At 48.6% G+C, this 120,373-nt stretch overlaps 10 protein-coding genes and 1 long non-coding RNA gene across 29 annotated transcripts; 7 read left to right on the top strand and 4 right to left on the bottom strand.

Moving 5' to 3' along the window:
* Window positions 1-8,808: 8,808 nt before the first annotated feature.
* Window positions 8,809-17,620, bottom strand: PIF1 (PIF1 5'-to-3' DNA helicase). The gene is made up of 12 exons (XM_021524828.4): window positions 17,116-17,620; window positions 16,938-17,043; window positions 16,737-16,862; window positions 16,487-16,640; window positions 15,785-15,899; window positions 15,605-15,711; window positions 15,065-15,204; window positions 14,282-14,388; window positions 13,410-13,497; window positions 12,732-12,877; window positions 11,615-11,806; window positions 8,809-11,288 (listed from the first exon to the last, which is right to left on the bottom strand). Exons 1-12 carry the CDS (start codon window positions 17,596-17,598, stop codon window positions 11,232-11,234), a joined length of 1,821 nt encoding a protein of 606 aa, XP_021380503.2. The 5' UTR covers window positions 17,599-17,620; the 3' UTR covers window positions 8,809-11,231.
* Window positions 17,621-17,740: 120 nt separating this feature from the next.
* CFAP144 (cilia and flagella associated protein 144) lies at window positions 17,741-21,017 on the top strand. The gene is made up of 4 exons (XM_021527775.3): window positions 17,741-17,925; window positions 18,632-18,691; window positions 19,612-19,715; window positions 20,745-21,017. Exons 1-4 carry the CDS (start codon window positions 17,796-17,798, stop codon window positions 20,847-20,849), a joined length of 399 nt encoding a protein of 132 aa, XP_021383450.1. The 5' UTR covers window positions 17,741-17,795; the 3' UTR covers window positions 20,850-21,017.
* On the bottom strand, window positions 18,725-25,750 carry EBNA1BP2 (EBNA1 binding protein 2). Its single transcript, XM_077785392.2, has 9 exons — window positions 25,650-25,750; window positions 25,483-25,566; window positions 25,156-25,313; window positions 24,231-24,354; window positions 23,003-23,092; window positions 22,722-22,797; window positions 22,370-22,460; window positions 21,879-22,059; window positions 18,725-21,522 (listed from the first exon to the last, which is right to left on the bottom strand). The coding sequence occupies exons 1-9, from the start codon at window positions 25,728-25,730 to the stop codon at window positions 21,472-21,474; spliced, it is 936 nt and encodes a 311-aa protein (XP_077641518.1). The 5' UTR covers window positions 25,731-25,750; the 3' UTR covers window positions 18,725-21,471.
* A 34-nt stretch (window positions 25,751-25,784) lies between these two features.
* CFAP57 (cilia and flagella associated protein 57) lies at window positions 25,785-48,140 on the top strand. Its single transcript, XM_021527799.3, has 22 exons — window positions 25,785-25,976; window positions 26,054-26,370; window positions 27,403-27,683; window positions 27,844-28,009; window positions 28,965-29,117; window positions 30,168-30,307; window positions 30,977-31,142; window positions 31,543-31,656; window positions 32,160-32,372; window positions 32,979-33,152; window positions 34,381-34,542; window positions 34,965-35,120; window positions 37,172-37,265; window positions 37,934-38,124; window positions 38,520-38,693; window positions 39,797-39,955; window positions 40,355-40,498; window positions 41,566-41,682; window positions 42,711-42,845; window positions 42,929-43,072; window positions 46,851-46,977; window positions 47,261-48,140. The coding sequence occupies exons 1-22, from the start codon at window positions 25,820-25,822 to the stop codon at window positions 47,437-47,439; spliced, it is 3,663 nt and encodes a 1,220-aa protein (XP_021383474.2). The 5' UTR covers window positions 25,785-25,819; the 3' UTR covers window positions 47,440-48,140.
* A 146-nt stretch (window positions 48,141-48,286) lies between these two features.
* On the top strand, window positions 48,287-59,782 carry TMEM125 (transmembrane protein 125). 4 transcript variants are annotated; one of them, XM_085585768.1, is made up of 3 exons: window positions 50,840-51,622; window positions 52,310-52,452; window positions 56,279-59,782. In XM_085585768.1, exon 3 carries the CDS (start codon window positions 56,585-56,587, stop codon window positions 57,248-57,250), a length of 666 nt encoding a protein of 221 aa, XP_085441894.1. In that variant the 5' UTR covers window positions 50,840-51,622; window positions 52,310-52,452; window positions 56,279-56,584; the 3' UTR covers window positions 57,251-59,782. The 4 variants fall into 4 exon arrangements, with proteins under 4 accessions (XP_085441895.1, XP_085441894.1, XP_085441896.1 ...); XM_085585769.1 differs by lacking the exons at window positions 50,840-51,622; window positions 52,310-52,452 and adding an exon at window positions 48,287-50,833; XM_085585770.1 differs by lacking the exons at window positions 50,840-51,622; window positions 52,310-52,452 and adding an exon at window positions 54,588-56,164.
* Window positions 59,783-61,867: 2,085 nt separating this feature from the next.
* Window positions 61,868-83,465, bottom strand: C8H1orf210 (chromosome 8 C1orf210 homolog). Of its 3 annotated transcripts, none has more exons than XM_085585763.1 (4): window positions 83,349-83,465; window positions 63,921-64,428; window positions 63,125-63,271; window positions 61,868-62,671 (listed from the first exon to the last, which is right to left on the bottom strand). In XM_085585763.1, the coding sequence occupies exons 2-4, from the start codon at window positions 64,330-64,332 to the stop codon at window positions 62,322-62,324; spliced, it is 909 nt and encodes a 302-aa protein (XP_085441889.1). In that variant the 5' UTR covers window positions 64,333-64,428; window positions 83,349-83,465; the 3' UTR covers window positions 61,868-62,321. The 3 variants fall into 3 exon arrangements, with proteins under 3 accessions (XP_085441889.1, XP_085441888.1, XP_021385789.2); XM_085585762.1 differs by lacking the exon at window positions 83,349-83,465 and adding an exon at window positions 67,109-67,489; XM_021530114.3 differs by lacking the exon at window positions 83,349-83,465 and adding an exon at window positions 66,239-66,474.
* Window positions 67,990-85,354, top strand: TIE1 (tyrosine kinase with immunoglobulin like and EGF like domains 1). Of its 9 annotated transcripts, none has more exons than XR_014956869.1 (24): window positions 67,990-70,074; window positions 70,538-70,825; window positions 74,190-74,300; window positions 74,408-74,563; window positions 74,655-74,786; window positions 75,076-75,216; window positions 75,414-75,542; window positions 75,929-76,074; window positions 76,217-76,361; window positions 76,616-76,774; window positions 76,940-77,077; window positions 77,164-77,454; window positions 78,522-78,812; window positions 79,331-79,524; window positions 79,740-79,950; window positions 80,103-80,213; window positions 80,316-80,506; window positions 80,642-80,755; window positions 80,906-80,976; window positions 81,228-81,268; window positions 81,390-81,486; window positions 81,736-81,835; window positions 82,079-83,015; window positions 83,079-85,354. XR_014956869.1 is itself a non-coding variant. In XM_085585753.1 (24 exons), exons 1-24 carry the CDS (start codon window positions 68,070-68,072, stop codon window positions 82,148-82,150), a joined length of 3,615 nt encoding a protein of 1,204 aa, XP_085441879.1. In that variant the 5' UTR covers window positions 68,055-68,069; the 3' UTR covers window positions 82,151-85,354. The 9 variants fall into 9 exon arrangements, 8 of the variants coding, with proteins under 8 accessions (XP_077641519.1, XP_085441881.1, XP_085441883.1 ...); XM_085585753.1 differs by adding an exon at window positions 70,075-70,177 and having other exon boundaries at window positions 68,055-68,252; window positions 82,079-85,354; XM_085585751.1 differs by adding an exon at window positions 70,075-70,177 and having other exon boundaries at window positions 68,055-68,252; window positions 79,331-79,644; window positions 82,079-85,354.
* ELOVL1 (ELOVL fatty acid elongase 1) lies at window positions 83,205-112,685 on the bottom strand. Of its 4 annotated transcripts, XM_085585765.1 has the most exons (10): window positions 112,624-112,685; window positions 108,951-109,081; window positions 108,116-108,190; window positions 102,584-102,645; window positions 101,959-102,149; window positions 101,720-101,800; window positions 101,454-101,510; window positions 101,013-101,118; window positions 100,721-100,857; window positions 98,866-100,326 (listed from the first exon to the last, which is right to left on the bottom strand). In XM_085585765.1, the coding sequence occupies exons 4-10, from the start codon at window positions 102,627-102,629 to the stop codon at window positions 100,072-100,074; spliced, it is 873 nt and encodes a 290-aa protein (XP_085441891.1). In that variant the 5' UTR covers window positions 102,630-102,645; window positions 108,116-108,190; window positions 108,951-109,081; window positions 112,624-112,685; the 3' UTR covers window positions 98,866-100,071. The 4 variants fall into 4 exon arrangements, with proteins under 4 accessions (XP_085441892.1, XP_085441891.1, XP_085441890.1 ...); XM_085585764.1 differs by lacking the exon at window positions 108,116-108,190; XM_085585766.1 differs by lacking the exons at window positions 98,866-100,326; window positions 108,116-108,190; window positions 108,951-109,081 and adding an exon at window positions 83,205-83,503.
* MPL (MPL proto-oncogene, thrombopoietin receptor) lies at window positions 84,566-90,139 on the top strand. 3 transcript variants are annotated; one of them, XM_085585760.1, is made up of 12 exons: window positions 84,566-84,695; window positions 86,786-86,915; window positions 87,227-87,402; window positions 87,621-87,880; window positions 87,957-88,113; window positions 88,265-88,394; window positions 88,655-88,827; window positions 88,931-89,073; window positions 89,215-89,374; window positions 89,541-89,628; window positions 89,738-89,825; window positions 89,912-90,130. In XM_085585760.1, the coding sequence occupies exons 1-12, from the start codon at window positions 84,566-84,568 to the stop codon at window positions 90,113-90,115; spliced, it is 1,839 nt and encodes a 612-aa protein (XP_085441886.1). In that variant the 3' UTR covers window positions 90,116-90,130. The 3 variants fall into 3 exon arrangements, with proteins under 3 accessions (XP_085441886.1, XP_085441885.1, XP_085441884.1); XM_085585759.1 differs by lacking the exon at window positions 84,566-84,695 and having other exon boundaries at window positions 85,503-87,402; window positions 89,912-90,139; XM_085585758.1 differs by lacking the exon at window positions 84,566-84,695 and having other exon boundaries at window positions 85,503-87,402; window positions 89,738-90,139.
* On the top strand, window positions 90,229-95,629 carry CDC20 (cell division cycle 20). The gene is made up of 11 exons (XM_021527857.4): window positions 90,229-90,366; window positions 90,727-90,923; window positions 91,470-91,615; window positions 92,247-92,343; window positions 92,881-93,009; window positions 93,354-93,550; window positions 93,890-93,984; window positions 94,325-94,556; window positions 94,666-94,791; window positions 94,948-95,065; window positions 95,368-95,629. Exons 1-11 carry the CDS (start codon window positions 90,320-90,322, stop codon window positions 95,544-95,546), a joined length of 1,563 nt encoding a protein of 520 aa, XP_021383532.2. The 5' UTR covers window positions 90,229-90,319; the 3' UTR covers window positions 95,547-95,629.
* On the top strand, window positions 111,581-113,289 carry LOC146766746 (uncharacterized). Its single transcript, XR_014956873.1, has 2 exons — window positions 111,581-112,875; window positions 113,032-113,289. It is a non-coding gene; the product is annotated as an uncharacterized LOC146766746 (long non-coding RNA).
* The last annotated feature ends 7,084 nt before the right edge of the window (window positions 113,290-120,373 follow it).

Genomic DNA, 120,373 nt, shown 5'->3' with positions numbered 1-120,373 from the left:
AAGGTTACTGCTGGACAGATTCCTGATGGGTCTACCTAAAGGAAAGCTCTTATGTTCTCTAACTTTTAGAACCCATCGCTGCAAATCATTGGTGTAGGAATTCTTGTATTTCTGCAGAAAATATAGCACAAGCAGATACACAGATACCCAGCCCTGTGACTTGTCTGCCCAGATGTTCAGCAGTTTCCAAATCTGTATAAATATAATTAATCGTACTTTGCTACAAAATATATTCTCTCTAGTACCCATAAATATGGCAGTTTATTGCAAAATCTTGATTCAAGGGTATTTCTATGCCCTCATTTAGTAATTGCCTCACCCACTGACAGCTACAGCTCTATCAAGATGATCCTAGTGATACTCATTATATAGTTAAATATTAAAACTATGTCACACTCTACTCTTTCCAACCAGAAGGAAACGTGACTAAAGCTTTGTGGTTTTGGTAACCACAGAGGAGGAATTGAGTACACCAGAAACATAAGTGCTTTGACTTTTTAAATTTACCCATTCCCACTTGTGTCAAACTGCAAGCTCTGCATTGGATCAATGATGTCCACAAACGTGAAAATGAAGCAAAGTATTTCAGACTGTTTTGTCAAGCTGGAAAGATTCAGTGCTGGCCTTCTTTTTAACTTTGCCCTTCCTCATCCTCAAGATTATGGAGCAGCAGATAATGCCTTCACCTGTGCCCTGCTGCTGTTTCTCGACTGTGATCAATTTTTTCTGCATCTGGAAATGAGAGCCTGAGTAAACTGGACCACACCAGTATGTAGCAGTAAAAAAAAACACCTCATTCTGTTGGATGTAAAACATAAAAACGGGAGAGAGAACTACTTTGCAGCTCATCCAATATTTTTAAGATAAAAGTGTCTCCACCTGTCCTATCACTTAACAACAAAAGTTGAAATATACACATTTGGAAAATAGGATGCTCCCAGAACCTGTGAGAATCACTGGACATCCACATGAAGCTTTTCTCTTCTTTTTCTTTTCTTTCAGTGTGATCTACACCATAAATCTTCCAAACAATAAACTCCCAAAGCCACCCTGATTGCCTGCATTCAGAAGGCAACTGCAACATAGTGCAGAGAGAGAAAAAGCACAAGTTAATACAGCCTCAAACACCTTTAGATAAGTAGAGGCTTTCATCTGTCTAGAGAAATAGATGGAGGCAATGCATTTAACCTGAGAGAACAACTCCAAGGTAAGCTTCCCCTTGGAAACTGGACACGGAGAAAAACAAGGTAATTCCAAAAGGTAAATAGGATATTCAGAAGAGGCTTAGAGGACAGCAAGTGGAAAGGAGGTGCCATTTTCTAGTTCTTCAGGAAAGATAATCTGTCATGTCTCCCTAGTCACTGAATGTCAAATAACGTGATAAGTACATTGCAAGTATGCTAAAACCCCAATTAAGTAGTTCATCTCATCACACCAATGTCAAGTCAGGCTTCACACATTGCAGTAACACATTTTGAAAGAACAATATTTATGGCATTTTGTAGAGAGGAGATGGATATAAATGTCTATAATTTGTTTGCTGTGTTATGCACTAATGCTTATTATCAGTTGTTACCAGAGCTGAGCAATTTGTGAATATGTTATTTTAAGCCACCCCTGCTGTAGCCTGCAGATGCCTTGAGTTTTGCCTATATTTATGCAATTAAGCAGCATTTTGGTTTCCACTGCCAGGGGTGATTTCTGTGGTAATGTGTAGTGAGCTTCTTGCCAGGATAGGCTTTCAGTTAATACAGATCCGACTAAAGCTTTAGTGTAAACACACTGTTGAAGCTTGAGGATGAAATGCACAAGATTTGAGCACTGAAAATAAAGGCAGGTTGAGTATCTGTCTTCTTGTTTTTTCATGGCTGGCTGAGCAAGCTTTGCCAAACAGGAAATGATCTTGCTATGAATTTAATCAGTGTTGCATTTAGTGTGCCCTAAGTTTCACATCTTTCCATATTTTCTCTGTCTATAACTGTTTTCCAACAGCTGTTAATGAAAACTGCAAGGAAAAAAAACCTATATTCTGATAGTATATACACAAATCTGTATACAGCTTCTTATATGCTTTGACACATATTTGAATAAAATAGACTATGGGTGCTACATGTCTTCAAAATTCCTTGTAAGAAATTGAAGGAAGTGGAATAATTAGAAAATAAACATAAGTGAAGATACTTAGAATTAACCGGTTTCTCTAGGATAGAGAAGAACATAATAGTGCCATTAAAGTTTGCATGTGACTCATGTTTATGGTGGATCATAAAGCTGCATGCAAACCCTTGTGCAAAGCTCCCACTGAGGCCCACAGGGGATGTTTAATGTCATTTACTCATAACAGTCACATTTTGCAGAGGACCTAATCAGCAAATTGATAAAATACCCTGAGACTACACTTGCTTAGCTTGAAATATCCAAAGTGAATGTAAATATTGGTTATGTCTGGCCAGAATGAAGCTAACACAGTTTGCTCTGTGCATCCAGGCTCCCAGCTGCAGTCTCAATAAGCCTGATCCACCTTGCCCAGTAGCCCAGACTGCAGCTGAAACTGGAGATCAGCCAAACCCAAGAAAATGTATGTCTTCTAAACACCAGTTACATTAAGCAACTTAAGGAAAGGGTTCTAACAGATGCACTTGAAAAAGAAATGTGAGAAATATATGCTTTTCCTCAGCTGGTGTATAGGGAAAATATCAGATAAGATATATCAGGTAAAAAGTTCTACAAATTGCAGTTAAAAAGTTCTACCAATTGCAGTTAAAAAGAAACTGGATACAAAATGTTTGCAGAATTTGTTTGCTTTAAAGTGCAGTAATTAGACCTGGTGTAGCCCTGTCAATGTGTACATGTTTTGAGGATGCTGCACTCTCATCTTTCAGGGAAGAAGCTCAGGGCTTGCAAAAGAAAAAAAATCAACAAGGAGTCTACCCCTCATCTCTGAACAAGTATAGCTGCTTTCTGAGCGACTTAGATTGACATATTCATAGAAGGGTTGTCCTTCATTTTCTGAATAACCAGATTATAAAACAGTAGGCATTGCTGAGGGCAAGAAATCAAACTTGATGGTCTGATGGAATATGGCAATTCCTAGAGCACTACCAGTGGTTCATTTCCATACAAAGTCCTCCAAACAGCCAGATAAGAATTTCACCTTCCCTTGGATATCTCTGTCAACAGAATGTGCATTGCATGCAATATTTATGACATCCTTCAGGCATTCCACATGACTTGTCTCACACTGGCATCTGCACTTGTCCAGGTGCATGTCATATTCCCTGACAGGTTATGGAATAACCTGTCCCATGGAATCCCGTGACTCCAAGAGGCAGTCATGGGACTAAGTATCAAAATGTTTAGTTGGGATTATACTGACATTGTAAAATATTATGAATTAACTCTATGAAAATACCTGTTCAAGGCAAAAATTAAGGCACAGCAAGCACTCCACATTAAGAAACCATATGGCACACCAATAGCTAATTGGTTGTTATCTTTTAGTATATTTGCAGAATGGAGCATAAGGAAACAATTAAGCCTGCATACCACTTAAAAGCTGTAAAGTGATTTTTGAAAATCTTGTTTGATAGAAAATAAGAGCAGCTTCTAGCCTGCTAAGTAGGCAATGCAGTTTTCTTCTCATGTTATATCACTTACATAGCATTTAAGATCAGAATGCACACTCTCCCCCTGCTTTTATTGTCAATTATCTTCTCTTTAATGAAACGGCAAGTTTTAGAGGCAGAAAACAATCCCACATTTCTTTAAAAAGTGAACTGAACAGGAGCTGTTTACTTTGGAGTATTTAGTAACAACAGACCAACTTCCCATCAAACAAAGAGCCTGGCTTTTAGTCTATTTCCTGAGCAGCTTTTTCTATTCATATATGTGTTAGGTAGCATTTTCCCCCTCAGTTATTGGAAAGTATGCAAAGCAAATACTAGAAAAAAAGTGTAGTTTTCATTTCAGTATAGAAAGCATACACATTTAGGGGTTTAGCACAAGTAAATTCCCTTTGAAATAAGGAACCCCCAGCCAAAGTCTAGATTAAGGGGGAAAAAAAAAGGACACATAAAGCAGTTTTCTCCCCTGTCAGCATGCTAAGCAGAGAATTTACCTGTGATTTCTAGAAAATATTTTCAGTGAGAGCAAGATGAGGTCTTTATGAGTTGAGAGGTAAAGACAAAATATGCTTCACTGAGCTCTGGAAATAAAATATCTTCTCTTTTGGTAAGATTTACAGGGGGGTTTGTGTCTTTTTCCACCTGTTTGAGATTAAATATATTTGTATATAACCAGCCTGTGTATCCTATGTATTTATATACTTACATGTAGCACATATTTTTTGTCATCTCTAAAATGTCCTAGAAATGCCTTCTCCACCCACCTTCCCCTCTTCAGGGAATCCATCATAGCAAAATATAATTCATGCGAGTCAAAAAAGATTTACTGAAACACACTGTTAGGTTTCCTACCGTTCCAAGCACTTGTCTACATGTGCAGTGTATTTGCCCCTAGCCACAACTTCTTTTCAGAGTACCATACCATCTCCTCATTGGACTGGGATGTATCTGACAAGGGTTGTAGTCATTTGTCTGCCCCCAGCACCAACTTCACCATAATGCTTCCTAATGGCTTCTGAACAGCATGTCCATCTGCTGCCCCAAGGTGAGCTGACAAACTCTTCTGGAGCAGAGAACAGGCAGCAGCTCCTTTTGAATTTGAGCTTATGTCCTTTCTGTGCGCAGCATTGCAAGCGCTGCTGAACAGCCTCTGCCTGGGTGCTGCTCCTGTCCCTCCTTCCTCACATCATCACTTCTATTTTTATATTCTGGCCATTCCACAGTGACACCAAAGGTGCTAAAGGGTGATCTTGTGCCTCCCCCTGCTCTTTCAGACACTTATGGACCATACTGGATCTCTTAACTATCCCAAAGACGCACAGGTGTTACCAAATCTGGAAAAATGCTTGGTAACTATTCTAAATTTACTTCAGCTGCACACCTTGATCTCGACATATTCCTAGTAATTCCATTTCTCTGGCTCTAAACAGAATTCTTCAGATGCTGTGGGCCCTCTTCATCCTCAGTTTTTGACATAGCTTTCACCTCAGCTTGATATCCCACTCCCAGCACCCTGCTTGGAGCTGTCAGAGCTTGGTACACTGTTGAATTTGTTTCTTTGAGGGTTGGGCTTTTTCTGTTTAGCTGGGGGGTTTTCCTCCTTTATTTTTTTTCCCCAAGAACATCTAATGAAATCCGTAGCAAAGGTTGTTAAGAGGCTGATAACTCTTTCTCATATTAAGTGTCCTGACCCCAAAACTGAGCACTGCAAGATGATCTACACCTTACAGAGTTATTGAATTAATATGATGCTTAAACTTTTTGCCTGAAGCTCCTGAGGCATTATATTTTATGGAGGCCTTGACACTTTCAGGACAAGTGTCAAAACCTGATTATAATTTGTTTTGACAATATTTCTGTTAAAATATATAGGGCATCACAAACAATATTTTTGACCTTGTACTTTTTGAGATCTGAGAGTGCACAAGACTTCACAGCAATCTGTCAAAAATATTACTGCATCTTGAACATGAACTTAAAATTGTCTCTACAGAGCTATTTTTATCCTTTATTTTTAAAACAAAAGGAAGACACGTAGTATTTGTCCCAAAGTTTAACTGACAGCAATAATTATGGCTAAATGAAGACAAAGGGACAATATTTTATGGAAGTTTGTCATTTTGACCTGAGTGAAATATCTGATGTGTTCTATTTTCAGTGGGGATTTTATGTTAAAATAGCCATAGCTTGCTACCATCACAAGGAAAAGGTTAAGGTTATTGCAAGGTCTCTCTCATCTGGAGAGGAAGCAGGCAAAACCCAAACAATTTCAAAGCTTCCTTCTTAATTATTAAATTAGATCTTGTAACATCCCTCTACATTATGCATTGACATTCTGGCAATGAATTACTAGTTAATTGCTCAAGATTCAAGATCTATTTTTAAAATTTATTTTGTGTTTCCAAGTGTCAGTTGAAAGGACCTGGTGTTATTATGGTCAAATATTTTATTACAAGGTGTCCTATTAATCCAACACAAACACAAAGCTAACTTACCTGTAATTTTCTTATGGAACAACTTAAAAACAGTCTGGTCACTACATACTCTATTCCCAGATAAATCACAACCTTTAGAAGCTGTTTTTTAATCCAAGTTATTTTCATTAATTCACATCAATGTCTTTCATATTTGATTTGTTACATTCAGTAAGTTTGTCCAGCCTTCACTTGGAAATACTAAAAGATATGTGATGCCTTGTTTTTGTGAATTATTAGCTACTGGAATAAGCTTAAGAAGTTTTACTTATGTTTTTAATTTAATGCCTAACATTGTCTTCAAATATGTTATACCCTCTTTAATCTCAATTAGAGGGAATCACAAATCTTTCAATAAACAAAACCAAATCCAAAATCTAAAGACCCAGACCAACTCCTAACCTCCAACTGGAAGTCTGTGCAAATCTCCCTGTAATTCTCAGGGTGTTTACAGTAATTAAAAAAAAAAAAAAAATCATGTGTCCTACAGAAAACCAATATATAGCCCCACGGCTTAAGAAGCAGTAGATTGAAGGTGTGGTTCCTGTATACATTCACCTGTCTGTTGACAAAAAAACATATATTTTGAGAAGTAAGAGGGGGAAAAGCCCCAGTGATGTCCATATAATAATAATAACAAATCTTCATTAAAAATCTTAAATTTCTGTCAGACACATCATATCTGTCATTGTGGAAATATTGTAACAAACAATTTAGTAAGAACATGTGTTACCTTGAAACCAAATTGACCACATGTGGTACCAGTTAGGAAGCTGTTGGTGCCTACAGAGCTGCCATCCCAAGGAGGGCTTTCATATATTCTTTGTCACATCTGACAGCCCCCTGTATCAACACCATAACAAATTTAGAAGAAAATCAAATAGTGCAGTATTCCATAACTGTAAGTGAAAAACTACTCTTAGACCTCTTATCAACTTATTTTGCCTCTATAACCAGATTTCATAAATTATAAGTAGTACTCCATATTACTGAGTCAGTAGCTCAGCTAAAATATTCCATACAACATCTTACAATTTGTAATAGAAACAAGCATAAAATAGTTATATAGGAAACAGCAAAATAGAAAATTTACACATCTAAATGCAATCTCTAGCAATTCAGGTCTTTTCTCCTGCTAATAATAGAAGTGCTTAGATTTAACAGCAGAAGACAATTACATGTCACGGAGTGGCCTAATACAAAATGAGAAACTTGTAATAGCTACAAGAAAAATGACATTATTAGCATTCACAGCACAACCAATAATGTACTGTAGTTCCATTACTTAAGAGTAGCATTTTTTTATCTATTCAGAGCAATTCTGGATATGAAGGTCCAATTCCTGGACAATCTTATTATAGCATCCAAGATCAACAGGACTATTGCTGCCTTTCCTGTGCTCACAGGACTTGTGGGCACAGACTGTGAGGACACATTCATGTTTAATTATAATGAAAATGTCACATAAAGAAGAGGAAGGGTGCTAAATCACCATACAGAGATTTAAACTGGAAGCTGGTAAGGTTTTAATAATGCTCTGTTTGTGAATTATGCTTCCAATAACACAAATATATTATGGAGCTTTAGCTGGTATAAAGCAAGTTTCTTATGGTTTAATGTATTTGAAATGAGAATGGCTGTGCTTTGTGGTAGCAGAAATACCAATTATGAATCAAACTCTTAGTTTAATTCACTTAATAATAGCTGCAGTTAAGGCAGATGTTTAAATGCTTTCTCTTCAGTTCGTGGAGACAATATTCATTCCCGCTATTTATGGGAGCCTCTTTTTCCACGGGGATGCAGCCGAGTGCCCTCATGGAGCCTGTCCTGTCCCCTGGGCTTGGGCTGCACCGGGCCAGCTCCTGCCCGTCCCTGTCCCGGGCCACCTCCTGTCCATCCCTGTCCCTGTCCAGCTCCTGCCTGTCCCTGTCCCCTGTCCCAGGCCAGCTCCTGTCCATCCCTGTCCCTGTCCCGGGCCAGCTCCTGCTCGTCCCTGTCCCAGACCAGCTCCTGTCCATCCCTGTCCCTGTCCAGCTCCTGCCTGTCCCTGTCCCCTGTCCCAGGCCAGCTCCTGTCCATCCCTGTCCCTGTCCCGGGCCAGCTCCTGCTCGTCCCTGTCCCAGACCAGCTCCTGTCCATCCCTGTCCCTGTCCCGGGCCAGCTCCTGCCCATCCCTGTCCCAGACCAGCTCCTGTCCATCCCTGTCCCTGTCCAGCTCCTGCCTGTCCCTGTCCCCTGTCCCAGGCCAGCTCCTGTCCATCCCTGTCCCTGTCCCAGACCAGCTCCTGTCCATCCCTGTCCCTGTCCCAGACCAGCTCCTGCCCGTCCCTGTCCTGGGCCAGCTCCTGCCTGTCCCCTGTCCCGGGCCAGCTCCTGCCTGTCCCTGTCCCCCATCCCGGGCCAGCTCCTGCCCATCCTGTGCCTGTCCCGGGCCAGCTGTGTGAGCTGAGCTGGCTCCGGGCTTTGCTCCGGCCCGAGCCACGGGAATTGTCCCCGCAGTAACCCATGGAGAGGCTGGGGCGGGCCTGGGGCAGCCCCCTGGAAAAACCTGCTCGGCCTTCAGTCTTCTGCATTTGACGGATTAATGGAGAGAGGAGGAGCATCTCTTCTTCCAGTACAATTGCCACAACGAAAAGTTGTGATTTTTTTTTAAATCCTATGACAATGTACTGAGTTCTAGCTCTAGATGGTGCCTCCAAGAAAAATTAATGTTATGGAGAACATGGAAGAAGGGATATTTATTGTATTTATATATATACAAGATACAAAAATATACAAGTTTTTTTAGCTCATGTACAGTGAAGCATTATTCCATTTAAAAAAGGTCTCATCATAATCCTGACCAAAAAGGAGCCATGACAGAGTCCGACAGCTCAGATTTGTTCTGACTGCTTCTTTTAGGATTTAAATAACAGCTTTCAAACTCAGCATCTGTCCCTATATCTGCTCTAGCTGGAAGTGAGAACATCCAAAATTTACACAGATGGACACCTTTTGGCCTCACAACAGCTGCCAGCCCTTCAAAAGCCACAGCAATTCTGCTTCCACAGTTCCATCATCAAGAACGCAGCCACAACATTTCACGTAAATTAGTAAATGAAATATGGATAACCTTTTCATCTTTAAGTTCTGCTTAGCATTTTATCTCAAATTGGCACCAACCCACACCCCCAAATACAACAGTGAAGATTTCAGTCCCTATGTCCATGAATCTACAGTTAAGTTACTTCACAAGATCATAATTAGAAGTTTATTTGCATTGTACATTATCACCAATCTTACACTCTAAATTTTCTTGCAATTACAGGGGTACAGGAACTTTTTAAGAGGTGTTAAAGGATTTGAACCTGCATTATCTCATTGCTCCTACATAATCAATCCAGAAACTGATTTATTGTCAATGAATGGACTTGCCTCGCATAGTCTTCATAGCTGTCTACCCCAACAGTAAAACTCACTTTAACATTCTGGGTGTTTCAGATCCCACACTTTAAAGTCCAACACAGCACAAATCCCTCATTATACTGCAGCATCCCATCTTTAAAAACCCACAAGAGTGCTAACTGAAACCAGCCCCCTGGCCAAGCAAAAGGTTTGGGACTTGCCTTCCATAGGCTCCAGCTCCACCTCTAGGTACTTCCATCCGCTCCCCATCAAACTTCTTTAAAGAAACAATGTGCTGATACATTAAGAACCTCTCTGAAAAATAGTCACATTTCTGCCTTATACTATTGCTTCCTCCAAGACTCTACCTTCTCAAGCCCAGGGGAAAAGAAACCCAAACCAAAGAAAGAAACACAAAACAAAACAAGAAATACTAAAAAATATATTTTGAAATCCTATAAAAGTCTGTTTTCTGTTTGTTAACCACTGGCTAGTCAACATTCTTTCCTGGCCTTAAGGAGAGCAGCTGCCAAGAAATGCCTTCAACTGCTTACACTGCAAAGGTTTTTTAGAGAATTCCTCTGCAAGAGACAAGTTCCAGCTGAATGTTACTTCATGTTATTCCCATATGTAAAACATTTTAAAATATGCAAGTTACTTTAGCTTTAAACAAAGTGCTAAAATACAAAGACCAAAACTTCTCCTTTATTAAGAAGACAGTACCTTGGTTCTGCTCATGTCTGCTTTTGCTGAAATGAGTGAAGTTACAGCTCATTTCACGTGTCCTTAGCCATTACTCTATTGCACACTCAAGTTCCACCTTATTTAGCCAGACATTTTTTCCAGGAGAAACTCCCATCTGAATTGGAGCCTCATGTGTTTAAACAAGAGGGCACCAGCACCCATCTCCTCTGACCCCCTTCTTGCTCATGGGGTAATGAATCTTCATAGTTCTTATAGTTCCACGATTATGGGTATAAGATGTAGGACTTCCTCCCATTTTTAAATAGTGCCAGTTCATCTCAAAAGGTTAAAAAAACCACAATTATGGGTATAAGATGTAGGACTTCCTCCCATTTTTAAATAGTGCCAGCTCATCTCAAAAGGTAAAAAAAAAATCACCTCATTGTATCAACAGACTAACAAAAGTCTATAGCATAACAGGCAATGTGCAACTCTGACAGTTCTGCTTGTGGAAGAAGTTATGCAGACTCCTGAAGTCAGGCAGCGAGAACAGGTCTCTTGCAGGCAAATCAAGTATTCCAGATATTTAGCACTGCTTTCCCTTGTGTCAGCAGCTCCTGTGAACAATCCATCCAAGCAAAGAGGACACACACTGTCTGTCTCTCAACAGTGGTATACTTGAATAAAGGCACACAGGTCTCAGTCTATACGTGCAGGTAACTAGTTACAATTAGAAGGCAGGAGAGAAGGGTAGGAAGGTCTCTCAGACAAGATCAAACTGTAGAAGTGTCCCTCAGGCACATCCCTGTTCAGTCATTTTGTTTGCTAGAGTTGCATTTGTGACACAGGAGTAGTCAAGACTAGGGGCTCAGAAGGGGTCTGCAGAAGCCTTCCAAATTCCAGAGATGTCTGATGGGGATAGTTCTATGCATTCAGAGTCAGCTGGATGAAGCAAAGATCTTAAAAAAATCTCCTTTGACTTTGTCTATGTTATCAAATATACACAGCAAGATTGTTGCATCTCAGCAGTCTGTGCTGACACCTCTCAGACACCAGAAGAGCATTCTCAGTTGCATTTCCAGTTCTCCTTCTCATCAGTATCTGAATGGGTGTGTAATGAATCCTTTGAGGAGAAAAAAAAAGAAAAAAATACCAGAAATTTATTTCGTGCCCACTTCTCCTTCATTCCTTACTGCAAGAGAAGGATCAAAGAATCCCAACCCATCCTTTCACCCAGAGGACCAGGTAGTGCTACACAACCCCAACACTACAGTGGATATTTTGCCACCAAGAGCTGCCCTGCTACATGCCCTTCTCTGCAGTTTTATCTCTCCTGCCACTACAAGTGTTGATCCTGCTTAGGAAGGAAAAAAAAAAAACCATCTTGGTGCCCACATCTCTCATGCTGGTTGCACAGGCAGCCTTTGCTAGTGTGAGATTTTTCTTTACCTGGGCAAGAAGCTGATGACGTCTCAGGTGTCTGTAGAACTGCAGCACAGCAGGATCAGCTCTCACTGCTTTTGGATCAAAATCCAGAACACGGAGACCCGCAAGGCTCCGGGCTCGGGAGAGGGCTACGTAAGCCTGCCCACTTTCAAAGACACGAGACAGGGAGATTTCCACACAGTCTAAAGACATGCCCTATCAAAGGCACAGAGAGCTTGGTTACAGAGCAAACAAACAAGGACATTGTGGTGTATAAACACTAACCTGTCCTGTGTGTCTGTCCAAGGTACCATCTTTGGTAAAAGGTTTTGATTTAAAAAAAAGGGAATCAATAGAAAGCAAAGGCATTTTTCCACTGTCAGGAAATTTCTAGTAGATGGTAGGATCCACTAACTAACTCCAGTGAGGCTCTTGTTGTGTCAAACTCCATAAATCCCATCTAATCAACACAGCAGGGAAAGAAATCCTGCTGGTTTCACTGTTAGTAGTTAACTGGGACAGGCACCTTTCTCAAGCAGTCCTTAGGGAGACCTGAGAATTTGGGTAAGGCCTGGCCAGCCCTGTGTCATGGCTTGCAGCAGAATTTACAGCATGGCCTAGTTTAAACTGTGGCATGGACATAAACTCACAGGTCACAGGTCTCCAAGACCAGTATTTATCAAGTATAAAGTCTTCTGGAAAAGAAGGAACTTTGAAAATATTACACTGTTACACTGAAAGCTATATTGAAGAAATCCCCGCTGCATACCACCAAAGGGCTAGTCCAGCCCAAAGAGCACAGCTGTGGCTCCAGCAGCTTCCTCAGTTACCCTGCAGAGCTCAGATCCCTAATTCTCTCAGGGGAGCACTACCCTCATCAGCCCACAGTGATAAATAATGCTGCTTTACAGTCCAACACCAACTCTGCAGGTGGCAGTGTCCTTAAGGAAATCCCACTACTACTAACAGCCCCACAACCAAAAGAGATGCTATCTCTCTGCAGCTAGACACATTCTGGAGCTCCCTCCCCAGCAAGAGCCTTTCAGCTTTCTCTCCTGTTTCACCAGCAATGCAAGCTCACCCAGGAAAAAAGGTTTATAATGGTGTAAAAGTCTATAGATAGCTGTACAAGAACACCCACCTGACTCTTGTGAATGGAAATGGCCCATGCCAATTTTAAAGGTAATTGCTGGCGACTCAGATGAACTCCTGATGCTCCTTTAATGACCCATTTCTCCATTTTTATGAGCTGTGTGACCCCACAAAGAAACCTCACCTTAGGCAGCCCTGTAGGAATGGAAGCAGGAAAAAAACAGAGGTGTATTCCTGACACTCAACAACCAGGATGTCAGCATCTTAAGAACACCTTTTTTCTGCCTAAACCAAACCTAAATCCACAGACAGTAAATAGCATGTCCTGAAATTATGTTTGACACCTACTTAGGCAGAAGAGTTAAAGGCAGGTATTTTACCAGTTGCGATGCAGAGAAAAATACATTTTGCAGGTAGCAGAACATTATTCTTTGAGAAAAACAAACAAAAATTCATCAAAACTTGCTTCAACAGAACAAACAGGGAATTCAAATGAGCATACACATTTACATACAGAATACAGAATACAAGAGGCCTACAGATAGCTGTAGCTGATGCAGTGCATGACATCACAGCTCGTGAGAGCCCCAAGCCTGCAGAGATCTCTCTGCTTTCCTTCAAATTACTACCAAGCTGTAAACAGAATTAAGAAGTCATCAACCACCAGGGACAAACTGTTTTGTTATTTTCCCACTTCCTTCAACAAAATATCGAAAGGCTTACTTACCCTTCTGTTCACTTTCAAACCCTACAACAACACCTCGTGCCCCATTCACTAGCCCTTGAGACACATCAAGATTCTTTGCTAACATCACCTACGGAGAAAAAGAAAAATCCTTAATGCAGCACTTCTACAGCCTGTTCAGCTACCTGCAGCTAAACTTCTTGCCAGGAAGCATAAGCACATCAGGCTGATTTGGCCAAATCATCCTATCCTGCCTATTGCAGCACCATCTCCGATTTGATTGGAATTATTTCAGTCTTTCCTTTCTAGGATTCCTAATTACATGATTTTACAGCATTTTACTTGAGCTATTTCTGTCCACAGCTGTGAGCTCAGATCTAGGGAGCAGTTTCCCCTTCACCAGGCATCACCAGCCTATGCATATACAGATTCTGGGAACAGCAAAGGAACAAGTTTCCAAAGCAAACAGTGCTACTACCAAGTACAATCCTACGTCATTTCCATTTTGACAGCCCTAGCTCAGATCCAGGTACCCAGTCCAGCAAATACGGCAAGCTGTGCCATACCTTTACAGGTGAGGAGGGCTGCTGTACCTGGAGCTGAGACTGCAGGCAAGGACTGCTTATGCTCTCTGCTATTGGAAAGCTTCTAAATTTGATTGGACATGTCTGTCAAAGTCACAGCAATCACCACTGTCCCCAAGACATGAACCTGAACTCATCTTCTGTCTGGATAAGACTCTGAGCAGAAAAGATACACAAACTGGGATAGAATCTTCTGTTGGCCTGGCATAGCCATTCTAGACTGAATTTGCATGCTGTATATTAATCTACTCTATACATTTATCTGAAATTTCTCCATTTTTCTTACGCCATTTGTTCTGGTCTATCACACATGTATGTGCACACACTTACCTGAGCTCCGAGCTTTAGCTCAACTCTACCACCCACAGGACACTGAGCATCAATTAACTTCACTAGCATTGGGTCACTGTCTAAAGCCTCAAACACATGCACTTCTCCTGTTAAGGAAAGAAAGACAGAACTTACAAATGTTGATCATACTCTACACAGCATTTCAGGAGTTCAGCATTTATTTCTAATAGTAACTCCTCTTTTAATACCCATTCTGCTCCGCTGTTATGACATCCTCACACAAACCTAGTCACATCTAACAGCAGAGAGCTCACTATTGTTTCTCTTCCCTATATAACTTCCAGAGCATGGAAAGGCACAGGATTGAAAGGTTAGCAGTAAATAAGAACTGAGCAGACAGCATTTTGACCAGTTTCACTCACTACCAACACCAGATCTCCAAAGCAGGTTAAGGAAGAATCCAAGGAAGGGCCAGCAAGCCAAAAAAAGCAAAAAAATTAAATAGCCTTGAATTCAAGTCATGGCTGGATAGACTGTGGCCTTTTTAAGATGCTATAGAAAGAAAAAGTAGGGGTGTGGAGGCAATAAATTACCCAACCTATCTCACAGCAAGCAATGAGCTTTCTGTCTCTTACAAACCAAATACTGACATTGTGGATTTTTAAACAAAAAACTAAATTTTTTCCTTAGACACCTCAATTCCAACACAGAGAACTTGGATGGTGCTGCTGTGCATGACAGAGCACTAGTTCCACCTGACACTCCAGTACCTGCCCTGCAGAGCTCAGCCCCAGAGCCAGGAGTTTCCTCCACCGAGTTCACCTGGTAGCTGTTGCAAGCGTCTCTCATTGGTTATGTCTACATCATCTTTATGGGTGCAGAGCCTCGTAGCCAGGATCCCATCACGCTCAGACTTGTGAGCAGCTGTCTGCATCAGTTGTCTGGTAACCTCCTCTGTGCACCTGGTAGCCAGGAAAAGGGAATTCTTCTTTAAAGTGATCAGGAACAGGTTTGAGCAGCAGTAACCTCCACACAGCTAAATCAGTCTGTGCAAGCTACAGGCCTCCAGAGAGGCCAGAGAAGGATACCTGCATAAAGTCAGAGAGCAGAGCCAGTGTGTGCCCCAGCCCTGCCAGCTCAGGATCCTTTGAAATCGTTCACAGGAATTACAGAGGGACCCTAGGAAGGGTCCTTCCTTACCAGAGCAGTATATATGAAACCTGCCTACATTAACTAAAGCATTTATAGCTTTTTCTCACAGCTACACATTTCTGACAGAGTACAGAAAAGTGACAAACTGCTCTTTCCTCTGCTTCATCAGTGGGGAGCAGGGATTACAAAGAGAGATGGGTTTCTCCTCACCTGCCTAAACGGATTGCACTCAGGATTGAGACAAAGGTCTTGTCAGTCTGTCTCCGCACTTCAGTCAGCTCCATGTTTATGTGGATGCATTTCCTCCAGCATTTTGCCTGGAAATATCATTCTCATGTTAAGAAAAAGGCAGACTGAAGTATGAGAATGAGTTTAGGGACAGTTCTGTACCTGGAAGCAGAACTTGGTTTCTTCATTAGCCTTGGAGACTGGGGGTAGCTGTAAGAAATCCCCACAGATAATTAGCTGAATTCCTCCAAAAGGCTCATCCCGTTTTCTGACAGCCCTGAAAGGGATAGAAGAGAAGTTTTGAACATCCTCCAGAATCTGGATATAGCCAGGTCGCAGAAGTTACTTCTTATTCTGTCTGTATATTCAAACCTAGACAACCTGCAGTGAAAGATGCTTATCCTCAGCTGCCTCAGAAAAGCTCAAATAATTTAGCAGTGCTTGTACAAGACATTAAATTTGCTTTGCTTACCTAGCCTAGAGATCATTAGCAGTGTTGGTTCTTTAGTGGCTGTTATACTACAGCTATTTCTGTCTTCCAAGAAAATAGCTGTCTTCTTACAGCTTTTCTGTTTTCTGTCTTGCCACCTTTTGGGGGAGCTATATGTTCTGGATTCAGCTCTATAGACAGCACATAGCTCAGGAGATGAAGAAAGTAACCCAAACAGCCACAGCTGTGAGTGAGGAGTGGACATGACCAAAACTTATCTCATGGTAAAGATCAACCCAGATGCTATGATTTCATGCTTTGTTATAGTCTTGTACCAGCAGCCGCCTTGTATCCATGCACAAAACAAAAGAAAGTAAGCAGACTGGAAATTTAGAGAAATTAATTTCTGCTAGTTTGACCTGCCAATTGCTCACCTTGCCACTGCTTCCAGCTTGTCAAAGAACTTGCCATCCACCATTGAAATCTCATCAATAATTAAGTGCTGGCAGGCCAGCCAATGCTGGCGCACCCCTGGCCTCTCTGCAAGCTGAATGCACTGTTCCAGTGGTGCCTTCCCAGAGCCGATCCCTGTCACAAGACCAAAAAACAATGCTTTACGATGCTCCTGATTCTTTGGGAAGGGAGTAAGAGCTCCCAGCCCCTTGCTGTCGGGCAGGCCATCACCTGCAAAGGCATGCAGAGTAGTGCCACCGATGTGACAAGCCGCCACTCCCGTGCTGGCTGTAGGGTAGGTGACGTTCGGAGGGAGGGAGCCCACGATTCTCTTCAGCAGGAACGACTTCCCGGTCCCTTCGAGAGAGAAGCAACAGGTCAATGGCCAGGACTATCCCCGGGGAGCAGTTGAGAGTGGCCGGGAGCTCTTACCTGCAGAGCCGGTGAAGAAGATGCTCTTCCCGCTGCGCACGGCGCCCAGCACCGCCTCCTGCTCCGCCGAGAGCCTCGCCGGGGGCCGCCTCTCGGCGCGGGGCACCTGCGGGACAGGAGGGGGTGCGCTGTGCGGGGAGCGCCGCTACCCGGGGCCGCCCCTCGCCCCGGGACTCACCTCCGCCGGGCGCTCCCCCCGCTCTTCGCCGGGGCGGCGGCGGCCGGGGCCGCACAGCAAGTCCCGGTCCTGCACCGGGCTGATGACGGAGAAGGACGGCGGCGGCCGCTCCAGCAGGCGGGGGCGGCGCGGCGCGTCCCGCGACCCGGCGGCCACCTTGAGCCGCAGGAGGCGGAGGAAGCGGCGCAGCGCGTCCGGGGGGCAGTCGGACAGCAGCACCTGGGCGCCGTCCGGCCCCACGCGCACCGCCGCCCGCCCCTCGCCCGCGAACCGCGTGAAGAGCCGGACGGCGTCACCGGCCAGCACGAAGCTCAGCACCGCCGCCGCCGCGCCGCTGCCGCCGGCCACCCGCAGCACGGGCTGCCGCAGCTCGTTGCGGCCCAGCAGCACGGTCGCGTTCCGCATGACGCGGCGGCGCGGGGCGAGTCCCCCCGGCAGCGGCTGCTCCACGGCCGCCGTGCAGCGCAGCTCCGCCGCCTCCATCGCCCCGCCGGCCGTTCAAACGCGCCGCGTGCGCCGCCGCCAATCAGCGCCCTGGGCTTTAACTCGACCACCAATAGGAGGCAGGAAGGGAGGGGCGAGAGGCGGAGCGCCGGGCGGACCAATCAGCGGCCTCGGCGGCAGCAGGCGGGCGTTGCCAGGGACGCGCGCCGGCAGGGACGCGCGGCGGCGGCGCGGCCATGGACGCGCCCCGCGGCGAGAGGGACCCGCCGGACGCGCTGCAGAACCGCCTCCGCACCGAGCGGGCCAACAAGGAGCGCCGCTGGCAGCTGCTCTTCACGCAGTACACCGTGAACCCCTTCCACCCCGGTGAGGCCTCGCGGCCACAGGGAACCCGCGTAAAGCCCCGGGGACATGAAAAGCCGTGAGGGGAGTCGGGGGGACCGGAGGCAAGCCCGCAGTGCTCAGCTGCACGCTGGAACGCAGCTGCGCCCAGGCGGGGCAGCAGTGGCCAGTGAGAGGGGTGAAGATGGAAAGGGCAACTTTTGCCTAGGGAACCGATCTGCACACTCAGAGACAGAACCAAGACATGACGCACTTGCCCCGATGGTGCCTTCAGTAACCACATAGAAGTGAGGCAACTATTTAGGATGTGCAGCTTACAAGTTCAGTTCAAATACAGAGCCTAGGTAGGGTAGCGGGCCCCAACACCACACCCTGTTCCTTCAGGATCTGATTGCTTTCTACCTGCCAATTCACAGTCTGTGATAGCACAGGTATAGATTCTTTCAGGTCTAGTTTTTTTTAATAAAACAACAAAGAAAAATAATTTCCTGAGACTTGGCACTCAGGCCATGCCTTGACTGGGGTGGGACTCTGATATGGTAAGCACAGGCAGCGTCCTATTAAAGGGCCTTTATCACAGTTAATGACCTTCCCTTCCTAGAAGTTGCCATTAATCAGTATTTCTAACTCAGTTTCTTCTATGCACGTGCAGTTCAATAACACATATTCTATACCTGGCTGTGATGCCAAATTCACATTAAAGTCATTCACCTGTCTCATTTCTCTCCAGTTCACATGGTTGCTAGGAAGCCAATGTCTCGGCATGAGAATGTACAGGAACCGATAAATGGTAAGAAAAGCTTGTGGTAACTACATAAGAAAATTATTAACACATAAGATTTAATAATTATCAGTCTCAAATATCATGTATGTGGAAACACCTCTGTGACCATATAAGTAAGTTAAACTCATTTATGATTTTTGTTTGTAAAGCAGCTTTTTTCCACTTTAAGGCCCTTTCCCATTACTTTCCATTTTCAGCACAAGTTTGCACCCATGCAATTATGCTCTCATTTTTGTTTTTAATTAAAATATATATCACCTTTAAAATATATACAATTCCTTATATTCATACTATAAACTTTTAGTTGAGAATCTAAACCTCTCGGGAAAACAAAAATACCTAGGAGTATGTTCTGTATGTACATGTTGCCTGCCATTGCAGATTCTACCCAACCACCACACAGGTTAAACTGCTGAAATGACTGCCCAGTCTTACTTTAGAACACTGGTAACAAGAGCCCTTATAGCAGCTGCTCCCTTATTTCTAACGTGCTAATTTTGTCAAAAAAACTTTAATGGGTCCGGGAAGGTTGGCCTGCTCTATTCAAGACTGGGGAGGGTGGCAAACCAGACCAGGGAAAGGCTGTAGGTCTCAGGCAACTGAGAAAGTTGAGAGCTGTCATGGAGCACTGGTTCGTACTAGATGTGGTGTAGGAAAAGTAAGATGCTGCAGTACAATGACAGGGATACCAGAATTAACAGGACAGTACTGTCAGGCAAATCTTGAAACTTCCTCAGGAAATATTTGAGTAGGAATGTCACCGTACATTCTGACAGTATCATTCACAGAGGCACAGAGGCTGCCTCTACCGTTGCTGTTCTTGTTGTTGCTTGGATAGTGTTAAGATGTCCCATTCTAACACATGCCCACAGGTGACTAATTTTTAAACACACTTTCATTTGTATTTGTGTCTCTTAAAATGACAGATGAATTCCTGAATCTTCTTCACCGTGCAGCAGAAGTGCCAAGAAAGAAATACTCAGAGCCACAAACTGAAAGCCAAGAAATTGGCTGGCATACAACACCTTTGGTGAGTAGGATACTTAAAGACTCAGCCCTTTACAGGATTCAGAGATATTAGGCCTGCCACACTGAAAAATACTCATGCAGGAAAACAATTTGTGACAAACAAGGAAAACAAGAATTACAGGGAGTGAACAGAGCTGTTCACAGAAAACAAGTTGACAAAATTTACACCTAAGAGGACTCTTCACACTGGCGGAGACTTGTAAAAAGAGAAGCAGTACACTTCCCCTGAGAAACCTGACTGCAAAACAACTACAGTGACAGTGAGAGCACACTGCCAAATGCCACAGTTGTACTCAGGGCTGTTTATTAAAGTGTTCAGCCATGAGAAATGGTGTAGTGAGCAATGGGAAGTGACGTACAGAAGTATTGTAAAAAGAAATGTGCTGCTTTACAGCATCTTTCAAACAAATTGCAAGCAGAACCATAAAATTAATAATCATGTAAGTATACCCAAAGCAGATACACCAGTGAGGATTTGTCTGGGGAAGTGTGAATAAACAGAAGGAAAAGAAATATGATTAACAAGTTGAGACATCAATCATATCTGGCTAACAGCTGTACTGATGACTGACTTTGCAGATTAATGTTTTGGGAAAGGCAAATTTTGGCCTGTTATAAAGAGAACTAAGATAAATAAGAAAATAAGACAATTTTCATTGACGTTTCATATTATATATCAAGTAAACTAGTTACTCATGACAAGAGTAGAGACAGACATCCCAGCTGGGCTCTAAGGTATTAAGGAACTGCTGGTAGGATTAGTCTGGCAGGGTTGAGGCAACAAAACATGTGTGTAGGGAAGCAAGTCTGATTTTTAGAGTCAGAACTGATGATGTTGTTTAATTTGTTAGGTTTTCCTTATTTGTCAGGCTTGACCATGACAAAGCAGTGAACAGTACAGTGGTACCCTTCTCTTCTGCCATTTGGACATTTCTCAGCAGTGGAATATCATGTGTCACTCCCCCCAGGAGGGACTACTACTACTGGTTTTAGCAAAAGCTCATGACTGTTTGTCATTTTTGTTTCCCAGGTTCCTTTCGACCGCAATGATACCAGATTCTACTTCCCACGCCAGACAACTGAGATTACCATCCATGGCTACCCTGCACCACGGGGAGAGAAGACTAAAGACTAGCACGGGGGAAGGCCACAGATGAATGTTAATGACATCTAATGTGTTAGGTCCTGCTCGTTATCTAGCAAACCTGGCAGATTTCTAGTGACAGGCAATAGAAAAGAGAACTTTAATCTGTCAAGATATACAACCTGACAACAGTGACACAAATAAACCTATCTGTAAGGCTCTGTATTCATCTCACTGCTGTTCCTATACCCATCTACACAAATAGTCTAAAAAAACACTCTAACATCTCAAAAAGCTTCAGACATTGGCAACACGAATCAGAACTGAAGGTCACCAACCTTCCTCTTAAGAGTAGTGGTGGAAAAATCTGTCAGAATGAAGGGTACAAAGGGCAGGCTTCAGCCACCATTCGTTGAACAGTTAAGCATGAGTTACACATAGTTCTGTGCAAATCAATTAATGCGTTCACACACCAAAGCTTTAAGTAGAAAAAAATCCTTCAACAAAACAGACAGTAAAAAAAAATTAGTGATAAGGCACTGGTTTCCACTGACTTTTTTTCCTTGCCACTGCAAAGCATCCAGCTCACTCCACAGTGTACTGCTTGATGACAGCAGAAACACATCTTGCAACACAAAGAAACACAGGAACCCCACTGGGGAGCACAGTTCTCTTAGCGGGCTCGGTTCTTCATTTTCTGCCTTGCTCTCTTTCCAGGTCTCTTCTGCAAAAAAAAAAAAAAAAAAAAAAAAGGACAGATTCAGATCTTTATTTTCATGTTCTCCATCTTTGTTCTAGCTCTATAGCTTGGGGACGATACCAAAGAGAGAGTATTTATGAGAACGTCCGGAGAGGAAGGTTTCGGAACACAGGTAGCAAAGAGCACTTTTTAACTCCCTTTCTTATTTTTCTACCAAACCACTGTCCCCAGCTCTGTTAGTAACTAAATTATGCTTAGCTCCCAAAGACAGGCATCACTTCCAGAGGCTGGAGGCATCTATCATGCACTCATCTCTCCCTGCCAGACATAGCCTGACTTCCTAGCCAAGCAGGATCGTTTTCATGCAACGTTTTACTTACATTAAGGGCTTTTTTCCCTCCTTTTCCTCCTCTTCCTCCTTTTCCTGGGCCTTTGTTGTGAGCCACTTTTGACTGGAAGCTGGATACATCATTAAAACTCTCCTTTGTGTTCCACTTTGAGCCCTTCTTCTTCCCACCAAAACCAAACTTTTGGTTTTTGTATCGTCTTTTGGCATTTGGTCTGAAAAACAACCAACCAGCATCACTGCCTACATTCCTTGTTTCAGAAAGCTCTCAAGACACAAATATATACACTCATGGTCTCCCATCTACCATGATAAACCTTTCCTCTCTTAACAAAGATGCAAAAATTACCACATTTCAGTCTCTGTTCCATTTTGGACATAGTCATCTTCTCTTCAGGAACAGAAAGCCACCTTGGACTTACTTTAACATTAAACAGAACAGTTTCTTGTTCCCCAAAATTATCCCCTAAAAAGACTGAAAAATCAGACATTCTGTATTTAACTATCTTTCATTTCTGGTCTCACCCCTTCTTTGTCCGTTGACTTGCATTGCCTTTTTTATTCCCTTGAGATGACGTCTGCTCTTCATCTAGAAAGTCCAGCTTGTCAGAGAGACCTGCAGGAGTGAAGACATCACAGCTACATCTCAGAAAATACAAATTTTCACTCTAAGCAAGTAATAACAACAGGTCATCCTCACTGAAGAACAGCTGCTTGGGAGGTTTTTCATGCCACTGGCACACAATTCTGCATAGGAGCAGCTTTCCAAACTCAAGACCCAGAACTACAGACACAGTGACCACTTCACACTGCCCTGCACTGCTCACACACCACTACTGCCCTTACACATTTGTTCCCTTAGACAAGTTGAGTTTACCTTTCTGGTATTTCTTGACTGCATTCAACATATTTTTCTTCTCCTTTTGTCTCCTCTGCAGAACCTCAACTTGCACCTGAGATTAGAAGCAGAAAGTTAGTGTTGTTCCTTGCAGTGTCCCATACTTTTGTTCTGTTTTCCTTCAGAGCAGCTAGATGGAAGACTAGACAGATCTGTGTGTTTTAGCCAGACTCCTGTGGTCACACTTTTCCAGCTCCCCACTCAGGCTCTAAATTCTTTTCACAGATCCTTTTGCACATGTCCCTTTTGTAGCTCCTCACCTTCTTGCCATATTTTCTCATTGCACGGAGTTGTTTTGCTTTCTCAGATCTTTCCATTGCTTCTTGTTTACTCTTAAGTTTCTGTCGAATCTAATTAGAGAATAGAAAAAAACGAAATTTATTAGTAACACATAAAAAAAAAGATAATTTTATAATTTCTGTACTGATCTATAGCCAAAATCTGGCTAAAAAAGACAAAACTCACACAAGAGAGAAGACAAAGCCATATAATAGGCTCTAAAGAACTGAGAGTAACTTGTCAGTCTATTTGGGTGTATGAAAAAGACTTAATAGTTTCTTTCTTGTCATTATTAAAAGTAAAGCACTGAAGAAAAGACAACAATCCTGTAGAAAATATAATTTTTGTTTCCTCCTTGTTGACAAACATTTTTATAAGGATGCTGCCTTATGAAGAATTACAAAAATTTCAACACACATCTTTGTGATTCAGTCTAGTGACTCCAGCAGGAGATAAAAACTGTTCTTCAAATGCAAGTCAGCAAAAGATGTGCAGGATTGACTTAAACCTTAGTATTGGCTAATTATCATTCTTCATCTTATCTAGAAATGTTCCATCAGAAAGCAGAATAGTGACCCAATGATACATTAATCTTCAAACTAGACTCCAGCTCATGCTTCTTTAATTTATACAATGTAGTCTTTTTAACAAATGTAAACCAAAAAATAGAGTTCAATTTTGAACAAAGACTACAGGCAAAAAGGAAATGTGTGAAATACTTATTTCCTACACCAATCTAACCTCCTATCCAAAACATATTCATTCAATAACATACCATTTAAAATCACAGAAAACCGGAACACACTGACAATAAACAAAAGGTGTCTTTCCTTAAATAGGAAAAAAAGAATTGCTTTAAAGCCACAGTCAACTGCAAGTTTTATGACAAAGAGCAAAAACAGGCAACTTTACATCCACTGTTACACATACTAAGAAAAATTCTCCCTTTTTAATATTAAACACATCCAGGACAAAGTAGAAATTGTGTTTTTCTACTTCATCATCCAACCTGTTATAAAACTCTGCACATTGCACCAAAAACCTAAATAAAAAGAAATCTCCTGTCACAAAGTTTCAAACCAAATCATTGTCACAGGAATTGGAAAAGCGACAATGGTCAGTACTCATATGTCACACCTTAAATTTAATCCTTACCCCAGACTAAAACACTCACATTACACTGGAAAGAAAGCCACTCATTGCACGTACCTTCTGCATCTGTTGGTCTGATTTGGCCATCTCTGCAAAGTAATCATCCGGCCTCCTCGTGGGAACTTGCAGCTTATGCAGCCTGGGGAGGGCTTCCAGGACAGCTGCCTGTGCCTGCCGGTAGCTGGGAGAGAGCAGAGCAGCAGCTGTCACTGCAGCAGCCTGTCACTGCACTGGTGCTGTCACTGCAGCAGCCTGTCACTGCAGCAGCCCTGTCACTGCAGCAGCCTGTCACTGCACTGGTGCTGTCACTGCAGCAGCCTGTCACTGCAGCAGCCCTGTCACTGCAGCAGCCCTGTCACTGCACTGGTGCTGTCACTGCAGCAGCCTGTCACTGCAGCAGCCCTGTCACTGCATGTCAGGCACCTCACAGTGCTGACACAAACTGCTCACACAAGCAGGCTGATGCTGGGATCTAGCACGCATTGGTCTGGAATTATATCACCATTCTGTGGACGTCCAGTGCTACTGAAAGCGGCTTAGGTGCCAGTACAACATTAACATTTATATCTTGCACATGAACATTTATCTTATTTCCAGTTATAGGGGTTTTTTTTGTTGGAATATAAAAGGCAAAGCAAAACAAGAGAACTGTAAGAGCACCAAAACAAACCCACAAAGAAAAATTGTGTTAGTTTGTCCTGCTATCAAGGAGCTTTTAAAATAAACTCAGCAAAAGATGAAGTCTGCTATGAAGAGGGAAATTATTTATTTTCAGTCACACAGCAGTTGAATATACTAGCACTAATTTGTAGTTATTTTGGAAAACATTGAGAGCCATCGAATGTAAAATAACATGGCCAAGAGTAGCACAGTGACAGCCAGCGTAGCAGCCTGCAGCAACCTGTAGCACACTGGTGAAACGTAACTCCAAAAACGGAGCAACATACTGGGACGCCACATGAAATCTCCTTTTGACACTTACAAACTCATCTCTCTCTGGAAATCATTCTCAGGGTCAACGGCATCAGACGCAGAAGCACTCTGAGAAACGGGGTCCGCGACCGGGCCCAGAGTCACGTCCAGCCTTTCCACCCAGGCCAGCTGCTGCCTGAATTCGGCCAGGCACTGCCTCAGGCCGTCCTGTGAAAGGAGCACAGCTCAGCACAGCAGCGCACGGCCCGACCCGGCCCGGTGGCCGAGCGGCACCGGTGGCTGCTCCTGGGGCCGCCCGGCCACAGCCGGCCCCCGCCCCGCAGCGCGGAGCACCGAGCCCGCCGGGGCTTTTGGTGGCCCCGCGCTCCCCGCTCACCGTGTCATTGCGCCGCTTCGGCCGCTCCTCCAGCACCACGTTCAGCCCCGGCTTCAGCGCGCCCTTCGCGAAGGCCTCCTGGAGCTGCGAGAGAGTTCGGTCAGTCCGCGCCGCCGGCACCGAGGGGCCCTTCCCCACCGGCCTCGCCACGGCGGCCACGGGCTCACCTCCGAGTCCGAGAGCGAGGAATCCTCCGAGTCCGAGCCGGAGCCCGAGAAGGACCCACGCCGCGCCGCCGCCGCCGCCATCGCCGCCGCCGCTTCCGGCCGCGTGCGCCGCCGCTTCCGGGCGCCGGGGCCGCCGGGGCCGCGGTCACCACGGCGACAGCGGCGGCGGCATGGCGGCGGCGGCCGTGCAGCCCGTGGCCGTGTTCGGCTGCCGGCCGCGGGTGGCCGGCGGCGTCTGCTTCCTGGAGGAGCAGGTGGTGCTGCACGCCGCGGGGGCGGGCTGCCTGCGCCTGCACCTCGAGCACAAGTGGCACAACTTCATCCCAGGTGGCGCCGACCCCGGTCCCCACCCTAACCCCGGTCCCGGTCCCGGTCCCGACTGCTGACCGCTCTGCTCCCCGCAGGCACGGAGAAGAGCCGGGGCGTGCAGGCGCTGGCCGTCAGTCCCGACCGGCGGTTCCTGGCGCTGTCGGAGGCGGCGGGGGAGCAGCCGGTGCTGGCGGTCTATGAGCTGACGGCGGAGCGGGCGCGGCGCCGCAAGGTGCTGGCGGCCGAGGAGCTGCCGGCGCGGCAGGCCGTGTCCCTCGCCTTCTCCCCCGACTGCCGGCTCCTGGCGGCCGCCACGGCGCCCCCCGAGGGCCACCTCGCCTGCTGGCTGTGGGAGAAGCGGCAGCTGGCGGCGGCCGTGCGCCTGCAGGCCGCGGGCGGCGGCCCCTGCCAGGTAACGGCTCCGAACTCCGGAGGAGAGGGCTCCACAATGTATATTTCATAGTTTCTCTGACTTTTCTTGCATCTGCTGTTAGCCTCCCTCAGCAATAGGACACTAGGCTAAATAAAGTTTTGCACTGACCCATAAGAGACATTCTCATGTCTGTATCTGTTGTATCACATGAGATTCTCTTATATCACATGAGATCTATGTCATGGTGCCAGTGCTACTGGGCTGTGCCCAGTAGTTGTAACACACTTCTTGGAAGCGCTCTGCACCTTTTCCTTCCTGCAGTCTTCTGTGTTCAGAGTGGAGGAGATGAGTGGTTAGGAGCAGGCTGATGGCACAAATAATTTCTGCATCCAGGTTTGGGTGCTCCTTTTTAGATTCTTTTATGTAGTAGGGAGGTCTGGTAGTTTCAGTCCATGTGTTGGTTGAACTCCAGCTGACATTTTTTCTGGGGTACAGCTACAAGCAGAGGTTGGCTGACCTACTGAATTCATGACCTCAACTCTTAAAGAGAGGGGAATGTAAAGACTGGCTGTGTAAAGTCCCATTAAGCATAAAAAATTACTTCAAACTACTCTTCCTATCCTTCATGTTGAGTATTGAGATGGCTATTCCATAATTTTCACAAATAAACACCTAATTATGTGAATTCATGTTAGCCTGAAACACAGGTATACAGAACTTATTCCTGGCCTTTTGAGAACAGATGGTCCCACTTTTCAGGAAGCTTGTTACTGGAAAAATTTGTTAATCAGTAGTAAAGAGGTATTTTGGCCTTACTTTAGTAATTTAACTTTAATAGACACACTTTTCAAAGGGGGAAAACTGCAGTCTGGAGTTATGGTGGCTAATTCTTACTCTCTTTGGTATTCCTGTATTCTGTTGGTATTTGGTAATATTTGGTATTCCAATATTCTATTAACCATCTTCCTTTGTTTATTTTCCTGTATCTGGTACAGAAAGTATTCAGGAATAATCATTGCTTATTTATGAACATAGCTGGAAAAAATACTTCCTCTCTTTTTTGTTCCACAGGTGAGCTTTAATCCTCAAGATAATACCCAGGTTTGTATCACTGGAAATGGCTTTTTTAAACTTTTCAAGTACAGTGAAGGATATTTAAAGCAGATGAATTTACAAAGGGGACAGCCAGAAAACTACTTGTGCCACGCCTGGCTGTCTGAGGAGGAAGTTATATGTGGCACTGACACAGGCAAACTTAGCTTGTTTGAAACTGGAGAGCTGCACTGGGAGAAAAGTTTGGAGTACAGAAAAACACCCAGGAATCAAGAAGATACAACAAATGAATATGAGAGGTAAATCTCTTCACTGTTATTAGTAATAGTCCCATGGTTTTGCAGGATTAGTTACTTCCTTCCTGTCCAGTTTGTCAGCTGCTGCTTAGCATTTTTTTATTTGTGCTTCTTTATTTTTAAGTCTTTATGGATTTCCTAATTGCATTTCTGGTGTTTCTAGTGGACTGGCCTTTGAAGATAATGATTTACAACAGCATTCTTTGCCTCAAATATCTGCAGTTGCAGCATATTCCAAAGGTTTTGCATGTTCACCTAGCCCAGGAGTTGTTCTTCTGTTTGAAAAGACTGGTGAAAAGGAAGTCTATGAGGAGAGACAAGAAGTCTGGGTAAGGAGGAAAAAAGCTTTTGTAATCAATTATGCAGCAGAGCCCTGTTTAGAGAACTGTGTTTCTGATTCAGTTATGAATAATAATTTTTAGCACACTGCTAAACTGCATTGTAAGGATTAGCTAACTGTCCTGGTGATGTTGAAAGGAGTTGCCAGAGGTAACACTGAAAGTCAGTGCCTGATGACCTTTTGAAAGGTAGTTCTGTATCTTTCCTTCCCACATATAAAATGTGCTTTGAGGGTGCTAAACCTTAGGAAAACTTTAAGAAACTTTTATTTGTGGAGACTTTGGGGACTAAGAGGTAGTTTAGATCAGTTTTGAAGAACCTGGCTACTTGATTTTTTTTCCAAGGAGAGCTTTTCTCCCCTCAAGTATTTATTACAGCTGTCATGAGACCTGTGCACACTTAAATAATCCTTCTAACTGTTTAACTGTTCTATAGCAAACTGTATGCATTGACCTACTGAAATCTCTGTATAAGAATATTTAACTCTAACAATCTAGTCAAGATTCCATACTCTCATTCTAAAAGGTCATATCTTCCCTATGCATGAGATCCTGTAATAAGACTTATCTACCTTAATGATACATTACAAAGAGCTCTTATTCTAACCACAGTTTTTAGGCAGTTCTCATTCTGACACTTGTTATTTTTTTCTTGATATTTTTCTACTACCATTTTAATTCTTGTTTATTGCAGTAATTCACATTACTGCTGAAGTGTCCCCTGATACTTCGTTTCAGCTGTGATGTTATGAATACCATTAGGTTGTTCTCTTGTCCTCTATTCCATGCCTTGCAGTAGTTATGTGCTATTTAATATCCAAGTTGTCTTGCTGATATTATGAATGTGCTTATTAGAGGAGCATTACAATAAAAGTTTGTGTGTGTGCATGCCTACTACCAAAATATGGAAACCTGGCACAACCCATGGGATGCCTTTTTTGTGCAGCTGCCTCAAGACCAGTTTAGCACTGAGCCAAAAAAGTCAAGCAGACAGGACATTGCATGTATATGCTTCAGCCCTTCTGAGGAAATGATGGTCGTTGGCACAAATAAAAGTCAGATCTACATGTTTACTATGTTTTCCACCAAACTTATAAGGGTAAGTGCAGTTCAGTCTCATTCCACAGCTTTCATGTCCAGTATTGTAATGATACAGGCCTGTCAGTATTGTTTTCTGTGATGCATTCTCATTAAATCCTTCAAATGGACCCTTAAAGCTCAAGATCTGAAGTGCTCTGTGTGCTTCTCTGAGGGCAGTGTTTTTTAGCCCCTTGCTCAAGCCTCTTTCCCTGTGAACATCTGAAGCTTTTCAGCAGAATGACAGAGAACACTTAAGACCATTAAAGGGTGCCTGTTACTGCTGAACCACTTCACTCAGGCTTTAACTGAGATATCCTCAATGTAACTCTGTGGTTCATGCTCCACTGTAATATGCACAAACTTTATTGCAATGATAAAGCTGGAACAGCCATGGGAATCTTCTTTTACTCCAAAATGATAGTTATTGAAGTCTTAGCTAGAAGTGAAACCTCTCTATGAAATACAAACATAATGAAAACCTTCCCTACTCTGAAGGAATTAAATAACACAAAGATAAGTGAAAAATGTATTATCTTGAAATAGACTTTTATGTAATTGAGTATACCTAACCTGTGTACAGGCATACAGAAAAATCTTTACAGGAATAGGAGTTGTAGTTAGGAGTTCTGTTTCCACATGCAGCCTAAAATTTTATTGGTGCTTCACTTCCAGCATGTGGTAGCTAGACATCCTAGTGAAGTTTTCTATCACTAGCACTTGATTTTTTTAAAGTATCTGCCTGACCAGAAGGTATTAACTGAATTTTTTCAGGTCCAGTTTTATTTATTTATCTAATTTGCCTTTTTTTATATACCTACAATTATGTTCTGCTCTCACTGCTCTGCCCTGCATCACTTTTCTTGATTATTAGTTATAAACTTAAAACTGACATTGTTAGGCTTTTAGCATTGTTGTGTTCAGACCAGTGCAGTGAAAGGATTAGGTGGTTCCCTCAAATCTATTCTACAACTGTATGCAAAGACCCATGATAGATTTTTTTTTTTTTTAATCTGCCTTACTGCCTGCAATGAAATATTTGTGATTTCTTCATGTTCTCATTCCTTCTCAGGAGAAGATATCTTATTTTGCATATATGAATTTCCCATTGCATTCTAATTCAGTCACTGGTCTGGACATGTGTATTTGGAAACCTATTCTTGCTACGTGTTCCCTGGATAGATCTGTCCGCATCTGGAATTACAAGACAAAGTAAAGAGTTGTTTGTATTTGTTATTACCTCTTACTTTTTTGTATATTGTATTTAGGAGGCAACAGCAGCAATCTCATATGAATGAGAGTGTTGTTCTGGTAAAATTCTTGTGTGGTGTGGGATGTAAATGGTATTACTAACATGATTTGGGGAGTGTGAATATGCAGTGCCTTTAAAACTGGTGCCAAAAGAATACAAAACCTTTTCTATTAAGTTATTTTTGTGTCAGACTTCTTGTGTTTTGGGAAAAACTCCTTCATTCAGCTTTGTGTTAAGATACTGTTGCCCCATATCCCACTTCTTAGGCCTAGATCTTAAGCAAAATTACTCCAGCTCTTGAGGTTCCCTGGAGGGAAAAACAAATCTCAAGAGATGCTTGTGTAGGATTGCAATCAGAAATTCACTTACCTTCTTCATTATATTACAGTACACAAAGATTTGCTCTTGCACCTTCCACACCTTCTCTGTGAACCAGAAAGTCAAATTTTCTTTTGTTTCATGTAACATCTCTGTGATCATTACTTAACTGAATAACAACACACTTCCTCAAGAGCAAGGCAGAGTCTGATTTTAGCTGCAGACGTCCTTGCTGGGCCGGATAATATCCTGTCAAGTGTGCAATGGGGAGTTTGTTCTGTTCCATACTGCTCAATGGTTTTCTCTTTCAGCACTTTGCAGCTGTGTAAGGAATATCAGGAGGAAGCATACACAGTATCACTTCATCCCACTGGCCTTTTCTGTTTGGTTGGGTTTTCTGACAAACTACGATTTATAAGTCTCCTGTATGAGGATATGCATGTTTTGAAGGAGTTTGCTGTGAAAAAGTGTAGAGAGGTAAGGAGCAGTGCAAAAATGAAATTGGGGAGTTACGGAGAACAGAGTGCTGAAGAACATGACAGAAAATAAAAACTTCTCCAATACATCCTAATAGGATATTGGATGTTGTATATCAAAGCTTAGAGATATTGATTCTGACTATTGGAGAACAGGCCCAGAGGCTGATGTGTAAGTGTGTATCTATGAAGCAGCAGAAGGGATAATTTGCTCAGAAATACTCCAGAACTGAATTTTACAGGGGAAAGCATTGATTAACAAAACTCTTAAGTGGCTAATTATGTCGTGGAGTTTTCTTTTCATACAACAATTTGATATTAAAGGATATAATTGAAATTCAATGCATGAATGTTTTTATCCATTCCATCTAGAGTAATGGATGGTTATGTTCTTTTCGTAGTGCTCGTTCAGTAATGGAGGCCATCTTTTTGCTGCAGTAAATGGAAATGTGATTCAAATTTATTCCAGCATCACCTTTGAGAATGTTACTAATCTAAAAGGACATACTGGGAAGGTTAGTAAACAAATCTTATACAGTACAACTTATTAACATATTAACTAGTTGATAAAATGCATTTTGAAGAAGTAAAGTACAATTTTGGATCTTGAGATGGCCCCAAAAAGTAAAAACAGAAATAGAAAACTCAGTTTTCATTGGTCAGAAGGCAAAATGTTCATGCACTAGATACACCTGAAAAGCGTGCCCCTTAAATTGGAGGTGAACGATTGGCAGCTGGCTGAAGAAAATGAAATATCCCAGTAATATATTATAAAAATAAAATCTACTACTCCATATTGAAATGAACTTTTTCCTGATAGTGTGTTCATAAAGTAGTTCTTACTGGTTTTGGTTTTTTCTAATGCTAAAATAGAATTGGTTGAGAAATAGCCAGAGGTTTTTTAGTAAGACTTTGAAGTATGGTTCTGAAGTTGTCATAGCTTTACCACTACAATGACTCTATCCTGTGTGTCTATGATCTACATATCAAGCTCCTTGGTATGTTTTGCTTTTGCCAGGTACATGCAATTAAATGGAGTGCAGATGACAGTAAATTTGTCTCCTGTGACACACATGGTGCTGTCTATGAGTGGAATTTGTCGACAGGTAAAAAGGAATCAGAGTGTGTGCTCAAGACCTGCATGTACAGCAGCATTTCCCTGACTTATGATGCCAAAATTATCTTTGCTGTTGGATCTGACCAAACTCTCAAAGAAATTTCAGAATCTTTGGTGAGCTAACAAATACTCCTGGATTTTGCTACATTCTCTGGGGAGGGTACTGGTGCTTTGCTTTCCTTAGCATCCATTTGGTAACCAGGAATCAGTCTGGTTTTGAAAGCTGTGATATTTACTGACACTTTTGTGTTCTTATGTCCTTTACAATGAAACTTAAAATTTTGTCATAGTTTTATATTTTTGTAATTTTACTTTCATTTACCTAGAAATCTTCTAATCCAGCTAACAAACTAACTAGGCAATATTGTATCAGCTGTTCTGCTGAAATGCAAGTGTATCACATCTGTCACTATATCTACATGCATTTTTTTCCAGAAAAGTAGTAAATTGTGATAACCATTAGATCTTTTAGATCACTGGTAACTATAACAAATATAGAGATTTATATCTAAGTATTTCTTCTAAATCTAAATTTTTAAAAAAATGTATAAAACTTAATACTATTTCCTGTTGGGGCTATATTTCTATGGACATATAGATTCTTTTAACTGCATTATGTGCTGCAGGCAGTGGTATAACTATTGTTCATGCAATACATAATGGAATAGTTACTGTAATACAGGGTTTGTGTGGTGGTTTGTGTGTTGGTTTGTGTTGTAGATCCAGCACGAGGTGCCTGCCTACGACGTTGTTTATACGACTGTCGCTGTCTCTCGTTCTGGGCGCGTGATATTTGTTGGTACCTCCCTGGGGACAATTCGAGCTATGAAGTACCCATTAACTCTGAAGAAGGATTTCAGCGAGTTCCAGGCCCATGCAGGTGCTGTTACAAAGGTAGCACAGAGTTCTTTCTTTTCCCTGTGGTGCCAGCTGCACCACCAGCTCCTTTAGGGCTGTTCCTCCTTCTCAATTCATAGCATAATATGTTAAAATTAAGGCTGAGTCTGCACATGGAGAATGAATATCAAAGCATTCATAGGAGTCCTGTCTCTAGATGTGTCAGAGAATAAGCTGTTGACTAAAAAGTGGCTTGCACCAGATTACAAAACAGGGCATATTGGATGGAGAACTTTGATACAGCTCCTTTTGGAAAGAGAAAGGTAATTTTGTCATAGAATCTTTTAGGTTGGAAAAGAGCTTTTAGGTCACGAAGTGCAACTGTTAACCCACCACTGCCAAGTCTACAGTAAACCATGTCCTCAAGCACCACATCTACACATCTCTTAAATATCTCCAGGGATGGTTCCTGCACCACTTTCTCTTGTGAGGGGCATCACATTCACCCATTTCCAGACAGCTGAGACTTCTCTAGTGAGCCAGTACTGCTGCCAAATGACTGAAATGGCCCAGTGGGCACTTCTGCCCGCTCCCTCAGTGTGCTTTGGTAGGTCCCCATTCTCCAGGAAGCCACATGTTCTGTGTTGTTAAAACTGGTCATAATTTTGGTATTTTGAGTGCCACTGTCAACTACAGCACCTTGACTTATCCTTGCACAGTCCAACATTAAAATATGAACTTCAGTTACTGTAACTCTACTTTCACCTCAGCTGTAAGCTGTATCAGCTCCCAGGTACCCTATGCCAGATCAGGCAGCCACAGGAGGTCTGGAGGAGGTGACAGCAGTTACTACTACATAGTTCTTGCTGAGCGTAGTTGTACCTTCAAAAGAAAGCATTTAGCCATCTGTGCTCATGCAACTTCTCAAAGAAAAACACTAGAGTCCTTTGGAATTGTCATGTAAATTGCCTGTCTGTGCTATAATTGTCTAGAAGGTCTTTTCTGTTTCAGGTTTTTAAAAATCCTCCTATGATTTTTAAAAAAAGCAGATCCAGTATCTACATATATTCTTTTCCTTCCCTTTGTTGTTTCAACCAGAGTGGAACAGGAGTAGGAGACATAATCAAAATGTTGGTAGTGGGACTGTGTTATTATTTCCACAGTTGACTTTCTGGGGTAGAAATAAAGAGAATATGGGGGTGGGGAGAAAAATGTGGTGTAAAATAAAACTGTGTCTCCATTCTTCCATGTCTCATCCATTATTTTGTTGTCTCTTCCTTCTAAGATGACAATAACAAGTGATGACCAATTTCTACTGACTGCCTCAGAGGATGGCTGTGTATTTATCTGGAAAGTGTATGATAAAGAAGGTGGGGCAGTTAAAGGAGAGCAGGAATTTGAGTATGCTGAGGAAGTGTTGATCATGAGATCAGATATAGACGAGAAGGTAGGAGGAGCAACTTGTGAACATAAACCACGGGATTTCTGTGAATTGCATTTTCATAATGCTTGTTACCAGCCAGTCCTATATGGCTTTGGTCAAAGATGTTACAGAAAGTTGCTGCAGTGGCTTGTCAATATGCAAACAGCATTGTACAAACAGCAACTGCGGATTAGATTTTTCTCTAATACTTTCCCCAATCTCTTGAAAACACTTCTAATGGAGTAGAGAAGTCAGAAGATGAATTTCTATAAACTATCTTCTGAGCAAAGAAACTTTACTTCTAGAAGTTCTTGGTCGTCTGTCTGAAGATTCTTTGTAAAGGCTGTTTTCATAAATATGTGCATGTAAATAAAACATCCTTAACAAGCTGTTGCTAACAGCAAATATGCTCTCTCTTAAAACTGTTTTCTCATCTGTCCTGACAGAGTCAGGCAATACTAGACCTGCAGATTTTTGTGAGAGATCTAAAGACAGAAAGTGATTACGAGCTACGTCTCAAGGACATGTACTGTGAAGGAAAAATAAAAGCATTGGAAGAGAATTTCGCTCAGGAAATAGACTCCCTTAAAACTAAGCACCAGGTATGATTCATGTTGCAGAACCAAATACTAAGAAATCATTCACTGAAGAGTTGAATTCAAGCTTGCATTACATATGTAGAAATGCCATACAGCATCTAAAATAATTCCTTTCCAATTTAAGATGTTCTTGATATTTATAAAGCATGAAACTATCTTTGTGTCAAGTATCTTATAGTACAAGGGAATGCAAGAGCTCTCCTAGGTAGCCTGTAAGTATCTTCACATAAAACCAGCACAATAAATGCTGCCTGAGCCTGAGGATCAGTAGTAGAAATGGCACTGTGCCCTAAAAGCTCCTTTCCATATAAGGCTGCAGCTGCTGCAGGATCTAACAATTATTCTCCTTCATACTGCCTTCTTTATGTCCTGTCTGCTTAGATTTTTAAGAACATCTGCTGAGGTTTCTTGTATGTTTTTTGAAAAGAAAGGTAAAATATATTCCCTGCATGTCTTCTGTTTGTGTGCTTATTGATTTCTTCGTGGTTATGAAGTAGGGCTCCCCTGAAAAGCAAAGGCTATGATAATTCTTCCCAGTGTCCTATTTATCTGTGTCTGATAATGCTATTCTGTCCATCTGTTTGGTGCACACACTGGGTTTCTGACCTGTAATTTGTTATATTTCTGGAATTCTTTTAGATGTAGAAGGCAAGGGATTCAGTAGTAATTTCTCTGGCAGTAAAACAGCTCAAAAGTAAGGGATTATATATCACATGATTCAATCCTGTCAAACTCATGTTCTTTTTGAGCTTTTGGGTGAATATTGTCCTGTTCTGGTGATTTGTTACTGCTTATTTTGTCAAGTTGTGCATAGTCCCTTCAAACGGTATTTCTGTTTGACTCCACATAAAGGAGTTTAGTATGAAAGCTTACCAAGTGACTTACTAGTTGTAGTATTTTACAGGTTTCTAATTTTCAAGTGCTCTTTTTGGCCCTACAATTGTTTCAGTAGGTTTTTGATATTCATTTTTTGAGGAGGTTTAATTATTCATTTTAATGTTTTCTTCAAGTATTTATTCAGATTCTTTGGCTTGTCTCATTGTGGGCTTTTTTATCTAAATAAGCTGAGTTCTAACCTTTCTACTTTTCCTCTCTTTTGTAGAACCTAACCTTGTACAAGAAAGCCATTTAATTTCTTGTGGATTCGTATACCTCTTTTTTATCTCTGCTGTTTTTTTTTCTGTGGTTCTTCAGGTCTTTTGATAAGTAGTGCTTGGCTATAGATTTATAATAATCCCAGCTACACTGAAAATTCTTTAGAGTTGTTGATTATAGCCTTACAAACAAATGCCTTTGAAGATGAATATAATTCTCTAGGCAGGCAAGTTGGACTGCCTGTCCAAGTATCAGTACATGTTAAGATTAAACTGAATAACAACTTCAGACTGAAAGGGCTAAACTTTCTAGTTGTATTCATCAGACAAATGGAATATTTCTGCTTATGCAAGACCCATGCAGTTGTTGCAATAAGAAGGTGAAAACAATATAACTATGGTACAATTCCTAGCATCTCTGTGAAATTTCTCAGCTGTTTTCTTGCTCCAGTTCTTTGTGTTTTTTAAGAAGATTAAGTAATTTATAGTGGTAGGCTGACATTTCAAGTGAATGGCATTTAAAATTCACTCTTGCATAGGTTTATGTCATACTATGCAAATGTCAGCATTTTAAGACCTCAAAATTGCTTCAAGTGAGACAGGAAGCAGCTTGAACTTTAATATCTGGACAATAATTTATGGAACTGCAAATTCTCCTCAGGCAGGCATACATAAAGGAGTGGAGGCTTTTGTAGCTCACAAACTTAACTTTTTAGATTAAGATCAGTACCTTGTATTATATGAATGCTGTTTGCTGCTTTTCCTTAGCTTAACTTGTCAAAACAAACTAATATGTGGGAAAACTTGTTTTAGTAACACATGGCACCTCAGTTTTGGTAAGAGATTTCAAACATATTTCTGTCGTGTATGCCTCACCAGGGGCAAGAGCACAAACAATTTCGACATTGCTTTGTCCAGTTTCAAATTAAAATGTATTTTTCTTTTTTTTTCTTCCCACAGATTTTACAGGAAGAGAAAGAAAAACAGCAGCTACAATACGAGGTTCAACTGTCTGAGATGATGGATAAACAGGCCAGGGAGGTGCAACAGCTAGGTTAGACTATAAGAAATGTTTGTAAATAGAAACTGAGGAAAATGCTGTATTGATAGCAAATGATGTGACAGGGAGGGATTACTAGAGCAGAAGTATAAAGAAAAATGGATGTATGTCATGTAGGTATTTGGTGCAGACCAAATGGTTGTCTAAACTTCACCATGCACATGCCCATGATGAGAACATGCATGTGGGCCTTGTATCTTAGAGGTTCTTGACATTAGTAATGTCTTCATTTATTTTATGCACAGCTGACTGTGGAATAACAGTGCAGTTATTCCATTCAGCAAGAAGGTACAGCCTGGAAATACCTGGACTCCAAATTTGTAAGCAAGATAAAAATACTGCAGATTAGTACCAAGGAGTCCCTCCATAAATAATTGCATTGCCTACTCATACTTTGTAGCACTTGAGCTCATACAGCTCTGCCATGGTTATCATCCCAAGGAAATGCCTAAATTAGTTGTCAATTTTGCATAGCTACAGTCTAAAGTCCCTGTATAACTGATGAAGAAAGTGATTAAATACTTCCAAATTACAAATACTTGTAATTTATTGCAACCAGCTGCCAAAAAGATAGTAAATAATAAGGCAGTGATAGCTGCAGAAGGATAGGATTCACTCCTCTTTTCTATTAATTTTATCCATTCCATGATTCCTGTTAACAGAATCTGACAGTAGTCAGAAACTCTCAATGGAAAGTGAGAAATACCAGGAGCTTCAGGTGAAATCTCAGAAGATGGAGGAGGAATATGAGAAACAATTGCACAAGTTGGAGGAAAGCAAAATCAGGGCTGTGGCAGAGCTGAAAGAACATTATGAGAAAAAACTTAAACATAAATCTGTTCTGCTGGAAGAGGTAGGAAGCTTGATTTGCACACAGCCTGGAAGAAACAGCAATTTTGATTGCATTAGAAACAGCAATTTTAAAAGATCCTAAGTGATACTGGTTTGTGATTTCTACAGCCCTAACAAATTTGCTGATGTTAGTATTTGGGCTAGATTCCTAACTTGAAGCTTTCAAGTCTTAAGAATTATTAAAAAAAAAAAAAAAGAACTGCAATGTGTATGTTACCAATTTCTAAAGTTAGTTTAATCCACTAAAAAGTTATCTTAGATGATATTGCTGCAATTAATTGTTCCATTAAACATAGATTCTCCCAGGAGAAACACAGTTACAAATAACATTTTACTTCTCTCCTTTATTGGTCTCTTACACTTGCCTTCTCTCATGTTTGTTTTCCTTAACTGCAGGCAAAGGAGAATATAAGGAAGCAGATTGAAGCACATGAAGAAATGGAGAAACAAATTTATGAAGATGGAGACAAAGAAATCTCAGAACTCAAAGACAAGTATGAGAAACAGCTCTTGGAAGAAAAGGAGTCCAACATGCAACTGAAAGGAGAAATAGGAGTCATGAATAAAAGGGTATCTTTTATTCTGTGCTAGTATCAGACATGCACAAGAAGACCTGTAACTGAGGATTGAATGTGATTAATGGCATGTCAATTTAGTCCGTTAATCTAGTCTGTAAATATGTGGTATTTCATATGAGAACAATAGCCCCATCATAGGTTAATTTGAATGTTTAGAGTATTTGGGCAGAAGAAGAAGCTGTCTGCTGATTGCATTGCTGATATAATTAGAGATAGATGATAAAGGAGGTATGTTTTTATTAGTACGCTTTATCTGATCTACATAGTTTTAAACTATAAATAATATTGTGCATCCTATGACAGGAAAGAAATGAACTTTTAATTTTTCTATCATTGAATACTTTCCTTTATTAGTTAAATACTTCTACTGCTTCATTAGATGCAATTATCCCTGTGTTTTGTTTGCATCATCTTTTTTTTTGGCTTTAATGGGAGTTTTAAGGAGATATAAAATATTTTACCTCTTTTATTTTCTGGGTATTACATTTGCCTAAGGATGTTAGAGAGACATTTTTTCTTTTTCATTTTCTCCAGTATCTATCTGGAGACAGAGGTTCTTTTCAAACCCTCTGCTATCATGGTACTGTCTTTAGTTTGTCTTTTAGACCTTGGGTATTTCTGCATGTGTCCTTACAGTTTGTCCAGCGCCATTCATTGGTTCCGGCTTCCTTGGTTTTGCAGATCTTAGTACTGAGGCACGGATTTTGAGGGTACCCAAGAGCTATGAACTGGGCACCCTTCTAGTCTTGCATCTTTAGAGATGTATTGCCTTCACCTCATCAGAATATTCCATGGACTGAGTGTTAGCTGCAGCTGATGCTTAGGTATAATATCCATACCCTTCTTGCTGCTGGATGCAATTTCCTTCCTTCCTTCCTTCTAGTGCAGCAGGTATCCTTGTCAGAATATACAGAAAAAGCAAAAATGGATACTCAACCCCCTTTTGAGTTAGAGGCATTCACCTGATGTGCTTGCTGCTCCTTCATCATATCTTAATTTGATATCCTTTATCCCACACTGTCTACAAAGTATCCTACAGAATAGGAGGACCAAGCTTTTGGAGACTGTTAAGTTCTTACTAGTTTGCCTCTCTAGTTGAACAGCCTACAGAAAGAGCTCAAGGACCGAAACAGGGATATTGAGGAAATGAGACTGGAACAGCAGAAGCTGCAAGACATCATTAAATCACTGGAAAAGGACATCTTGGCACTAAAGACAGATGTTAAAGAGAGAACTGAAACTATTCTAGAGAAGGTGAGAAAGTGGACAATTGGATGAGGTAAAAATCACCTCCCTTAATTGAATAGAGATATTTATTTTAATAGTATATGTTGTGATAATATCCCATGACTGGACACTCGATTTCAACTTAAGGAATTTGTGATCTCCAGTTTGGGATTTTGGTTTCTGCTTGGCATTCTAAGCTTTTCTTGGGGAGCTCAAGTTCAGGATGTTGACTTTCTCATCCCCTGTTCTGGGATCTGTAGATGAATCAGCATTTTTTGCCCCTTCACGTCTAACCTGTAGGTTTGCTACTGGAGTTCCACAAGATCTGTGACTGCTGGTTTGTTCTCTTCCATATTTGTGTCTTGTTCTAGGGATCTATGTGAGAGTGCTAGATCTGATTCAGATCTCTGTAACCATTTCTTCCAGGAGAAGCATGTATATGATCTAAAAATGAAAAATCAGGAACTGCAAAATTTCAAGTTTGTACTGAGTAACAGAATAGAGGAGTTTAAGAAGCAAATAGAGTCACGTGAAAATGATATTGAGACAATGAAGAAACAGATCCATGAGGTGAGTAACACTCTCATGTGGCCATGTCTAAATACAAACATGACCCAACAAGTCCATGAAAGTTCACCCTGGTTGTTCCTTGACTTCTTTCAAGCATTCATAGCACTGATTCAATGTCTGTGCAGCTAATAAAAATATCGGTAGAAAATAAGTATTTAATTTTCTATCACATACTACCAGTGATCAACATAGCTATTTAAGTTCCTGTATGTAATTCTAAATTTTGCTTAAAAATAAATCTTATCCTTATGTGGTTGCCCTCCATGTGCCCTATAGCATTTGCAAGACACTGCTTTTACTGATCTGGCAGAAGACAGTAAATTTCTTCTCTCAGAAATGTTGCAGATTTATGCAAATATAGCTCTGCTAGGGGTTAGATACATGACAAATTATATTCATCAGTTGATAAATGGGAAATTTGAACATATTTATAGTTAGCATGTAGCAAATTCTTTGAGGGACTTATTTATGATAGAAGCTTACTATGATTTCTGCACAGATGTATCCTTAGCTCAACCAAACTAGGACTATGGTGACATAGTCTTTTAAATAAAATGCAAACTAATGAACAATTTGTATGTATTTCAGAGTAGCAAGATTAAATCTCTGTTGTCTTTTCTGGTCACCATCTTGTGCCATAAGTAAATGCTGTAGTACCCTTATTGTTTTTTCCTGTGTTTTCTGCAAATATACCCACAGTTTTCAATCCATTTGTTTCTTTTCAGTATCAGGGCCTAGTTATTGTAGCCCTTATGCTGTACATTTCCCCCTCATCCATTTTTATTCAGGTGGAGCAGTAGAGCTCCCGCTCAGCTCAATGAATTTAGAGGGTATCACATGATTTAAATTAATGTGACTCAAAAGGAGTTGCACATTCATTTGTGTGGTTTCTGTATAGTCTGCCAGAGGGCAGTCTTGTTACAAAATTGACATTTCTCATGTTGTCATTCAACCTGAAGGGGGACCTATTCCCTCAAGACTGTATTTCCAGCCTCTGGTTTTCCTGTTATGTGTTGTTTTTTCACATCTCCTTTTAGCCCTGATTTCCTCCTTCTGCTTCCTTTCAGATGGAGGAGCAGCTGGAACAATTCCGCAAGGAGAGCGTAGAGCTGAAGCTGACCATCACACAACTGCAACAGAAACAGAAGGCAACTGCTGGTGAGGTGCACAAAGAGATGGAAAAGGTATGGGATACTCCCACCATGCAGATCCTACAGAATGACATCGATGGGGACAGAACACTGGTGAAGCATTAATCTGAGCAAGCAGTTACTTCAGGGGTGCTGTGTCCAAGGACCAAGAGAGTCTCTGGTCAGTGGGGACAAAGACACAAACTTCAAAGCCTGAAACCAGCTTGGAGCTTTCATATTAAAAAAAAAATCCAGTTATTATGAGTCAACACATATTGTCCTGAAGAGACAATTTAAGAGAACAGTGAGGTGAATGCTGAACTACTTGTTCCTGCCCAAGTCTGAAATTTGGGGACACTTGGCCTAAACAGGAGCAGCATGTAGGATACCACCTACATTAGCAGGATAGCAGAGAGGAAGGTTTCATTAATGGAGGAGTCGAGGACCTCTTGTTTGAAGGCATATCAGACATGAGGGACGAAAAGGGACTGCAGGTGAAGGTGGAGGGGCGTAGCAGGCAGTGCATAAGTGAGGAAACAGGTAGAGAGGCCTTGCAGAAACCAAGAGAGAATGAGAAGGCAGGCTTGATGTGAAATCAGCAAACTGTGCATGTGTCTGATATGTTTTGCCCCTTGCCTTCTCTCCTTAACTGTTGGTGTGTTGTTTCTAAACAAGAAGGCAGGACAGCACTTGGACAATGCTCTCAGACACATGATGTGGCTCCTGGGGATGTCCTGTGCAGGGCTGAGTTGGACTCAATGATCCTGGTGGGTCTCTTCCAACTTAGCATATTCTGTGATTCTGTGTTTGGGAATGAGCCACTGTTTTTCAGTTGTCATCTTTGCAGGTTGTCACTGATATTACCTAATAAAAGTATCTTGGTTTATTATTATTCTTAAAATCTATGACAGCTGTTCAACACATAGTGCTCACATTCCCTGTGAGTTGTTAATTAATTTTGTTTTAATGAAGTGGAAGGAAGTATATGAGAGTTTTCACCAGTTCCACTAGACTTTCTAGAGAATTGCACGATGGATTGTTCTAATGGACCAAATAAGAATGTGACTACATCATTCTTGCAGAAACAAAATATGGAAACCCTCATCAAACGATTTAAGGCAGATCTTCTTAATTGTGTGAGATTCATTAACGATTCCAAAAAAATGAAAGATGGTATCCATGAGCTCTACACCAAGTATGTACATCAGCCAGGCATGGTGAGTCAGGACCCTTGCCTTCTCCTTGCCCATGACTTTGTCAAGTAGTGGAATAACTGAGACAACATTCTGTGCCCTCTCAGGTGGAGGCTCAAGCAGAAGATGGAGATTTGCAGCAGCAGTACAAGAAACAGCAAGAGTATAATGAGAGGAATTTGGCAGTTTTAAGGAAGAAGGGTATGAAGGATAAGGAAATGCACCACACTGCTTACATGCGTATCATGCAGGTAATAAGCCTTTTCCTTGTGGTATGGAATGGAAACAAAGGAAGTGGCTGCACAAAAGAGACTTTATTAATCTTTCTGTTATGGTTTCTTAGGACTTTGAAATACTTTTGTTTGGCTTTCTTGCCAGAAATTTCTACATTTTTCAAGTGTTTCCATTAACTATTTTGAACAAAAAGAGCAAGATCTCAGAAGTCAGAAATGCCTTTTGTTTATTTCCCATTCCCTGAAAGGAGATGGGGAACTTCTGTTTGCAAGGATGCTTTTAAAGAAATTAATGTACCTATTTTTATTTTTAAACAGTATTTATAAATGCCATTATAGTCAATTTGCCCTTGTTTGGGTGTCAAGCTGTATTTGCTGTGTAGTAATGTTTAGGAAGTAATTTTGGAGGAAGAAAAAGGAAAAAAAACATTCTTTGTCCACACAGTCCCATGCCTACTGGTGTGAATTCAGAAGAACTTTCTGCTTTTCACATCCAAAATTTCCAAGGAAGTTCAGAAATACATGGAGAATTTGTCTATTTGTACTAAGATCTTTTGCTCAGAATCCTTGTTTCTTACAAGGCAAAGTAAACTGGTGACTACTGGGGTCAAAGATCCAATTTGTTTTTATCTGGAGTGGGAGGACCTAGAGCTCCACACCAGACATCTTAGGAGGACAGCTTTTCTAGTCTCTTCTTAACATGCTCTCCTTCTGCTCAGTCAGCACTTCCTTTTCCCCTCAATAGCCCTTTCTACATTGTTACTTTATTATGCTTCCTCAGGATCATTAAATCTCATCTCCTCCTAAGTCATCTGTTGTTTGCTATTTATTCATCATTTGCTTCTTCAGGGCTAGACAACAATCTTCTTCCCTGATGCTATTTTAATTTTTTTTTTTTTACTCTTTCTGTGAGTTAGATGTTTCCTTTGGCACAAAATGAGATGGGTTCAGAAAATAACCCAAAGAATTTCCTTACTGGAATAGGGTGACAGATGGTGTTCATAATGATAATACTTGATGATGTCTTGGATCAGTAAGCCTAACATGAAATGATGATTAAAACCAAATTAATAAAACATCTGGAAGATGAAGATATCAAAGATTCTAACCAGCCTGGTTCCTTCAAAGAAAAAGCAGTTCTCTGAAGTCCAGTAGATTAATGAGGTTTTACAACCAGCAGGAATTATCATGGCCTTCCAGTCTTTCACAGGGGCTTTTAAGACTAGTTTAGACAAACTTCTGTGAGGATTTGCTTTGAAAAAGCAAATGACATCTTGACAGTCTTCTAGCTCTGTATTCCTATTATTCTTGAGTTGTGCTTACATTTTCAGAGTTATGCCCTCCTCTTTGAGAGATTACTCATAGGTACACTGCTGCAACAGATGACTAGAACTGTCAAGATAATTTTAGTTATTCTTACCAGTTGACAAGTTGCCTGTTATTCAGCTATTAGTTTTTCCTCCAGCCTTCTGTATATGTAATGGCTTCTTTGGATACATAAAAACAGAGACACTGAATAACCTTGAAGTAGTTGAAGCCCATATAGGATTAAATTTTCTCTATGTCCTACCTGTCTCTGACAATCAGCACTGTAGGGACTTCCTAGACTGTAGATTGTATCCATATGACGTGTCATTGTACCTGATGGCTTCATTATCTGTGCTTTGATCAGTCCCTTTTCTGAAACAATTGGTTCTTTGCCACATCCCGTGACAATGAGCTTTCCCATGAACATTTATTTTATATATCCATTCTGTGATGTTGCATTGCAGTGCAAGCATTCTGTCAGAATGCAAATATTGAATTAAAGGCTAATCTCTCTGGAGAGAAGGCCTCTTCAGGAAAATATTATCAGTGTCAACCAACAGTCTTTTAGCACCAAGCAAACCAAACAAGACATTTCTACATAGACCAGATTGCTTCAGACAAGATACTCTGTATTATATTTTCTGATAGACCAAAAGCAAGATCTTCATTTGACAGCAGCAGGTAATCTCTTGGACTGAACATATGAAGGTGCTTCTGACTAAAGTACACCTACAGGCAAATGCTATGACCCAACCCTGAAAGCTGGTCAACAGAAAATTACTTTGACTGATTATTGGAAGTTACCCTCTTCATGTGTTCTTTCAGGATCAAGCTCTGGAATAAATGCATAGAGTCGAATTTCATCTGTATTTAAAGGCTTGCACTAGACAAGTGAGACACAAGAAAATATTACAGTTCCAGAGCTGCCTGAGCACACCAACTCCTGCTGCATTTATAGCCCAACATAACCACTGCAAGAGTGACTCTTCTTGCCCAACAAGTTCAGATCCTAATGAATACCACACTCTTCCTCCAGTCAGTGACTTTCAGCTGAGGAGAAACTAAAGCACAGCTTCTGCACTTGCCTTAGTGTAAAATCTTGATAATCCTTCCACACACATGCCCTGAGCTATTGCTGCCAACTTGAACACTCTGAGTGCAGCCACATACTGAGAGGTGCAGTGAGCTTTGTACTTCACTTCTGACCAGCCTGCAGCTGTGTGGTGCCAACACTTTTATAAGTATACTCAAAAGAACTGAGCTGTATGCTTTGCACAATCTTTTGTGGCAACATAATTATCTCTATCAACCAAAATTATCATTAAAACAAATGTAGAAAGCAAGATTTGAAGACACGATTTTAATGGGAAAATTTCATTAATCCTTGTTCTTATCTCCTGTTGTTTCAGTGGGTTCCCTACTGCTTGAGACTGGTATTGTGAGATACCCTAAACATGCCTTTTTGACATCTATCTTTTTTAAATATTGCCAAGTGTGTTCCAAAAGTTCTAAAAAACACACCACAGGTAGCTGAAATAGTTGCTGTTCTTGGTTCAAGTATGATGGGAGCCATTTAACATTTGCCCTAGTTATTGATGTTGTAAGGTATTTCACTGTCCTTGTAAGAGGCAAATATACAATTCCACTTCACTCTCTTGAATACAGAAAAGAAATATTTAGTTAATGGTGCTCCTGTTTCTAAATCATGAGCAGCAGTGTTATCATCCTTAAATAGTATTAACCCATACTGGTTTTGCTGAAGTCTTTAAAAATCTGTTGCAACAATGGGCAAATTACATTCACTGGCACTTTCACAGCTCCTTCAGGAAGATGCTTCATGGTAGGCTACTAAAAAGTTAGAGGATTGAACTTTTATAGACTAAAAACAGACTAAGAAAAAAAAGAAAGAACAAAATATGAATACATTGCTAACTTTTCCTTATAACAGCATGATAGCAGTAGGTACCTCAAGTCTCCACATGCTTTATATATTTCCCAATAATTTGGAAGGAGTGTGGAAAAGTAATGTCTGTCAGAATTAATGAAGAGGGCTTTGAGTAATTCCAAGGAGATAAAGATAATTTAAGTGAACAAATACACAGTGACAAATGAAAAGCAAAATAATACACACTGGAGGGAGAGATGGGAATTCTTTGCATTAATTCTGAATTAACTGGATCCATTTAGGAAAGCCCTGAGCTTCCCTTTGGAATTGGCAAGGAACATAATACCTTGGAGTGCGGCTGCAATCAGAAAAGCAAAACAAATATTAGTTTTTTGAGCTAATGTGGTTTGAATACTGTCATGTTCTGAGTCACATCTAATGTGATCTTTCCTGAAATGTTGTGTACTCTCCTGATTGCCTGGTACCTTCTGCTTGTGATACTGATTCTAAACTTTCCAGTGTCTTTCTCAAAGATACGAAGATTCATATTGCCCAGCCAGATAGTACCTGTGCCTTTCCTTATAGAGCATGTTGTTTTTGCAGGAAAATATGAGTCTGATTAAGGAAATTAATGACTTGAGGCAAGAACTGAGGGTGGCCAACGCACAGGTGCACGACCTCCAGTCAGCACTGAGATTAAACAAGAACAAAAAGTCAATTCAAGACACAGGTGAATAGTTCTTGTGTATTTTCCATATTGTCAGTACTCATGGCAGAATTTCTTTTTGTCCTTGGTGAACAACTCTGTTACTGTTTGTGTTTCTTTCTAGCTTGTCTGCCTGGTGGTACCTGTTAATTTTAATGTTAATTGTAGAACCTGCTAAATTCTGCAGATTCTTACTATTTAGATCTACTTCTTCAACCCTGAAAGATGCTTTCCTTTGTCCATGCCAAAGAACTGCATTAGCTGGACTTCTGTTACTGCACTGTGTCCTCTCTATTTTATCTTCTAGCTCCCTCCAGTGAACTTCTGTCCAGCCCAGCTGTCCTGAGGTTGAATCCACAGATGGAAAGTGAAAAAATCATAGAAATGCAGCAGCTAGAAATTCAGTATCTGCGAGACCAAATCCAGGAGATGGAGCAAGCCCTGAACTGTCCAGGTTCAGTCTCTTTCAGTCCGAAATCTTCCTGACCTGAATCTGGGAAGAAGCCACAAGACACAGCAACACTGACGTGGTTCAAGAATGCCTCATATTATTATATCCTCCTGGCAAGATCAGAAATGCAAGAGCATAGAGCAGACTTACATGATCCTATACTCTTCCACTAGAAGCATTTATGAAACAATCGGTCTTCTAAGCACTTCTTCTACTTTCCTGAAATCTGCCCTTTTCATGAGACTTAGTAGCAAGAAGAAAAAAAAATAAATTCATGTTAGTGTAAGACTAATCTTTGTGCCTTCATGCTAGGTACTCATATTTCTCTTGAGAATTAATGTGTCCTAACTCAGAAGAGCTGGTCAACCTGTAAACCTTTTCTGCTAGAATTCTAATTTGGTGTCATTGTGCTGCAAAGTACAACATCAGCCTTTTATTTTCCAGTATTAAACTGCCTATGTCCATACAAAGGACTGCTGCTCTTAAGACCAATGACATCGTTATTGTAAGCAGGTATCCAGTCACAGATTAGCAATCAATTACCTTGTAAGGGCAACCTTTGACTCAAGCACACCCGAGCTAGAGTCTTTAGAGGCCTCGGCTTTCTGTCTAGAGATGTGTTGCCTCATCTGCTACAATAATTTCATCAGGACAAAAAAGGCAGCCCAGTTTCAAATTCCCAAAATCTGGAATAAAGTCCAAACCTTATGTTGTAACTCTTATAACTTTGATAAAATGATTTGTGTTTGTCTTTTTTTTCAACATCCCTTTAGTTCAGTTTTTCCATTAAATTCTCCTAATAAGTCACTCTGCAAAGTACTCATACATAGAAAAAGGCAGGGAGTAATTTCTTTAATAATGGGAGGGGAACCCCTAAATTTTTCATCTTTTGTTGTCACTGCATGACACACTGTCCCACTGAGGAGTATTTCACATCTATCAGAAGTTTGAGCTACTGGTTGAGCATGGAACTATATGGTATTACAGCAGCCAGTATATTGCTGTTTCATTTCCTATCCTGAGTTGTCAAAAAGTGATAAATGCTTTTAATATACTCCTAATATACAGAGGAAGGTGGTGCCAGGGCTGGGTAACATGTAAGCTGCATTACCATCAGGAATACTAGACTCATTTCCAGGGCAATACCATGGCAAAATAGATGGTTCCATGAGCTCCAATGATTTTGGAGACTTCAGCTGAGTGCTTTGTCCATGAATGTGGAATTAAGTTTATTTCGTGGTTTTTTTTTTTTTTTTTTTCATTTTGCATCTTTAACCTGTATGGGGCATAGGTTTCACAGGAGCAAAAGGAAGAAGTTAATGTTCTGTTAATGGGCTAGCTTAACACCCTTTCTTCCTCCTCCCCTCCCCATATAATTATTTTGATACTTCCTGTACAGAAATAGGATGTAATTAATGTAATTAGTAAATATTTTAGAAACTAGTTCCCTCTAAAATTTTCAGAACACACCCATTTTAATTGGCTAGGCTCTCGTGTGGTATAATTTTCCCCTCTCTCTGTCAGGACAAATTGAGTGCTGGAATCATACAACACACTGCTTTAATAGTTGTGGTTTAGAGAAATGCAATCAGCTTTTCTGAATAAGAATCTTTTTCCTAATATGCCTATATGGATAGTGAATTATTTCTAAATGGTGACTGATACGCTTAAAAATATGCCCCATGTCACCCTTGTTAGCAAATTTTAAAGGCAATACACAGCCTGTCAGATGAACATAGGTAGCTTCAGCTGCCAGACTAGGCTGAAGAGGATTGTGAACTTGATCTTAGTGGCTAAGGGGCAGCTAAAACATTGCTTGTATAGGGGAAAATTAAACATCAGGCACAGCGGAGTGTTACAGCAGACCTGCTGGAAGCAAAATAGATGTACAATCCCCTTCTATAGTGGGAAAAGCAGGCCAAGGTGAAACTCCCACACACAAACTCTATAAATGTTTTAGAACTAAGCTGTAACTGGATTCTTGTTTTGTGTGCTAATAGTCTTCTGAATTCTCTCAGGGTGCAAAATAATTTTCTGCTTTCCTCCTCTCTTGACCTTCATTGTTCTGTTTCTCCTACTGGTACCTCCCTAGAGGAGCTGGTAAGCATTTCATGCTCTTATAAAGCTACAACTTTAATTTTAAAATTACTATATGGCTATCTGAATAAGGTTTCCCCTTAGATGACTTCTTTGCTTACTGGGCCAACTAAAAAACCAGGTTTTTCTGGATAGGGTTAAGCTCATTGTTCAAAGGTGTTTGTATAGGAAAACCTATCACATACCATTTGTTTTTTTATATGTAGGACAACATCCTTTGGACTGATGATATTTCACAAGTCTCAAAAGACATATCGGATTTTTCTCCTGAACCTGTCATACTACTTGGTTTCTATTTGATTAGTATATCCTAAGCTTCCCTTCTCACCGCCTGATAAAAAAGTAACATGTGACTTAATAACTGAGCCTTCCTTTCCATTAGCCAGGCAAGAGCTGTTGTTCAGTCCCGTTCTCTTCTTCCTGCATTTCCCTGGAGATTTTCCAGCTGATCAGACTAACGGTAATGATCCCTTCTGCTATCATGAAACCTAGCCAGGAAGGAAGGGACATTGATCAGTCAGGGAATCCTATTCCCCTACTGACTTCAGCATTCCTGCTACTCCCTTTTGTTATTCTTCAACTCTTAAATGAATGCTTTTCTGTTTCCCTGATTTCTCTCAAAATAGCTACCCTTTTTTCCCCACCAGGAAATCAGTTCTTCTGCAGCATGGTACACTCTGCTGGTATTGCTGTCTCCCAGGGAGGGGGCTCTGCAGCTTTTGGTGGGAAGATGTGACGGTGACATCTGGCCTGACTTGAGTGCTCGCCTGAACTTCTGCCACAGGAAGAGGCTCTGATATGACTGGATGGCCCTAACCTATACAGTAGAGCAGGAGCTACTTTATTTAATACCAAATGCTTGCTGAGTGTGTCAAGTGTCCCCTAGCACTGTCCCTTACTGCCTGGGAGTTGCTCCCCGGCTCTGGCACCCCTTCACCTCCAGCTGGGAGGAAATGAGCCATCTTCCAGGATCGGTGTGTGGCCAGAGGCCAGATCCTGCCCGAGGAGGGAGGGGTATCACCTGCTCAGCGGCGCGGCTCTGGAGCGTCTCCAAGAGCAGCAGCAGGATTGCTGAGCCGCCACCCAGCTGGGGAATGCACCTGCCCGGGCAGGAGGGGAGCGCTGCCGCCGGACCTCGGTGCTGCCGCGGCACCGCGAAGGGGAGCCGCACCTGGGTCTTGGCAGGCACTTGCAAGAGGAAGGGAAGAGATTTTCCCCGTGGGCTCCCTCGTTAGCTGGATCCAGTGGAAGGAAAGCCTGGGAAAAGTACTGCTGCCAGCCTGGAGCAGGGAAGTGTGCCAGGCTGTCGCATGTGGGCAGCGTCTGCTGCAGGTGAGTGATCCCTTCCTCCCTGGGAGCTGTGCGGGAAGGAGCTCCAGCAGCAGCTGCTGGCAGGTTTGAGGCTGCTTCAGCCTTACTTCTTAAGAGACCCTGCTTCTTGCCTCCAAATCATTTCTTCCTTGTGCTATTGTTTCCTCTCAGCGTCTTGTTCCCTTGGAACTCCCAGGCTACCCTTGGCAGAGGTGCATCAGGACAGGCTCTGCAGGGTCAGGATAATGGATGCCTGTGAGTGTACAAAGAGGAAGGGGAACATGACATTTTACAATGGAGCGTGCCAAAAGTGTCTAGATCTGTGTAAAAGACAGCTGTGCACTGACCTTGTTACAAAAAGCCCTCCACCATCCTTAAGCCCAGAACCCCTAGGCTTGGGGAAGGGAAGGGACAATTCACCCTCACCCAGGGTTCCCTGGGGCTTCCCAAATGGAGTCTCGTGGCAGGAGCACTGCTGGGACAGCAGCTCACTTCTGGGAAAGATTATCCATCTGTCAGGGGACAGAGGGTGGGCTCTCCCCAGAGGTACACATCAAACTGCACAGATTTGCATAGATCCCAAGCAGCCCAGGAAAGGAGGAGCATTAGGAACTGGTGGTTGGTGTGGCAGGCAAAGGAGTGTGGATCTCAAGCTAGGATTTTGGGCAAGACAGATAGATGCCACATAAAAGCCCCATTACTCCTATTCCTTGCAGGTTCCTTCATCCCCAGTCCTGAGTTCTCAGAGAGGGAACTTCCCACATGCTCCCAGGTGACAGGCCTTGAGCACCATGACACTCAGAGCTTCTGGTTTGTACATTGAGAGTAATTCAGTCATAAAACAAGATACATGAGCTTAATACTCTTTGAGCCTATAGGGAGTTAGAACAGAATCAAATATGCTTAGGAAGCATTTCTTTACTGAAAAGGGGGTCAAACTCTGGAACACACTTCCTGGAGAATTGATTGATAGCCCAAACCTGTCAGTATTGAAGAGGCTTCTGTGCAATGCCCTAAAAAACATTCTTGAATTTGGTCAGCCCTGAATTGGTCAGGCAGTTGGACTAAATGATCATTTTAGGTCCTTTTCAATTGAAATACAATAGAATAGACAACACAATAGGCTAGAACAGACAAACTAGAATACAATAGTCAGAATAGAATGTACTGTTTCAATTGGAAGGGACATACAACAATTCAGGGCTGACTCTCTTGGTAAAGAAATGCTTCCTAAAGCATTGGAAGTTTAAAAAAATTACATGACATTATGGGAAAATGTTTATGCCTATTCTGGACTAAAGATTTTTGTAAGGCACAGAGTGGTGGCAGGTCCATCCCAAACAGGCTATGGACAGATCAGGCGAAGAAGCAAATAAGCTGTGATGGACTGGGAAAACAGAGGGCTGAGATGGCTTCGATTTGTTTGAGATTGTGAAGCTCTGTTTGCTCTCATCTACACTGCTCAGGTAAATAATTTTATGTATTGTTATTTTATAGCAAATCTTGTTGGACTCTCCCAGTCTCCATTACACTTACAAAGTCCACGTAAAAGCTGCATAAAACCCTTCCAAGTCTGGAAGTACAAGGAAGTACTGCAGGAGCCTGTCTCATCCCCAGACTTGCCCACCTAAACCCTGTGGGTAAGCATTGTTTCAAGGGCTACCTGGGGTTTGAGGAGAGGAGGGAAGTGAAGAATATTTCAAGAGCTGAATTGTATGTGGCTCTGAAATTGAATTGTTAATTAATGTACAGTCCATGGCCTGTCTGCCAGATATCAGTCTGTCAGGCACAAAAAGTTTCTATGTAAATAAATATATGAATGTATCATTCCGAGGCATTCAGCCAGTGTACATCTCCCACACCTGCAGCCAGGAGTGGCCAGAAGCACATTGATGATGACCCTCAATTTCCAGTTACATGTTGTCAGAATAGGGAAAGAAAAAAACAACCAACACAATGGAAAAGGAAAAACATGAATATTTTTGTTTTCCTGCATTCCTAGTGCTTTCCTGTTCTTCCTCCACAGCTGCCAGGCAGCAATGGGGAAGGACAGCATGTCACTTTTTTCCTGAAATGTGCTCTTTGGACTTAAAGCATTGTGTGGCTGGGCTGGTCCTCTCCTCCCTTTTCTCTTGCAGAGATGGGAACACAGAAGGTGCTGGCTTCAGTAGTGAGTAAATATGGAGGTTAATGATCTGTGATCCAGACTATCAAATACAACAATCTGATGGGCCAACTGGCTTGTTATGGTCTTTCCCAGATTGTTATTTGTGAGACCAGGTAGGCCAAAGAACACCAAAAGGAGGGACAACAGCTTGGGATGGCTGTCCTCCCTCATGGCAGAGAAAGCATCTCTATTCCTTCCTTTCTCTGGGTCTGGTCTGGGCAAAGTGATGGGCTGCACAGTGCCAAGAAAGCAGGTCAGCAAAGCTGCTGTGAGGTCTAGGTTCATCCCTTCTTTATGGAGTGGTGGGTGACAGCCCAGGATAGGGCTGCTTTGGTTTAGCATATAAAGAAAGTTTTCTGAAGAGGGTGGGAGCAGCCAGCCTGAGGAACGAGAAACTGTAGCTAGTTTTAAGGAGGAATGTTTTCATGGTGAGCGTGATTTAACTCTGGAATGATCCCTGAGGGGTTGTGGATCTTCCATCCTTGGCATGTAAATGAATGGGGCCCTGACCTGCTCTGTCTGACTTTTAGGTGAACTCTGCTTTTAAGCAGGTGACTTCACAAGGTCCCATCCCACCTTAATCATTCTGTGATTCTAGGAGTAAAATACTATTAATAGCAGCACAAGCCCTCAGGGTCTAAAGAAGCAAGTGTGGATTGTTTTAGAGCAAAAGATTATATTCCCAGAACATTTTCAAACAGACATAAGGAAACATGAAAGCACACTTCAGTAGAAGCCTTTGCTTCTCCAAATAATTTGTTTAATAGAGGTTAATATAACACTGGGAAACTCTCCAAATAATTTGTTTAATAGAGGTTAATATAACACTGGGAAATACATGCTTTTAGAGGTGATAGCTTGATTTTCCTTTCCTTTCCTTCTTTGACCATATGTTCCTAGGGTGTTTTTTGTTTGTTTGGTTGGTTGGTTTTTTTTGCTCCCTTGTCCTTCTTCTGAGCAAATAAAAAACTAAAATGGTTAAATTTTTAAAAGTAACATGAGAATGCAGTGCTGTAGTTTGATTTTTGATCACATTTTCCCTCATTGTGGTTCATGCTGCTGTGGTTTCCTTGTTTACTGTTTGACTCGTATAACTTGGGTCAAGCAGCAGAGGGACACAGACTTTGCACTTCAAGCTTTATGTTCTCTTAGTCTGAAATCTCAGTTTAATCTACAAGCTTGCAATCTATTAGACTCACCCATTCACTGCTAAGGAGGAGAGAAGGCACCTTTGTGCTTGGAGAAGGAAAGGCAGGAGAGAGCAATGTTTAGCACCAAGCTGATTTGCATAGGCTAAGGAAACAGCTCCAGACTCAATGTCTCCTTGCTTCTCTCTAATAGTGCCCCGTGACATCCTCACCTTCCTGGGGACTTGTGTCCTGGGCACACCCGGCAGCGCAAGGTATCTGCTGTCCCACACACACTCCAAGTGCATCCCAGCAGGCACAAACCAACACGCTCAGCCACAGCTCCTTTCTCCCTCTAACTGGTGCTTTCTGACTGCTCTGGCTCCAGCCAGGAGCCGTAGGTGTCCCACGGGTGTCCCAGCAGGGGTGTCCCCTCTGGAGCCGGGGTTTCTGTGCTGCAGCCATCGCTGCCCGGCTCCCCAGGAGCAGCCCGGCGCGGCCGGGCCTGCCAACCCGCCGTGCCCACAGAATTCCCGGACACGGACACGCGCCGCCGCTGGCAGCGGCCCGAGCCACGTCCCGAGTGAGCTCATGCTCCATCACAGCCGGGGAGTGACTCAGGAGCTTGGCCTGACACTGTCAGGCGGTGTCTGGTTCGGGCATTCCCTGCACAATTGTCCTCCCTGTCCCCACGGCCGTGTTGGCCGGGCCCCATAGAGGGGCTTTGAGGTTTGCTGGCAGCAAAGGCATTGCCATGAGGGATGCGGTGTGTGGAGAACAGAGACAGGGAGAGTGACGGCAGGAGAGAGCCCTGGTGCGTGCAGAGCTGCCACGTGTGGAGGTCATAAATCCTCTGTGCCTGTGTGTAATGAGCCCTGAGCCCCAGTGCCGAGCAGAGCAGGGTACAGAGTGTGTTTGATGCAGCCTGATGGGCTCCTGAGAGCCATTTCTAGCAGGCAGGGTGGCTGTCTCCCCACCCAGGAGAAGTGACACAGCTCTGACACAAGGGACCTGAGTCAGTTCCTGTCCCTGCATGAATCTGCAGGATTCAGAGCAGTTCATGTGTGTGCCTGTGGTGGCCAAGGGTGCATTGTCCTGTCTAGGAGGTGACCAGAGAGGCTGCCTCCCCTGGGTCTCTGGGGTTTGCCCCATGTCTCCAGGCTCAGCCATTCCTGGCATGCTCCCATGCTGTCCTCTCCAGCACCTCTCCATGGTTTGGGTAGTAGTTGTTCTAGAGGATCCCTGTAGTGCTGTGGGACCAGCTGGAGCACTCACATGCCAGAGAGGAATGTTATGTGAGAGAAATGCAAGTGGTTTCCATTCTTGATCTAAAACTGTACCCAAAGAAGTATTAAAGAGGGCCAGGATAGTGGGGACACAAGCCTGAGAACCATGAGTGGTGGGCTGAGACAAGGTGCTGTGCCCAGGGGAGCCCAGCTAAGTACAGCACCTTGGAGCCAATGCTGCCCTTCCTCTGCTCCCCTCCAGTGGCAAAGTGCTTCACAGACCAGCAGCAAGAGAGCAAAATCTCAGGGTGCCAGGCTACAGCTAAGGGCTCTTCCCAGGCACATGCTGAGATCACTGGAGATTAGCTACCATATTTCTGTAGGGAACTTCTGAGGGGAAACCACTGGCAGTGCAGGGATGGGGATAGGGCTGAGAACACACAACTATGGCAGCTCTCACTCTTCCAGTCACTGGAATGGAAGAGTTAAACCCTGGTCCTGACCCCCACCTCCCGTTCTGGGCAGCAGAGCCAGTTGGTGACAAGAGGCTGATGCTGATGAGGGAGCATGTGAAGCCAGAGCTGTGAATGGGGCTTTATCCCAGGAGGGACCTGCCTCTGCTCACTCCCTGCCCTGCTGCCAGCACCAGCTGCAGGCAGAGTCCTTTGGGCAGCAATGTGCCAGCAGCCTCTGAGCTGGGCACAAAGCACTGGAGAGGCAGGAGACTCGCCCTTGGGGCAGGCTGGGGTTCCCCCGCAGCACAAGGAGGTCTCCCACAAGACATGCGGCTGATCTGTTCTCCAGCACACAGGGCTCCTGTGAGGGAAGCACAGTAAGGTCTGCAGGCCAGCCTCAGCAACCAAGGCCCAGGGTCTGGCACAAGATTGTTTGGTACAGGGGAGCAGGGTCTCTGTTTAATGATATCTTCTCTTCTTGACTTTTTCAGATGAAAGACACGGGAAAGGAAGGAGACAGCCCTGGCAGTTCCCCTGTGGTGCTGCTCTGGGAACACTCCGTCATGTTTCACAGCCCTGCCTCGGTGGTGGGCTCAACCCCAGCACATGGACTATAACTCTCCTGGTGGCACCACTGCAAAAGGAAATTCCATCAGGATCCAAAGAATGAGACCGAGACATCACTGCTGGAGAAATGCAGCTGCCTTCACCACTGCTGCTGCATTGACCCTCCATTTGCTGTAAGGGTGCAAATTCATCTGTGCCACCTCTGTGCCCTCTTCACCCAGCTGCCCACCATGCCAGAGCTGGCAGAGCTGAGCAGCCCCCGCACCCCTGCAGACGCAGACCACATCCAGAGGAATATCTTGGAAGAGCATGTGGAGCTCTGGTGGTTCCAGGACCCCAAAAAGTCCATCCTGTGCTATGGGATGGCCGTGGTGCTGATTCTGGCCTGTGGGATTGGGGGCATCATCCTGCTGTACAGCACTAGCAGCCGCTCTGGAGAGTGGCGGCTCGCCGTGGGCACCACACTCTGCCTCCTGGCCCTGCTCGTGCTGCTGAAGCAGCTGCTGAGCTCTGCAATCCAGGACATGAACTGCATCCGCAGCCGGGATCAGATCGAGCTCCTGAAGAGCGGGGGCTTCTCGGACTGCCTGGTGCTGCTGCTGAGCGCCCTGGTGCTGCTGGTCTGCGGGGTGGTGCTCACCATCCTCTCCACCACCACCACCATGCAGCTCAGCCCCGCACGGCCGCTGGCCAGCATGTTCACCAGCGGGGTCATCCTCCTGACTGCTGGCAGTGCCATCCTCCTCTGCCTGCTGCTATACCTGCTGTGCACCTCCTGCCGCCGGGCAGCTCCGCGGAGCCTGGAGACCGGCGAGATCCGCATCTTCACCATCTCCGGCCGCCTCGCTGGAAACAGGCGGCTTCCCCCCACCTCCAGCATGGCCAACCTGATCTGACCCAGGACGCCTCTGTGTGAGCCTCAGTGGATACAGCCATCAGAGATGGCCTTTCCCCAGGGAAGGGCGAGAGCTGCAGTGTGCCCAGTGTTCCTGTTGGAGATGACTGGCATTTGCTTTGCCTCAGGCTGGTGGCACAGCACAGACTCAGGGCACCTGGATGGGCTCTGACCTGGCTGGCATTTGATCTCCACAAAGCCTCCTGTGTCAGCTGCTGCCTGCCTGGCTGTGACCCATGTTACACAGTGAAGGTGAGCCTGTCCTGTATCCCTGGGAACCCCAGTACTTGTCTGGTTCCTGCAGTTCCTGGAACTGTGTCATACGCTCTCCTGGCAGGAGAGGCTGTAATCGCGGGTGGTATAAAACCAACCTGTGCTCTGTGCAGAGCCTCCAGCTGCTGAGTGAAGTAGAGTCTCTAGCAGCTGGTGAATGGCAAGAGATATTTTGTGTGTCAGCAGGCACGAGGGAGCCTGGTGGGAGGTATGGCTGCAGGGGCTGCTCCCAAGAAATCACTGGTGTCTGTGGGAGTGAGTGTGGGATTTGCATAGGATTGTGTGTGCTAGAGCCACAGCATGGCTGGACCTCACATGAAATGCTGTTTGTGTTTGCAATGCCAGGATCTGTTCCAGTGTTACATTTCTGCAGCCCACCATCACCTGTGGTTTATCAAAGGGGTGATGAAGCAGTGTTGGTGCCAAGCCCTGATGGGTTATCTGTGCTGGACTGAGTGTTGGGGCTCTCTTATCATGCCAGGATGCTCCAGCTACATGAGCCACAAACAGCAAGGTGCAGTCGGCAGGGGATGGTGATGGGATGCCCAAATCCTGGGGCTGGGGCTGCCTTCTGCAAAAGCTGTGTGAGGGGAGAGTGCTGTGCCCTCCTACAGGAGTTTCCCTCTGCTGCCAGGAGCCCTGCAGCTCATCCCAGTCCCTGCTTGTTTCCATGCTGTTTCTGTCTCCCAAGTGCTGCAGCTGCTGCAGGGCAGAAAAGTTCCTCTACTGTCACTTGGGCCCTACCTGGAGCTTTTTTGGTGTTTTATCTCTACAAGGTGTCTTGTTTTATCACCAAGGTGTCTCTATCAGAGGCAGACTAACAATTGACCCCAGGAACTTTTCCTGTGACTTAAGTGTAATTTACCTGACAAAATTCTCATTTCCCTCATAGACTCACTAACCATTTCACTGCCCTTACCATAGACATAGAGCCCAACCTCCTGCTGAAGATGCTCCTGCATGACCTCTTCCTCTTAGCAAGTTGGTCAGAGCATGGTGCTAACAACACCAAGGTCACAGGTGTGAACCCCATGTGGGCCATTCTCTTAAGAGTTGGACTCTGTGATCCTCCTGGGCCCCTTCCAGCTCAGACTATTCTGTGATTTTTCATCTTCTCTGCTCCCATCTTTCCTTCACCTGAATTGTTCTGCCCCAGATGTTGGTTTTGCTCATTATTTGCCAAGTGTCCTCTGCAATGGAACAAGACTGAGCTACTGTTTTTTGATGCCTGGTAACAAATTCATTTGGAAGAGGATGGTAGCCAATTCCCTTGCCAGTAGCACAAATCACTGTCCATGTTACACCTGGAGGCAGTGTCAGAGCTCACCATCAGCTGGTCAGTGAGGCCTTCACCCCTTCACAGCTCCAGACCAACCATTCCCAATGCAGTGAGATCTCATGAGACCACATCTGTATCCACCTGTTCTTGCCCTGCTCCTGCCGACTTTCCTTTGCCTGAAGCCTTGGATTGTCTTTCCCAGTGTACAGGTGCATCCTTTGAGCTTTTCTCTCTGTATCTCTGTTATTTCTACATTTTCTTCTGCTACTTTCACATAATCTGTAGATTTTATTAAACTGCTATTTCCTCTTCTCTCTCCATCTCCTCCCTTAATCTGCCCAGGAGCTCAGAAGGTGGTGGTGAGCTCAGATCCTCCTGTGCTAAATCTCTTCAAAGCTGAGCTCTTCTTCCCCCCTGGGCTGTTTGGCCCCAGGTCCATCAGGGACCCCTGTGCCTACACGGAAGGGGACAGGCCAGAGCTGAATGGTCTTGCACCACCATCACCACTGCTGCTGCTCTGTGTCAGTGCATGTGCAGTTATGCCAGGCTGTACTCCCTCTGTCAGCACCAGTGGTCCAGCAGTGACTGCCAGCTCCACCAGCCCGCACGTGCTGACAGGCCACAGCTGCCTGCACACCAGCTGTTTTGCACATCTGGGCATTTCTGTGAAGAGGCATGACTGTGCCCAGCTCGCAGCTCCATGCTGCCTGCATGTCAATGTGAATCCTGTCCCACTAAGTACCTTCAAAACATGCCCCAAGTGCCTGTGAATTGTGCCAGAAAAGGGGGATTTGACTGTGGGCCAGGACAGCAAACCAAGGAGACAACAGCTGTGCCTGAAGATGGTGGCTGGGTCCAGCTGCCCAGAGGGACAGCCTGTGCTGCCCAATCCCTGACTCCCCTCTACAGCACAGGTGCTGGTTTGTTTCTTGGTTCTTGTGTTGTATGTGGACATACATAATAAAGTGTTAGAGAAGTTAATTGTGTTGAAGGCTGATATTTGAATGCAGGTCTCTCTGCAGAGCAGAGGTGTCAGGGCTTTTCAGGGCTGGCCTCAGCCCAGGGCAGTAATCACAACAGACCAAGGTCCCTCACGTGGCTGTGGTTTTGGATCACCAGCTAGTGTGGCAATGCCACCAGAGCCCCAAAAATGCATGTACTTCTCTCCTGATACACAATTCCCACCTCCGGATGCATGTTAGTCTCTCTCTGCTTAAGAACACAGACATATCCAGAGCCCCTTACTGCTGCTCTGTGAACCTGAGACCTTGTTATGCCCCTGAAAGATCCTCACAGGGAGCACACAAAGCCTCCTGAATGTGTCAGTGCTGGCTAGTTTGTTTACAGAGAAGCTGTTTCACCCTGTGGCAGGGCTGAGCCTCACACCTGGAACCAGTCTGCCTGCATACCTGCTCCTGCTCCCGGCCAGCTTCAGCCAGGCCCTCATGGCAGCTTCCTGGGTGGACCCCTGGAGAAGGATCCTCCTTTTCATGCTCTGACCCCTTTTATTTCCAGCTCTGCAAGCCAGATGTATTTCCCCCCAAACATGAGTTGCCAGGTTCCTGCTCACTTGCACCCCAACTGCCTGAGAGGGGACAGAAAATGCACACACACACACACATGCACACACACAAGAAAACCTGCCATGTCTACTTGGCTAAAAAATAAATGGGTGAACTTATGAGCAGGGTCAAGTAGACAAGCCATCCAACCACTAAGTGCTGAGGGGCTGGTGAGTAAGATCCTGGACAAATAAGCCTGGATGCTTGTATTTTTAACTTTTTTTAAGACATCACCAAGACAAAAAAGAAAAGACTGCATCTAGTATGAATTCATGTGATTGAAAAGCATGTTGAAAAGCCCAGAAAATACCCTCCAAAAGATAACTGAAATGCTTTTTCCCAGACCACAGATTTAAATATCTTACCTAAAACATATTAGAAATTTCCAAAAATACATTATATAGTGTATTTTCACTGGTAGCTGATGAGCCCAGAAGGCAAATGATGAGACAGTAACTGAAAAAGTAAAGTTCACTTTAGAAATATGGCATTTAAGAGCAAAAACTGGCTGACCGCTGAAAGAAGCCAGCAGATTTTACTCCTGCTCAAGGCTTCAAGTGGCACATTTGCTCTCTACCCTGTCTCATCCATCCAATGCCTGACCCATTTTTCCCCTTTGGTTTACATTCTCTGAGGTGTATTATTTACCTTTCTTATATACTAGATGTTTTAATGAGTGGAAAAAAATCGAAAGGCAGTTAGCAGTGAAACAGAGATTTGAAGGAGGTGGAGGAATTAGCTGTGTGGCAAAGCTTTGAGAAATGCTTTCCTGTGTTGGTATCTCTTACTCTGGAGCATGACAAAGAGACTCCTGAGCTATCAGGGATGGTAATGACTGGGCTGTGCCCTGGGAAATCTTCCCAACGGGTTGGTTCCAGCCTTATGAATCACTTACTGAAGGTGAATGCCACTGCTGTTCCCTGCTTTTAACTCCAGAGTAACCCATGAAAGCACAACCAAGTCCAGCAGAAATAACTTGCATTTATCTGTCTCATGTGCTCTTCATCATACCACAAAGATGAAGATGACAGGAATATAAAAATTATCACATTTGTGCAACTCCACAGTTGAAGAGACACGTGGAACTCTGTAATGGGTGCTGGAGGAGAGGGTCACCTCGCCCCAGCACATGGGCCTGGCACTGCAACTGGCAGCACTGATGAGTTTGCTCAGCTCTGCAGAGCTGACAGGGGAAAGCTGTCTTTTAGCTTGTCTTCAGGGAGAGGGAAGAGAGAAAAGAAAGAAGGGCCATGGTTGGACAGACACGCACAGAAACCCTGTGATGATGCACCAGGGCTGCCTGCACCACAGCAGGTGAAATATTTGTTTGGACAAGAGCACTCATTGTGCCACAGAAGTGGTCTCTCATCGCCACAGTTAGAGGAATGTATTTATGGTCCTTGAAAGCACATGCAAAAAAAGCTGCACCAAAGCTGTGGGGCTGGGGGTCTCCTCCAGACACTGGCACTGGGAGAGTCCCAACGAACCATTGCAGGCACAAAGAGGCAGGGCTAAATCATGCTTTAATCACACCTCAGAGTGACAACACATTGAGGGACAGAGCAGGGCTGGGTCTGGCACCATGGGGCAGTGGGACCAGTGCCCAAGACCCCATGGCAGCACCAGGGCAGGCTCCTCTTCCCACTTCACCTGGCTTCCCAGGCATGATAGGCATCACCTCCTTCATCCTCAGCATCTGAGCAAGGCTGGGAAAGCAGCACCTGGTTTGGTGTCCCTGTGACAGTGCAGCCTACTGGTGTCATGCTGGGACACTCTGGGACTGGCTGCCTTCAGCCTCCATCACCATGCCAAGCCCATCCCTCTCTCCTTTCCTCTCTGTTCCCTTCCTCCTGCCCTAGACATGTGAGGCCCAAAGCCAAGGGCAGGTAGGAAAAGGGTGGAGCTAGGGAAACAGCAAGAGGCCGCAGCAGTGGTGGCTGAGTTGTAAGCTTGTAAACTCAGATGGAGCGATGCAACTCCCGCTCCTCTTTTGTTGGTAGCTGCTCACTGGGCTGGATGTAGTTGTCCTCAATGAAGCCATCATCATCCTCAGTTTGCAGGTCGGCAGCATCAGTTATGGAATGGCTGCCACAGGAGCCCCTGTCCCAGCTGCTGCTATCCTCCATGGGTCTGCCTCCGATGGAGCTGATTTCAGGCAGCGGCCGGTGGCGGTAGCTGGCAAAGTTCTTGTGGACAAGCTTGCACTTGGCAGCCAGTGCAATCAGGATGGAGATGGCAATCGCTGTCACCAGGAATCCCACCAGGTAGGGCCAGCTCCTTCCCCCCTTGCCGGCTGGCAGTGCCGTGGCTGTGACACAGGAAAGGTGCATGGTCAGCCTGTAGCACACCCAGTGCTCCCCATCCTCCAGCCCAGTGCCTGCCTGCAGTGTGCAGCCAGCACTACACCACTTTCATTAGGAGCAACACAGATGCCCTTCACCAAGACCAGGTACCAAGGGAGTGTGAACACTGGGGGAAAAACTGCCTGGCTGGTACTGCTGCCCATCACTGTGGAGTCTGTGCTCCATGTGGTTTGTGGCGTCTGTGCTCCATGTGGCTTTGTGGCACCTGTTAACTTTCCTGTCACAAATCCAACAAACACCTCCAGGTGTTGGCCACCCTCCCACCAAGCCACTGCACAAGCATGGCCCAGCAGCCTGAGCCTCTGGGGCTGTGGGGCAGAGCAGGGGGTCTCCACCTGCAGTCCCATCCAGTATGATGGAGGACACTTTGTGGACACCTCTGAATCTGCACAACTTACTGTTGTTCTCAGTCACTGTCATCGGCTGTGCTGTGCTGAGCTCACGAGCAAACCGCTGCTTAATCTGGCAGCCCAGGTCCTGAGAATCCAGAGCTGTGATCTCCTGGCCCCTCAGCCCCGGGGGCGACACACAGGTCACCTGCACAGCTGGGAGACAAATGGGCTAAGGTAGGATGGGGGTCTGTGCCCATCACCTCTCCTGTTTAGAGAAGATGATCCCTGCTTGCTCCTGAGTTGATGGGTTGCATTGCAAGGTGCTCCTGGCTCTGCCTTACAGACTTGCTGACCCTCAGCATATTGTAGGAAACAACCAAAGGGAAAATCTCCTGACCAAGGAACTGTGTATGACTCCGATCAGCAGTTCCTTTAAACTGGAGACTCACAAATTCATGGATACCCACAGAAACCCCACTGTTCTTACTTGGAGCTGAGCTCAGATGGTTGGAGCCTGACTTGGCTCCAGAGAGGAAGCTGCCAAGTCCTCAACAATGAAAAATGTGGTCACTCCACAAAGACACACAAAGATGGATTTAGAGGCCAAAGTGTACATGCAACCCATTTCCCAGAAAGGTAGCCAAATTATCCTGCTGACATTGTTAGAAATCCTTGGTATCCTGCATAACTGCAAGCAAGGAACAGACACATCACCTTTCGGTTTGCTGTCCATCAACAGGGTAGGGCAGAGAGCCACCTCATACCTTGCCCAGGGGTCAGAGCAAACGGATCAAGCAAGACTTGATCCATTTGCCGATGGATCAGGCCAACACACTCCCTGCCACCCATCCCCTCCACTCACCTCGCCTGCGCCACAGCCACTGCTGCAGAGGGTGCACGCTGCAGTTGCAGACCCAGGGGTTCCCTTCCAGATGGACCCATGGGACTGTCTCCAGCAGCTGCAGGCTCCAAGTGTCCACAGAGACCAGTGCATTGTGTTGCAGGTCCAGATGGAAAAGAGCTTTCAGTGGCAAAAGGAAAGGGACATCAAGCTTTTGCAAGCTGTTGTTTCTTAGAAGCAGTGTGTGCAAGTTTCCCAGACCCTTGAAAGTGTCCACGTGGATGTAGGTGATGCTGCAGCTGCTCAGGTCCAGCAGATGCAGTGCTCCAAGGTTGGAGAAGACTGCTGGGCTCAGCGTAAGCTTGGCATTGCTGGAGAGGTTGAGAGAGTGCAGAGAAGGGAAATGCTTCAAGAGAGTCCTGTGATGGGGCATGACCAAGGAGTTGAAGGAGAGGTCCAAACTGGTGATGTTTCCTGGAAGGGAACTTGGAGCATGCTGAAGGCTCTTCCCACTGCAATTGGCCCATCCCTGGGAAAAGAACTACTGTCTGAGATGGGCTATCCATGATGGGGAGTGTCTCTAGAGAGAGACTCCTCAAAAGTTCAAATATCTTAATTACCCAGCAGAGTTTAAAATAAGCAAAGACACACACACATTTAAAAAGCACATGAGCTGCCAGACTGGAGTGGGCCTAGATAAATAGAGAAAGGTGAGGAGGACAGCCCAGGACTGAGAGCAGCTGACTGAAACAGCATAGGAGGAGCATGCAGGGCTGGAGGAAGAGCCCAAGTGGATGAGTGAGAAGGCAGCAGGTTGTCACCCCCCTGTCCTTCCGTACAGGGCAGTTGTCATACAGGGTCAGTTTGCAGAGGGCCTTCCTTTTCCTACCCTGGATCCCCACCTCCAGCCCCCTGGGAGCTTTTGTGTGACACAGGGGCATCCTCCCAGCTGGAGCAGGGAAGCAGGCGAGCTTTGCCTGGCAGGAAGCTGACCAGGCTGGAGAGCTGTAGGCACCTGTACCAGTCACCCAGGCTAGGAACAGCTCCCTGGGACCTGTGCAGGACAGTGCACCAATGCTTTCATCTACCCCACGTTCCTGAGGATACACTGTGTGTGGCTGTCGCTTAATGCTAGCTGGCTGTGTCAGTATTAGGAAACAAAAAGGCCAAGGACCATTCACTGTCTCAAATACCAGCAGAGCAGGATGGAAGGATCAGTCAACCCACATGGATTTTTTTTTTTACCAGTAAAACAGGGTGCCTCAACTCAAATAGTTTTGGGTAGCAGTCCCCAGCATGGGTTACTCTTGCCTGGGCTTTTAGTGGGAAGGGGTCAAATGTCCAAACTGAAGCAGACAGAGAGCAAGTCAGAAATTTAAATTTGGTTGGGCAGGCACAAGCTCCTGTTAAGTGCTGTGTTTGGACCTCGCAAGCAGAGATGCTGGGCTGCAAGTTTACTGTGGTCCTGGGTTTCTGTGTCTGGCTATATTCCCGCTAGATGGGCTTTTCATTTATTTTACCTCTCCTTTCATCCTCCTGTCCACCTAAATCTCCTATCAGACCCTGCTGTTCCTGCTTGGTAGAGGAACAGATATACCCTTAAAACCTGGGGTGCTGAGGACCGGCTTATAATTGGGCAAAGCCACAGGGGCATCACATGGGTCCTGTTTCCAGCTCAAACACAGCTGGGCTGAGGGAGGCTTTGGAAAACAGTGCAAACCTTTGGGTGGAATAACTGAGAGATCAGTGGAAAGGTCAGTGGCCCATGACAGCCAGTTTCCTTCATTCCCTCAGCTCCTGCCTGATGCAGCCAAGCTGCTGGCTGCAGTGCTTGTCCCAGCAGCTTAGTTGTGTTTCCTGCTCCTTTCTGGGTGCTCAGGGATCCCAGCCCCAGGCTTGCCAATCACCCTGGCTGCAGTCACTGCATCACCATGCACTGGGGAAAGGAGTGAGGGGTTGGGACATCTTCAGGGATGTGACTCATGGCTGCTTGCCATGCACCCCTTATGGGCAGCTGTGTTACGCCTGCAGCCAAGAGACCCCCACAGTCAGAAACGCCATGACTCAGACAATGCTGTGCCAGGCCATGCTCTGGTGAACAGGCTGGACAACATGACATGTTCAGCCCAAGGCTGGGAGCAGGACAGACAGGCTTTGGGGTATGGCCAAACCACCCCTGTGGCTGGCACAGCACATCTCTCAATTAACTCCGCTGGCTCCCGTCTTCTCTTGAGCTGTGCAGAGCAGGAGCTGCCTGCCACGCCCGTGGGCACCCCAGCTGTGCTGGCAGGACCCGGAGCGGGGGCCCTGCCCACCCGCAGCCCCCACGGCCCCCCTACCTGGTGGTCAAGGCTGCAGGGGTGTCCCATCACCACTGACCAGACGCAGAGGAGGCCACACACCCAGCAGAGCAGGCAGGTAGGAGCCATTTGGCTCCAGGAAACTTCCGGCCAGAAAAACAAGTCTCGGGGAAAGCTGGGAAGCCGGCAGAGCCGGCCGTGCCGGACGAGGTGTGGCGCGGCCGCCCGGCTCAGGGCCGCACCGAGTCCCGCACGCCGGCAGCGCCCGGGCCCCGGCCCCGCTGCCCCGGCCCCAATGCCCCGGCCGGAATGCCCCGGCCCCAATGCCCCGGCCCCAATGCCCCGGCCCCGCGGCCCCGGCCCCAATGCCCCGGCCCCAATGCCCCGGGCCCGCTGCCCCGGCCCCGCTCCTCCCGAGCCGGTGAAAGGTGGCGGTCCCGGTTACACATTAACAGCCGCGCCCATCACCTCCCAGCCCTGTGCCGCCCGTGATCGGTGGCCGGGACCGCCTGCTGCTGTCTGGGGTGCCGTGGGGGCTGCCGGCGTGGCAGCAGGACCCTGGGACGGGCTGGGGGCCTCCAGACAGAGGAGGGGACGCTGTGTCTGTGGCATCTGCCCTGAGACACCGCGCTGGAGGACAGCAGCCTGAGCCGGGTCCGGCTGCTGGTCCATGCACCTGGGACAGGGGCACACAGCCAGTCCTGGCCGGGGAACTTGGGCTGAGGCAGCAGGAAAGTATCCTACAGGAAAACAAAAGTCTTGCTGGGATTCCAGCAGAAAGGTGTTTAAAGCAAGCAGCAAACTGGCAGGTCTCCGGGCCCAGCAGCAGCAGCGCAGTGAACAGCACCTGGCCATGAAGGTCCCAGAGGATGGGAGTGCCCCACCACCTTCGGCACGCCCCACACAGACCTGCCGCTTAACAGTAGTTCTCCCTTCCAATCCTGCTGTGGAGTCAGTGAAAGTCTGAGAAATCATGTCAAAGCAGCATCTCATGGGTGTTTGCTGGCACACCAGACCTGCTCCTGTGACCACGGGTGATGGGGCGGGCGAGTGGGCAAGGCTGGCAGAGCCACAGGCCAGGCAGGGAAAGAACTGGCTACACCTGCTCCTGGCTTTGCCTCTGCAGCAAGAGGGAGCACCAAGCTCTTCCCTGCTCCCCATTCCCTGGTCCCACGCCTGCTCAGCGTCAGGAAGCCGATTGCCAGCAAGAGCACTTTGGAACTGTCAGCAGCTGGGACAGGACGGCCTCTCCTCCCCCAGCTGCCAAAGGGCTCCTCCACAGCCGCACGTCCCACCCTTTCCTCAGGGAAAGCGCTTCCCAGCAGCCTGTCCTTCATCCTGTGGGCATGTGCTGGATGCCAACGCAGCAGGCAGCTCCTGCTTCCCAACTGCCCAGGCGGGCTGGGGATGCTCAACTACCCAGTTTCCAGGATGTTCCTATGCCTGGTGGGATCAGTCCTTAACCCAGCCTTGTGGGGCCTCCCCAGGACCTGCTGAGCACATAAAATAAAACAAGCATCCAGAGAAGTAGGGCTAGAAAGTGTTGAGGCAGCTCGGTCCACTGGTGCATCTGCAGGGCGGTTGCATTTCCTATCAGGAAATGTATCTGTGTGTTATGGTTTCTGGCATGTGGTGCTATGCATTAGAATGTGCAAATGATAACAAAAAGTGATATTTTTGTCATTCTTTGGGGTTTTTGGTTTGGTTTTTTTTTTTGTTTGTTTGTTTGTTTTTGTGGTGGTTTTTTTGTTTGGTTGGTTGGGGTTTTTTTGTTGTTTTTTTATTCTGTTGTGCTTCAGCTGAGGATCATGGAATCAGCAGATATTCAGGTGCCTGGAGTTTCCTATGGATTGGGCAACTGGAGCTTTCCATGTTGCAGGAGAGCAAGTGTGGAGAGCTGCTTCAGCTGTGCCTATCTCTCTGGTGTCTTCTCTGGAGAGAGATAAACCGGAGGTGTAAGATCCTGACTGGCCACAAAACTCCCCAGAAAGGTTTCCTACCCTACCTCCACCTGAAGGAATCTGCACAGAAAGACAGCACAGCTCTTATCCAGGTACTCCTAGACAAAAACACAAGCAAACAAATCACATTGGGTCAGATTCCTCAATGGATCCCTGAGATCTGGTATGGTCTGGTGTTGAGAATGATCCCACGTGGCTCCCATTATGCAAAAAAATCTGTGCAAATAATCCCATTCTCAAATGGATCCTCCTGAAAGAAGGCATTTCACAGAGTGCACTGTAACTCGGGCTCTGTGTGATGTGCTCCCCCACAGCTGCCAGGGAAGCATGGAATGAGTTGCACATAAGCACACAGTTCTGAGCCTGACTGGCCTCTACAGACAGCTTCATTTTCCAGGCAAATGAGGGCAGCTGCACCTGGTGTCCACCTTTTTCAGATCCTCTCCACCCCTCCTGCTGTGGGGTGGCCAGGCAGCTGCACTGTGGGAGCCCCTGCTCACTGCCATCCCTCCCTCAGCATGCCATGGGCACTGTGCGGCCCCAGAGCACTCTGTAAATAGCCGGAAGCGATGAATGGATTTCCCTTTCCTCTCCATGTGTGCTTTAGATTTTTGGCCGGATACAGCATGGGCCCAGGACACATCAAAACATGAGATTCACTGCCTGGCAGCGCTGGCTTTCACATGGGAACAGTTTGGTTTGTGAAGCAGTGTGAAGTTTGGTGCATGAAGCGTATGGTGATTTCCCGGGGAATGCTTTTTGTTTGCCAGGCAAAGAGCCTGGATCCGGATGGGGGCTGGCACAGGCTCCATGGTGGGTGTGAGACACTCGGGTTGGGCTGCAGCAAGGCCATGCTGTGCTGTGCCCATGCCAGCACTGTGCATGGGAAAGTGCTCAGGGAAAGCCAGGCTTTCTCCTGCTTCCCCTTCCTCCCAGACATGTTTACCACAAACCACAGGGTTTTCTCCTTGGGCAGTGGCCACCCTCCTGTGTGAGCTGGGCAGATTGTTGGCACCCTGCCGGGGCTCCTACTCGGCCCCTTCCAAGCCGGACGGTGTCCCCAGGACGGGCCCCTGCAGGATGGGTCCAGCCTGGCCCTCGCACCCCGCCCGTGGCGGCGGGAGGCTGAGGCGCCCCGAGGTGTGCGTGGCCTCAGCCCCGCCGCACGCCGCTCCCCGGGGGACACCCGTGCAGGGCTGCTCCCGACGGCTCCTGGAGTCAGGGCCGTCTCCGAACAATGGGTGGAGAGCAGGAAACGCCGCATGGGAAACAGGATTTGGCTCCGCCGCCGCCAGCCGGCCACGGCCCCTTGGCCCCTTTCCTTTCCCTGCTCCAGAGAGCCCTTCCCACAGCCATCAGCCACGGGGCTGCACCGAGGGGATGGGGATGCCGCCGCCCGGGCGGGCTGGGGCATGAGGCACTCAACCTTGGACAAAAAGCAGGGTCGGGACACCTCCTGCCTGGGCTAGGGCCTCAGCATGGCTCAGGGAACCCTGAGCACGCAGCCCTAGCCCTGGAGGGGTGGACTGGTGCCTTTTTCTGGAAGAGCTGCCACCAGGCAGGGGACCCCAGTGGCCCCTTGGCCAGCAAGCCCTGCTCCTGAGCAGCTGGCTGGCCAAGGAGCCAGCAGAAACAGGGCATCTCGCAGTCCGTGTCCAGGCTATGCACCAAAGGAGGTTGTCCCAGCTGCCCTGGAAGTCAAGCAACAGCATGGAGAAGAGATGGGGACCACGGGCAGGGAGCACTGGACCTGAGCTGCTGCTCACATAGAGCTCCTAGGCAGACACAGCCTCCAGCTCTGACCTCCGTAGCCAGGAAATGCTGGAGATTTTCTGACCTCTGCCAGATTTGGAACAAGCTCCTAGGACATGGGACTCCGGCTTTATCTTCTACTTCTCTTCCCACATCTGGCAGGTAAATTGCTCCTTTTCATCTGCCTCAAGTGAGCAGCCCCTGCCTCAGGGCGGCTTGGTGGGACGAGGCAGCTGTGGAAGCTCAGCGGCGCCATCGGAACAGGGTAGGGAGGGAGGAAATGTCCCTTTGTGATCAGCCATTTGGAGCCCTCAGAGGCCCCTGGCTGCCTCTCTGACATGGGAGGAGAAGCACCCCAAGACCCCTGTTCTGATGCATGCTTGGCTTATGCGGGGGAATTGATCCATCTGGGGTCTCCAAAAGGAGAGCAGAAATGCATGCTGTGTCATCCCAATGTGTCTGCAATGTACCTTGCTTTGCCCAATCTGTGCCTTCTGGGCTGAGGGTGGCAAAAATGTCCTGGAAAGGGGGGGACATCTGGGTGACAGGATCTGGCCCTGAGACAGGGCTGGTGTGGCCATGCTCTTGTGGAGCTGTGACACACCCTTGTGCTCCCTCACCCCAGGGGCCATCCTGGACATCACCCTGATCGCCAACGTGCAGAGCCTGTCCCACTCTGACTTCTTCCTCTCCTGTGTCGTGGGGGAGCACGACGTGAGCTACCTGCAGATCGAGCGGGAGAACAAGATCGTGATGACACACCCTAAAATGGGCTTCCAAAACTATCGCAACCGCAGCAACCAAGTCCAGGCCAGGGGCTTCTCCAAGGCTGACCTGGTGGGGATCCTCTACTGCCTGGGGCGCACCCCGACCGAGCAGGCCCAGGTGGTCTATGTGCACAACAGCCACAACGGTGAGTGGCTTTTGGGGGCAGCAGGAGGCCCTCGCCTGCCAGTCGGGTGCACAGGAAACCTGCCTGCCCTGTGCTTCACAATCCCAGCACCAGCCAGGCTGGTGTGGGGACAGTGGTGACCCATAAGCTAGGTTTGGGGTCCACCAGCACTGGTGGAGTGGAGATGGGAGGTGGAAAGGATGTTCAGCTGGAGGAGCATGGTTGAGCCCCATGGAGGAGCCGTCTGTATTTATAATGAGGCTTGGGACAAGGGCAAGGTCCAAGAGGAAGTTGAGTGCCCTTGGAGGAGGTTGTAGGGTCTGAAAATCATTAACCAGAGCAGGGGCCAGCCCTTTGGAGCTGTGCCAGCCCATGCCCCCACCACAGGCTCAAGGGGAGGAGGTAGTGCTGGGGCATATCTTTGGCAGTCGCCCCAGGTGCTGGACAAACACCATCCCGGGGCAACATACCTCTGTTCCAGCAGTAAGGCTTGCTGAGAGGCACTGGCAGACCACACTGCAGCCAAGAGCAATGCTGGGCTCGTCTCCCACTCCTGTTTTGGGCCATAAAAATTGAAAAGGCCTCCCTGGGCTGACCAGCAGCAGGGATACTGCAGCACTCTCCCACACTGCCCCTCTGACCTCCCCTCCCTGTCCTTGAGACTTTGCAAAACTATTAGGACTGAAACTTTCTGAGATGTTTGCCTCAGGATGCTTTCTAGCTCTTTTTTAGAAAGTCTAGCTAAAACAGTTGACCTTTCGCTGAGAATAAGAGGAGGGGATACAAGTTTCCCTGCCTGGGTTAAGCACACAGCTTCAGCGAGGAGATCAAGTGTCTCCACACTGAGGCACAGAGGCTGATGATGAGGCCTAAGCATCCCCCAGGGAGCAGGGAGCAGGGCTCAGCTTTTGTCCTTGTAAAGAGGCTCAAGTTGAAAAATGACTGTGGTCCTGTGGAAATGGAGCTGGATTGTCTGAACAAGCAGGGTGGCACTGAGGAATGGAGCAGAGGCCAATGGAGAGACAGTGTGGGAGACACAACCAGCAGTGTGGGGTGAGGAGCACGGAGGGATTTCTGCACCCCAAGATGTCCTTGTTTATAAATCATGGGTGAAGGTGATGGCTCTGGGGCTCCATCCCTGGGACAGTTTTTCCCATGGTGGGGTGTTCTCAGTCAGCCCCCGCTCCTGACTCCACTTAGCCAGGCTAAAATAGTGCTTTGGAGGAGCCCCACAGGGGAGTTACAAGTGCCAAAAAGGTGTCTCTCTCACAAGTTCCAAAGAAGCTTCTATTGCTCTGTTTAGAGGAGGACTTTAAAAAATAAGGGACTTTGTAAACAAAAAATATACATGTTTGCAGGAGGGCTGGATACAGAACCCACTGAAGAGTGCGTGCCATCTCTCCTGTTTAGCCTGAGAGAACTGACCAAAGCAGCTAGGGTGATTAAACAGTGGGTGGGGAATGCTGTTAGAGGAAAGCTGGCAGCTCCCAAAAGGTCATGCATGGAGAAGAACTTAGGAAGTTTGATAAATTTTGGAAGCATTGCTGAAAAAACAAAGTAAAGAAAACCAAAGAGATCCTGAGAAGTAATTTCAGAAGTGTTTAAATCTGTCAATAAACTATCTTCTACACTTTCCAGAGCAGAAAGACACCCAGAAAAACAACTGTAGAAAAAACAGTGTTTTAAAAATTTTTGTATCTGTGTGCACAACAGAGGATTTGAGAAAACATGCTGGGGGGTCTGTCTAAAATGCCACTGTTGTTAGCAGGAGACAGATGATGAATAGCAGAACAGAGCAGCAAGACATTGCCAGGCTGGGCATGCGGTGAGCAAGGCTGTGTTGCTGCCCTTGTGAAACTATTCTCTCTTAAAACTTCTGGGTAGGGAGTTACAGGACTAAAAACTTGAGTCAGAACCTGGCAAATTAGCAGAAAGTGTAATAAAGAGCAGAATATGTGGTGGTGTGCTCCCTGAGAAAGAGGCAGCTGAGTTTGCAGTGGTAGGGTCTCTGGGGCAGCAGCAGTGAGGATGCTGTGGAAGACCAAATTGATACTCTCTGCTCAAATGCCAGGAGAAAACTGGGAAAACTCCTTTTCAGAGGTTCTTTGAGAGAAACTTTGCACCCAGGGGGTGGTAGGAGAGGTCTTTTCGTGGGTAAATAACAGACTATAAAAAGGGAGATTAGGAGTAGGAGCAGGCCTTGTCACATGAGGGAGTTCCCACTGGCATGGCACAAGGTCTTTGCATGGACCTATATCACCAGCTGTGGGTGCAAAGAGCTGAACAAGCAGCCATGCTGGCTGCTGTCCCCAAGCTGCCTGGGGAGATGATGGATGCACCATGGAGTGACAGAGAGATGGGGGAGAGATGCAGTTTGGGAGGGCTGCAGTGATGCAGTGACAGGTAAATCAGTGTGCACAAATGCAAAGTGTTGTGTTTGGGGGTCCCCAGGGAAATGTCACCTTTCGTTCCAGGGAGTGAGGTGGAGTGAAACTGAGTGAGGGCCATATCTGTGGTCCCACCACTGCAGGCTTCAAAGTCCATGGAAGAAAGATCCCAACTAGAGGGATAGGAGGGGAGAAAAGTCTGGGAAATTACTGCCAAGTGTGACCTGCGGTGCCCTTCCCTAGGCGTCTGTGGTGTGTGCTGCTTCCTCCTGGTCCTTGGCCTCAGAGGGGCAGGACACAGGGCTGGATGTGTTTTAGCTCCAACCCGGCGTGGCTCCTTTTAGTGTGTGCAAGCTGGAGTACTGCCAGGCTCCAAAAGCCAGCAGCCGCCTGGGTCCTCCTTTGTGTCTGTCCTGGCACGCCCTGGGCTTGGTTTCCCAGGCCTTAAGGTATTTATAACCCTGTTTGTGCTCAGGCTGGGGTCTGGCTGACTCACATTAATACTTCAGTTCATTGGTGCTGCACACCCCAGCACCTGGGGAATCAGGAAAACAGCCATTACAGGGCTGCTTGTCTTGGGGACTGGAGTGCAGCGTCCTGCACACTTAATTCCCCTCCCCTGCCCAGCTTTCCCTGTCTGCAGCACTCCACACCTCACCAGCAGGCAGGGTACACCATGCACACTTGTTCCAGATGTCACCTTCCCAGATTGCTGCCACCAGCATCCTGTGCAAATGGTGGGCTGTTCAGAGGGCAGGGTGCCAAATCCCATTCCTTGGTGTCTGCCTGAAGGGACTGGGAAGGGAGCCCTGTTCCTGCAGAGGCTTGGGGGGTCCTGGGTCCAGCATGAAGTGGAGAGGCAGATGTATCATGACATTCCAGCAGAAACATGTCAGGGTGTGCCCTGATGTGACTGGTCTAAGGGTGTCAGCACTGCCTTTGGATGTGAGTGTCCTCAAGGGTTGACCACTGTGCAATCTGTGCCTCCTCCTCTGCAGCCCACCTCTTCCCAGTGAAGGCCACACAGTCTGTGAATGTTGCTGAGGTGGCCACCTTCTCTGCCAGGATCCTCAAGAGGAAGGAGACAGATGTTATGTGGAAAAGAAACGGCAAGTAGTTCCAAGAGCAGAGACAGGGCTGGAGCTGCTCCCAGTTGGTGCCTGGTGCTGGCCCAGGGGGCACGGGAGGTTACAGATAACCCTGTGTCCACTTGCAGGTACCTACTACCAAACCACAGACCGGGGTGAGGTGCAGGATGACCATGTCGTCCTGACACTCCCCAATGTCAGTGTCAGCGAAAACGGTGTCTACAGTGCCACATTCATGGGGGACAGCCCTCTGTGGAGTGCCTTCTACCGCCTCATCGTGAGAGGTGAGCAGGGCCCTGGCTGCCTGGGGGCTGGGGACAGCCGTACCCTGTGCTGCAGCAGGTGGCACTCTGGACCCCTCTGCTCTCTCTGCAGCCTGCCCTGCAAAGAAATGGGGACCATCCTGTGAGAAGGACTGTCCCGACTGTCTGAACGGCGGCATCTGCCATGACCACGTTGGCGAGTGCATCTGCCCTCCAGGGTTCATGGGCACCCGCTGCGAGAGAGGTGCGTTCCACCTGCCCAGCTGTGGGTGCTGTGCCCAGGGCATATGCGGGGGTTCTCTTGCACCCCTAGACCTGGGCACTGTGTCTAGAAATACCGTGTTCATCCCCAGCGCCTCCCCGCCCTCAGTGCCGTCTGTTTCTGGGCGGGGGCTGGAGGATCCACATGGGTCCCATGTCTCCTCGAGTTGGTGATATGGGGCTTGGGGCACCCGAGCCAGCTCTGTGCCATGCACAAGGAGTAAGTGCATGGATGTATGGTGGGTGAGGGCAGACCATGCTTCTTTTTCCAGCCTGCCAGGAAGGCCAGTTTGGCCGCAACTGCCAGGAGACGTGCCAGAGAGCCCAGGGCTGCCGGGGGCTGAGCTTCTGCCTTCTCGACCCTTACGGCTGCTCCTGTGCCTCAGGCTGGAGTGGCTCCCGCTGCGACCAAGGTACAGGGACATGGGTGGCCATGAGCTCTCCCACTCAGCTGGGCTTCCTCCAGGGCCTGGCTGCTCTCCAGCAGTACCTCTGCAAAGCTCTCCACATCTGAGGGTCCACATCTGAGTAGCACTGCTGCCTGCATCAGCTGCTTGCTGTCTCTGTGGTCCTGTGCCAGGGATAGCAGTGAGCTCTCCTCTTCCCACAGCCTGTCCCTCAGGATTCTACGGCCCTGACTGTGCCCTGGAGTGTGCCTGCCAAAACGGAGGCAGCTGTAACCGCTTCAGTGGCTGTGTCTGCCCCACAGGCTGGCATGGGCAGCACTGTGAGAAGTCAGGTGAGATTGGCACGGGGCTGTGGCAGGTTTCCATGCCCCACCCTCAAGTGGGCGCTGGCTCCTTCCTCACCAGTGACTGGGAGGGCCGCTGGCTATTGCTCTCACCAGCTGGTTCAGCAGGACCCCTTGTCTGTGGAAAGAGACTCCAAGTCTGTAGACCCCAGGACACTGCAAGGGGAACATCTGATCTGGCATCCCAGCATTATCTGTGCTGAGAGTGTTGCTGAGCCCAGCATGTGGGATGGGGATCAGGGCTGGACCACAGCATTCATGACCATTCCGTTGGCACCACAGTCTGGCTGTATCTGTGTCCAAGAGAAGGTGCCAGGCTTTCTTGTGCCTGGGGAGGAGCAGGGCCAGCCCTAATGTTGATTTCTGTGTACCAGACCGGTTTCCCCAGATCATCCAACTGGCCTCAGAGCTGGAGTTCAACCTGGGCTCAGAGCCCATCATCAGCTGCATAGCCATTGGCAACCCACTGCCCACCAGGGACAGTGTGGAGCTGCGCAAGGCTGACGGCACTGTGCTCAAGGTACTGCCCTGTGCCCTTACCCCACCACCATCTCCATGTTGACAGCCTCCTCAAGAGTACCTGGAGCTGCTGGGCAGCTTCAGACTCATGGAGGCTGAGCCAGGGGCAAAGTGAAGGACTGACAGCACCCTCTGTGCCGCAGGTCATCAAAACCATCATCGAGCCGAAGCAGATCACCTGCGAGTTTGAGGTGCGGCACCTGACAAAGGCGGACACGGGGCTCTGGGAGTGCCGGGTCTCCACGACCGGGGGCCAGGACAGCCGGAAAGTCAAAGTCAATATCCGAGGTGAGGAAAGTGCGGTGGCATGAGCAGGACAAGCCAGGGTTGCTGGGGGAGGCTATCAGCATGGTGTGGCAATACCACCCCCACGCCTGACGGGGTGCCTCCCATTGTGGGCTACAGTGCCGGCAGACAGGTTTGGGTGATTATAAAAGACTTTCCTGACAAAGCTGGAAGGAGCCAAGAGGTGGCAGAAGTATCCACACTCTGCTCCTTCTTGCTCCCAGTTCCACCAGTGTCATTCCCTTCTTCCCCTCAAGTGCCACCAGTGCCCTTGAGCGCCCCCCGGCTCTTGGCCAAGCAGAGTCGCCAGCTGGTGGTGTCACCTGTGGACAGCTTCTCTGGTGACGGACCCATTACCTCCATCAAGCTCTTCTACAAGCCCAAGGATGACAATTCAGCATGGTCATCCATTGTGGGTATGTGTCTGCAGGTCTGGGGGACACAGATAGAACTTGTGTCGGGAGGTGAGGTGGGCAGATGTCTCCATACCAGGCCCGCTGTGGTGATGCTCAGGAGGATGCTGGTGGCAGGGCAGACTGTGGATGATGGGCCTGGTTTTGATATGTCTTCTTGGTCAACAGTTGACAACAGCGAGAACATTACCCTCATGAACCTCCGGCCAGTGACCGCCTACATTGTCAAGGTGCAGCTGAGCCGGCCAGGGGCTGGTGGGGAGGGCAGCAAGGGTCCCGAAGCCATCATGGTGACTGACTGCCTTGGTGAGCCTCCATGTCCCTGACCCTGACTCTGACCCTGCACAGCCTGGATGATGTGCCGTGAGATATTGCTGCCTTTTTGTTTGCAGAGCCCACAGTCAAGCCTGTGATCGAAGGTTGGTCCATAGAAGAGAAAAATATGCTTCATGTCAACTGGAAGTTGCCAAGCAACCATGAGCCAGCACATGGGTTCATTGTCCACCTCTTCGACTCTGCAAGGCGGTTGGTCTCTGAGAAAAACATCACATCCATCTCTGTGCTCTCCGCCCGCATTGGGGACTTGGAGTTTAACAAGGAGTACAGGCTGGAGGTGCTGGTGTACCACTGCACCAGCCTGGGGCCACCCTCTGACCCCTATAAGGTCATGATCAACAGTAAAGGTGGGTCCAGTGGAATGCTGGGAACTATAACAGGGAAATACAATGATAAATCAGTTATAATTGTAACAGCAACCATCCCCAGGCCTGGCTGCTCCTTGTCCCATCTCTGATAGAACATGAACAGCTGTTTGGGGAAAATGGGCCTGCCTTTCCTCACTAGACCTTGCAGACTCCAGCACCAAGGAGCTGAGAAACATCCTAAGCTGAATGTGACATTCAGGTCATCATGAGTGATGCTCACAGATCTGTTTTCTGCACCATTGCCCAAACCCTGATGGACCTGTCTATACTTGCAGCCTTTACAATAGGCTAGTATTGTAGCCTATTGTAAAGGCTACTTTACAACTAGTAAAGTTGTACTAGTTTGTAGCAAACTAGTTTCTCTGTATACTTTATACTCTGCATGAAAAAATATTTCTCTTTGGTTTGCTTTAACCCTGCTGCCAGGTAATTTTACTGTGTGGTCACCAGGGCCTGGGGAGCCCTGCAGTCCCACCTGCAGGCACACATACACACAGCCCCTGAAGAAGGTACAAGACCATGTGGAGATGGAGCACCAGCCTGACCAAGCTTTCTGGCAACCACGGGGAAAGGCATGCATAAGGCCTTTGGGGAGGCTGGCACTGTATGGTACACATTGAGAGGACTGGTAGACATCAGACTTGAGGGATGAGAGGTTTCCTCTGCTCTCTGCTTGTAAAAGCTTGGTATGATTTAGGAATTTGGGGTTAGGGATGTGGGCAGGCAGGAGGGGGCTCAGAGGAAGTGATGGGCAGGCAGTATGTGACGGAGGCCTGAAGAAATAAAATGTCACAAGAATGCACAGGCATCTAGACCTCAGATGGTGTGGCTGGAACATTTGGGAGTACTGTCCTGCTTCAGTATGGTACATGGAGAGTACCTCCACCTCCTCCAAGCAGGGGCCAGAGGTCCCTGAAGATCCCTCAAAGCTGACCTGGCTCTGGTTGCCATTGCCATCCACAGGGTCCAATCCTAACATCAGCACTGAGCCCCAGCAGCACGAGGAGCCCCGTTCTGGGACTGACACTCTCCTCTCTTGGTCCCAGGGCCCTCCTCCCCGCAGTTGCTCTCGGCAGAGCCCGTGTCCGACACTGCTGTCAGGCTCTCCTGGCAGGTGCCTGAGTACCCCAATGGGGGCATCACCAAGTACATCGTGGAGCTGCAGCAGGTGGGGAGCACCAGTGAACCCCAGTGGATTGACACCGACAGTGGCGCCGAGACCACCAAGATTGTTGGGGGCCTCAATTCCAGCACCAGCTACCAGTTTCGTGTCCGTGCCAACTCCCATGTTCCAGGGGAATGGAGCCTGCCCGTGAAAGCCAAGACCCTTGGGGATGGTGAGAGGGGCGTTCCGGCAGGCAGGGGGCTCACAGCTCTGCTGCAGCATGGGCTCAGGTTCTGGGTCAGCAAAAGACTCTTGGGGTGCTTGTGGTAACCTCTGAGCATGGCTCTGAAGCAGCAGCCCAAGACCAAAACTCTTGATGTCTTAAGAAAACCTGCTCCTCCTAGTCCTACAGGGGCAGGGGTGGCATGATGACAGCATGGAACCTGCCTTGGGCAGCAGGGGATGTGAATCAAGGGGCTGGGGGAGCAGAGCAGAGTCAGCATGCAAGGAGATCATGGCTTGACCCAAAGCTGGTTGGAGGTCCCTAAACCAGTGGTTCAGTGTCAGGAGCTGGGCTGTGGCAGTTTCCCCTCTGTGCCACTCTGGCACCATGAGCTCAGGATGTGGTGATGGTATCTTCACTGGGGGTCTTGGTGCTAGGAGAAGGCTGCTGTCATGATGGTTGGCCACTAGTGCAGGCCAGGCAGGGCTCAACCATGGACCACAACCCTCCATCCCTCCTTTTGGCAGGAGTGCTGAGCGTGCCGCCCAGCCTGGGCAGCCAGAGCACTGAGCAGGCGGGAACAGACCAGCAGCTGCTCTTGGCCATTGTTGGCTCTGTGTCCGTCACTTGCTTCACCATCCTCTTTGCTCTCCTGGCACTTTTCCTCATCAAGAAGAATTTTTTCCACCGGCGCCGCACCTTTACGTACCAGTCTGGCTCGGTGAGTGCCGCCTGCCCCACCAGGAGCGTGTCCCCTGCTCCCCACGTCCCAGCCCGGTCCAGGTCACGCTCCATAGCCTCCAGTCCGGATGCAGCCAGACCTCACTTCCACATGGAGAGGGTGCGGAGCCCACCTTTGACTCCTGTCTTGCTGGGACTGCCGCATGGGCAGAAAGGTGCTCAGTGCTTCTAACCTCACCCTCTTCCATCTGCCAGGGGGAAGAGACCATCTTACAGTTCAACTCAGGGACCCTGACCCTGACACGCCGGCCCAAGCCACAGCCTGAGCCCCTCAGCTACCCCATCCTGGAATGGGAAGACATCAAGTTTGAGGACATGATTGGAGAGGGCAATTTTGGGCAGGTAATCAGGGCCATGATCAAAAAGGACGGCCTGAAAATGAATGCAGCTATCAAGATGCTGAAAGGTGAGTGTTGGGGGAGACAGGCAGGGTGGGCTGAGTTCTGCAGCTGTGTTCTGGGCCATGCTAGTGATGGGGAGCATCAGGAGTCCTTTGCAGAGAAGCAGAGGAAAGGCCCCTGTTATAGCCTGAGGTGTTCATCCCTTCTTTGCTTCCAGAGTTTGCTTCAGAGAATGACCACCGGGACTTTGCTGGGGAGCTGGAGGTGCTGTGCAAACTGGGTCATCACCCCAACATCATCAACTTGCTGGGTGCCTGTGAGAACAAGGGTGAGGGCTGTCCCATTCTACCCTGCCCCACAACCTCTGTCCAATTGTCAATTCCTTTTTGCTGGAGAGAGCCTCAGTAGCCAACCTCCTCCTGCCCCCCAGGCTACCTGTACATTGCCATTGAATATGCTCCGTATGGAAATCTCCTCGACTTCCTCCGCAAAAGCCGAGTCTTGGAGACAGACCCAGCCTTTGCCAAGGAGCACGGTACTGCCTCCACCCTCACATCCCAGCAGCTCCTCCAGTTTGCTTCAGACGTGGCCAAGGGGATGCAGTACCTGAGTGAGAAGCAGGTACATCCCAGCAAGCCCCTCAGATCACCCTCGCCCTGAGGCCTGGGGGTTCCCCATCGAGGCACGAGGTCCCTGAGGCCCGCAGGAGGGAGCGTGCTAGGGAGTTAGCTCCTGCTAACTGCTTTTCCCTTTCAGTTCATTCACAGGGATCTGGCAGCAAGAAACATTCTGGTGGGAGAAAACCTGGCCTCCAAAATTGCTGACTTTGGCCTCTCCAGAGGGGAGGAGGTCTATGTGAAGAAGACAATGGTGAGCCAGGAGTGAATACAGCCATCTCCATGGAGCAGGATGCCCACCATCAGTGTGACCAACCCACCATGGCAGGAGTGGCTGCATCACAGCTGTCTTCCACCCAGGAGGCACCCGTTCAGCCCTGATGGTGGCTCTCTCTTTCCCCAGGGCCGCTTGCCAGTTCGCTGGATGGCCATCGAGTCCCTCAACTACAGTGTGTACACCACCAAGAGTGATGTGTAAGTGCTGCGGGCAGGGGCACCAGGCTGGGGAATGGCTGTGGCCACCTCTGCCCCTCTCTGGTGCAGTCAGAGAGGCAATGCTCTTGCTCTGGGTGCTGCAAGGGCAGGAGGTGATGCTGGTGCATCTCCCTGAGGAGCTGCTGGCTCAGCCCAAGTCTTGGCTGCCTGTTCCACCCTGGGCTTTGCCCTGTGCCCATCAGTGGGCACAGCTGGGCACTCTGTCACAGCCTCAGCTACTCTCCTTTCAGGTGGTCATTTGGTGTCCTGCTCTGGGAGATTGTCAGCTTGGGTAAGGATCTTCCCTGCCCCCTGCCTTCACTCAGGTCCCTGTAGGTCCAGTTATCCTGGGGCCCTGAGGGGAACACCCTAGGGACTGTCACCTCCTCAGCCTCTGTGTGTCTCTGCTGTAGGGGGGACACCGTACTGCGGGATGACGTGCGCCGAGCTCTATGAGAAGCTGCCCCAGGGATACCGCATGGAGAAGCCGCGCAACTGCGACGACGAGGTGTAAGTGGACAGAGCCTCGGCTGGTGGTGGCACCCACGTAACCCTCCTGCCCCATAGGGCTGGCACCAACTTTCAATAGCTTCTGCTTGGTTGCCTCTGCATTGTGGCTGAGGGATGGGCTGGGGTCCCACAGCCAAACACCTTTCCTTGGCTTTAGTTTCCTGCCTGCTTCCCCCATCTCCCACAAGGAGCTTTTCTGTCCCCTCTCCTCTTGTGCGCACTGAGCCGCCCACGACTCTCTGTCCCCAGGTACGAGCTGATGCGGCAGTGCTGGCGTGACCGCCCCTATGAGCGCCCTCCCTTCGCCCAGATCTCCATGCAGCTCATCCGCATGCTGGAGGCCAGGAAGGTGAGTGGTAGCACCTCAGTGGAAGGGATGCCCACGGGGCATGGGGCTTTTCCACATGCTGGAGCATCCCTTGGCCTTGAGGACCTGACAGCCAGCTGTAGAATCATGTGTGGGGGTTAACCCCACCATCATTTTTTGGGTGCAGGGAGACAACAGGGCACGGTGCCAGTGAGCATGCTAGTGGGGACTGGAGTTAGATGTGGACATGCTCACAACTGGTTCCTAACTGGGGTTCCCCCACAGGCCTACGTGAACATGGCCCTGTTTGAGAACTTCACCTACGCGGGGATTGATGCCACCGCTGAGGAGGCGTGAGGCTGCGCTGGCACTGCTCAGAGGGGCAACACTGGCCCCAGCCTGCTGGAACAGTGCTGTGGGTCCACTCCAGGGCCAAGCAGCCAAATGGCAGTGCCCCTTCCCTGCAGCAGGACTGTGCTGTCCCCTCCCTGGCATGATGCCAGCCACTAACAGCCCCACACTGTTGGGACATGCTGGGGTGGCCCCCAAGGACAAGCAGCAGCAGGGTGCTGGCAGCAGAGCAGGCAGGAGAGGGTCTCACTCAGGAGCCAGGGTACTGCCTAAGCCCACGGACACAAATGCTCAAGCTTTGGGCGAGGGGAGAAAGCAGCAACACAAGCAGCTGCCTGCCCTGCAGCCCTCAGCATGCTCTGGGCCTGAAGTGGTGCCAGGGGTTGTGAGCAGCGCTGCTGCCATGGGTTGGGCCACCCTGGCAGGTGCAAAAGGACAGTGTTGGCCATGCACAGCCTCCAGCTCTGCAGTGGCCCTTCGGAGGTGTCAGCTCTGCCTTACAGACAATAAAGATCATGCAACAGCCGGGTCCAGAGGGGTGTTGGTGGGGACCCACTTCTGCCTCACTGACAGCACTGGGGAACAGGATGTGAGGGCCCAGTGATTTACTGCTGTGGTGGGCATTCCTCAGAATCCTGTTCCCACTGGGGTCCTCTGATAATCCCCAGGAATGCTCCAGCATTCCCAGACAAGTCCCAGGTCTCATCATGGCATGGAGATGGGTTTTCTTAGGATCCAACTGGGATCTTTCCCCCCACACAGAATTTAAGACTTGGTCTTGTCCCCAAAGGGATATGGAGAGCAGACTGTGTCCTTCCTATGCACAGCTGCCTCTTGCATGCTTAGAAATTGTTCCAGCAGCTTCCCCTCAGCTCGCTGGTCTTTAAAGCTGCCTCTTGCATGCTTAGAAATTGTTCCTGAAGCTTCCCCTCAGCTGGCTGGTCTTTAAAGGGACGGCCCTGCTCCTCCAGCTGGGTCCTGTGGAGCTGTGCAACTCCACACCCTTCCCACCCTGGCTAGCTGGCACCTCCCAGCACTGTGCCAAGCCATCCGGTAACTTCCCACATCTGGTGAAGTGACAGCTGCGTTTGACCAGCCTGCTCAAACATGTGCTGCCAGCCTCACATGCCCGTCCCTCAAGGGCCACCTGGGCTCTGCGCTGACCCTCCTGGAGGAGCTCCTGTCCCAGGCTTCGGCCCCTCACCTGCACTGCTGCTGTTTGTTACCCTGAGAGTGGTTGGACTTCATCTCTTCTGGCTTCAGCTTGCTCACCTGGACATGCCATCCAGCTGTCTGTCTGTCTTCTGCAGTCCCACGTGCAAGAAGCAACAGTGGCTCCTGCAGAGCCTGGTATCCCTGCTGGAGACACAGACATTTGTATTGACCTTCTGGGCAAGCATCTTTTATCCCCAGAAGGTCTCTGAACTCTGAACCCTGTCAATACCATTTTGATTTTCCATTCTGGCCTCCAGTGCTCTTTGGAGTCAACTGCAGCTGTTAGTGAGCAGCCGCTCTGCCCCATCCCTGAAGTCCCCAGTGAATCAGTGATGGGGACTGGCTGGCCCTCACAAACAGCCTGACATGTGCCACTGCTTCTGTACCCCCTCTGCTCCCACCTGGGAACAGTATCTGGGGCAGTGTCACAGTCCTGCTCATACCTAGGTCTTTCTTTTTTTGACAAAATTTGTCCGTGGCAACTTGGGGCTGGCTGCTCCTCTCTCCCTTCAGTGCCTCTGGTGCTATCCTCAGCTGCTGGGCTTGAAGAAGCAAACCCGGCTTTGGTGCACAGTGGACACACGTGCAAGTGGCTCCTTGTGCCCTGACTGGTGCCCCCAGGCTGTGCAATAGTGCTGTGCCCTGGCAGGGTGGGAGACCCTCCGGCACTGGAAGTAATGGACTGGCATGAGGTTGAGCATGACTGTGGGACCCCACTGGGGTGGCCCCACTCCTGCACCACCACTGGCACCTCTGAGGGCTTTGCCCCTGTGCCTGCAGCTCTGCTCCCAGCACAGCCACAGAGACTGTGCCACTGGCAGAGCAGACCTGGAGTACACCAGCACACAATGGAGGCAGATCAGCTGTTCCATATCCCATGCTCCCATGTGGCCGCAGCCCCAACAACCTGCCCTGCCCCACACAGGGGCCTCCCTAGTTTGTCAGGGTTGTTTTTCTTCCTACCCCATCCTCCCAGCATGCCAGTAGCCACAGGGCAGGACATGCTGCCTATCTGATAGGAGCAGTCTCTCTTGGCACTGCGGCCGGCAGCATTGTGGTTTCAGGCACAGGGAAGTGTTGGTGGTGGGGCGGGGTGAGCCCCCAGCCAGGCTTCCTGAGCAGCATAGCCACCACTTCCCAGATAAAGGTATTGCCTGGAGGAGCCGCAGCAGCTCCCAGGACACTGGGAAGGGCTGAGAGCGGCACATGTGGCCCCAGCACACAGGTTGCAGGATGGCAGCCTGCCTGTGCCAGGGCTGGCAGCTCTCCCTGCTCCCTACCATCCTGCTCAGCCTCCGCAGCCCACCGTCAGCCCCTGAGCCAGTGACATCCCAAGGTAGGTCCTTGGGGATATTTTCTCCTCCAAAGGATGGGCCAGAGAGGAGCTAGAATGCCAGGTGTGGGCAGCGAGCACCTCACAGCAGCCAAAATCTATGGGATTGGGAAGGGGGCATTCCAGGAGGGTGTGCAGGGAATGTTCAGGATAAGCAATGGAGTGCCCTTCTCACCTGTGGGACACCCTGAGATGCTTGGAGTAAAGAAACATCCATGCTCTCTGCAAGCAGAGCTTGGCTGCCCATGGGCTGCCCCTGAGGATGGCAGCCTGGTGCTCCCAGTCCTACTCAGGTAGCAGAGGGGCTCCTCACTCATCAGAAGTTCTCAGTTATGACATGATGAGGGTTTGAACAAGACTCAACCTCTGATGGCACAGCTCTGCACCACGGGCAATGCAGTGGCACTTCCAGGCTAACCTCAGTGCTCCTGCACCAGCCTTGTCATGATCTTGCTGTTCTGCTGGACACCCTCATCTTGGCTGATAGCTGGCTCCAGTCTGGCTCAGTGGCCCCAGTCTGGCTCACTGCACCTGCCAGAGCCACTCCCCAACTTGGTCTCATTTCAGGCTTCTCCATGCATTCTCTAAGCATCTCCCAGCCCCTTTAGAACTTTCTGTAACACCATAAAAAGTATTCATTGAATAAAACCCTGTTGATCTCCTGCTTGTCTCTCTAGCCCCACCCCAGGTCTCTGGCCAGGACAGACTTGGGAGCACATTTTGAGTCACCCCCAAAGGGACAGTGGGATGAGGGTCAGGGGTGGACTCTGCCCACAGCCTCTACAAAATCATTATGCCTTGAGCCCTCCGCTGGCTTGGCAGCACTGCCCAGGCATGGCTGATGTGGGCTGCAGAGCTGGGCAGCTGCCCTTCCTAAGAAATGGGCTGTACTCAGAAAAGATGCTCTGTTAGCCCACAGAACCAGGGTGGCCTCCAACTGGTGCCATGGGTCACTGTGCCACCGAGCTGCTGGGACCTGGCCACTTCATCTCCTGGTGCTCTGAGCTGGGTGAGGTCATGGAGCCAGCCTGAGGCCTGGGGTGGGGTAATGGGGGCAAAAAGAGAACAGGTAGGGGGGCTGTGGCGGCAATGGGACAATGGGCATGGGGAAGAAGGCAACACAGAGCTGGGAAATTAGGAACAGGGCTGGGGGGTGTCAGAGCAAGAGAAGGGACAAGGTGAGCAGGAGGACACCAAGAAGGTGGCAGGAATACCTGGGAACTGTAACTTATTCTTTGCCCAGGATGGGCTCAATTGGCAGTGCAGTGGGAGTGTAGCAGAGAATGGATGCACTCAGCAAATGTAGCAGACATTGGCAGTGGGGTCCCAAAGCTGAGGCCAACCCCTGGGGAAGGCAGCAAATGCCAGGAGGAAGAGGAGGAGGAAGAGGGCTGGAGCAGGTCACAGGGCAGAGGGAGTGGGGGAGAAGGGACTACTGAAACAATGCTGGGGACAGCAAGACCACCCCTGTGCGTTACACATCTGCATCTTGAGGCTGTCCCCTCTTCCAAGACAACAGAGGCAGACACTCATATGTCAGCAGACCTACCAGTGCTTCGGATAGAAATCCTGCAAGGTGTGATGCTCCAGTTTGTCCATGTAATGACAGGGAGCACAGCTTACTGAGGGGGACAGACATATCCCCAGGGCAGGGGTTTGGGCATCCCTCCTGCTCAGGGTCACATACCCCCACACCAGCCCCCAGGCCCTTTCCCTTTCCCTGGGGTGCTGCTCCTGCTTATCTCACTTCCTTGCACCTTCCGGCATGAGCAGGGCAGGGGTGCTTCCCCCTGATCGCTGGGCCCTGAGCTCCCCTCCGACCGCAGGCCTATTTTGGGATGTTTGTTTGTCCTCAAGGACCTCGTGTACTGAGGAGGGGGCGAGGTGGGGCCGGGGGGAGCCCTGCACCAACCACGACCCCAGTGCAAGCCAGCAGCCAGCATGGGTGCCATGTCCTTCCCCAGTGTGCCAAGCTGGTGGAGAGCACCTGTGCCACGGCCATGCTCAGGCTGCCCTGCGTGCCCGAGGTGGAAGCAGGTGAGATGGGGACAGGTTTGTGCCCAGGGGTTCCTTCATGGCCACACTCCTCCCAGACGCTGCACTGCTAGCAGGCGTGTCCGAGGACATCCTCTGTTTCTCCCGCTCCTTCGAGGACCTCACCTGCTTCTGGGACGAAGAGGAGACAACAACTGGGATGTGCCACTTCTACTACTGGTACAGCAGGTAGGAGATGGTGGGGACACAGCCCAGCCTCCTCCTTGCTGCACAGAGAGCAGCAGGGCCAGGGCAATCTGGGCCATTCCAGTGGCTCCAAGCTGCCAGGAGGGATGGAGAGCCTACAGAAGCCATACAGCAGCCACTGCACACCCTGCAGCAGTGAGGCCTTGGCTGTCCCTTAGTCCCATGGGGATGGTGCCCTGCAGTGGATTATGGCAAGGAAAGGAGCTTGGTCTCGGTGCTGTGCCCCACATTGCCTCTCCTCAAGCTTGGCCCAAGGCAGGAGGTGCTGCAAGGCCTTACTCTCCATTCCACAGGGATGTGCCCACAGAATGCGTGGTCTCCACGTGGCACCATGGGGCTGGCAGGAAGCGACATGTCTGCGTCTTCCCCAGCCAGGACGTGCGGCTCTTCACCCAGCTCCACCTCCACGTCCTGGATGCCACCACAAACCATACAAAGTATTGGCGGGAGCTCAGCGTGGATGCAGTGGGTGAGTCCCTTTGACTGGGCAATGCCCTGTGACAACAGGACAGTCCCCAGATCTGGGTCCCCTGACCTTCTGCCTACCACGGGGGCTGGCAACACCCTGAGCCCTCCATACACAGAGGCAGCCTTGGGGGGGACTTCCATGTGTCCTCCAGCAGGACCAGGCATTGCCTGGACCGGGGCTGCTGCAGGAGGACAAACACCCTGGCATGCTCTCTGCAGGTCTCATTGTTCCCCCAGTAAACATCACAGCCCGCTGGGCTGGGGCTGCAGGGCAGCTCTGCGTGTTGTGGCAGCCACCACTCGCCGACTTCCCGAACTTCTTCCTCTACGAGGTGCAGTGCTGCCCTGCCAGCTCCCCAGGGATGCCCGGCAGCACCACATTGAACCCCACTGGGCAGCACCCTGGGGACCCCTCCATTCAGTCAACTGTCAGCACCCACACACCCAGGGCCGGGGCAGCCTCCCCGGGACTGGGGCAGGTACACAGAGGGGTCAGGGATGGGCAGGGGGGTTTGAGGCCTGCAGTTGCTCCTCAGCTTGGCCCCTCTCCTGCAGAGGCTGATCCAGGCCAACACTTGGGTGGTGCTCCAGGACCTGCAGCCAGGGGTGAGGTACCACATCCAGGTGCGCAGCAAGCCTGATGGTACCTCCATGGACGGCGTCTGGGGGCCCTGGTCACAGGCAGTGGCTGCTGAGACACCCCACTCCTCTGGTGAGCAGCCATCCCCTCTGCAGGGGTGCTGGCAGGAACACACCTGGGGCTGCAGGGGGTGGGAGTCCTGTTATAGGTGAGGTGTAATGCCCAAGTTTTGGGGGCCCAAGGGGAAGCAGCCCCCTCCCTGCCCTGGCTCTCGCCTCCCCAGGAGACATCGGGCTGTGCTGCAGTACCCCTGACCTGCGGCACGTGCGCTGCGAGTGGAGCTGGGACCCTGCAGAGCCCCACAGCTCCCACCAGCTCTTCTACCGGCCACCTCCAAGCAGGGCTGGCACAAGGTAAGGGGCATGGCAGGCATATGGCATTCAGGCACATCCCAGGGACTACTGGTCCTGCTGTGTCCCAATATCCCACAGGGGCCCTTTGCCCATGCCCTGCTCTGTCCTGCCCTACCACCACCAATCTCTCCTCACCACCTCTCCTGGCCACATTGCACCTCCGACTACAAGCAGCAGTAGCTTTCCTGGACAAGTGCAGGAGGAATGCTGGCTGTGGGCATGCTTTGGTGGGACTGACTGGCTCCCTACTCCTCCCACAGGGAAGATGCATGGCAAGAGTGCAAGGAGGTGAGCAGGGGGACACAGGGCACTCATGCTTGCACCTTCCAGCCCAAGGCTGACAGTGCCATCTCCATCTTGGTGAATGTCACCCGGTCCCACATGCTGCCTACACTCAGCTACTTCAAGGAGCCCTTTTGGCTGCACCAGGCTGGTGAGTCCCAGTGCCACCACAGCCCCTGCCTGGCTCACAGGGGACACAGTGTCCCATGTCCCATTTCACAGGAGCGACACATGACTGTCCCCAACACCAACAGTGCTCACAGATGCCCCACAGTTTGTGCAGGCAACAGTGTTGCAGGGCCGGCTGAGCCTGCAGTGGCTGCCGCCCTTGGAGCTGCTGGCAGAGCAGCTGGACTACCAGGTCCGCTACGCCATGGAGAACAGCCATGACTGGAAGGTAAGGACTGGCCAGGATACCCCGAGCAGCCCTGCCCACCTCCACTGCTGACACATGGCAGGCACGGGGGCAGGCAAACCGGGACCTGCCCCTTGTGCCGCCCCACAGCAGCCATGCCTCCAGCTCGGCTCTGCCCCGCAGGTCCTGCAGGTTCCACGAGCAGCTAGGAAAGAATTCCTGGACCTGCGGCCAGGGATCCGCTACCACGCCCAGGTGCGGGCCCAGCCCAGCGGGCCGTGGTACCAGGGCAGCTGGAGCGCCTGGTCCAAACCTGTTGTGGTTGATGCCGTGGCTGATCCGGGTAAGGGACAGGGCTGGAGGCTGCAGCCAGAGGAGCCACACGGCTGACGGCAAAGGACGGATAGTGCTGGAAATGGGGTGGGGAGCACCGGGCAGAGTGCTGCGAAGGGCTCAGAGGTGGTGGGTCTGGAAAGGGCTACAGTTCCAGCGTTCCTCCTCCGATGCAGGCTGGCTCATCCCCAGTGTTACGGTGGTGCCGCTGCTCCTCTCAGCAGTGCTCCTGGGGCTGCGGTGCACCTTCCCCTCCCTCTACAGGTAAAGGGCTGTGCCAGGGGGGCGCAGCACTGAGCCTGGGCACCTTGCACGGGGCATTAGGGCACCCCAAGTCTGAGAGTACCTTCGATGCCTCTCCCTCTGTACCCAGCAACGTGAAACAGAAGCTCTGGCCGCCCGTTCCTGACCTGCACCGTGCTCTGGGCAGCTTCCTCCAGGAAAGCAGCAAGCACGGCCAGGTGAGGGGGTGGGGCCGGGCGGCTCAGCTTCCCCCGAGGGCAGCTCGAAGGGCAGCCCCTACCGCGTCCGCTCCGTGTCCCGCCAGGCCAGCGCCTTCGACAAGCAGCCGCCGGAGGAGGCCGTCCTGCCCTGCCTGCTGGAGGTGCTGCCCGACCCGCGGCGCGAGGCGGGCCCGCCGCCGGAGCACGCCGGGGGCCGCCTGTCCAGCACCGACATCGCCAACCAGTCCTACCTGCTCATGAGCGGCTGGGAGCCGCGGGCAGCCACGGCCGCCCCTACCCCGCCATAAAGTCCCGTCCCTCCCGAGCGCCCGCCTGGTCCCTCCTTCGCCGCCCCGGAGCGCCCCGCCCCGGCCCCGCCCCTTGCCGCACGCGCGGGGCGCCCCGTCCCGCGGCTCAGCCAATCGCGTTGCGTCGCGCGGCCGTCGCCTTGGCAGCGCGCGGCCGTTGGGTTTGAAGCGGCCAACCGGGGCCCGGTCCGCGCGCCGTTTAAAATGCTGCGGCGCAGGCGGGGCGGGAGAGCGGCGGCGGCGCGGCGGAGGTGAGCGGGCATGGGGCCGGGGCGCTCGGGCAGGCGGCTTTGAGGCGCAGTCTCGGGCGGGGAGGCCGTGGTCAAGCGGACGAGGGGAAGGGAGAATGTCGCTTACCGGAGCGACAAAGAGCGGCTGGAAGGGGTGTTGGCTGACAGAAAGGAGCCCTGGCGAGCGGAGGGCGGGTGTGTCGGCTGATGGAAAGCGTCCCCGAGGGGCGGTTGGGGGAGTGGAGGGTGTTCGGTGGTGGGGAGGAGCGGCCGGAGGGCTCGGAAGGGCCGCTGGTGGGGAGGCCAGCGGTGGTGGGGAGGCCAGCGGGGCCCGTCGGAGCAGCCCGGCCGGTGGGCACGGCTGACGCCGCCCGCCCGCAGGACCATGGCGCAGTTCCTGTTCGAGGCGGACCTGCACGGGCTGCTGAAGCTGGACACGCCGATCCCGAACGCGCCGCCTGCGCGATGGCAGCGCAAGGCCAAGGAGAGCGGCCCCGGGCCAAGCCCCGTCGGCGTGTCGCCCATGAAGCCGGCCAATCGCTCCCACAGCTCCAGCAAAACGCCGTCCAAGACACCCGGTGAGCGCCGGCCCCCAGCGGCAGAGGTTGAGTGCGGGAGCCTCGCCCAGGCTGCTTGTCTGTAGCCACGGGGCTCTGGGCTCCCAGCCATGCTGCCCTACCGGCTTGCTGGAGGCAGGAGGGCGGCTGTGCTCCTGACAATCACCCACCTCCTTCCCAGCATGAGGGGCAGAGCTCTGACCACTGGGGTCGGCGAACTGCTGATCCCCCAGCTGAGCCTTGCTGGCACAGCTGCATGCTGGGGCAAGTGTGGGCGGGACTCGCAGCTGATAGCTTTACATCCTCCAACAGTGTTTTTGTATCCTCCCCTTATCTTTGGACTCCGGAATTGTTGCACTAGACCAAAGGAATTGCTCCAGACAGTCCCTAACCACAGCTTGGTGGCAGGGAAGAAAATATAAGTTAGTTGTGCCTGGGTAGCATGAGATCTTAGAGTCCTACTTGTCTGGTGGGTGTGATGTGGAAGAGTGCTGGGTTTACTCTCATGAAAGCTCTAATACAACCTGTTAAATAGCTGTAAGACAATATTTTTATATGCAAATGCAGGTAAATCGGGATCCAAAGTTCAAAACACCCCCACAAAGGCTGGGGGGGACCGCTACATTCCTAACCGCAGCACTATGCAGATGGAGATGGCAAATTTCCTCCTTACCAAAGAGAATGAGCCTGCAGAGGAATCCCCTACCAAGAAGGTGAGCATGTTGCTAAGTTACAATTACTTCAACAACCACTAATTCTTCCTGCCCCTTTACAGAGGAGTAAACTCCATAGGTTCTATGGAGTGGACACATGGGGCTGACAAGCCCCAGCCATCACTACTTGCAACTCTGGGCTTTCGGAGCCTAGGATGAGATTGAAGCTGTAGGGACTGCCATGCACTCTAGCCTATGCTGCCTCAGGTAGCAAAATTTAGCTTTTGACTAATAAGGGTTTAAAATATAGCAGGCAACAAAAACACAAAGCTGTGAGCCTATGCAAAGTGAAACTGCTGGTGGTAGCTATTCTAGGACAATGTCTGCACAGCGAACACTTCTGGAATGTTTTACACTGTGTTCTGAAATCTGTTTATGAAGCATTTGGTTGCTTTGTGGCTGTGGCTTTTCCCACTGGCAATGACACTGAATTTGCCATTTTATGAAAATGTGAGCAGGACAATGTGTGAAAGTCTGAGGAAAAACTGCTTTGACCTGCCTGTGTGTGGCTGACCCTTGCAGCACAGTTGAACACCTCCTGATTCTAAGAGAAGGGGACTTAGGTGTCTGTTTTAATGCTGTGTGGGAGTTGTTTTAAATGCATTGCACTAAGGGTGATTTGTCTCTGTAGGATCAACAGAAAGCCTGGGCAGTGAATCTGAATGGTTTTGATGTAGAAGAGTCAAAGATCCTCCGCCTCAGTGGAAAACCACAGAATGCTCCAGAAGGTATGATACAGGATCTGTGTGAGCTGAATCAGTGTGGGGGAGATCAGGTCAGGAGAACAGCAACGCAGAACCTCTGTGTGTGGTCACAGGAGAAATCAACTGGTTTCTGAGAGCTGTATAGGCTGGAGTCTCCTTTCTCAGGGTTCCTGAGGTTGAGGGAGGGCATAACAGTTACAGTTAATTCATTTAGGGATGTTGCTGTGACTGCCAGTTGCTCACCTGTACTGCAGGTTGCAAACCTTCATGAAGTCTCTTAAGGGCATCAAAATCTCTGCTGTACACTTACTAGCTTAAACTGTAACTAAAGATAATGGGATACAAAAACCCAAGTGTTTGTTAAATTTGTTTCAATGGATGAGGAAATTGTAGCTCACCCTAGTTCAGCAGTTCATACTGCCAGTGATGCTAGCACACTGTGCTCCCGAGAGTGTTTCTCTTAGGACTTTATTTTCACTCCAAGGGATTCCTAGTTGGGTGAGCAGCACTCAGCTGGGAGGAAACTAACTCAGGTTAACAAACCTATTCCTCTGCACACAGGATATCAGAATAACCTGAAAGTGCTCTACAGTCAGAAAATGACGCCTGGATCCAGCAGGAAGAATAGCAGATATATTCCCTCAATGCCAGACCGGATCTTGGATGCACCAGAGATCCGCAATGACTACTGTAAGTAGACTGCAGGGTTGAGTGCTGGGCATCCAGAACATTCTGCACTGGAGTTCTGTTCCTAGGACAGTGTAACTGGGCTGGCTTTATTATTTTATATACCCATGCTAGCACAGACCACTTCTGGAGTGTCCCTGTGTAGTCTTACAGGAACAGTGGTCTAGGCCACTGGAGCAGGGTACCTGACCCCAGCAGCTGGGCATAGTGACACTGAGAAGGCTGCATGTTCCCTGTACGTGTGTGTGTGCACATGTGCACACATGCACCTGCTGCATCAGCACAGGTGAAGGGCAGGGCTCTTCAGGTAAGCATGGTGTGACCTGCATTGCTCTTTCAAATCGTAGATCTGAATCTCATAGACTGGAGCTCCCAGAACTTCCTGGCAGTGGCTCTGGACAACTCTGTTTATCTGTGGAATCACGCTTCTGGGGAGATTATCCAGCTGCTGCAGATGGAGCATCCAGATGTTTACATTTCCTCTGTGTCATGGATTAAAGAAGGAAACTACCTTGCTGTTGGCACAAGTAGTGCTGAGGTCCAGGTGAATGCAGGAGTTAAACTAGAGGTGTTTTCTAGGGATTGATAGAACTGTGGGGCCTGGGGACAAAACCTTGGTTGCCAGAGGAAGGATGCCATGCACCTGACTTGTCTTCCCTAGTGTGGGGTGGAACTGCCCCAGCCAAGTGCAGTGTGCAAGGCAGGGTTTGGTTTGGGGGTTTTCTGATAAGTAGTGTTATCTTCAGTGCTATAGCCATGAGATACACATTCTCTCTGTTCCCTTACTGAGAAGGCTGAATGCCAGAGCCTGTGCAGTGAGGTTCCTAGGGTATAGCAACAGGATTTGGTTTCCTCTGAAGAACTTTTTGCTTTGCCTCTCTAGCTATGGGACATTCAGCAGCAGAAACGTCTCCGAAATATGACCAGCCATTGTGCCCGTGTGGGAACCCTCAGCTGGAACAGCTACATCCTCTCCAGGTAAAGCAGTGGGTGAAGGGCAGTTTCCAGGTGTTGCAAACTCCTACCCCTCAGTCTATGTGTGGTGTAGGTTAGGGATGACAGAGAAGTTTCTGTGCTGGCTTGGGATTCTTACTCAGCCTTATCTGTTGGGACAGTGGGAAGGCCTCTTTCCTGTATTGCACTTTGTGATGAAGTTGTAAAGAGCTTGTGTGGGTGTTTCACTCACACCAACAGACCAATGTTGCTGGCAACACTGGTTGAAACCCAGTGGGCAGGTACAGCAGTCTTGCAACAGCAAAAATGGATTTGGGTGAAAATGTGTCAGCCTGACTCTGCAAGCCTTCTCTTCTCTCTGCAGTGGTGCACGGACTGGGCACATCCATCACCATGATGTCCGAGTGGCTGAGCATCATGTGGCCACCCTTGCTGGCCACACGCAGGAGGTGTGCGGACTCAAATGGTCTCTAGATGGCCGGTACTTGGCCAGTGGTGGCAATGACAATCTGGTGAATGTCTGGCCATGCACCCAAGGTGGGGGTGGAGACTTTGCTCCTGTACAGACCTTCACTCAGCACCAGGGTGCTGTCAAGGTGAGCACAGGGCTGCCATGGGCAGATATCTATGTGCAAGGCAGACATGCAGCATTGGCTGGGTGCAGGTTGCCTCTTGTATGTCTTAAAACGAGCTCTTCTCTCTCAGGCTGTGGCGTGGTGCCCATGGCAGATGAGCGTTCTAGCCACTGGAGGTGGCACTAGTGACAGACATATCCGCATATGGAACGTGTGTTCTGGCGCCTGCCTCAGTACTGTTGATACCCATTCCCAGGTGAGAGAGGAACATCAGCCTTCTGCCTGCACACCTACACAGAGCTGCTGGCTCCTCAGGCCCACAGGCATGGGATAGCAGGGAACCATGCTCACCTCCAAGTGGTGAGCATCAGCACAAGCAGCTTGTCTTACCTGTGTTACTGCCTCTTTTCAGGTCTGTTCTATCCTGTGGTCAACAAACTACAAGGAGTTCATTTCAGGCCATGGCTTTGCACAGAATCAGCTAGTTCTATGGAAGTATCCAACAATGACCAAGGTTGCAGAGCTGCAAGGTAGGTGCACAGGGCCTGGGCGAGGGAGGACTGTTAGAGGTTGAAGGCAGCTGCACTCCTTGGTTTGAGCCTGCAGCATCACTGATACAGGATAGTATCCAGGGCCATGCTGCTAGGAGTAAAGCATGCCTATGGGCTGTGGAAGAAATACTATTACTCCAAGTATGCTTGGGGTCTGAAATCATGCTGCCACAGCCGGTGGAGGGACAGCTATGCAAGCTGGTAGGGCTCATGGAAGCATACAGAAGTAAATGTACATGTGCTGATCAGCTCAGCCCTGACTGCACACTCCTCCTCCTCAGGTCATACCGCCAGAATCTTGAACCTGACCATGAGCCCTGATGGTACAACAGTGGCCTCAGCAGCAGCTGATGAAACACTGCGACTCTGGCGCTGTTTTGAGATGGACCCCATAAAGAAGAAGGAGAAAGAGAAGGCAAACAGTGCCAAAAGCAGTATTATTCACCAGAGCATCCGCTGAGAACACTGGGTTGTTGTGGGGAGGGGGATACATGGTTTACACACTGTACAGTATTTTAAATGTCAATAAACTGCTTAACTTGACTTTTTCTTAATGGAGTCCAATGGAAGAAAAAAACATGGCTCCCAAACCCAAGTCCTCCTCCCTGAGGCTGGGGATCTGGGCAAGGGGTGGAGATTTATATCTTAAGGGCCAGTTGACAGGCACCCTGAGCCTAGCACAGCCTAGCAGAAGGATGCTGTGCAAGTGCAAAGGCTGTACTTCTGTCCCAGATAAGATAGTTCTATCACCTGCCCCATCTAGATGCTGACTACAAGCACAGCAGCTCCACCCCAGGCTCAGCTGGAAGCACAGCATGGCTGTGGCCTCAGTTTCTGTTGTGTCCTGTCTCACAACCACAGGGGCCTTACTGTGGCTTTGCAGGCAGCCCTGAGTTTGTCTTGTTAGCTACAGGCAGTTATCACTGCCTGCTTATGGTGCTGGCATAGAGTAGCTACTTTTGCAGACTGAATTTCTATTGGAAAAAAAAGGAGGGGGGGAAAACACACAGTAACAGCTGTAATCACCCCAAAGGCTAGAAAGGGGCTGGCACTGCCATAAAGCCTGATGAAAACAAATGTTTAGTTTACACTGCCACAGCCAGCCTGGATATCATGGAGGAGCCATGCAAAATACCACCAACCCTGTGCTCAGCCTGCAGTCACTTATTCTTCCAGCAACTCTGATTTGTCTTCCCTTCCTGCTGACAGGAAGCCCTGGGGCCTTGCTGAGGCTTCATGCAGAAGAGCAGGCATCAGAGCTCAGCTGCCATTTATTGGAGCTTGACTCCCCTACACTTGGAAAAATGCCTTTTTTCCAGGCTGAACTGTGCTGGAGCAAGTTGCAGGAAACATATTTGAGCCCTTACCTGACCAACAGCCAGCTCAGCCATGCTGCTCTGCATGGTGGAGCCACAGTGTCTGAGGTTATGGGGCTGCACCAAACCCATCAAGCCTGTCCTTCAGCTGCACCAGCATTGCCAGGGGCTGCTGGGGACACTGCACAGCTGATAAGCACCTTGGCCTGTGCAAAACAGCTCCACCAAGCCTGTGCCTCCTGTCAGCCCTCAGTGATTAGCTGAGGGTGGATTATTAACTGTTTTCACCTTCCCCTCAGCACAGTGCCACACTGTACCTAGCACCAGCTCCATCTCCTGAGATTAACACCAGCTGGAATCTTCAAAGGTTCCAACTTGTGCTCTGCCAAAGGCCAGTGAGGGTGTAACCACACGCACCAGAGCATCCCCCCTTGCGCACACAAAGCTGATATGAGGGGCACAGTCTCAAAAAACATCAACTGAGCCCAGTACCTTCCCAGCAGTGTTGATGGTCCATCCCCATTTGGCGACTTAGGAAAGATCACAGGAGGTCCAAGGAAGGAGCTCTCCCTCTTTGGACACAAATCCTAGGGCCACAGCTGCCTCTAACAGGGAACCAGGCAGGAACCCAGATGCAAGGTTGGGCTCTTCCCCAGAGTTGTGCTGCTGTCGTAAATACCCCACACCCCTGCACTTTGGTGCTAGGAGTCAGCACAGACTTGCCCTGTAGGCCCACAGCTGATTAAGCCTTCCCTGGTCCCTGACCTGGAAGGAAAGCTTTATATGCTTCAATGTTGCTGTAATTTTTTCACTCCCATGTAAGAGCAGCTCAGCTTTCTCTCACAGGCTCTTTCTCCTTAGCACATGCCCCACACTCAGATGCTGTGCATTACACACCCTTGGAGGACCTCTGAGCATTACTAGAGGGTAATGATATTGCAGGGTCTTTGGCCCCATGCTGGTCTCTTACAGTCCTGGAGTAAGGAGGAGCAGAGGATGGAAACAGGCACTGATCCAGCAGGCCCAGTAAACACAGCCCTATAAGGTGTGAATTCAGTTCACAGCATGACAGCAGAATAATTTCCAAGTGCCATGGCCAGCCCACAAAAAAGCACAGCTAACAGGAACAATTGGAGGAAGGGAAAGCAGAGCACATACAGGGAACAGCCCATTCTAAAATACCAAGCATAAGTAGTTTAAAGCATTGTTACTATTTTGGGCAAAAGCAAAGACAGTCCTGTCTTTAGCAAGAGCCAGCTGGAGAGGAGAAGGAGGCTTGACAGAAAAAGGTCCATGTCAGCTGGACCATCACCTATAGCTCCTGAAGTGGTGACTTCTGAGCACTGAAGTAACATTACACACCACTTCAGCATGGACAAATTGTCATCCAAGTCTTTACTCCCAGAGAAGCATCAACAGCTGGGAGAACACTGCACTGGGCAGCAGCCAGATTCCACTTTATGTGGGATACAAGGACATTGAGCACTGTGGAAGAGGGTGATGTGTGAGTGTAGTTTAGGCATATTAGCCACACCAGTTCAGGTCACTTGAAGATGCTTTCCTACATTTCAGAGCATGGCCTTGAGGTATACAGCAGCCCAGGTCAGATCAGCAGAGCTCTCTCACACCAAGCTCTGCTCCAGGAATTTGGCTGAACATCCACCAAAGCCCCCTCACCCCACAACCAAACCTACAGTGAAACTCAGCATCTGGAGGCTGCTGCTCTAACACATTCCTCCCAGCCACACGCTGCCCAGCTGGCTCCCCACTCTTCTTCCCGAGTGTGAGTCAGCACCCAGGCTGCTCTCTGCTCAAGAGGGCCTCAGTCATGGGGTGATAGGGAAGGCAGCCCTACACCCCAACAGCACTGAAGGGAAACCAGAATGAGACAGCTGGAAAGATAACAAAGCCCAGCCAAGCAAATACACACTTCTGCAGCAAAAGCAAGACAGCAACATCAACTTTCCTGTGACCAACCCGAGCTACATTGTGCACAGATCCATGCTGCAGGGGCATTCACAGATGGCAGCAGCTTTTGCTTTGGCAGATGCAGTAAGCAACAAACTGCTGTTTCCCAAGCATTCAAGTTTCCAAAGTCTCTATTCCCTCCTCTGCCATACCTCAAATCCCCATAATTTCTGAAAAGCAGCAGTTCTTCCTGGGCAGGTAGCCCAGGGCCCAGCCCACACCCCCGCTCTACCCCAGCCATTTTTTGACAGGGTGGAGTCACTTTCACAACAGAACCTTGACACACATCCAGCCCTGAGCACTGCTCTATCAAAACACTTGGAAACAATCTGCCACCTGCTTCATCAGCACACAACTATCACCCTCTTCCCCCAGCACAAACCTGCTACACCAGCTGCTTCTCCCAGCCGTGCTTTCAAACACACTGCACAGGACCAAGCACCTGGAAGAGCTTTTGCTTAAATATTGAGCCAAGAAAACAAAAGGACAGAGCCATTTCTCCTTCTGTTTGTTTATTTGTAATAGAAGAGCAGCCCAATCTGACAGGGCCTGGCTCCTTCACCTCGTCCTCGAGGCCATCAGCATGTTTTGGTTACAATCAGAGCAGGTGACAGGCACCAGGCCAGGAGAGCTGCTGCACTGCCCTGCTGAAGGGCAGAGCACATCTTCATGCAGGCCCAGTCATATCCAAAGAGGCAAGAGGTGCTCACTCTTGCACCACAGCTGAGCACACTTAAAACCACCCTCTACTGTGCTCAGGCTAGGCCAGAGGAAGGCTGGATCCAAGCACTAGAGCCCAGGAGATGATTTTAGGGGCACTTATTGCTCAAGTCTTGAATTTGCAGGGATGGAAGTGGTCCAAGACTAGGCTGAGCTTGGTCTCCCCCACTCTGGAGCAAGCCACCAGCTGCCATAGAGGATCAGGTAAGTGTGGCCTAAGCACACACTGAGCACCCAGCCCAGGCACAAGAACAGCAAGGCAACCTGGGCTTATCACATGGGGGAAGCCTTTCAGGCTGTCACAGCCCCTGCTATGTACTAGGCACAGGGCATGGGTACCGTACTGGGCAGGTCTGGGCCCTTAAGTCCCATAAGTACTGCCCCTACGTTCTCCACAGACACCTGGGCACACATATGCCGGGGCAGGACTCCCAAGCTGGGCACATAGGGACCAGAAGGGACATGCAGCACTGTGGCATGGAACAAAGTGGCACAAGGCATCGTAGAGCAGGAGCACTCACACATGAGCTGGAGTAACAAGCAGCCAGGGACGAATCTGCTCATCCACACAAGCTCTTGTGAGACAGGGAAGAGGAGAGGGCACCAGGACAGGAAGCGGTCTCTTCTTTTGGTCCTACTCAGAAGGAAATGGCCCCTAGGCAGAAGAGCCAGATGTAGGCACTTGGGGAAAGTTCCTTTGGAAACACTGGAATGGGACTGCAGCCCCACAGCTGTGATGCAAGCAGCTGCCTCTCTGCTCAGCAACACTGAGAAACAGCACAAGCCCTCCCAGGAGCAGAAGTGGACCATGGCTGCTCAGAGCAGAGGGGCTGAGCATGCAGACAGGGGACAGCAGGACTGGGCACAGGGGTACAACAGTCTGTAGGCACTTGACTTGGCTAGTGGCACCCAGGAGCAGAGGGACAGGTCCCAGCTGCCTCTGCCCCGGGGCTCTCATTGGCTCTGGGAGCACTTTACCCTCTAGTTGGCTTTGACTTTGCCATTGGTGACAGTGCCATTTTCATGGATGCTGCTACCGTTGTGCTGGGATGCTTGTTGAGCCACCCTGGGCAACCGTTTGCCCTTGGTGTAGGACTGGTACCAAAAGTTGGAGAAGAGGATGAAGAAGATGGTCCCATAAATCCAGATAAGGTGAATGAAGATGGGGAACTGGTATTGGCAGTTGGGCATGAAGTAATACTGAGAGATGTGGACGGAGACAATCACAAACTGTGCCTGGGAGCAAGGCAGAGTAAGAACAAGTTATTCATGGGAGCAGGGTCAGGGAACCCACTAGTGACCTTATTTTTAAAGGCAACACCTAGACTCCTTTCCCAGTCTGAAGCAAAGGTCTTTATGGTGAGGCATTCAGCAGCAGCTGAAAGAGGCAGGCACAAGTCCAGAGCAGTATATGCCTCTCACCCTCCCAACATGGCTGCAGCCCAGGAGCTGAACAGCACCCACACCCCAGCCAGGCTGGTAGGGCTATCAGAGGCCCACAGTGGGGCAGAGCTGCTAAAAACCCAGAGCAATATGCTACAGAGAAGACAACTGCTGCTGGCTGCCACTTTCAAAGGTACAAGGGCTGCCCTTCACATCAGGCACATGGTCTGCTGCCTCACAGACTCACCAGCTGGATGGCTGTGATGTGCTTCTTCCACCACAGGTACTTCTGAAAGGCAGGTCCTGCTGCTGACAGCCCATAGTAGAAATACATGACAACATGCACCATGGAATTGATCATGGCATGGAATGAGCCCATTCCCCCTGTTAAAAGAGATTTTCCTTAGTGTAAGTCAATACACTCCACAGCAATCAGCTACTACACAGAGCTGCTAAGAGCACAGCAGGGCCAAAAACCCCTTCTCAGCATGCTGGGGTAACCCTACCCAATTCATGCACCCAGACAGTTGCCATCTTACCTGGACCAAACTTTGCTCCCCACCACCAGCTCCATGGCAGAACAGAGTGGTGGAAAAGGTGCAGGAATGTGACCTGTTCATTCTTCTTCCGCAGGACAAAGATCACCTGCAATGAAAGCCCAACAACATTAAGGACCTGCAGCCCCAGGAGCAGCTAGAGCAGGCTGGGCCACTAATTCAGTGTGTGATCCCAATGATGCTTCCCTCCCTCCCTTCCCTCCACTCACTCTCATCACTCATTAGGTCACCCCACAGCTTCCAGAGCTGTAGCATGTAAAGAAGGGCCTCAGCACTAATATTCCAGGGTGACCTCCTTGGCAGTGATGCCAGACAGAAGCACTACCAGGTCAGACTGGAAGGGCTGCAAAAGCACCTACCCCAAATACACTGAGCTCAGCTTCCTGCCCAGCAAGTGGTGACAAGGCCTTCTCAGTAACTCACCGTGTCTGTCAGTTCAATGAACTTGGAGAAAACAAAGAGCCAAGCAACACTGACCATCTGTAACAGAACACATTAACATTAGAGACCTGCCTCAGCCTGAACAAGCCCAGCAAGGGAAGGGCTTCGTCCAGTTACCCTGGCATGAAACCAAAGCCAGGAGACTGCACATCCTCTGCCTCAGGAAAGGCAGGAGCTGTGACCCTGCCATCCAAACAGAAGCACTAAAGGCCATCTCTCTACTTATCAGGAGAGGGATGAGAACTCACCCTGAGGGCCTTGGGGTCCTGTGAGAAGTCCACAGGGTCACATCGCCAGGTGTACCCAGTGAGCCACCCTGCCATCAGGAACTGCAACAAAAGCATCAGAGTGAGACCTAACACATCACCCACTGCACGTCAAGCTCTGCACAGAAGGGCAGGGAACAGCCAGGAAAAGGGCTCCCCATCACCCACACAGCCTGCACACGCTGCTTTACACATGCCCAACAAAGCTACTGACAACTCACCTCATAGACTATGTAAAGGGAGAGTCCCACCAGAAAGAAGTTGTATAGCACCATGAACTTCTTCAGGTTTAGAGGCTTCCTGTTGGCCATTAGCCGGGGACCCAAGGATAGGACAAAGTAGACATATCCCAGAAGGATGCCCATCACAAGGAATGGGGACTGCATCAGTGGATAATCAGCAATGCGGGGGTCTGCAGAAAGAGCCACAGTGCAGAGCAGTTAGCATCCTCACCCCAGCCTGCTGCCAACAGTGCTACTGCCACAGTAGAGGCAAGGGCACAGCAATCCTGTTCTAGGACACGAGTGCAAGTAGGGAAGCAGTCTGGGAGCAGAGGCTGGTGAAGTCAGCCAGACTCAGTAGAGTATGGCCTGAAGCCATACTGCAGGGCAGCCTGGAGATCATCTGCCCAGGGCAACACAAGTGCCCCAAAACAATTTACACAGGCATTGATGCACAACAGTCTCAGGCAGCACAAAAACCCCAGAGTTGCACCTGTGTAAGGGCAAAGGCAGGATGCAGTTCGACCAAGGGATGCTTCAAGGGATAACAGGCAACCCCCAATGCCTCTGGCAGTAAAGCATGTAGTGCTACCTGTCTGATAGCTGGGCAGAGCCAAACACTGACCTGCTTTCTTCATGAAGTCCTGATACATAGTCACAATCCCCTCCATGGTGATGGCAGTGTCTCTGTGGAAAGAGGCAGGGAAGATCAAGCAGCTGTTTTCCCAGGAGGGCAGCCTACAGAGCAAAGCCCTGCAGATCAGTAAACTCCAAGCCCAATTTCAGAGAAACAGTCATCTATCTGGCCAGTGTTGCTTTCAGCTGATCACACACCAGAATCCACTTTCCAACTGAGCCACAGGCCTCCTTCACTTCTCACAGAGTCTGACTCTGTTTCCCCAGTTCTGCTGGGAACCCCATCATCAAATGTCAGCAGTCCTTCCAAGGCAAGAACCCAACATTTCAAGCCAGCTAGGAAAGCTTCCAACCTCAGCACTGTATCTCCAAGCCCATTCATCTTGCTCCTGCTCTAAAAGCTCAAGCATTATCATCCAGAAGCACCATGACATTGGCAGCACACTTCTCTGTCTGACCCTGAAGCAGAGATGCACAGCTGGCCCACACTCTACAGAGCACATTGCCTTTATGGTCAGCTCTGGGCTCCTGCCAGCTGATTCCCACCACAGAAGCAGCACACCATCACTGGCAGGCCCATTACATGAGGAAGGAAATCCATAGATTCAGTAACAAACATCAGTTTCTGGTGTCAAAGTTCCTGGTTTCACATCCTTGCACAAAACCCTCTGGACAAGAAACTACCACCACATAACCTAGTACCTCAAAGGCCAGGTGCATCCTGCTTGGCAATGGCGTTTCCACTCCCCTTCCAGACAAGGGAAAGCCATACGATGGAAGGCTGCAGGGAGAAGGACTGGCACTCCCCACACTTGCTCAGCCTCAGTATGAACACACACCAGAAAGTGATCTGGGCAGATGCTCTCCAGAAAAGCAGGAAGGGCCCAGGCTCTTACAGCTGCAAGTTTGAAATATCCTCACCCACCCTGTGTGCTCCCCAACCCACAGGACACCAGGCAGAGCATAGGCCCAGCCTCACCTGACTCATCCATCTTTAAGGGGGGAATTCCCCACAGCTGCTACCAGACACTCCACCTATCCCTTCCCTCCAAGAAGGTGCACAGGAGTCACTGCCCATGCACGGCCTTGGGGAAATGGGTTCCCAGCCCAGTCTCCCCAGGAGGTATATTGCTGCCACCACCAGGAAGCACATGGCCTCTTCCAGACCAGCAGCCAGGAGGCTGAAGCCAGAGTACCCTTCTTCCCAGTAAGGTCCCTGAGTACTCAGCATCCACTGCTACCTCAAGCCCTCACCAGTCAACACCAGCACTGCTCCTTCATCTTCAAAGCAAGAGGAAGAACTCAATGTCATCTTTGCTGTAAGGCAGGATGGCAGCACACTTCCTGTGCAGAGCTACCAGGCACCTCCATGGCAGGCTTTGCCAGCAGTAATCTTCAGGGGGTGCCTGGCACACACCATTCTGGCTCACCATTCCCTGCAAATCAGTTTGGTGCAGCAGGAGTGCTGGCTCTGTGCCTGCCCAGTCATACCCTCCACATTCCTCCAGACTGGGGAGTGCCACCTAACCTCTTTGCAAGGGCAGCAGAGCTCCAGAGCAAGCCTGCATAGCCACACAGCCCAAGGAGTTTTGCTGTGTTTCAGAAAGCACAGAAGGTGGTTTCTTGTGCCATTTTGGAGGCAGATGCAGCAATCAGGCAAAGCCCACTTAGGACTGATCCCCCCCACATATCAGGGGGACCTCAGCAGCAAAAAAAAAACATTCACTCTCCCACACAAGATTTCAAAGGGTTTAATAGCGAGTAATACTCACTTTTAGTACCACCGTGATGCAAGTAATATTTAAGGTTCTAGACACTGCCAAAATAATCCACTCACCACATGCAGCGAAAGCTGGCTAAAAGTATAGCAGGAACTATTGCATCCTTAAGGGACACTCAAGACTCAGCTGTGGGAAATATAGTAAGCACAAGTCTGGAAAGCTGCTGAGCTTTATGTTGCTTTAATGGCTAAGAGCAGGCTCCAAACTTGTCTGTCTAGTTTCAGCTTTCAACCACTACATCCAGCTACACCTTTATTTGCTAGATTGAGGAGCCCTCAAGAGTCAGCTCCCAGCAGAGACGCCTGACTATTCAAGGTCTGTGTTTATCTTATCAAAGTGAATGAGTCAGCCTTACTACAGGCCCAGGGCAGAGACAAATCCTGTTGAGTACTTGCCTATTCTGAGCAGACAAGGATGAGAAGAGAGTGTCGGCTGTCTTTGAGCTCAAAGCTCCATCTCACACTGCAGAAACACTTCAGCTTGGACACCATGGATCACTTCCCTGACCCCAGACCAAAGCCTCCAGTACCACTGGCCAACGAGGACCCCAGCTCAAAACAATTCGGAGTCCATAACAACTATTCCCCCGGGCAGTGGCAGAAGCCCATTTCAAACCAGGACTAGCACAGAAGTCCCCACCAGCATGAACAGTAACAAGTGTGTCTTATTGCTGTTTTGCAAAGCACCTCCAACACTCCTGCAGACAGGCTCTGGGCAAGCACCCAGACATCTACCAAGACAGAAATAGTAGAATTATGCTATAGGCCCTTATAGAAAGGACCTGTAAGTTTTCCTCAGTTTCTCTAGGCAGAACAACACCCTGTTAAATTAAGCTAACAGAGCAACCACATCTCTGGGGAAATCCCTGAGGTTTTCAGGTCTTTGGAAGACCTGGCATCTGTCCCCACTGGCATGCTACGTCATCCTACATCAAAGTGGCAAAGTATGCCTTGCTCAGTGAGCAGATGCAGGTATGTCTTGCCCTCCTCTGTCCCTCAAGGCAGTCCCACTGGCCTTGGGGTGTTGACAATTGAGCAGCAAAGTGAGAGTTGTAGGGCAGGCCCGAGAGTTACCTTCACTGCTCCATGCCAGCCTTTCTGCTGCAGGCAGGGGTTTTCCAGCACAGAGCACCAAATGTCCAGGAACCTGAACTCTCCTCCGCACACAACACCCCTCTGCACTTTGAAAGGGGTTCAACATCCAGACAGGTGTCGGCTCTTACTGCACATCACACTCTGCAGGTGTTCACAGCTCAGTGGTTGGATTTGTCCTCTCTGCACATGGGGGACACTTTCCTCTTACTCCTCCTAAATCCTGACCTTCTTAAGCAAGGAGCTGGGAAGGGATGCAGTACCCAAAGCTGAGCCTTGAACAGCTGAAGAGAAATCAAGCAAATAGGTCCAAGCATCCCAAATGAGCAGAAACCCTAGGGGCCCAAACACACCCTTGATGATACAGAGAAACGTTGCAACACATGTCCTATCTCTCAGCAACAGGGAGTCACTTCCCCCATGTCAGAGAAAAAGTTCCCCACTATTTGCAAACTAGAGTATCAGGCCACAATCTGCTCCGGTAACCAACATCAAGGATTAAATACTTGCTTACACCAAGCAATGTGTAGACTGCATATTTCCAGCAAGCTATACAGCTAATTAGTGCAACTTCAGCAACAACAGCAAGGCCTTTTATGACCAGCCCCAGTCAGACCACAGCACTGTCAGAACCATGACACTGACAGAGACCAGAGCTCAACCCAGTTAGTTTTGTTAACATCCTTGCAGGACACACATCTCCCCACACAACTATCTGCAAGCAACAGACTCTGCCCTAGACATTTAACACTCCTACTTCTCAGCATTCTGGTCAGAAATCAGTCCTGTAATAAGTGCAAAATCAAACACCCTCATCTCCCCACTAGTTTAATTAAAGGCAGCACCAAAACCATCTGGTAGGTGGCCACAGAGCTGCCACCCCAGGGAGAACTGGCATAAGGCTCTTGCTGAACTGGCTAAAAGCAAGCTTGGCCCTGTGGGGCTTCCCAGGGAGTAGGAGCCCTCAAAGGTCAGGAGATAATCAGTTGGCCAGATGTGAAACTAACTCACATCCCTGACCTACAAGCTGGCAACAAGGCTTGCTGCCTGATGCAGCTGCAATCTGCACGTCTCAGGAAGAGGCATCTTCCTCCCCCAGCTCCCCACCATAGCACCTACTCAATTGCCTGGCATTCCAGAAAGTCACCATGGGGTCTAGCAAAGCCTGCACACAGCCCCATGTGCCCATGAACTCTATTTCCCTGCAGAAGAGTGGAACTGATCAAGCCAGCCACAGACAGGGGTGTGTACTGTACACACAAGGCTGGCACCACAAAACATCACCACCAAGAGCTGACAGCCACAGCTCCAGCAGCTTTCCCAAGCTTATGCACAAGTGAATCCAGCAAGATGAGGAGCATGAAACTTTATCTGCCCCAAACAACACACAGACAGCAAGGCAGTCAGAGCAAGACAAGAGAGAGAAGGAGCTCAGCGAGCAATAAGCTGCAAACCCCTGTTTTCTATCAACTCTGCAGTGGGATCTTTCTAAGACTGAAGTGTACAGTGAAGCACAGGAAACTGAATTTCAATCTCCACTGTCTGCTGCTCTGTGCCCAGTCAAAGGGAGAGGGACTTGTAACCAAGCAGTACACATTTATTTCACACACAGCATCTCCTAACACCAGCTCAAACACATGCAGCAGAGGCTACTCAACAGGAGAGCTGTATTCATGTACACTTGCATTCCTACTATAATTTCAGCCATTCACTGAAGACTCAAGATAGCATTGTCCCCATGCTTCTGAAGTAATGTTTTTTCTCAAAAGAAATTAGTATAAAGACATGCCTGTCACCAGCTACAGAGGACAAGTCTAGCAGGACTACCAGAGCTTCTATGTTTTAAGTACAGAAAACCGTACCAACAGATATGGGCAGTAGCAACTCTGGTAGCCTGGCACCTCAGCTCTGAGGACTTGGGGGCAAACTCAGATTGGAATTTGAGAACAACCTGTCCCAGAACTCCATTCACAACCTAATTACAAAGACTGCAAGGAAACTTTATGCTAGCACCACCAGGTAAGTTTTTCTATTTGAATCCTATCCATTGGTCACTTCCTCTGGCTCACCTACTTCATGCTGAGTGTCAAAGGACATGGCCAACAGCCTGGTACCATATGTTCCACAGCAGTGGAACTTCATATTCTGAAGTCAGTACAGGAGGTGCTGTGAGACACGAGGGATGCAAACTCTCAAAGCCAGGATATGCAACAGCTCTTGCAAGAGCTGCCATTGCAACCAGTGTGGGAATCACACTGGCTGGATGCTAATCCTGGCACACTGGCAGGACCCAAGCAGCAGGAAGTGCCCTGCCTCAAGTTAAGCAGTTTCCTCATCCTCACCAAATGTGTGTTAACACCCTACCACTCTCTCACAGAGTGGTTGGAAAACCTTGAGGCTTTGGATAGCATCCTACAAACAGATTAAGCTCTCTCCTTCCCATACTCACTGGAAGCAGGGAAAGCAAGAGGAGACACCCAGATTAGCATGAAAACTCTGACAGTCAGCATGGCACCTCACAAGCTTTCACAGAATGGAGGACACACATTGCAATAGGGTCTGGTAACCTTGTACAAAAATCAAGGCAGATAATCAGACTTCAAGGTCCCACAAGAGCACACCTTGCAGTAAGAGGTTTAATATGCATACCTACTTTTTCCAGGGGCAGCACCTCCCCAGGCTGTTAAGAGTAGGTTTACTCCTTATCACAGTCAAAACTGGTGGCTGCATATTCAGAGAACAGATATCAGCAGAGAAAAAAACCAAAAACACAGAAAAGGCAACATTAGGCAGAAAATCTGACATAGCAAGGAGCAAAGGAGTAAAGAAGTGAAGGAAAAAAAGAAACAATGAGATAGCAACAGAAGTGGAAAATGAGGTATCTCCTGTCTGAACTAACCATACTGATCTGTGTCACTCCCTCATACAGCACCAGCTGAAGGGGGAAGGTAGAGATAGATAGCTGAGCTCCCTCTCTCTGAAGTGAAGGCGCCCAGCAGCCCCCCAGAGTGCACAGAGCACACTCAGGAAGGGTAGAACTAGGCAGGTGGCAGGAGGGCAGGCAGGGCTACATTGAGCTAGGCCAACTTCTAATACCTGCATCCAAAATCAGGTCAAGCCTTCTAAAGCTGCCTAGCAAACAAACAGAGCACCCCTGTCTGGAGGTGGGACAGGCTGTACCACAGCACTCATCTCTGGTTTTAATCACTATGCAAATGCCTCAATACAAGGCTTTACCTCTGTTCTCACAGCCCTGGCTGTAATCATGACACTGTAATGATTAGTGTGCTCTGCCCCATTCAGGCCTGTGCATTAATTAGACAGGTACATCAAGACAAGATGGACATAAAATCCACAAAGCAAGATGCAGAAAGGAAAGACTCACAAATTCCCACCAACAGCTTTATTTGAATTATTCAATAAGCCCAGGTATGAGCCCAGAGCTACTTCTCAATGAGACAAGGGGCCACTGGCTGGAACTTACCATGACACCAGCTTTGGGTCCTGTACCCTCCACACCAAGAAGGCAGTGCAGTCACACAACCTTCTAACAAGAGAGCAGGATGTTCTCTGACAGTATGAAGATGTCATACTCCAGTAGCACAGTATATGCACCTAGAACCCAACATGCCTGAGGCTTAATGGTGACCACATTCAAGGAGGTTCATAGCCTTCCAAGCACAAAGAAAGTGAAGTATGAAGCCTGGCTATCTCAACACAGGTGTAGATTGACCACTCAAAGTCAGTGCATTTGCTTCTACTGCTGTACAGACACGGCAAGCCTCCTAGGGTTAAGTAGAAGCAGCATGAGTTATAAAATCTGTGTGCACACAGAGCAAATCTTAAACTGCGAGAGCAAGCTAGCTGATCTGATCCTTGGGGTAAGAGCACACCTTGCAACAAAGCTGGAGGACTTGCTGCCAGTGACAGCTCACCACCCCAACCTATCCCAGTGCAAAGAATCAACTGTGTGACACACTAAATCAAGAAACATCAGACCCAGTTACCACCTCCACCATACTCAAGCCACTAAAGGCTCAGACTGAAGACAATAGCCTGATGGGGAATAGGCTGTGGCAGCTGCAACTTGTCATCTCTGAGCAACAGCAGCCCCACAACTCCTGCAGGGAAGAGTCCTGGCTCCTGGGGACCGTCTCCTCCCTATAAGAGCCCAAGCTGCCCCACCTGTTTGACTGGCAAGAACCAGACTTTCCAGCCCAAGTACTCCCACCATTTGACAGCCAGTAGGGCATACACTACCTCCAATACCCCAACACAAAAGCACAGAAACATAGAGCATCTCTTGGGCCATCACAGGCACTACTCCCAGTGTCCCTTGTAAGCATCTCAGGCTGAGTGTTCACCATGCTGTAACCCCCAGCAGAAAAGAAGAAAGTATTCACCTGTACAATTCAAGGAAAGGACCCAGTCAAACACCTGCCCCTAATACCTCAGGATGTAAAGCTTTTCTCCACTGGGAAAGAAAGGAGACACTATGCAACTTCAACAAGTTCCCTTATTTTTTATCTCTAACATACAGTACAAGATGCCTCTCAGCCAGAGTGAGCTTTTATTCCCAAGTCTCAGTTTTAACAGTACTTTTATATTAACTGCTTCCCTGAAGGACCATATAACCCCCACCCCAATGGACTTTCAGGAAACAAAAATAAAAACACAACATCAGGCAGGACCACAGAGGCCCAGGCTGTGTGGGTGGCACAGCTTAATCCCTGCAGCAAGATGTAGCAAGTATATGCTGCAACAACTGGCATCTTGCTGTTTCTCATCGGAACAGGCTGGTAGCAGCAGCTCACACCCATGAGTTAGAGGGGCTTCCTAGGAAAGAGATAAGGCACAGCAGTCTCAACCAAGCCCCAAGGGCTCAGCCAGCTGTTTGACTCTAAACTACCCTCAAGAAGCTGCCCAGCAGGTCTGGTGGGAAGGTCAGCTCTATCCAGCTAGGAATCTGCCCTGGCTGCATTCTGGTAGAAGAGAAGGTGGTCAATTTGGGACAGCACAGCAGGATGGATGCACTGCTGCACAGGCAATCCTGGCCTCCAGGAGGGGAAGAAATGCTCTGAGGAAATGTACTAGCAGGTAAAGCACCCAGTGTTATCCCATGCTGCCCACTGAGCATAGGAAGGGGTATTCACCCCAGCTTTCCCTCCCTGCCTTTAGGATTTCAGAACCAACATGATCAGTCACAGGGAAAGCACCTGACAGTCCCTCTGCGGGCAGCAGCCCGGGCACTGAGGCATAGACTGCCACCCACAAAGCTTAGCCTCTTGTTGTAATGCCTATTTATGCTGCTTCATTTAGTCTGTTACAACGTAAAAATAAGTAGCTTTCCCAGCTTCCCCTTCATTACAACAGAGGAACTGGCCCACGTAAAGAGATCTACAGACCAAGCCCTGTACTGCCAGTGGTTATCAAGCCAGTGGTCCAGGAAGCACAGTCCCCTGTGAACGACCACACCAGTGCCAGGTCAGCCCGAGGCCAGGCAACTGCTGCCACCAGGGGGGTGACAGTGACCTCCTCCTCCTGCCACCGCGTTCCAGAGCGAGGGACAGCGGGAGGCCAAGCACCTACACGAGCGGGCACTCAAAGCTGACATTGTGTCGCAGCAGCGGGGGAGGCCTGGTACTGCCACCCTGCCCGAAGGAGGAGGGAAGAGCCATCTGAATGGTTACATTGATGCCGACGGCTGGGTAAAACACAGCTCCCCGGCCGCCGGGGGCTGCTCGCACCCCACTGCGGAGAAGCCCCAGGAGACCACAGCCCTCGGCTGCTCCGCGTACCCGCAGCTCTCAGCCCGGTGGCCACGGTAGGAACCGAGCAGCGCCCCGCTCAGCCTTGCTGCCACCTCTGCGAGTCCCTCTGGCAAAGGCCGGGGCCCCGCTGCCCCCGAGGGAGCGCCGGGTCCCCCCGCGCGGGCGGCTCCCGGGCCGGGTGTGGCGCGGCCGGGCCCGGAAGCGGGGCCTGCGCGGCCGGGCAGGGCCGCGGCGGGCCCGGGGAGGCGCCGCGCCGCCGCCGCGGCGTGTGCGGGCCGAGCCTCCCTTCAGCGAGCCCGCGGGTACTCCGCTGCCTGCGGAGCCGGGACAGTCCCGCCAAAACGCAGCGGGGCGATGCCGACCTCGCTCCCGAGGCCGCGCAGCCGCCGGTCCCCGAGCCGGGAAGCGGGCGTACCCTGCGCTCGGGCCACCGGCCAGCAGCGGGGCGCAGCCCCGCCACGGCCGGGACCCAGCGCGGCCTCGGCTGAGGCCGGTGTTTGTGCCACGACACCCAGCCCGGAGGGACAGTCCTTCCCCCCGGCCGACCGGGAAAGCATCCCAGCCTCGCACAGAGTGACCGGCCCTACCCCGAAGGAGAGCAGCCGACTGCGGAAGGGAATTGCACCCTTCCCTGGCACCAGGGGTGCACCGAGGCAGCGGCACCGGGCTGTGAGCCAAGGAGCACTACCGCTTCTCACAGGACCCTGTTGCTTTTGAGAAAAAAGAAACCCAAGCAAAAACCAACCAAACAAAAAAACACTTCAACAACTCAACTCGGACTTCACTTGTGTCCCTCTGTCTGACACGGGCAGGTTTGCACACCGGTGAACTTGCCCCACGGTACTGCGGGCTCCCCCCTTACCGGGGGGGTGACAGCCTCGACAGCCGCACCCAGCGCGATCACCCGCCAAGGGCACGTCACAGTGCCACAACACCCATCCCACCCATCAGGCCACGGCCTCCCCACCCCTGTGGCGAGGAGACACCACACGCCTCCTCCGATGACCGCGAGCATCCGAGGTGACGGGAACATGGACATACACACACAAGCCTCCTTCAGCAGGCTAGTTAACAGGTGCCAAGCCAGCACATGGCTTCCCCGGAGCAGGACTCACCATTCCTGGCAGCAAAGCTTAACCCCCAAAGCAGCCGAACCCTGCTAGGGCCTTCTCAGCACCCTCCGGCTCTGCAACCACCTTCCGAAGCCCCCTCAGCACACCCCAGCGAGCTGCCCCGACCTACCACTAACCTCGGATACCGCCACCCAAACTCTCCCCCTCGCAAACATCCCAAATAACCACTAGAACAGACCAGACATCCCCAGCCCGCCCCCCACCAGGCAAGACCGGGCCCCGCACCCTCCACCCCACGGCCGCCTGCACTCACCGCCAGCCGCACCCCACTCTGCCGCCGCCACGGCCGCCCCCGCCATTAAAGCGGGAAGCCCCGCCCCCCGCCGCTGCCGATTGGCAGAAAGTGCAGAGTCCCGCCCCCGGGAGAGCCGCGGCCAATCGGCGCGCCCGCCACGTCCCGCCCTCGGGAGAGCCGCGGCCAATCGGCGCGCCCGCCGCGTCCCGCCCGTCCCGTGGCTGCGCCCACCGCGGCGGGGCTGGAGGGGCCGAGCGCTGTGAGGGGGAGGTGGGAAATGGCCGGGAAGGGATGCGGGTTGTGGCAGGGTCAGCGAGCGGTGCGGGGGGCTGGCTCAAGGGTGGTGGTGACGGCATGAGGGAGACCCGCACAGGTCGATAACCCTGCAGCTCATAGGCTTTTTTCCCTCTCGTGACACCGCAACAGGCGCCGCGAGCTTTCGGAGACACCGGACAGAGCCCAGAGACGCCGACTCTGACCGCGTGCAGTTTCCAGAGTGTTTCCATCCTGTGGCGCCTCCACAGTCACGCCAGCCTGCATCCTAAAAAGTGGCCGGGACTTGACTCGAGCTCGTCTGGTCTGAAGATGTTTTCAGAACTTACTATTCTAATTGTTAGGAATCATCTTCTCATTTCCAGCTTAATTTGATGCACTGCTGGTTAATAAACATTTGTTCCTCTGCCAGCATAGTAATTTATCTCACATGGTCCTGCCTTGGTGTTCATGCTACAGTGTGTTTGTAGACTGCAATCATCTTCCTCTCAGCCATTACAGGGAAGACTAAACAAGTTTTTCCAGCATTTTCTTATTAGTCTGCCTGTTCCTGTACCTAATGCCATGGTAGCTCTTTTTGCTGTGCTGCTGGTCAGATTTCCTCTCCTGAAGATGTGTGACCACGAGCAGTTACAGACTTGTGCTCACCTGGTGAGAATTTCCCACCTGGATACAGGCAGGGCTGCATTTGCAGAAGCAGGGCAGGCCAGTATCTCTTCTGGTGACTTTCTTGCCCTTGTTTGGTGGTACAGCCTTCATTTATTTTCCCCTACATTGTTAATGCACTACAACATTCTGATTTCATCAGATTACACCAAATATTTATGCCAGTCCTTAAGGAAATTAATTTATAAAAATATCCACAAAGTACCTCAGTAGTAACCTGTGTCCTGATATGCTCCCTTCCCTCAGTCTTTGCTTTCATCTTGACCTGAACCACTCCTTCCCACATGAAATTCCTGTGCTTGTTTCTGCCCCAACATCTACCATGGTTCCTAATTGGTCCCAAGGTTCAGAGCTGCTTCCCTGGAGTCCACACAGGGCCTATAGTTCTATAAAAAGGGGTTTTTTTTTAACTATCAAGTTAGTCAACATAATAAATTTTATTTTATTCTCCATTTCGTGCCTGCATGCTATGTTACTCTTTAACTGTATGCTCTTAACACCAGACTAGCAGAACCGAAGCAGTCTGGATCACTTTTTCTCCCTTGTTAGATATAAGCATCAGCCTTGTTTGTCACTATTGTTTTTCTTTTTTTGTTCTCCTTTTATTTTGCATTACTTTATTTTTACTTGATTTGTGTTCCAATTCAATGGAAACCTTGCTATGTAGTTTGTAATGAAATTAGAGATCAATGGATTCCTTCACACTCCCTCTTACTGGATTGTTTTCCACCTTGTATCCTGCATCTCATAGCTTTCTCTAAGCATTCCTCTCTCCTCTGGATCCACCCTTACTAGCAGGCTTGTCAGGCTCTAACAATGAGCCCCAAATTGCGCAGCCCAGCCTCTTCCTGCTATTGGAATTAATTTTCAGGTCACTCTCTTTTCTTCTGCTCTGAATGCAATTTATTTCTCCACTCTTGATCCTGGACTCTATTTCCCTGTTGTGTCTGCCACCTCCACTATTATTTCTGTGTTGTATTTGCTCATTAGTTTTTTTCGTTTCTACTGCATCTTCTGCTTCACTCCTTAATTCTCCAACACATTTAATAGATTTCACCATTTTACTTCTCCTCTATCAGTTTGTTCTTCTTTTCACACTCACTAGCTTTGATGGGTTCCCTTTGTCTGCATATTGGCCTTTGGTTACTTCTCGTGCTCAGCAGGTGTCTGGGTTCCTTGGTGTTCACCCCTCCCACACCATTTGCAGTGCTGCAGCAGCCTGGGCAGGAGCTCCAGCTGGAGCAAGGACCCTGCTCTGCAGGAGCACCCTGGCTGCAGGGACATGGATTTGCTGCTGTGCTGTCCAAGGGGGTGATGAAGGGTCCCCTCCTAACCCCTGGGGACAGACCTCCAGCAAGGACTTGACTAATCTGGTATGTGTTGTGCATCTGGGTTTCTGCCTTCCAGCCTCTTTGGAAGCAGGGTAGCACAAGAACACATAGAAAAGAAAATCCCTCAAAAATAAGGGAGGTGGGGGAGACAAGTGGTGTGACCTGTTGTGTACAGCCTGATATTCCCAAAGTGTCTTGGGACAGAATCTTTTATAGATTAGTAATCTTCTACTTCCATCTTGAATCCTGCCCATCTGGCCTGAAATTTGGGAGAAGAGCTGTTTGCAGCTAGCCAAGTGTGTCACCCTGACTACAGTCTGGACCACCAGACCAGAGATGATCCTGCCACATGCCTGCCCAAGGGAGTCCTGCCTACTCTAGCCACTCCTGCAGCTGGCACAGCCCTATAAGTCATTAACTCTTCACCTGCAATTCAGGAAACAACTTGTGCTTGCTCCCAGCAGCCTGAGCTGCACCAGGCTCCAGTCTGGAAAAGCTTAAGCTCCTTCCTCCATCTCTTATCCTGGAGAACAACATACCATTTTCACTTTAGCTTCAGTGAGGGTCTCGCTGGTCCTTCTTACCATGGGGATCCAGTCAGATGGAGGTGGGTGGGAGCCTCTGCATTCCTCCTTTGCACTGTTCCCTCCACGGCTCCTTGTCTTCTGCTTGCTCCTTGCAGAGCCAAGTGCCCATCTCTTTCACCTCCTGGCTCTGCCCTGGTGCAAAAAGCAGGCGTGGGCGAATGTAACTTGCTGAAGGCATAAATACTGAAGCCATCCTCAGTGCACACAATTACCAGACTATCAGATGGGAAGGTCTGTAAGAACTAAGCAATGGAAAAGGAATGAGGTTCATTGAGGGGTTATGACCTCAGGGATTAGTATGTAATGAGATATGCTGGTGCAGTGTTGCACCTTTTCTGGTGCCAGTCTTGAAGACTGGCTCAGGCTCACCATGCAGCTGGGTGGGAAAAGGCAGGTTTCAGTCTCTTCAGGTGTAAAGTATCTCCGTTTTCTGACAATTTAGAAATTCTAAAAAATCTTGGTTCTCTGGGGAACTAAAATATCTTTTTGATCATGCCTGGTTTATATAGTAAATTTATATTCTCTTATCCAATGGATGTATAACTATGAATTTATGTTTTAAATACTGATAAATTGAATGGTGAGAGTTTTATTTGGCAAAAACTTGAAAAAAATTGGCTTGAAAAAAATCTAAAAGAAAATAAAAACTTCAAATTAATTCAGTGAAATTAAATACATGAACAATTGGCTCCATATCTTTTCAGTAATGTATTTGACACACATAGTTAGTAAATTTACACATCTTAATACACTTGAGGAGTGAGAAGATGATTTACAGATCCTCCCATCCTTTGCTATTTAATCCTGAAAAACCAAAAATTTTGCATGTGACCAGATAAAAACACTGAATGTAAATTGGCTCTCTAATGTTGTTTTACCCTTCTCCCTTTCCCTGAGGCTGGACTCTAAAGCACTATCAACCACAAATTATTGCTGCACACTTTCTCTGTGGCTCCATGGAAAAAAACAGTAAGTCAATTATGCTCACAATAGCAACACATCCAAGAAATGTTCCTACAACACCTCTGTCTATACTGAGAGAATCAAAAAAGGCTTTAATGGCCACTAGAAGTGGTGAGAGATGACACTACTCAGTACCTGAAGGCCTATTAAATGCCATCATGTCACTCTGCAATTTCAATAAATGGAGGTGGGCAGGTAGGCCATGCCTGGGCATGTGTTCAGGCTGACGTGTTGCCTCCTTCCACAGCTGATATCAAGATTAAGTAACTCACCTTGTGAAATATTTTGTGTTATTTGTGCTGATTACATTATAGTGGCAGTAAAGGCCAAATACTGCATCACTGTTGTCCCCTTCCCCTAAGCCAAAAGAAATGCTTTCACATTCCTGGAATCTGAAGTCCCTATAACCCCCTCAAGCTACCAGCAAACAATCCACAATATTTCTGTAGCCAACGGGCATGAAGTGACCCTGTTGAAACCCCTGTTGTAACATGACACTGTAGATTTCCATTTAAATGTCACCTGCAACAAGGCATTTCCTGAGATGGAAGGGGCAGTGCAAGCATCACCTGGAAGCTTGCTGGCACCGTGGTGGATCTTTGACAGCAGACTTTCACCCCTGTGTGTTTAATTGCTGGACTTTGCCTGCCAGCTGGGGTGGGCAGCACACATGACCGTTGTTTGCTACTGGGACAAGAATTCTTTGTCAGCTGCATAGCAGCCTCTCCAGTGTGAGCTGACACCCACCTCCATGGGCTGGAAACATCACTGCAGCAACACAGAACACCCTGGGGTCCTCCACAGACATGCCAGAAATCTCAGCCCACTCTAGACCTGTTAAAGCATTCTTATTTGTTCCTGTGTCCTAGAGAATAGTCTTAGGGAACAATAGTGCTTGTTTCAAATCCATCAAATCATGGGGCGGGGGGAGGGAAAGAAGCCGAGCCATAGTCACAGCAAGGTGTCTGAAGATATTAAAAGCCTGGAGAAGCCCATTCTTCAGTGTCTCTGCACAGCAGCAGGCATGGCAGGACCACCTCAAGGCCCAGAGTGGACTGGCAGGAGGCTGGAAAGGGTCAGGAGGTCAGAAGGTTTCAGGACATTAAGCTCAACAGGAGTCCTTGGTTACGGTACAAGTATTGGTGACTGACCACAGGTCACACCTTGGCAGAAGACCACAGGAGCTCTGGGAGCTCCATCTCTTGTAGGCACATGAAAACTGCCCCTTCTCAGGGACCTCTCAAGGCTGGGCACATGGGCATGACCTTTCATGGGCATATGCTCCTGAAGAGAGGATAAGCAGGTGGTGAGAAAGCCACAGTCCTGCTCATCCCCAGAGTCCCCTTTCCACACAAAGTAATTTCATTATACCTCTGTGATTTAAAGCCCACAGGAGCTGATCATCTCTGGCAACCTGTCCCAGACTGCCCGGAGCCTGAGGGAGCAGCTTGGTAAAGCTGGGTGACTTCTTCACTCAGGCAGTTGGGATTACAGTCAGATTTGGTGACTCGATGCCCAAATGTCATGCTCCACCACTGTGTCCCAGAGCTGTCCTCCTAAATTGTGGAACAGTGATGCCACGCAGCTCCATTGAGTGAGCAAAGGAAGAAGAAAAAACCCTCCCAAAGTGCTTCAGGCTGTGCTGGGGACTTTCCTGAGAAGATTTTGCCTTGACCTGAAGTGTCCACAGAGTCCTTGGCAGAGGCTGCCCAGAGCAGGGTTGCAGATGCTGCACCTCGGCCATGGGGCAGCAGGGTGTGAGCTGCCAGGCATCAGGCTGAGCATGCTGCTGGTCACTCCACAGGGACTAAGCCATAGAAAGGATATTGTCAGAGCACAGGATTGTTCTGGGAGAACAGGCTGCACAAAGAGGAATTGTTTTGCCATGAAATGAAGCCATGTTTAGCTCCAGCCACGGCTGGGCTTTGCCTGCCTGTCTGGGCTGCAGGCTAGCAGGGGATAGTCTCCTCTCTAGCCTGCCTGGCATCTTCTCTGCTTCTGAGGTTGTCCACTGGCACAGTCAGCAGCACAAGTACATGCCCTGAGACCCATAGGGGGTAGGGAGAAAAAGGAAAGTGAGTGATATGAAAACTTGTGGCAGGTCTGCCATGGCCAACTGCACCTGCCTGGCAGGTCCAAGAGGCTCAGGGGAAGGGGAGAGTAGCTGTGGGGCAGCTTCCATGGTGAGGAGCTGCAATTTCTCCCAGTAACTGCTATATACTCACCTCTCCAAAAGGCGTTGTTGAAGGCCTCCCTGACTGTGTGTGAGGGGCAAGAATCTTGCACCTGAGCTCCAGCAAGATACATGGGAGCACAGGACACAGAAGCAAAGGGAGAGGGAGCTGCGTGCTCAAAACATGGGTTGGAACACTCCTATAATTTCCTATTGGTTTTACTCCCTGTGTAAGTGAATACCACATTTAAGAGGAATGGTGGATGCACCCACAGAAGCACTGTGAGTCATTACTTCCCCAGCAGCTGCAGTGGGGCTTCCTCAGCCCAGGGCTGCCCAGCTCCCTGCCCAGCTGCGGGGTTGCTGCACACGTGGGAGCTCCCGCTCAGCCCTGTGTGCAATCAAGTCACGACCTGATGCATTGTTCTGCTGATGGAGCAAAACAGGCTGGGCCATGATGACGACGATGACGATGATGGACACTGTTTCTACTGCTGTGATGCCCATGAGATCCTAAATATGCAAAATCAAGACAGCCAGAATTGGTTCCACAGCCCTTATGCAGAACATGTTTCTCAGGGGGATGCAGACCGTTCCTGTGTTAGCTACTGCCACAGGCTCTCGGGGCAGGGCTTTGAAGTCCTGCCACGCTGCTGCAGCAGAGCAGGAGACAAGAGCAGTCTCTCTCATATCACACAGCAGGACCCCAGCTTCAGTACCAAAAATAAACTCCACATAAACATCCGCTGCATGTTTCAAAGCCAAATTCCCGTGGGAGCAGCACACCTCTGTGCTGCACGCCAAGGTGGGCAGAGCCCAAGACTGGCACATGGCAGTGGGAGACAGACACGTCCCCCCAAAGCCACCTGGCAACAAGCATAGAGGGAGAAGGTCTGCATTCAAAAGAGGAACATCCTGGGAAATGCTGCAGCTTTGAAATAACTCTTAGACAACAACGCCCCAAAGCATGGCCTTTATCCCAATGCATGACCAGCAAATAAGAAACTTAATGCAAAAGTACCCTGGGGCACAGTATTTACTCAGAGGAAAGGAGCTGACATACCAGGCTGGACTTAGCACCCACTGCTATTTCAGTGCAGCAACTGCTTGGGCATGATGGTAGCAAAGGGAGAAGCCTTAAAACAAGCAGGTAAATCAATGACAGAATCTGAGCAGCAGTGATAAGATAGCTGCTGCAGAAACTACAGCTCTTAAACCACTGACTTTAGAAAATATGCATCTCAGTCAGAAATATACATGCAATAATTTCCTTTATTTAAAAAAATACACACCAGAAAAATAAAAAAGACAAAGGCTTCTCCTCAGAGGAGCCAGACAACATGGTATGCTTTGAATTATGCTCGTGTACAGGGTTACCCCTAGGGAAATTACAGAAGGTTTTCATTAATTTCTAAGTGCAGGTTTCCACCAAGGCAGCGTTCCTGGATCCAGCCAGAGAGCTGCAGTGTCATAGGGACAATAAATAAACTGTTGAATCACATCAGCTTGAACTATTTTTATGGCATGTATTACAAATACATCCAAACATCCCATTTCTTGCGCTTCAGCTTTTACCACCACAGCATCTCTGTGAGGTACAAAGTGGTAACATTTTCTGTCTAAGACAGTTGAAGGTTTATTTCACTTGGGTGGAACGAGGAGATCCACGGGATTTTTTTGAAAACACCTGTGTATTCATTTGTAGGCACCAGCTGTCACACAGACAGGCTCTGCCTCTGCTGGGGCCACCAAGCTCATGCAGGGAACCTGGGGAA

The sequence above is a fragment of the Lonchura striata genome, chromosome 8 (assembly GCF_050655825.1).
Source record: "Lonchura striata isolate lonStrDom1 chromosome 8, ASM5065582v1, whole genome shotgun sequence".
In the NCBI taxonomy this organism is placed as follows: domain Eukaryota; kingdom Metazoa; phylum Chordata; class Aves; order Passeriformes; family Estrildidae; genus Lonchura; species Lonchura striata.
This window is presented reverse-complemented; position numbering and strand designations above follow the sequence as displayed.

Excerpts from the sequence above, each read along its gene's own strand:
- PIF1 (XM_021524828.4), bottom strand. The coding sequence starts at position 17,598 with ATGGAGGCGGCGGAGCTGCGCTGCACGGCGGCCGTGGAGCAGCCGCTG. Across the intron at positions 16,863-16,937 it reads CTTCTTCACCGGCTCTGCAG|GGACCGGGAAGTCGTTCCTG; the intron begins GTAAGAGCTCCC and ends TCTCTCTCGAAG. Across the intron at positions 15,712-15,784 it reads AAACCAAGTTCTGCTTCCAG|GCAAAATGCTGGAGGAAATG; the intron begins GTACAGAACTGT and ends TGATATTTCCAG.
- CFAP144 (XM_021527775.3), top strand. The coding sequence starts at position 17,796 with ATGGACGCGCCCCGCGGCGAGAGGGACCCGCCGGACGCGCTGCAGAAC. Across the intron at positions 18,692-19,611 it reads TGTACAGGAACCGATAAATG|ATGAATTCCTGAATCTTCTT; the intron begins GTAAGAAAAGCT and ends TTAAAATGACAG. Across the intron at positions 19,716-20,744 it reads GCTGGCATACAACACCTTTG|GTTCCTTTCGACCGCAATGA; the intron begins GTGAGTAGGATA and ends TTTGTTTCCCAG.
- EBNA1BP2 (XM_077785392.2), bottom strand. The coding sequence starts at position 25,730 with ATGGCGGCGGCGGCGGCGCGGCGTGGGTCCTTCTCGGGCTCCGGCTCG. Across the intron at positions 24,355-25,155 it reads TTCCAGAGAGAGATGAGTTT|CTACCGGCAGGCACAGGCAG; the intron begins GTAAGTGTCAAA and ends GCTCTCTCCCAG. Across the intron at positions 21,523-21,878 it reads GAGGGAAAAAAGCCCTTAAT|AAGAGACCTGGAAAGAGAGC; the intron begins GTAAGTAAAACG and ends TTTTTTTTGCAG.
- CFAP57 (XM_021527799.3), top strand. The coding sequence starts at position 25,820 with ATGGCGGCGGCGGCCGTGCAGCCCGTGGCCGTGTTCGGCTGCCGGCCG. Across the intron at positions 27,684-27,843 it reads ACAACAAATGAATATGAGAG|TGGACTGGCCTTTGAAGATA; the intron begins GTAAATCTCTTC and ends TGGTGTTTCTAG. Across the intron at positions 46,978-47,260 it reads AAAGTCAATTCAAGACACAG|CTCCCTCCAGTGAACTTCTG; the intron begins GTGAATAGTTCT and ends TTTATCTTCTAG.
- TMEM125 (XM_085585769.1), top strand. The coding sequence starts at position 56,585 with ATGCCAGAGCTGGCAGAGCTGAGCAGCCCCCGCACCCCTGCAGACGCA.
- C8H1orf210 (XM_085585762.1), bottom strand. The coding sequence starts at position 67,360 with ATGGGGAGCAGGGAAGAGCTTGGTGCTCCCTCTTGCTGCAGAGGCAAA. Across the intron at positions 63,272-63,920 it reads GTGGCTGTGGCGCAGGCGAG|CTGTGCAGGTGACCTGTGTG; the intron begins GTGAGTGGAGGG and ends TTTGTCTCCCAG. Across the intron at positions 62,672-63,124 it reads GACAGTGACTGAGAACAACA|CCACGGCACTGCCAGCCGGC; the intron begins GTAAGTTGTGCA and ends CCTGTGTCACAG.
- TIE1 (XM_085585750.1), top strand. The coding sequence starts at position 68,070 with ATGTTGCAGGAGAGCAAGTGTGGAGAGCTGCTTCAGCTGTGCCTATCT. Across the intron at positions 68,253-70,074 it reads ACAGCACAGCTCTTATCCAG|GTAAATTGCTCCTTTTCATC; the intron begins GTACTCCTAGAC and ends CACATCTGGCAG. Across the intron at positions 79,645-79,739 it reads CTCACTTCCACATGGAGAGG|GGGGAAGAGACCATCTTACA; the intron begins GTGCGGAGCCCA and ends TCCATCTGCCAG.
- MPL (XM_085585758.1), top strand. The coding sequence starts at position 86,634 with ATGGGTGCCATGTCCTTCCCCAGTGTGCCAAGCTGGTGGAGAGCACCT. Across the intron at positions 88,395-88,654 it reads CCAAGCAGGGCTGGCACAAG|GGAAGATGCATGGCAAGAGT; the intron begins GTAAGGGGCATG and ends CTCCTCCCACAG. Across the intron at positions 89,629-89,737 it reads ACCTTCCCCTCCCTCTACAG|CAACGTGAAACAGAAGCTCT; the intron begins GTAAAGGGCTGT and ends CTCTGTACCCAG.
- CDC20 (XM_021527857.4), top strand. The coding sequence starts at position 90,320 with ATGCTGCGGCGCAGGCGGGGCGGGAGAGCGGCGGCGGCGCGGCGGAG. Across the intron at positions 93,010-93,353 it reads AGAGATCCGCAATGACTACT|ATCTGAATCTCATAGACTGG; the intron begins GTAAGTAGACTG and ends TTCAAATCGTAG. Across the intron at positions 93,551-93,889 it reads CAAGTAGTGCTGAGGTCCAG|CTATGGGACATTCAGCAGCA; the intron begins GTGAATGCAGGA and ends TTGCCTCTCTAG.
- ELOVL1 (XM_085585765.1), bottom strand. The coding sequence starts at position 102,629 with ATGGAGGGGATTGTGACTATGTATCAGGACTTCATGAAGAAAGCAG. Across the intron at positions 101,801-101,958 it reads CCCTTTACATAGTCTATGAG|TTCCTGATGGCAGGGTGGCT; the intron begins GTGAGTTGTCAG and ends CTTTTGTTGCAG. Across the intron at positions 100,858-101,012 it reads GGGAGCAAAGTTTGGTCCAG|GGGGAATGGGCTCATTCCAT; the intron begins GTAAGATGGCAA and ends CTCTTTTAACAG.